At 46.7% G+C, this 144,179-nt stretch overlaps 2 protein-coding genes and 1 pseudogene across 2 annotated transcripts; 2 read left to right on the top strand and 1 right to left on the bottom strand.

Moving 5' to 3' along the window:
• Positions 1 to 2,374: 2,374 nt before the first annotated feature.
• LOC146183321 (uncharacterized) lies at positions 2,375 to 10,536 on the top strand. The gene is made up of 2 exons (XM_084608352.1): positions 2,375 to 4,117; positions 10,411 to 10,536. The coding sequence occupies exons 1-2, from the start codon at positions 2,375 to 2,377 to the stop codon at positions 10,534 to 10,536; spliced, it is 1,869 nt and encodes a 622-aa protein (XP_084464478.1).
• Positions 10,537 to 31,859: 21,323 nt separating this feature from the next.
• LOC146183320 (protein GPR107) lies at positions 31,860 to 138,967 on the top strand. Its single transcript, XM_084609111.1, has 16 exons — positions 31,860 to 32,318; positions 35,277 to 35,381; positions 41,352 to 41,402; positions 41,797 to 41,882; positions 44,469 to 44,620; positions 52,626 to 52,756; positions 57,378 to 57,485; positions 60,097 to 60,234; positions 65,388 to 65,459; positions 76,778 to 76,851; positions 78,837 to 78,954; positions 98,992 to 99,122; positions 122,021 to 122,114; positions 122,308 to 122,355; positions 122,647 to 122,801; positions 138,085 to 138,967. Exons 1-16 carry the CDS (start codon positions 32,148 to 32,150, stop codon positions 138,197 to 138,199), a joined length of 1,749 nt encoding a protein of 582 aa, XP_084465237.1. The 5' UTR covers positions 31,860 to 32,147; the 3' UTR covers positions 138,200 to 138,967.
• Positions 138,968 to 142,820: 3,853 nt separating this feature from the next.
• Positions 142,821 to 144,179, bottom strand: part of LOC146183319 (piwi-like protein Siwi pseudogene) — a 2,883-nt pseudogene continuing 1,524 nt past the window's right edge.

Here is a 144,179-nt window from a genome sequence, read left to right as displayed (position 1 = left end):
ACTCGCATTCGTGGGCTTGTGAGCGCCCTGTAGCACCAGTTACTGGTTGTTCAATGAGCCCGAACTTTGGAGCCACGGCGTCATGTAGCCAAACGCATACTCCTCCGCAAGTGTTTTACGTTTCATATTTAGTGCCGTAAGCTTCCTTTGCTTTATTCCTGCTTGTTTGTGTTGCTGGAATCTGTTCGTCATATTGGACAAAGCGGGGCAAACGATATCTCTGCTTTCTTCCCGCGAAGTCGCTGGCCGTGCGTGGCCGTGCGTGCGTGGCCGTGCTGGCCGTGCGCCGCGAGACGCAGCAAGTTAGATTTATTTCACTAACGTGAGAAATGGGGCTAGTTGGTAAGTATTCATGGTAAACGAGCCCAAAAAAAAGACGAAGACGTTTGTTGTTGTGCCCTCAGATAATGGCTTGTGCCATGTAGTCGTCGTCTTTGCCATCTTTTTCGCACTCGCTTACTCAGGGCACGACCGCAAAGAGCAGCGCCACTACGAGGGGCTTTTTTCTACGGGGCCGCCTAATTTCGATGCATATATTATGCTGGACGCGCGTCCCTTTATAGCCCTGCTGTCCGAATTTCCGTCTTCGGGAGCGCTCTTCTGAGTGCAGGGCATCTGGCCGCGATTGCAGCAACAGCACAGTGGCTCGTTGGGCGAGTTGGTTGGGCAGTATGGTAAAACAACGCTATAGAAACACGGACAGATAGAAAGACAAACACACTGCGCTGAACTGACAAATGAGATTTTATTCATGAAGCATGTCTTTATATACACAGAGAGTGATAGAAAGTGGACAACCAGTTCCGTGGTGTGATATAAAACGCCACCGTCTCCTTTCCAAAATAGCCCTTTCCTTCGCATGAAGTATTAGGGAAGTGATGCGTAAGCAGCACTACCCTAATACTTCATGCGAAGGAAAGGGCTTTTTTTTTTTTTTTATTGAAGGAAGAGGGTGATGTTTATATCACGAGACGGGACTTATCGTCCACTTTCTATCACTATCTGTGTATATAAAGACATGCTTAATGAATAAAACCTCAGTTGCCAGTTCAGCGCAATGTGTGTTTGTCTTTCTATCTGTCCGTGTTTCTAGCGCTGTTTTAGCATAACTACAAAGCAAGTCTTCCCGGTGATCGCCAAGGTGGGCTCTTCTTGCCGTAGCCAAATGTGAAAAATATTCAATACAGCTGACCCATCTGTGGTTGCAGACAAAGGAAATGCGCAAGTCGTTTCTGCACACCGTCAAACCTCTGTCATCTGAGCTGTCGATCATGGAACCAGATATTGTTATCCGCAACGTGAAGTTAACAAACTGCTCTTTAATATGTCAGACGAGTCACTCTACCCTGAAGCCTCCTGCGGTTCCGTCATCATCACTGTTCGAGTAGACAGCACGTGTCTCTCCATTCGGAAATTAAGGGATTTGAGCCGTAAGTGGTATAAAAGTTTTTATCTGTTCGACTTAGTCATTTATATAGAGCAAACGAGAGCATTTCCGTGTTGGAGATATTCATGGCTTACAAAGGTCGCGAAATTTCAGCATGCGTGCTGCTTCCCGGTAGGAATGCCAACCAAAAAAAAAAAAAGGAAAGTATCCCCTCAAACTTGCTGCCACTAGCGGCGTACACTAGCGACCGCTATCAAGCCACTGCGCGGGCGTGCCGACGTAGCACTTTTCTCTCTTCCACTATGAGGCGGTGCTTGGACTAGATGGAGAGCACCCTCAGTCTGGCCTGGAATTCATTCGATCCGCAAACCTGCTTTTAATCATTTTTCCAACTCCATAATTTCACTCATTTACCCATTTTCGTTTTTATCCAGAAGCAAAAAATGCTTCTTCTTCTTGACCTTTTTAAATACTTCTAAGAAGCACTTTTAAAAAAGCTCGTATGTCGCGCGCCATCACAACGTCTTCGTCTTCAAAGGACTCGATCGTTAAGCAGCTGTCAAATGAAATATGCAATAAAATAACTTTCTTGGTGGTTATCTTTTCTTTTTTTTCCAGGTTTAAAAATTATCCGCGCAAAGTAACCGTTCCGAAAAAAGAAATGAAATTCTGGCTAGCAGCTACTAGTCGAAGACGTCGTCTTGAGCTCGTGTCTCGTCCTCGTCTTCATCCGCGAGCCACCAATGGAGTAGCCGGCGTACGTCTGAGAGCTCGGGCCGGTTCGTACCTCGCAAGCGCTGACGGCCCCCGGCCCTCTCAATGCCCCCACCGTCGAACTGCCAACGCAGCACCGGCGAGCATTGTCGACCATGGTAGGCTACGACGGCATGGTGGGGAGCGGGTGCCGAAGGACCTGAGTCGTCCTCAGCCGCGCCTAAATTTTATGCCTGACCTGAGCCTCTCATCAGAAGGATCGGGGCCAACGGGATGAGTTCTCACCGGTCGACGCGGTCTCTGCGCATCGTCAGCAGTAGCTCGTCGTCCGAAGATGTTGCCCCACCGACGCGCGACAGAAGGTCCGCACGCCTGGTACGCGTCATTCCCATTGGGACGAAGTCCCGGCGCCTCGTACGCCTCGTCAATGGCCCACCGCCGGATAAGCGTGGTCAAAATATGCGGATCGTGCAGAAAAAAAGCTCGTCCTCCGAGCTTCAGCTCTACGACTCCAGCTCTGACAGCAACGCGGAGCAGTCAGAGCTGCCATCGTTGCGCGTGTACCGCCGAAAGTCCGAGCCTTCGGCCAAAATTCGTGTTTCTTCCGAAGGACCGGACTCCGAAGACGAGAAACGAGTGTACATCATAAAAGGGGACGAAACCAGCTCTCGTATGCAAGTAAGACTCGTCGGGGAAGAAGGGCGAACCAGCGGCCAATCATCCCCTGTCCGGGTAAAATTAGTGAAGGATGCCGCACCTAAGATTTTCCATGTGCACCAGAAGGACCCGCCACCCCCGCCGAGGCTGCGAATTGTAAAAGAGCCTCCAGATCCTCCCCAAACAATCCATGTGCACCAGAAGGAACCACCCGAGCCTACCAAACTGCACCTCATCAAGGAGCCGGCAGATGCTCCACAAACGTTCCATGTGCACCAAAAAGAACCTCCGCCCCCTGCGCAGCTACATATCATTAAGGAAGAGCCGGATCCACCTCAAACTTTCCACGTCCACCAGAAAGAACCATCTAGGCCACCGCAACTTCACCTCATTCGGGAACCTCCGGGACCTCCGCAGACATTTCACATACGCCAGAAAGAGCCCCCGCCACCGCCGGAGGTTCATGTCATCAAGCAGCAGTGCGCTCCGCCGATGCCCGTGCACATCATTCAGAAAGAGCCACCCTTACCACCTCAGATTCACATCATCAAGCAACCAGCCCCACCGCCTCAAACGTTCCACGTCATACAGAAGGAACCCGCCCCACCCCCGCAGCTGCACATCGTCAAGCAAGCCACGCCCGCCCCTCCTCCTGTACACGTTTTGCAGAAAGAGCCTGCTCCGCCCGCACAGCTGCATCTGGTTAAGGAGCCTCCGCCACCACCACAGACGTTTCACGTACGCCAGAAGGAACCGGCCCCACCCGCTCAGTTGCACCTAATCAAAGAGCCCGCGGGACCTCCCCAGACATTTCACGTTCACCAACAGGAACCGGCGCCCCCTCCTGAACTGCACGTCATCAAAGAGCCAGCGCCACCCGCCCAGACTTTCCATGTGCACCAACAGGAACCGACGCCACCTCCCGAAGTGCGTGTAATCAAAGAACCAGCTCCCCCACCTCAGACTGTCCATGTGCACCAGCAGGAACCCACGCCCCCTCCCAATATTCAAATAATCAAGGATCCCGCCCCGCCACCGAAAACCATCGTCTTGCGCGACCAGGATTCCTCCACAAAAGTGCGGGTCGTGAAGGATCCGGGCCCTCAGTTTGTTCACTTGCACGACGACGACTCGGCATCTAAGGTGCGCGTGGTCAAGGCGCGGAAGTCATCGGCCAGACAAATGTCCGTGCAGCAGGAGGAACAAGCGACTCAACTCCGCGTCCTCAAAAGTGGGGCGAAAGCCCAGCTGGTGTGTCTCCAGCAGTCCGAATCATCAACCCTCAGTGAGGCAGACCTTGCGCCTGCAGTCACCAAAGTGCTCAGTATTCCGAGGCAGAAAAGTGCACGCGCGACTGAGGTAAGAACATCACTCCGTGCACAATCGTTTTGCTTCCCTCTATGAGTCTATGGCATTTTTTTTTTTTTACCTGCCTGGTTATAACTTGCACTAGAAGAAATGCACAACGCATTCTATGGTGGCCCATAGATGATAATAGCCGCATTCTGGCGTCATCGGTTTGACAGCTGCGCCCAGATTACCTTCTCCCGCTTCCAGACTTCAACCTAAGCAGCACGCATGCTTCTCCATTGCTGCGTTTGCGGCTTCAAGAGCCGCCGTCACCAGGCGCTTCTCTTCGAATAGCCGGCGCAAATTTCGTCCCTTACCGCTCCTTATATTTACCTCCAGTCGATTTAGCCCTTTTATGCATTTCGTGACAGGCCCCGCGCTCAGCTCACAACGCCAAAGCCGACACCGGATTTTCGATGAACGGGGGCCGTTAGCGCTGTCTCGTTAAAATCGGACGTCAGCGTTGTCGACATCGCGAGCGAAAAGTCACGAACATTCTTCTGGAAGGTAGTGATTGGCAGCTGACATGGCCGAGCACTAATTGCTTGGGAGGTCGTTTGACGTAACGTGATCCAATCAAACTGCCGCTTTAGCAGGAGCTGAAAACTGAGGTCTACGTTGAGATTGGAAAAGGAAGTGAATCGAACCCTCCAGGAATCTCTGATCCCGAGACGGACACTGCCCCGAGGCCACGCAGACCTTTTCGAAGGGCTCGGTCAAAGCGGGAATCATGCATATTTCGAGGGGTCTTGAACGCAGTCGCGTCATATTGTCAAAGGCGGAACTTAGGTGTCCTCTGTCTCTCTCTCTCTCTTCCCGGTTTTTTATTTTTTTTTTTTATTTTTTCAGCTGAAGTTGTTACGCTGTGCGCTGTGACGCTAAAGTCTCCCAAGTGAGTTGTTGAAACCCAAGATGCGGTCAAAGCGGCCTCGTCTCACTGTTGATTAAGACATTCTCTTAGCATGGAGCCGACATCTTCGAACGTTGATCGGTCAGCCCTCTGGGCGTTTACTATCGATGTGGAAACTCATCACGGTAGGGGTTCAGCTGTTACCGTAGTAACCATCAGTGTCATAATCCCAAGCTAAAACTCTGCTTCGAACCCGACTCCTGAAAGCAGCTCTCGATCGCTGTAAACATAAGAAATGTGGACCCCCGGAAAGCCAGTTTTGCTCCGGTGGACAATGCATTAACAGTTATCAAGGTAAGGACAAGGAATAATAATTGGGGATGCATGAGTATTGGGCTAAATCACAGCTCCGAAAGAAAATGAAAAGGAGACACACGAGCGCTGGCCTTCAACTGAAATTTGTCCAAAAAAAAACAACTATGATTTAATGCTGATTTTTGCAAAACTTACGCGAGCAGAAAGGAAACACATTTATGCATCAAATAATCAATAGCAAAATGCTGTTGGTAATTATCAAGGGAACCAATTGTGACTTAAGAAATATTGGATTGCCGTATGTATTTCTGTTACCTCCACAGTCTCGCACATTCTCTTTTGAGGGTGCTCATCGCCAATGCTTCCTGGTTTACTTTGCTTCCAATGGTGCAATATTCCGCAACATATTTTTTTCATAATATGCTTATCATTGGGCAACATCTCTTCATCTCAACGCAAAATGTCACACCCATCGACCACTGACAATTTGTGTGCTGCACACGCTAACACTATAAATAACATAGACCATGCAATCACTCGATTAATTAAATTAAATTGTAAGAAACCAGCTGAATTATTATTTATTCATAATGGACCTACTGAGAAACAACCATAGATTGACCTTATACCTTTTTTTTCTTGCAGACGCCTTATTTTCCCCCGCATTGCTATTTCAGTTATATATCGCTCACCGCGCAGACTTCTTTCTTTCTTTCTTTCTTTTTTTTTTTGTCGACGTTTGCAAAAGCATTCCTTTTACCAGTTTAAAGTCAATTTGAGATGTGAATTTATCAGTACTTTCTGGGTGGAGAACAAAATGGTCGTGTCATTTTTTAATTATTCGCATGCTGCACTTGAAAATAAACGCTCTCCTTACTCACACTTCATATAAAATACATTTTCCGCGCATCAATACGCAAGCTCCTGTTATGCATGAAAACAACATTTTTCTCCAAATATGGGGCAGTGGTAAGGAAGCACCGCTTTTGATAACCATGTAGCGTTTTGTCCTTCAGCTTTTCCTCGAAATATTGAAAAGATATCCGCTGCATGCTGCTAAACTCCTCCCATCCTTTTCGCCGAATGGCGCATCTTGTAGATAATCGACAGATAGTTACAAAAGAGAATCGAATTTCACTTGAGAAAGGCATCGCTTTTCTATTCTCTTGCGCCATTTTCGGTCTCCTTGGCGTCACCGGTGATGGCGTGTCTACGTTTTTAGAATGGGAAATTGCTCGAAACATAGTGGCACTGTTATTGCATGTTGTCTCAAGCGGCATATCCCCGCAGGAAATGGCCCTTTTCCTCTTCTCGAGGAGCACACATTCATATGAGAGAGAAAATATCGGCCTGTATCTGCAGCTGCTATAGCTCCAAGTGTAATGATACCGAAGTAGGTCGTCATACTGAATGGCTTTCAACTCACCAAAAACTGCTCGGGATAAGAACACCACACTCTGATAATAATCAGGCTCTGCATGCCACTCATGACACCTCTAACTTGTTCTGGACGTGGAGGCATACACATGAACTAAGCCAACAATCATCGAACCCACGGGAACCCCAGAGGAATAATTTTTTTTATTCGGGGTGTCGACGCGAAATAAATTCAGTAATCATTGTATGCTGAAAGACTATTAATTACGAAGTAAAGAAGAAAGCAATCACGCGCCACTGTTAGGATCCAAAATGTTTGTTTACTCGGGTGTTAGCAGCTCAACACCGCAAACCCGAAGTCACTGCAGTTCACACAGGAGCAAGGCTATAGTGCGAAGACCAGACACGTTATCGCGTGCCGCCCAGACAGAAGCCAAGCGAAGCGACGCAAATGCAAAGATAAGGCTAGAGTGGCAACCAAGCATTTGTGAGGCGACATTTTACAATCCATTCCACTAATGTTGCTCTGTGTGCGGCCCATTGTGGTTTCATAGATCGCTACCTCGTGCATCTCAGACAGCAGCAGATGCTCGCATTGGAATGTACCGGTAGCATTACCGCAGATAACTCCCCCATTATAAACCAGGGCCAGCTTGCACGATAAAGTCCGAGCTAAGTCCAGACTTAAATGGTGTCTTTAGAAAGACCAAGCTTATTTAAGACGGCTCGTGTTCCGAACGTCGAACGCTTCGGGTTCATGTTCACCAAAGTGGCTTCCCAGAACGGCCTCAGCAACCACTTGGGGCATTTTTCCTCGTAACACAATCTTAAGCCGCAAAAAGCAATGGCACGGATTTTACACAACGCAAAATTGACGGAATGTGTACATCTTACAGCAGGGACAGTTCCAGCGCATCCCTGTATTTCCCTAATTCCTCTACTTAGACACCTGGCGTCCTTGTGTCTTAACCAAGACAGCACTAGAGTCGTAATCATACAAGCGACTTATACAAGTCAGGACTAAAGCCCAGTCTTGACTCCAGTCTTAAGCGTCCATGCTAGTGGCCTATTCTTTAGACTCCAGTTAAGTCTGGACTTAGCTAAGACAGTCTTAAGATTGTTTTGTGCAAGCGGGCCCAGGTTTTCTTGAAACTCTTCCCTTATCGCGTGTGAGCTGACCGTGCTGGCACTTTATTTTCCTCATTTGTAACCTGCCGGTAGGCCTCCCGTGAAAGCGTTCCCTGAGGCAGAGTGCGAAACCATTCGCTCGCAATCTTTCCATAGTTTGCGCTGCAACACCGCATAAAAAAAAAAAAGAAGGAAAAAGGGGAGGGGGGGGGGGGGGTCTTCATGGCACAGCAGGATAGAGTGAGAGAGCGCAGGCTTGTGCTTTTGAAAATAATATACAAGCTCGAGCAGGCGCCTCCCAGCATATTTTCGAGGTAAGGTATGCCGGTATCGACAGCCTTAGACAGACAGCGCTACATAGCAAGTTTGTTGAGTGCGATCGCACCATGCACTACGATGACGTCACAGAGCCTCGGTTGCTTAGAAGCGCCTGCGCTGAATCGATCGCCCCTGACTTAAGCGGGTGAAAAGTAAAGCTTATTGGAAAGAAATCAGCGAAAACAAGCGGCACGCATGGTACTGTGTGTGTGTGTGTGTGTGTGTGTGTGTGTGTGTGTGTGTGTGTGTGTGTGTGTGTGTGTGTGTGTGTGTGTGTGTGTGTGTGTGTGTGTGTGTGTGTGTGTGTGTGTGTGTGTGTGTGTGTGTGTGTGTGTGTGTGTGTGTGTGTGTGTGTGTGTGTGTGTGTGTGTGTGTGTGTGTGTGTGTGTGTGTGTGTGTGTGTGTGTGTGTGTGTGTGTGTGTGTGTGTGTGTGTGTGTGTGTGTGTGTGTGTGTGTGTGTGTGTGTGTGTGTGTGTGTGTGTGTGTGTGTGTGTTTCGTATTTTCAGTACAAAATCTCCCTCTGCCGCCTGATTAGCCCTAAGCGCCACACACTTATGTCAGCGTGCCTCATTTGAGGTGGTGCGTATTTCTCGTAACCAAGGAGGCAGGTACTGAAAACGGTTCAGCTTAAAGTGTCATCGTGAGAAACCACGTAAGCGAAAGAGGCCCCATTTGAGCTTCCATGTCAAGTCATACCTTCTTGTTCATTGCCTCTGTGGGATCCTGGTTGCCTTGTGAGGTTTACTGTGTTTAATATCGAACTTGTCCGTGTCTCTGCCACCCGTAATAGATTATTAGAAATAATAGAATAATAATAATAATTAATAGAATAATAGATTATTAACGACGCGCTGCTGGTTGGAGTTAGTGCACGCAAACACGCTCAGAGTGTGAGAGGATAGCTGTCTCAGAGGAGATGCCCTCGACATGCGTGACAAGCTCAGCCGGAACCCAGCTACATACACTGCAAAAGGAGATGGCCATTTTGTGCCTAGCTTTCTCCCGTTGCAAGCCAGAGAATGGTTTGGAGTTAACGAACAGAACAACCTTTATAACAATGAAGTACGATAGAGAGGAAATTTGTGTTAATAATTTGATTATATGCACAGAGTTATCAAGACCCAATGCAAGCATGTAAGCTAAAGAGGCTCTAATACAAGCAGAGAAGGTTAGCAACAATACACAGTATTCAAGAAAGGCAAAAATAGACACCAAATTGTTCACCGGGCGCCGTCCCAGACCGACGTCTGGACAGTGACGCTGTGGCCGTCCCGAAGACTGGCGCCGCTCCCTGGCAGATCATTCGTTTGTCTAACAGCGGGTTGACCCCGGAAGCCAAGCAGAAGCACTTGACGAGTCAACCGCAATTGTTTATTTATTTGTTTGTTTGTTCATTTATTTATTCATTTGTTTGTTCTTTGTTTGTTTGTTTATTTATTTGTTTGTTTGTTTTTTATTACATACTGCAGACCCTTGTCAGGGTCCAAGCAGGACAGGCATGTATCACGTAAAAAAAAGACAGAACAATCAAGAGCAATGTGCATACAGCGTGACAGGTGTTATGAAATAACATTATTCCAATCGGATATTGTCCGCGAAAAAAAATCGAATGTTTAAAACAGTTAGTTTTCACAAAATATGGTGTTAGTGAGTGCATGTGGTGTCGAGTATGTCGGGTGGTTACAGGTAATAAATAGATGGATAAATACAGGGGATAAATAGAGGGCATGCCACAGATGTTCGTTAGCACTGGCAACACAAACCTCCTCTTTGTTTCTAGCCGAGATGCTCGTCGCTATTGCATGTTAGGCGCAGTGACGTTCGACCTTATACCTTAAGGCTAATCTTTTCAGCAATTCTTTTTCGGCCCATTCAGGATTTGAATGGTTTACTTGCGAATTCGCTGTACCGAAGCTCTGTGTTTGGCTCTTTTCATAAAGCTTTTCGCCCACTGCAGTAATGGCCTGACACTGCGGGTTATTTTTGAAAGAGGAATAGTGACTACAGCTGAGTTTCTTCTGCAGCTTTGTGGCACATTTTAACGTCAATTTTACAGTTGTCATGTTTTCTGAATAAAAAAAAATATTTATTTTTTATTCATTACGTGAAAATGCGAGTACAGTGTGCTGATTCGGTTTTCATGTGATTCATTGCTTCATTATTGTTAGATATTTTGACTCACCTTGAGGCCTCTTCCCTCGGGCGCGCGGGCCCTGTCAGGCCCTCATCTCTTCCCCTGCAGAAAGGGAATCCGTGTAGTTGAAGAGGCTATCGCTTGGCGTTCGATCCACGGCGTTCCTCTCGCCACGCAGGTGCGACTGGTCAACGACGAGGACACCGTGTGCGTGCAGAGCAGCTCGGAGGAAGCTCCGGAGCCAACCCCGGTGCGGATCGCGGAAGCCAGCCCGATGCGAGTAGTGCGCGTCAAGAAGCGCTAGTCTACGTGCTCCGACTGCCGGCTTCGTGTGGACACCTTTTCAAATTATCACGCTCGCCAAGCGCACAGTGGTTGAGCCTTCGCACTTTTTCTACTGTCTTACACTTGGAGATAGCTAGTTAAGCGCGAAGAGCAATTAAAAATATTTTCCACCTTTTTCGGCACCCTTTAATGAACCCTTTAATGCAGTGAACGTGAGTATTACTATAATGCAATAGTAAAGACGTTCTTCAGTTATTCTCATTTTACTGTCTTGCCGTGGTGGTGGTGCAGTGGAATCAGGGCGCTCGATTTCTGCGCCCAAGGATACGGGATCGAATCCCTGCCGCGGCGGCCGTGTTTTGATGGAGGCGAAAAGCAAGGTACCCGTGCCCGTGTAGAGTGCGATGTCAGTGCACGTTAAAGAACCACAAGTGTTCGAAACTTCCGTAGTCCCCTTCACTGCGGCGTCTGTCATAGCCTGTGTCGCTTTGGGAGTTGAAAAACTGTTCTGTTCTCATACTCAGCTGTTCTTGTTTTTGTTTTTTGAGAAGGTTGATCGCGCATATCCCAATAAATATCGGCGACTACTAAATGGTTCTTGCTTTCTCTCATAGAAATAGCCGCGTATTGACTATGTTTCCCTGTGCACTGCAATCTTCACAGCTTTACCGCAGTAGACATGTTAAAATGTGTGTTGTAACAAAAAGTATAATTAAGCTTGTTTTAACTTCGATCCCGCATTTTAAAAACTTACAAAATTGCTTTTTACAACAGTGAAAACAATGAGGCCATCGACAAAATATTTTCTTTTTTCGCTGTTTAAACAGTCGTTTCAACAAAGGAGCATCGATGAAAACTGGCCAATACCTACCGTAATACTCGGAGCATGTGCCGCCATCGAGCAAACTGAAGTTACTGGCATAGTATAGTTAATTGGGGGGGAGAAGAAATCTGGGCGCTAACAGCACAGAAATTTAAAATGGCGACAAAGTCCCCCCTCCTCCAGATGAAAAATGCAGAGCGCAGTGCACGCGGATTTATAACTATAGCCACTGTATTAAAACTATTTCTGATCAGTCTGATCGAGCTTGAAGGTGTCCGCTGAGACATCGGCACGCCGCTACCAACAAAAACTGATCGGCGCGCCGCCGCTGTCGATATTTTATCTTGGCGAGCTGCTATCGTCGTATCGTCGTATACTTTATTTCGACGATAGCCCCTGCCTATATACATTTTCACGACGCTGAGAGAAACCGGTTTGCCTGGGCTGTGAAGCAGGCGTGGGGGGGAGAATCCACAGCTTTTGTGTGTGTGTGTGTGTGTGTGTGTGTGTGTGTGTGTGTGTGTGTGTGTGTGTGTGTGTGTGTGTGTGTGTGTGTGTGTGTGTGTGTGTGTGTGTGTGTGTGTGTGTGTGTGTGTGTGTGTGTGTGTGTGTGTGTGTGTGTGTGTGTGTGTGTGTGTGTGTGTGTGTGTGTGTGTGTGAACACAGCCCAGTCTCCAATATGGCAGCGCCCTTTGGCCAATTTTGAAAAGGTCTACGGTCATCTGCTCTTTGGGGCGCGCGCGTCGGATGTCTCGCTCACGGTGCTCGACCGACACCTGCCGTCAGCACAGGGGCCTGGTTAAAAGAGCGAAAGAATTTAGAGTAAAAGAAGTTGCCTACGTAGACGCTGCAAGCGGCCGATCGGGGGCCGCAGTCGCCGCGGTAGTCTATGGTATACGGCACACCAGTCGTCTCCGCCACCATCCGAAGCAGAAACATAGACACGGCTGAAGAAGTCGCAATAGCGATCGCTTGTGTCGGAACGAAGGCTAGATCTTGGAAGCGACAGTATAACTGCTATCTGGAATATAGGAAAAGGCAGAGTCTCGCAAGGAGCCACCCGAATTCTATCAGCTGCAGCTAAAATCGATCGCAAAATCACTCTAATTTGGGTCCCAGCACAGACGTCCTGCCCCGGCAATGAGGCGGCCCTTTATTTAGCCCTAGATCTCTACTTCAGGGCGAACGCGGAGCCGCCCGACTGCCAGGAGATGGACGAACGTTTGCGAACCTATAAACAGATCATAGAAAACTATAGATTAGGAAGACGTCTGATGCCGCCACCGGATCCTAGCTTAAATAATAAAGAGGCCATAGCCTGGCTGCGATTACAAGCCGGAAATTTCACAAACCCTGTCTGGTTGTTTCACACCCAGATAGATGAGAGAAAAAACGATAAATGTAAAGCTTGCGAAGCGAGGGGGACCCTCGACCATATACTTTGGGAATGCCCTAAGTCTCCGGGCGCTAGGAACAACATTAAAAGTAGAGAAGCCTGGGTGACCCTGCTGCGAAGCGACGTCCCCGCTGACCAGCAAAGAGCCGTCCGCCTGGCGGCTGAGGCCGCGAATACCATTGTATGTTCACCAGTACTTAGTCGCGGAGGTTCCCCGTTCCTCAGGCCTGCGTGCCAGGAGCGGGGAGTAGAGGGCCTCCTAAATCGGTGGAAAATAGTTTTAATCAATGAATTTGGGCATTGACGCATGTAGGGAAGTCGGCGCCGTCAGGGTGCCGTTTTTGTTGGCGAAATTGTGATGCTTTTGCACGTTCAGATTCGATTTTATTCTTGCATTGGGTAAGGCTGGTCTGTTGCATGGGCGTGGGAGAGACGAGGGGGGGGGGGGTGGAGGAGGAGTTTGCTGGGAATTTTAGATATGCATACAATTCACAATGGAATTAACAAGTCCGGGGAAAAAATAGTGATTTAAAGAAAGGAAAGGTGCGGAGGTCGGCCAGCGGTAGAGATCCTGGCATGCTACTACTGCAAGTCATACCATTCTCCCAGGCCCTTAAAGAGTTAAAAAATTTGAAAGAAACACCTGTTCCCTGGGATGCAAAAAGCTGGAAATGGCAGTCCACTGAAAGCAATTCCGTTAAGCCGGCAGGTTGATATTTAGCTAAACGCTGGTCTGAAGGAAACCGAAAAAGAATCTTGTAGGAAGAGAAATATGACTAAGCGCACATATTTCAGCCCTACACCTCCCTGACCAACCAAAAATCTTAACGTGCACTGACACTGAGTGAAACAGCATTAATCTGGACCTCAATATACTGGAGAAAATCGCCCGAATTATCCGAAGGACCATTCATCGAATGATCATAAAAAGTGAACGAAAAAAAAAAAAAGACGTTTCGCACTGCAGCAAGTTTATTTCATGATAAAGACAGGCTTTAGAGTGAAAACTTCCTGGCAAACACAATTCTCGAAATTCCGGCCTGCTGTAATGCATGCTTGCTGTCGGGAATACTAACGGATACTTATACCGCTGTCACATTTCGATCCTCATTGACCTCGACCTGCATTCAAGTGAATGCATATCGAGATTGTCGCACGCAGGGCTTAAAGTCATGGGGGTCTCGGGGGTCTGGGACCCCACAGCAGCATTTAAGAGGGGTCTGAGACCCCTCCGCGCTCAAATATTTTATGACTGCATGAATACGAAGCCGGCTACCATATTTTTCTCTTGTCAGTGTGTGTCAGAATATTCCTTCTCTGTTGTTCCGTCAGTATCTCAGTAAGATTTAATAAGAAGCCATTAGCATATTTTTTTCTAGGTCCGAGAAGGAGAAATATGATTTTTCCCCTTAAAATTGTATAAAACGATGTGCGAGGCAGGTCACCCAACCCCTTTCTCTCCCCCTCTTTATTTACCCCTCCACCATAGCTCGAACCACTAGAGATAGAGTCAGACCTCAAGCACTGGCCACACGGTAACTTTCAAGTGCAATCGGGTCCGAGCTTACTTGGCTCGAAGCCGCTTCCTCAAGCGCTGTTGAGGCTTGAGGCGCCTTCGAGCGCGGGCGTCGCCACCTTCGACGTCGCCTAACCCACACGAAGGAAACTTCTCAATGGTCATTAAAAACGGCCCAGTGACACCATATGCTTCAATCCTTCGTGAAAACTTCAATGCATCAAGTTTAATGCAAATCGGAAGTATTTATGTAGCAGCTAGGTATTACACAGCGCCGGCTGCGTACACGCATCAGCCCATATACCTAGCCCCACCCATGTCACTGCGCGTGCGCCGAAGACGTCTGGTAATTCGGTTTACATCTGCGCAACCATCTCTTGCTATTCTTAATATAGAGGCAAAAGCTTCCCTACGCTAGACAGGGGTGGTCTTCGCGTGGCACTAAATTCGACCTTCAAGTGACCTTGGCTTAGATACTGCGCCTTTCCTTCCTTATAAACCAATTTACAATTTAGAATATGAGCTGCCCCTTCCCTTTCTTATGAACCATTTTAGGTACAAGAAAAAATAGAAAAACATGACCTTGACCTGGTTAGGTGGAGGCGTACACCATTCCGTGATGTCCACCGAAAAGTATAAGGCGCTTTCCTTTAATTATGAAAGAAACCGCGGATTGGAAAGGCGGTGTTACAGAGGCTATCGCTGCAACACTCACAGCTCTCGCTCTATCGCTAGGCTCTAGCCATTATTAAACCCCAAAATTTTACTGTTATCGCACTGAAATGCCCCCAGCTTTTGTCTCAGCATCACATTGTTCATGCTGTGTTGTCTGCATACGAATCTGTTATCAAGCATGAAAAGCTTTTAGCTTCTGTTGACGCCGACCTTGAAGGAACGTCGAAATAAAACCGTGAGCCTACATCCGGGCACTAGTTTTCCTTCATTCGGGCACCAAACGAGATTTCACGAGAAGAACGAGTTCACTCTTTCAGGCGGCTGCACCCTCCCCAAGGATGGCGCCACGCTTTCATATACAATAATGAAAGGAATTATGCTTGTGGTGTTTTTGAGAGTTGAGATACAATTGGATTCTTATGCTAGATAGGGCTGGTTTGTTGCCTATGTGCGGGGCGTGATAAGAGAGGGAATAGAGAGTGGGGGAGGGTTGGAGGGAGGGGATTTTTTCGTAGACCGCCACCCGACGCGGGCGGTCGAGACGACAGCAGCTGAGAGGCATTTGGGCCTTTGAAATCAAGTCTGCCACTGTGTTCCGTCGTCAGGTCATGGCGTTTCTCTCTTCAGCAGACGATAGTAAAGGCGCTCGAGGAGCACTCTATTCTTCTCATACGTCCTTGTCAGGCTAGCGTCTCTTCGTGGGCGCGTACGCTTCTGCACCGTTATGCATTTCACTGCAAAATCGTCAGATTTGCGTGTGCCGAGCATGAAGCGTGATGAAAGGAGTGGTAGGAAGCGTCTTTGGCCTTTATCTCTTTAGCAGACAGTAGTAAAGGCGCTCAGGGTGCACTCTAACGATTCTTCTCCTATGCTCTTGTCAGGCGATCGTCTCTTCGTGGACACGTGCGCTTCTGCACCGCTCTGTATTTCACCGGCGTAATTGTCACAGTTGCTTGTACCGAACGTGAAGCTTAATGAAAGAAGAGTTAGAAAGCGTCTTTGGCATTTCTCTGTTGCGAACGGTAGTGAAGGCGCTCCGGGAGCACTCTAACGATTCTTCTTTTATGTTCTTGTCAGGCCAGCGTCTCTTCGTGGGCACGTGCCCTTCTGCACCGCTCTGCAGTTCACTGGCGCTATCATCAGAGTTGCTTGTACCAAGCATGAAGCGGGATGACAGAAGAGCGGAAAGCGATCGCTTTGCTACTTATACGCCACGGCAGGAGACTGCTTGCCCCTGCTGATAATGACATGATTATGCGGCCACTCACGAATGTGACAAGGCAGCCACGGACCGCGACTTCCGCAAGGCCGCACAATTGCAAGCAATCGCTTCACTCGACAAAAGAAAAAAATGAAATGAGACATTGATTTTTTTTTTTTTTTTTTTTTTTGCTGCCAGATGGTGTGGTACGGTCAATGGTCCCACTTTTTTTAGATTGACCATGCAGCCTTAGTGTAAATACAATTGAGGAAAACACACTGAGGCAATTCTGATTATCTACCGAGCACGGATTTTCAATATGCTTATAAACATGCAACAGATCCAGACTAGCAATGAAGATATTTAACAGAGAGTACTTGTATCACTGCATACCCTTCTTTCTGCGGCTGAATGATATTCTTCGACCAAGTTACATTAAACCGTTCTACCACTATTGACATGGAAATGAAAAAAAAGTTACAATCATACTAGGCTCTTTCGGCTGCGCACCACAAAACACACATGTTTGCGTTTCGTTGTTTGGATATTTTCACGTGCAATGTGTCAGGCCGGTCATCCCAATGCCGTCTAATTCCCGGCATCTCACTAAAAAAGCGCCAATTTACTACGAGTCAAACATTGACTAGTCACCCTGGCAAAAATAATACGCAACCCCATCATCCTCCAAGTCGCGAGGACTTCCCCCCCCCCCCCCTCTATCAACGGCAAATTAGGAGACTGAGATAATCCGGACCCTTACCTTGTACGCATCTGGATAAGGCGGAAACGACTCTAGCGCACCCTTCGCACTCAGTCCAACAATTCTCGCCTGTCTGAGCCTGTCACCGAATTGACGCGACAGGTTAAAGAACACTGCGTTACACTTGACACGAATCAATGGAACAAAATTTGTGACACCAACAACGGCACACTAAATCAAAAAAGAACCTGGCACTGACTCAGAGAACTCCTCGGGCCTCAAACGGCTCCTGTTCCCACTCACTATTCGCAACTAGGCGCGGATGCCTTAACAGCCCAACTCCGCGATCTCTACATTCCTCCTCCCCTACCTAGTATTTATCCTCCGTACACTGGTGCTTCCAATACAGAACTCGATGAGCGGTTTACCCTCTGGGATCTTGACTGGGCACTAGAACAGCTAAAGCGGAAGTCAGTCCCAGGTGAAGACCAGATTACGTACTCACTCATTCGAAATCTCTCTGACAAGGACAAAGAACATTTTCTGGGCATTATAAACTTACATTGGGAAGAAAGCACTCATCTCCAGCATCTTTGAAACAATCACTTATAGCCCTACTTCCAAAGCCAGGCAAAAAAACTGTGCTTCAAAACCTCTGCCCAGTTTCATTAACATCATGTCTGGGAAAGACCATAGAATGGATGGTGCTCAATCGGCTCGAGGCTCATCTTGAATCCACAGATTTCTTTCCCCTAAACAAATTGTCTTCCGAAAAGGTGTGCCTACTCAGGACCTCTTTTTTTCTCCTCATGCACGAATTTGACTGCCCAGTTTCATTAACATCATGTCTGGGAAAGACCATAGAATGGATGGTGCTCAATCGGCTCGAGGCTCATCTTGAATCCACAGATTTCTTTCCCCTAAACAAATTGTCTTCCGAAAAGGTGTGCCTACTCAGGACCTCTTTTTTTCTCCTCATGCACGAATTTGACCCTCCGCCCTCTTCCCCAGATCCAAGCCATGGTGGCTCTTGATGTGCGTAAGGCTTTTGATAACCTTGCCCACGATCCTATATTAAACATCCTTGCCTCTACTGGCTGTGGTAAAAAGATGTGCGGCTACCCCACGGCATTTTTCCGCGACCGCACGGCCAAGTTCCGTCTCCCCAATTCTATATCTGACCCTTTCCCCCTCACACGTGGTACACCTCAGGGCGCTATTCTGGCACCCACCCTTTTTAACCTTGGAATGGCTCCCCTATCTCGTATTCTAGCGTCTATCCCAAACCTAAAACATACATTCTATGCAGACGGCCTTACTCTTTGGTGCACTTCTGGGTCTCCTGGAGGAGGAGACCCTACAGCAAGGTATCGATGCAGTCGTTAGTTACCTTGATAAAGTAGGGCTATCTCCCGCACCTGAAAAATCCGAATTGCTGCTGATTGCAAAAACTCGCTATAAACGCCAACATAACCAGCTGATCAATCTCACAATGGCAGGTCACCCCATCCCTCGTGCATCATTCTGCCGGATCCTCGGACTTCATATCCATGAGTCAACTAATCAGGCCAATGTATCTACAACCGTTAAAGTTTGCAATCAGCTTACGCATCTAGTTCGCCGCATAGTCAATAAGCACGCCGGGCTACGTGAGGGTCAAGTCAGGCAGCCTGTCCACGCATTAGCACTTAACAAAATTTTATATACAACTTACCTTACTCTAACCTGTCGCCAACGACATAAGATTGAGGTTGCGCTTCATATATTGTACAAGGCTTCACTTAACGTCCCTGTACATACGTCCATGGAGCGCCTATACTTTACGGGGCTGTTCTTGCCCCTGGGAGACCTCATACAACAACATCGAGACCGGCAAATGGCACGCCTTTCTAGCACCGAACAAGGACGTTGGATACTACAGCAGGTTGCACTCAAACCTATCGGCCTCCCTATAATTACCCCTCCTTTTTCGCTCCCGGATAATCTCAAAATAACCCCCATTTCAAAAAACGTTGCACCCGATATTAACCCAGGCAGACGATCCGCTCGCGTTGCCAATCATGTTCACCCTACAGATTCTACGATCGTCTACACAGATGCATCCCGAACTAACGTCGGAACGGCTGCTTACTCAATTGAGAACTGTAGCTACGTAGTGATGCATACCCTCGGTCCTTACATAGATCCTCCTCCTACAGCGACTCTCGAGACCCTGCCAATAGTCGCTAGTATTCAAGACCTCGCACAAGCACCCCCTAACCCTTCAGGATATACCATATACACTGATTCAATACAGGTTATACGCGCTATTCATATGGGTCGCATTTCTGAAGAACTGCAAGATGATCAGCACAGAGCTCTCACCTAACTACGTCCCAACACTGTCACATTGAGGTGGATTCCTGGTCACGCTGGAATCCCAGGCAATGCGGTAGTGCATCGCCTCGCCCGCGAACTTCAACACCGGGCGCCTGGGATTCCCTGGCCTTATCCACCCACGTGGGACACTACTCTTTACTACAAAAAAAGAAATCAACATTCCCTATAACAACATTAGAGAAACTCTTCGTGCACTTTCTCTTCCTGATAAATCACTCACTACCACGCAAACACGCATTCTTAGATGCACACAACTAAATACACTGCTTACTCCTGCCAGTTCGTTTCTATACCAAATCAGACATTACCCCGCATGCCCAAATTGTTCCGAACACTATGCAAATTTAGAACATTGCTTGTTTTCATGTCCTGTCGCAATTCAATCACCCCACTTTCCACACCCTCCTCCCCCAACGAGGCGGGCTTGGTTAGCATCTGACAAGCTGAATAATCAGTTGGCCTTGGTGACCCTGGCCTTTGTGACCCTGGCCCAGGACATTCTTGACGCTTAGTAATGCGTTGAATGAAGTTGTTTCCTCCTCCTCCTCCTTCTCCCAATGCGCGTACTTCTTGATGTTCCTTATTTTAACACCCGCTAACGTTCACCAGATGTACAGTACGCGTTCATTTTGCTGCTCTAAGCAATGCTCAAACCCGTCATTGTTATTCGTTATGTGAATGCGTACCGGGTATTTTTCTCTTCACTCTTCTCTCGACCATGTTTCCTCGGCTCACAACGTTTTGGAGTACGTCTACTATCGCAAGACATTCGTTAGCTGCTCAGTTGAGCGAATCCGGCGCAGTTAGAGCGAGGCCTAAAACGACCGAAAAATGTGCAGAGGAATGAATGCAGAGCTGTTCCTACGGCAAGCCTTGTCAGACTTGTTCTGAAGCTGTCCTGACAAATTGTTCTCTTGGCGATTTCGGAAGGAAACACCAATCTGCCGTCGTCGGAAGCAGAAAACCTTCGAAGCAATAGAATCTGAATGGATATGCCGGCTGCAGCCTGTGTAAACTCATAACGTGCTGAATGAGCATTTATTTTGCGTTGTTCATCTTATAGTAGACGTGGTAAGAGGAAGAAGCGCACACTGAAGTTTCCTTGATGCTCGACGAGGGCTGCGCATCTTGTTCGGTCCGATGGGAAGCGTCGTGAGTGAAGGTTACGATAAAAAATAAATATCACACTCACACAAATGTCCTATATTACTATTAGGATATGTGCTTTTTTAGCCTACATAAACTATGTTATAGTTGTTTGAGCACATGTGCAGCTTTTTGAAACAGGTGTTCCTCATTTCCAGACTTTATACAGTCAACTGTGTGCAGCGCACGCGCTGGGTTCTGTGGCGCCAGATTTCGCTAAATACCAGCATATCGATAAGGACACAGCGAATACGGAATGATACGGATCAATACAGTGAAGTAATGGAAGAGCATTAACGTTTATGCAGGTCCATACTGGACGCTACTGTTCGCACCCGACGCTCTCCCAGATGTAAAAGCTGGCAACGTTTTTTTTTTTTTCGAATTACTCCCAGACAGGAGCTTCACTGAGCATTGGTACCGGGGGCTGGGCGATCCGCACCGCGCGTCCGTGTACTTTATTTTGTATTCTTGTTTTAAGTGTATCATCGGCTTGTATTACATGAAAGATGGCTCCGTAATATCACACGAAACATGATGAATATATTTACATGCTTATTTGATTCCCTGCAATAATCCGAAGGTCAGTTATTTACCGAGCGAGAACCCCATTCCGCATGGGGGCCTGGCCTATTCTGGGGGTCGATACTACTAGCGGCACTATTATTTATAGTTTTTCACGCTTTTATAAGGCTTTGCAGTCGCAATAATAAAACCTCTAAGAAACCACTGCTAAGTAATTGCGACACATATAATGCCGCTGGTTTCAGCCCGGTTTCACCGAATGCAAGACCCCCGTCCCCATCGCTCCGCATTGTTAGCAGGACACCGTGTCATAATACTCGAGTACAAAGCCCCGTATCAGAAGCTCCGTGCATCTCATGATATTCTCATTCTGAATATCTTCAACCGATAGCCCTGTAAACTCAGAGACCTCTATGTGTATAAATGCAATATATTTGTGGTTGCTGTCTTGTACTTATGCATACAAACTCACCCTATGAAAACAGAGCGCATACAATGGTAGGGTTTCACTCACACCTGTCTTCTGTCTTCTTTATTTTTTTTTTTAACAATAGTGGTTACGGCGCTCGACTACTGTTCCCAAGGACGCGGGATCGAATCCCGGCCTCGGCGGCCGCTTTTCGATGGAGGCGAAAAGCACGGTGCCCGTGTGCTGTGCGATGTCAGTGCACGTTAAAGAACACCAGGTGGTCGAAATTTTCGAAATTTCCGGAGTCCTCCACTACGGCGTCTCTCATAGCCTGAGTCGCTTTCGGACGTTAAAACCCCCCAAACCAAACCAAACCAATGTATGAAAAATGCCTATATTCATTTTTATCGTGCAGACATTTTATGCGTCTTTCCAAGAGTATAGTTACCGTTGAGGGTTTATTTCTGCACATCCAAGCCATTTTTACCTGTTATTATGGATGTTTTTAGTATACCGAAGGCGTACGAATGGAGACGCCGTCTGCCCACGCTCTTGGCCCTCACGTTACTGCACTTGAATAGGAGGCGTCACACCTCCGGTCTGCTAAAACGTTTTATACCTACTGTCGCAGCATACTATATCATTTATGCGTTTATATCATGTGACATCTGACGGTTCATTGGGCAGGCCCTGCTCCCCGAGGGGCATTCTGTGCTGTTTTAGGACTATACGTTGCTCTTTTTTCTCTTTTTTTTTGTGGCACTTTTTCGTGTGGGAGCGCCGGTGGCTCAGTTCAGGATGGCAAAGGCAATAAAGAGGGAAAGAGCTGAGCGGCTTCCGCTCAATGCCAGCCGTTAACACTTCGCGAGAGCGGCTCTGGGGCCGAAAGCTACCATAGCCGTACGCGACTGTTCTCGCGCAGCGACGGCCGGGGAGATTCCGCCGCGTCCGCACTGTCAGGGGGCGAACTGCTCCTGATGGACGCTAGTGACGAACTCACACTCGGAGTCTCGAACGGAAGCACTTGAGACTCCGTCGCCGAGAACCGTTGACGCTCAAAATGGTCCAATCCGACGGCAGCACTTTCGCAGGGCCAATGGGACAGCTTGCTGCGCTCTCGCTTCAAATATGCCGCGGGGCGAGAAGGGGTTCACCGTCAGGGCCACGGCGCGCCGTGCTGTCTGGACGTTCAGCTCATGTTGAAACACGTCGCTTTTCTCCCTTTGGTACGGCTCGCCTCCAGTGCACTGGTGCTTTGCAGAGAAGTATCCAGAGTTTGTGAAGGAGGCGTTCGCCGAAAAAGTTTGGCGTCCGGCTGAATTTCTGGGCGGCTTTGGCCAGGCACAACAGCGTATACAAGCGTAAACGTTGTACACCAGAAAACTACCGTTCGCCGGCTGCTCACGCAGTGCTCGCGCTTATCCCTACCACTGCGTCTATTATGTCGGGAGCATCCGGTGACACAGCTGACATCCACGCAAGTAAGTTGCTGCTATCCTAAATCTCTCTATTATGGCACTAAACTGTCCCAGCTGGTAACTCAGCGTAGCATTGCTCTGCGCTATCTTTTCACTGAAACGGCTAATGGCTCACGCGTGGAGACTCCCGCTTTTGCGGCCTATAAAAATAAATAAATAAATGCATGTCATCGGTGGAATGTCACGCGAAGTGATGTCACGATGTTACGAGATGTGAAGGCCGGAGAAAAACACTGACATTTTTGGGGGGAAAAACTGGGTTTTTTATCGTTTTTTTTTTCAGACAAGAAAAAAAGTGGAAAAAAAAACATCGAAAATTTCACAATTCAATTCCAAGGTTCTATGATTGCTTGCTTTCAGTTTAGGTTTTTTTTTTATTTTTGAAAACCACTACAGCGTGCATTGTAGAACGATTGTAGAGCAGTCGTCATCGCTAGTGCCAGGTAGTGTTTTTCAAACGTTCGTGCTTCGAGTGCGCGGGTTGAAGGCCAGGTCACATAGATGATCCAGGCGTGACTTACAAAACTCACCTTTAATACTTAAACTCACGACTGAAGTAGAACAAAATGGCTGAAAATATACAGCGCGACACACGTGGCACTAAATAACATAAATAACATAGCATAAGCGCAATAAATAACATAAAACAACGTAAGCGGCGCACGTAAGCGGTGAAGCACATGACCTTATCTACCTGGTGGCAAGGCCTTTGCACCAACCTGCCGCTATCTCCTCTGGTTTGCCGACTGCTGCAGATACCACCATCATCCGCCAGCTGCGAACGAAACTGGTCACGTTTCAGACTTCGCAACAGACGTTCAGGGGAACGCGTTCGAAAGCTTGTGCATATGCAGTCGAACCTAGCTGTGGACACAACTTCAATTCATGCTGCTGCGCGTAGTGCCACATCCAGCGACAGTTGACTCTAAGTCCGATATGGAGTGACCTATAGATCAGTTTTCATGTCCTCTTTCTCGGTGCAATAGGACATGAAGTTCGTTCCACAAATATGATATTTATATCTCCATATTCGCTTAAGTGCAAAGCATTATTTATCTTCTCATTGCAATAGAACAAGAAGTTCGTTTCACAATGTGACATTTATAATGGCCTATTCGACTAAACTTCGGAGCATTAACATTGATCGCTGTGCTGTTGTAAATAAATCTGTTTTTGCCACGTTTTGCAAAATTTTCAATTTTTTTATGAAAAAAAAACCCTGAAAAAAAAAACGTTTTTTTTTTTCAAGCCATTCAAAATTTCCTGAAATTTTACAGTTATGTGACTCACGAATGACACCAACACAATGCTCCCAGACTACCGCTGTGACCATGGCTGCGAAAGTATGCACCAAACCGCATCGGGCCTGTAGCGGTCGCACGCAATAGCTGCAAGAAAACGCCACTTAGCGCGGGTGAGGCCTGCAGCGCTGCTTAATTCGGTCACTTCATCGCGTGCATTGTGTTTACAGATGCCAAAACGAGACAGACACAACATGGATGAAGGACATATTACGATATTACCAAGCATCGGCTGCGCGCTCGTGTGTCGAGTATTGTCAACACTCGCACGGCACACGGTGCAAAAATGAACCAGCTTTTAGCCAAGTTTGTTACTTTAATGAAAGATCATTGCGACAGTGGACGGCGACCTTTATGTAAAAAAAAAAATAAAAAAAAATTCTTGATAGTGTGGTAACTAAGGCTTCCCAATTCCGGCTGTCCGATTTCACGCACGGAAGCTTAGCTGCACTGACAATTATTCGCGTTTCGAGTCAGGCCACTAAGTCGTTGGAGACCGCAGCTCGAGCAGCGTAGCTGCCCATTGTTCATTTGAGACGTAGTTTCTTGCTGCTGTCGCGCGCGGCGACGGCCGGCCGAATCTCCCCTGCTCGCGCAATCCAAGCGGCAACCTGACTCCGTTGCGCGAGGAAAGCATGTTGCGCAGAAGGCGTACGTTCGTCTGCTACTTGCACCACAAGAACGAACGAACGAACGAATGGACCAACGAACGAACGAACGAACGGACGGGCGGGCGGGATATGGGTAGGTAGATAGCTAGATGGGTGGATCATGGATGGGTGCATGGATGGAAACAGTGTGGTACGTGATATCTCTAAATACCCTTATTTCATTTCGATTTAGCTTCCTTGCGCCTTGCTATTTACCTCAAAAACATCTCTGACTAACCTCTACTACAGTGTACTAATACCTCTACCACAGATTCATTCACGCTTCCTTTAGTTCTTACCTAGCTGTAAACCCCAGCGCCTCGGCTAGAGTGACTATGTCCGCATCGACATCAGGATGGGTACTGCCACACTCCAGTATAACATGTTCAATTGTTTCTGAGCACCTACCGCACATATAACAAGTTTAATCCTCTTTATTAAACTTCCGTTTGTAGCTTCAGGTTCTAAGACATCCTGATCTAGCTTCAAAGGGAAGGCCGCTGCCTCATGAGTTGTCATGGAAAGTCTCCTTCTTAATCCGAGATTTCTATATATATCTAGGGTCGGCTAGTTTTCATTAAATTATCCCGGTTTTTAGCCTCTGTGTTCTTTACTTGTCGTTTAAAGTTCTGGCGGCCGGCAGCGCCGTGCTGCAGCGGACGCCGCGGCGCGGTAAGGCGCCAGGGCAAACCACCCCATGGGCGCTCGCATCAAGTGGAGGACGTACGTACTATGTCTCTGACCCCTCCCGGCGATAACAGAAATGGATGGTGGCCACCGCTGAGGCCATTCAGGCCATTGGAAGCGCTTAAAGGGCCTGCAGGCCGGGTACGTGTTCCATTGTCGCCAATGCCGCCCGAAGAGCAGCGTCACGATGTCATGGAGTAAGAGCGATGGGCCTTGGTAAGAGTAGAGTGAGCAAGATAGCCGCTGTCCACCGAAGGAGCCGGGCGCATGAATGCGCTCGGAGTGACCACAATGTAGCATAAATGCAGTTCAGAGGCCCGGATCTACGTAGCAGGATCTGTTCAAGCCGGGGCGCGTTGAGGACATTACAGACACAATAGTCCAAGAAAGTATATAGGCTTGAAACCTGGAACTAGCGCACTGCGGAGAAGCTATTTTGCTGCCCCCGAGTGCGCTGGAAAAGTTCCAGAGAAAAGGAAGACCGCCGCCACCCGCAGTGCAGCACTACATGGCGACGGCCCACTCAAGACGCCGTGAGCCGAAATGCGATGCCGTTCTCCTCGGATGTTCGATCGAATCTTAATAACAACACACACACAAACAAAAAAATTGGGATCAAATTTATATTTGCTTATATATATTTGTCTCGCCTCTATGGTTGTATGCACGGAAATGCTTTAAAAATGTACTGGAACATTTCACCCTTTTTGAACGTGTATGGGGAGATAGGTTGCTAATTGTGGGGAGCCCAACCCAACATTACCCATAAGTCCGTCGTGTGACAACAGCAGCAGACACTGACTCGCCCTACTTACTGTCCTAATCTACTCACCCAGGCAGAACAAAACGTCTGTCCAATATAGGAGTGTGATGGAAATGTACGATGTAGGACCATAGCATGCCAACACACTCCCAATATTGGGTTCGAAGTTGCGGGCCTGGGTTGGGTACGGGCTTGAAGTGGTGGGGCCAGGCTGGGCTGGGGCTAAACTACATGTGTACGGCTACTTTGGGAAATGAAGAAATCCAGGCGCTAAAATCATTGAATTGGTTTATGAATGAACCTCCAATAGTACATTTGTTAACGACGAATGAGAGAAAGCTCAGTTGTAGACCGAGTTTAATCAGCTGCACTCAGTTGTTTGTCAAAGTAGCTTTGGGTGCTCACGCCTCTCGGCATTCCACAGCACAAGAGAAAAAAGTTAAAAAGAAAATGCGCAAAACACTGCAGCGTGTTCTACTACAGTGCAGGACTTACGAAGCGCTGCATCGCATGACACCCGGCTCGTTTACAAGAGCGTGCGCTTACTAAAGTACACAACACCGCTAGTTTGGGATTTTTCAGCCATCAGTGAGCACACTCCGTCGGATCTAGCTGAAGGCACTCTTGTATCATTTCGATTTCGTGTTACCGCCAACGACTGCACATTTGACGCTTTACAAGAGCCACTAGAGATGGACCTTTGATCGGCTGCTCGGCAGCCAGCCGGCTTCACCCCAACTCCCCTTTCCCTGAAAAAAAAAAAAAAAAAAAAACTCTAAGCTACGAGAACGCCATTGAATAAGAGCGTATTGCATTAGAACTTTTCGGGTATTCAAACACATATTTATGCACAATAAAAAGGCGTTTTTTTTTTCCGTCTCCGTAAAGATGCGGAGAGCGGCCATGTGTTCTTCAACAGAATATTGTTACACAAGAATCTGAAGATTTTTTTCTTTTCCTGCCCTTGACCACACAAGTTCCTATGGCCTAATTGCCGTGGGCAGTCTCTTTGTGCATGATTAAGCAAATAACTTGCCTCAAGGGCGAATTGCTATAAGGAGTCATATTTAAAAACCCTGCAATAAACAGCTTTTAAACATGCATGAGCACGAAGCTTTAACTAAAATGACATTCCGGAAGTTCTTGATCAAGCATTTGCTTCTGCCGGTAGTTTAACAGTGCATCTCCTCTGCTCAGAAGAATATTTTGTCACACTTTTATCCCATCTTGATTTGTTATTATGTACCATTTAAGCTCTCAGTTCTATTCAGGGCTAAGATTTGAGTGCGTTGCTTAGATAAAAGTACCCCCCCACCCCCATCATAGTAGTAAACTAAAACATTATAACATGGCTCCGCTGGGGTGGCGCAATGGTTACGGCGCTCGACTACTGTGCGCAAGGACGCGGGATAGAATTTTCGATGGAGGTGAAAAGAACGCTTCCCGTGTGCTGTGCGATGTCAGTGTACGTTAAAGAACTTCAGGTGGTCGAAATTTCCGAAGCCCTCCACTACGGCATCTCACATAGCCTGAGTCGCTTTGGGACGTTAAACCCCACAAACCACAACCACAACTATTAAATATAAAATAAAGTCATGACAAAAGATGTGAACAGCATACCTACCATCCCTAATCCAGAAATTGAGACAACAGAGATTACTCACGGCTCTTAGAGCGTATACAATATTATTTGTAAGTTTATTATAGTCTCGCTTCAGACATAGTGGCTATAGCACACGTGGAAGACGCATACAGAAGGTAGGGGCACAATACCTCGTGCGATAGCCACTATACATCCAATTCTAGCAACCAGCAAGCCCAAATTAAGAGCCTTGGTAATGTTCTTTCGATAAAAATGGAATACTTCATGCAGTGTTTTGGTTGGTTGGTCGGTCGGTCGGTCGGTCGGTTGGTTGGTTGGTTGGTTGGTTGGTTGGTTTGTGGGGTTTAACGTCCCAAAGCAACTCAGGCTATGAGAGACGCCGTAGTGGAGGATAGGACTCCGGAAATTTCGACCACCTGGGGTTCTTTAACGTGCACTGACATCGCACAGCACACGGGCGCCTTGCTTTCCGCCTCCATCGAAAAACGGCAGTGTTTTGAAAATATTTTTTTCTTCTACGTGGTTCGAATTTTTGTTTCGCGTTATTCGGAATGTGGAATCAGTTATACACCGTTGCATGGCAATCAAGAATAGATCATTTATGATGGAATAAAAAGTTTAAACTTTTTTTTTTTCTCCTTGACTGTACATTTTAAGGAGTCCGCACAGACTGCACTGCCGGGTCTCGGCCGGGCCGAGTCTTTGTTGCACGGGCCCGCATCGGGCCTGCTTCATGTCAGCGCGGGCCCGGGCTGTGCCCGTGCTTGGAGCAAGGAGGTTATATCTATTGGAGCCATGGGCCATGGCTGGGCTCGGGCTTCAAACGATGGGCCCGGGCCAGACACGGAGGCCGCAAAATCAGGCCCGTGCAGTGCTCTATATATATAGTGCTGCACCTCCTTGTACCTATATGACCTGATCATCTACCAGGTTGTTTCTGATATTCCATCCATCCATCATCCTCATAGCGGGAGGAACGACTGACCGACCTCAGGTCATGGCCAGAATATATATATGGCTTGATTTCCAGTTAATAGGTATAAATGTTTTTACTGCTGAGTGCTCCGCATGCTATAGCTGCTGCAACGACGTCGGTGCTTGGAGATAACGGTAACGCAGGCGACGTCGTCGGGCTGGGGTGCCCTACTGAAAAAACTGTAAGGGGCAATAACCTCACATTTTCTCACACAATCTCACTCAATTCACATAAGAAATCACGTACAAGTCACATATAATTGCATATGTTCTCATAGTTTCTTGTACATTATCATAAATTATGTACGATGTTTTATGATAATGATGTGCACCGTATGAGATTCTATGCGATTAAATGAGATTTTATGAGGTTATTGCCCCGTAGAACTTTTGGGTTTTCAGTAGGGTGCTGCCGCAGTCCTTGTTGCAGGAGCGGAAACATTGACCACGGCGGCGGGTTCAAGCTTTTTGGCGCACTGTGTCTACAAACGGTTAAGATGGCCATAAAACGAGCGATGTAGACGAGGGAAGCTCGGCAAAAATAACGCGAGGAATTCTCTGCTCTTCGTCTATCTATAGCAAAGAAAAGCATATCCAAAGGAACACTAGGCTTGGACTAGGCGCGAACCGAAAGCTGAAGGTGACACGACGAACGCTAAGTTGTATCATGCAGCGTTTTTGAAATACAAATGTGACATATTTCTATATGATATATTTCTAGTTCATTGTAGCCTGAAAAACAACTGTATGGTTTTCCCTGCGGCCAATAGAGAGCTTTAGTTTAGAGGGGTTTACGTTGATTGCGGGATTAGCGGAATAGCGGAACGGAAATGCGCATGCGCTGAACGCTAGCATAGAAATAGCGCTAGCGCGTTCACGCAATTTTGAGAATTTAGCGATCGTCTTTTGCGCTTTTAGCGCGAAAACATGGCGGCGTCCATGGATCGGGCAGCCGTCCGCTTCAAACGAACAAATAGTCGTTGCAGTTCCGGTTGGCACGTTTACGGACAACTACTGGTACTGTCATCATTCGATTTGACTAGTCTTGGTTCGACGATGATGTGCGGGGTGTAAAGAAGCTTTGTTGTGGAGATTCGGTCTGGAATCTAATGCTCCTAGGCCTGACGGGGTCGCCTGCGACCATAGAGTTCCTTACACTAACTAGAGGGAAAGCTGAGGGCGCTGCACTTCAGCCACCATGGGCGCGCTAAGAATCATGGGCCGGTGTGCTACTTGTTGCGGGACAGTCGGTTTTTCTCAGGTACGTGGAGTGGCGTTACTTCGATGTTTCTTTTTCGTCATCATCATCTTTTGAAGGTGCGTACGTAGACCGCGAAAGCCATAGTAGCGAAGGCTCAAAAGCAGACGTCGCCAATAAATGGTTTTTGTTGCCCAAAATGCCACTAAAAACTTTCTTAAGTGATTGCACAACCATAAATATTTTCATAACGTTTTTTATTCCAAAGTTTGCCTATTAAGTGCGAAATATTGGTATTTGTGCTGCTCAAAACTAAGCCAATAGGAGAAAGAGCCATCGCTTATATTGGATAAATATCACACTGACATGCTGTTTCTCTCTCTCTTTACAATTTATAGTCACAATATTCAATCTTAGGACATTATTTACGGTAGAACAACGTTTATCTTTGCATTAGTTTTGGCCAAAAGTTGTAGTTCTGCACTCGGTAGCTCACCGGCCCATGATGCTTTGAGCGCCCATGGTGGCTGAACTGGCCGTTTGGAAACTCCATGTAAACGCCCATAGACGGCAGCACAGCTTTCCCTCTAGGTAAGAGTAAGAAACTCTATGCCTGCGACGATGCATCCAATCTGAACGCAGCGAATTGGTTTAAAGCCTCATTTCGGCGGTTACTATATTTTATTACTAATTTTAGCTATTATATAATTACATTTTATGCGAGAGTAATGAGCTCGTTGTGAAGTTTGCATTGCATCTCTTCTACGTTCAAAGTCTCACTTCAAGGGGGCATGCAGGCGAGGTTCTTGTAGCACACGTTCATCAATCTGCAGAGCAGACGAAAGCAGACGACAAGCGCCGTAATCAAAATGTCCAGTGCCAGAGTCGGAGCACGGTGCAACGTAAATATGCGTATACGGTTCACTGCTCATGACGACGTCGCAATGCTGCGAAAAGTACGGAACCTGAACCCGTTTAGGGACTCGTAGCTATGGCCAGAAATGGCGAGCAACGTACAACAAGCTACGGAGAAAGCGTTCACAGCTCGCGCTATCAAAGACCGCTGCGGCTTGTTGATGTCTCAGTTTGTAAACGAAGACCGGGCGAACATCCGCAGGTAAGTTATTTTTGTTACTTCTCAGCGCTACGCGATTCAAAGTATACTGGCCTTTTCTTATAGATCGGGGACCGAAGAGGAATACGATGAAAAAGCGCATTTGCTGCAAGAAATCATCGATGTTTCAAGAGAGTTTGGATACAGGGTAAAGAGCCGAAAGCAGCTATCGCGTGTTCAAGTTCAAGGAGGTGCATCTTCTGCAGTACGTTGCGTACCTCCTAACGCACCTGGTGCGGTTGAGTCTGCCTACATCGATATAGAGAGGGCGACCATTCCTACTGACTGTAAGCCATTCATTGTGAAGACTTAATAAATTCTCCCACCTCAACCGCTAGCATCGTTTGGTATGAAACGCGCAGAGCTCGCGCACTACAATACCTTTTGTCTCGTAGTAAGTCTGACAATCGCACTTACCTGGTTCGGCCGCGCTACTTGAAATCGTCTGTATTGAGCTCGAAAAAGCGAAAGCTGTCAACGCAGCGTTGCAGCCAATGGGTGGTGCTAGTTGGTAGACAGTTCAGAAGAGGCCAAACATCGCGCAGAAAGCGCTCGCAATTGTTCGTCTGCTTCCAAAAGTTTCGCTTTGCTCGCGAGTTCAAGATGAGCTTGTCTCGGCTCGCTGCGGCTCAACCTACGGCTCCGCCTTGTTTCATTTCAACACTTTGCTACCAGGTAGGGCTGGCAAGCACTTCGAATATATCCTCAGCTGTTGATACCTCCATACAAAATATATTGTGTGGCGTTTGCTAAACGCTATACTAAAACTCGGTCCGACAGGGAGTAGTTTGCGGCACGCTAACTTTATTTCCGTTAGCATCGCTATTTACGCTAACGCTAAACTAAAACTCTCTGTTTTCCTCACCCGCCCACGCTGGCCATCGATGCTGCCATCGTTTACGCCCACCAGTGCAAAAAACTTCCTAGCTCTTTATTTTGCATAAGATGTAAGAGCGCACAGTGATGACAGTGATGGTTTCATAGAGCAACATAAACACATAAACGTCGGCTAGGTTACTGTACGCTGGTTCTAAGCACTGGGCAGCTTCGCAGGCTGTCACCCATAAGCCGGTCACACCCCCATCGCCCCCATGCCCTATGCCCTATGCTCCAGACATAGACAGGATGTGGCATTCGCCTGGCAACTAGCGGGACCAGTTTCCAAGATGGCTGGCCGCATATGCTGGGGAGCTGCGCTTGCATTTTTACTAATCGCTTTACTCCCGATCAGCAATGCCAGGAACCATCGCTTGTCACTTAAGGTTAGTTTCACGTGGTTTCATCCGGGATCTTAGCGGTAGCGCTGGGAAGCTGAAAGTCTTTATTGCGGTGGTGCCGACCTCTTCGTCACAGTGCCTGTGAGGGCGATGTCGGCCCTTGTCAAAATGTTCTAGTTATTGTTCTGGAATTTATGCTTGGTAGCAGTCATCTTAGCAACCGGTACAGCCTTTAACACACAAATATCAGTTTATTTATTCTGTTTAATTATATATTGCCGGATGGTAGCACATCCGTAAAATGTGCGCCTTTGCAAGCATCCATATGAATTGCCGAATTTAGATTCCCTTGTCACTTGTCTGTTCGGACTAATATTTCATGCGATTTTATTCTCATGCGACCTTGAAAAATCGCACGCCTAAGTGTTTGTGTTGTCTGTAAGGCGACCTCGATGGTGACGTAAGTGCGATATGCAAGGCAGCGCGCAGCCTTATCGGTCGTGGCCGCCCGTCTTGAGGTCCGCGAATGTGTTTAGAGCGCCTGTCTTCGGTATCCGTCATGTCGTTCATGTGAATACCTTTTAACAACGATGTGCCCTCAGTTGTCCATGCAATTGTTTGTTGTCGAAGCCCCTTTTTAAATGTGAATGCTGGGCTGCGTTGTGTTCTAGGACTGTTGACCGCGGTCACGGAGTTCACTCAGCATTGAACCGTGTTTTAAGCTTGTTGCGCACTTTTCAAAGGCGCCGCTGTATGTTGTGTGTGGTGATAATTCAGACGCCAAGCTTGGCCTTACCTTAACCCCCTTAGTGTTTTGTTTAGAGGCAGGTTTTCTAGCTACAGAGGTGTGATGTATGGACGGTGACGGTACCGGTTAAGTAGCCACGAAGACTAAAACACATAAACGCTCACAGTCACGATTGTGCAGATGACTGTAACATAAAAGCATGCCCCAAGCACTGATAAATGCCTCCATGGCGTACTTTTTGTACTGGCGAGAGCCATAATCACTTGAGAACGGAACAGCCAGCTGTAAGCATACTTAAGCTGGTCTTATTTTGTTCAGTGTGCGGTTAGAATAATTTATTGCATAACTTTCTTACCACAGGCCATTATTGTGCTTTCGGTTCTGTGAAAACCACATTCATGTCGGGTTTATTTTTCTGTCAGGGCAGGTGTGTTGTATGAAGTGTTGGAGAAAGTTGTGTCGGTCTTCAATCAGGTTAGAGATCTCTGGAAGACCTTGTTTACTGTCCTACACACCTGTTTTAGATGTATAGCTGAAGTTCCGTAGAGTTGTCAATGCCTGCAAGGCTGTTGTTTTTGCTACTGAATGAAATGCCTTTTTCTAACCTGTGAAAGCTATATACTGACGCTCACTTTGTTTTGTACATTTCTCTGTAGTTCGATTCACATCACAAATTGGTTGTATCATCAAATACTGGTTCTGGAAAGCAGCCATATCATTGGAGTGTCACCTTTTTGTGATCCTGTTCGCTTTTTCTCTTAGTGACGCATGCGGTATATCACATACTACATGTGGTGCTTTGGACGAGGGTGTCATTGGCGAAATTCAAGGTTTGGCTATACACCACATAAATACTTGCAAAATTAGAAGATGTGCAACTCCACCATGGTGGCTCAGGGGTTATGGTGCCTGACCGCTGAACCTAAGGACAAGAATTCAATCTAGGCTGCGGCGGTTGCTTTTAGGAGGTGAAAACCAACCATGACGCCTGTGTACTTTGCATTGTCAGCACAGATTACTAACTGCAGCCGGTCCAGATTTCTGGAGTCCTCCACCGCGGTGGCCCTCATAGCCTAGTCGCTTTGGGACGAACTCACTAAATGAAACAGAACCAGAAGGCTGAACAGACATAGCTGTAGCCTGGAAGGGTACTGTAGGCAAAATTTGGAGGCAATGGGTTTAGTTCCTTAAAGTGGCATGTTTTTTTTTTTTTTTACCCATCAGTTATTTCAGCCATAAAATGCCTATGCTAACTAATTTCTTGCCAACACCACAAATGAAAAAAAAAAAAAATAGAAACATCCCCCAATGCTTTCCTTGTTTTCGCAGCCTTTTGGCTTCTTTCATATGTATGCAGCAACAAGCCCCTCATTTGCCTACACATGAATAATGGAGTGAGAGTTGGATGGGAAGGATAGAAATATATGCAAGTCTTTGGTATCACATGAGTGCCAGATGCCTTTTGGAGATGCTGGATGTGAGGATGAAACTTCAAATGATGTCGAAACCTGCACTCAAGAAGTCTGTAAGGGAAAAGCTGGTATATGCCATCCTCAAACTAGATGCCAATTTGTATTTGTGAGATTGGCATTTAGTTTGAGGATGGCATATACTGGCTTTTCGCTTGCTATTTTCAGCTCATTGAGCACCACGTTGTTAAGTTCCAGTATACTTGCAGAGGAGATGAAAGTTATAATGCTGTTTTTCATCTCGGATGTTATACAAAATTGCAGCTTTTAAATGTTGCAGTTGAGCTAAAAAAATTTGGTGTGATGCATTCCGGTGATCATAGTTTTCTTCTTTAATTAGGCTCGTCTGTGAAAGTTTATGGGAATAAGGCGGCCTCGCTGGCACAGGAATTGGTTAACTGTAAAGATATGGAAGAGGCCTTTGTCTTGTAATGGGTGTAATTGGGCTGATTACGATAATGCCTGTAAGTAAAAGAGTGAGTCTTCAGTTTTAATACCTCACTGAGTTTCACAGGTAGTGTAGTAAACTAAAGGCAGCCAAAAACTCGGATGGTTGCAATAAGCAGCCAGTTAGCCAGCTGTACAGGTCCGATAGGTTGGCACTGACAGTTGGAGTGGAAGGGCTTAACTGAATAGAAAATGGAGGCCAAAGCATAAAGAGAAAGATGTGGTTGCTTAGGCAGCAAGACAAGACAGTTTCTGTGCTCATTTTTTAAGTGTACTTAAACCCATTTGCTTGTTTGTGAGGCAGGATGCCTGAGTACTGTCTTTCTTTGGCTGACACAGGGTGAGCAGCGGCGGTACTTCAGTGTCACCACCTTTGGCTTCCTGGTGGGGGGCGAGCTGAATGTGGAGGTGGAGGCGCTCTCCTTTGCGCCTAGCACCAATCGGGTGAGTGGTTGGCTTCTCTCATGCTCAAAGCATGGTGCACTACTGACCTGTGTTGCTTTGGTACTTGGAAGCACATGGAAGAGTTCAGAGACCCCTGCTGAATGAGCCATTTTCTGGTCTCTTTGGCTGGTAGCAGGCGGCAGCTATTTAAATTAGCTGCAAAACATAGCCTTAGTATTAATGGTTGATTGAGACGAGCGCATGTGCGTCAATTGTTCCTGTGCATTTGGAGACTTTGGGCCACCTGGGACGATGAGCGTGTCCAACTACTGCATTGTCTGGCCTTGCCCTGTTGTATGTGTGGATATGCAGCGTCGTGTATGTCCACACATACCAGGGTATTCTTCCAGCAGTTAACTTGGGCTCTGAGCAGGTGCACTTTTTGTTCGTGTGGCTGCTGGACCGAGGGAGGTTGTGTGGCCTCATCACAGCCTTCAAAGGTCCCTTTTGTTCAGTTGAACCAAGACCAGTGTGTAATGAGTGTGGGTCAATATATGGTCTACAACACTTTAGAGAGCTATATCCTAGCGCAATCCACCACTGCACATGCACCGAACATCTTGACGGCTTCAGGTAGTGCCACCTTCTGGCCGGTGGCCCGCATGTCTGCCGTTTCGGGACCAGTCAGTGCGTGCGCACTGGTGGCATGTGGTAGTGGTTCGTGGTAGCACTATTTAAACTCTCTTTTGTAAACAGTAGAAGGCCAGCATTGCTGATGTAGGAGAGATTCTTCTCGACATCAGCGTAATTATTCTTGCATTTACGTGCTTTCAGTTGATGCCTCCCCACATGATCTGTGGCGATGTGCGGGGACATCAGGTGCAAACACAAATGCGCCTGTGCAACAACACAGAGCAAGTTTGTTTTTTACACCCTAGACTGCAGGCGTCTGTCTGAGTTTCTTGAGAATTTAAGCCTTCATGGGAATGCTTTAAATCAAGCTTCTCATATTCTACATACAGTACATCTAAGGTACCGAAATAGTAGTCCCATAGCCATGAAGCCTGGGAAATTCTCTCAGTACATCCCTGGTTGTCTTAATTCTGTAGTTTTCAAATATCACAAAGTCTACATGAAGAGTTTTTGTTTATTGTTGTTATTTTCAAAAGGCATGATGGGGGGGTGCAAAAAAAAGGCCACTGTTTTTGCCGGCTGTTACCTCCCTGTTGTTGAAAAGCCATCTGTCGAGGTTGCTTGTTGGAAAGGTTAATATGGGAAACATGCTGAGTGATGGCCACAAGACTATTGTTTTACAAAATTGAGGCATAAATAAAAACCACAAAATCTGAGTATTCTCAGAAGAGAATGCAAACAGAAATCTGGAGGTAGGCCCATGAAAGACTGCTACTTAAAGTGTCAGCCGAAAAGAAGTAATTTTTCCAGCTGTTAGTTTTCATTAGGCATGTGTAAAGTACTTTCTGATAACTGAACTTAATGTGAATAATTTGGTTTGCTACCACATTGAATACAAGCAGTATTGCTAAAGACCACTTATGAATCAAATGGTGAAACAACTAAATTAAATATTCATACACAAATTGGCTACTTGTGTAAAGCAGATGAAAATAGCAGAGCACCAGCAGCTGCTCCATTGTACTGTGTGGCAGCCTATAGCTAAAATATGCAGCACTGACCTTCGCTAAGGTGACACAGTGCCTTCATGTTATAAACATTGAAAAATTAGGTTGCTGCTGCTGAATAAACTAGTACCACATCTCAGTAGGCGAAAGAGGTTAGAGCTGTTAGCCATGGCCTCTGTGATCATGTATCGTGGCAGAGTTTGCTAAATCTGCCTGGACAGTGATGCATTGCCCACTCATGAAGGCCATTTATGAGTTAGCGCAGTCACATAAATGGAGTGGCATCGTGATACCGTAGCCTCTCTCCCACGTAGACCGGTCACAACAGCATGCTGTGCAGTGGCTTTATCTTTAGATAGAATAGTCTAAGAGTGCTGTAGTGTTTCTTCATGGCAATTATTCGAATGCATAGAGCAGTAACGATGACAACAATTCACCCATGAGAAACACTGTGAAGCTCTCTGGGCTGCCTCCGCTACCAGCCTGCGTGCGTGCTTGAGCTCGAGCTTATTACAGCAGGACTGTATTTTAAAGGTTCCAGGTGATTTTAAACCTGCATTATTTGATTCATTAATGAGTTGGTGTGGAGGAAATTTGATTCAGTATATGAGTACATTGAATCCTTCACTCGTCCCTAACTTTCACTGGTAGCCCATGCTGTAACCACGGGGGCTACTTTCATTTCACATGATGCTAGTTTGATTGGGAAACATGACATTGTAACTGTGTGACTGAGCATAGTCATATTTTGCATTATGAAACAGATAGCTGTCATAAAATTTGATTACAACTCTGCCGCCTTCAAAGGCCTCCGAATTGGCTTTTCTGCATTTCATGTGGATCAAATGGCAGAAAATGCTGACAACCAGCAGTCAGACAAAGGAAATGCGATGAATGTGCTGACAAGCACTTGGCAGCAGCACAAGTTGTGATCAGGGCATCAGTTTCAACATATCTACATCTTTCTGTATCTATTTCTGAAATATAGAGAAACTAAGTTCAAACTGGACGCCGAACCACTCAGTTTGCCGCCTCATTTCCACTGCCATATATTGCTACTATATTTTAACTACATCACCTTGAAACAAATATTTTTGGAGCAGATTCTTAATATTAAATACTACATTCTTGGTTACCCATCATGGTGGCTGTGTGGTTAGTTGTTTAGCTAGTGAACCAGAGTACTCGGGTTCAAACTCATCCATAGCAGCCATGTTTCGAAGGAGATGGAACACAAAAGCCTCCCATGTACCGTACGATATGGTGCATGTTAAAAATACCTCAGGTGGTCAAAATTAATCCGGAGCTCTCCATTAAAACATTCCTTGTACAAGTAGAAAGAGACAAGCCACTTGGTTTATGACCTGAGCCACTTTGGAACAAACTTCAGAACAATAAGTCCCACATACCCCGCCAATACTTTGGTTGCTCAAAAAGAGTATAGACGCCTAATTCTGGTTCTATGTTTTCTTCTTTGCAGTGATGTAAAGAACTACTCATGAATCACTGTATGGTATTTGCCTACGACTTGCAAATAGCATGTAATGAGTTTTTCTCTCGTGCTATTTCAATTTTGTTTTCAACAGCTCTGTGATGTCCAAAGTTTGCGTAGGCCGTGTGAGGCATAAAAAAACTGCAGTATAATCGGTTTCTTCATTCGTTGCCATTTTGGTTCTAAAGGCAGGCTGCCTTTAGTGTTTAAAGGATGTAAAACAACAAAGAAGTGATTCTATTCCAATTTTTTTATGCCTCATGTGTTGTGCATTCATCTTTGACTTCAACCATGATTGGGCTTTTGGTACTGGAACCAAAACAGCATGAAGAGAGAAATTTGATTATAAATTATTTTGCTGTCATGAACAGGTACACATCGTTATCCATGCATACTAGTGCCTTGTGCATCATTACAAGACAAAAACGCGCACCTAAAAATTAGCTGTTCATACCCTTTTCAGGCATAGCTGTGTCTCGTATTACAACACGTATTACAGACAAAGAATTCAAACTACATACCTGATTTTCCATTAGTGTTGGCTCTAGTTTTAACTTTGCCACCAGTGTTTTTGACTGCATCTTTTTTTGTAAATTGGTTTCTGATGGTGTTACCATTTTGGGGAATGCATGGGAATCAAACTCCTGTTGTTGGGAGATCTCATACAATAAAACCTCGTACGAGAGACACTCAAGGGACTTGAAAAAGATGTCTCTTGTAACCAAAAATTCTTACCAACTTCTACTTGTAGCAGTTTAGATTTCCTTATCTAAATTCTGTTCCATATCAGTGTCTCGTTTTGTTGCAATACGTCAAGAACCAAGAAGTGCCTCTTCTTGATTGAGGAGTCAAAATGTCTCCATTGTTTCAGCCACTGTCATCACATTCCTGTGTGACTGAAACAACGGGACATTTTGACTTTCCAGTCAAGAAAAGGTATTCCTTTTCGGTTCCTGACATATTGCAGCAAAAAAAGACACACTGATACAAAACAGAATTTAGCGAAGGGAATCTAAACTGCCGCACATACGAGTTGGTACGAGTTAGCTGCGTTGCATGAGCGTACCTGGGTTAATTGTGTCTCTTCTAAATAGTGAAGAAGTTACTTTAGGGACCTGCAAAAGTTGCCTTTAGTAACAGAGTGTCTGTTGTAACCATGTCTCTTGTATGCAATTTTGTTAAACATGGCAAACATAGGAAAACCGACCAAACCATTTTCAAGTGTGTCTTATAACTGAGTGTCTCTTATAACCATGTCTCTTGTAACGAGATTTTACGCTTGAATTGAAGCATGACATATGAGTCAATAGCGGTTAGCCCTGTGCTAGGATTATAGGGACCGTTTTGGGTGTGCACACTTATGAAGGTCATTTTGCAACTGCTTAGCTTACCATTCTTGTGTGCTGTTGTAGTGCCTGTTACTTTTATCCAGCTCGAAGCTTAATCTTAGAGCACAAGTAGTGCACTTTTCTGTGCACGGTAACTTCACATCAGTTTTGAAAAACTACCGCTTGAAATGCCACGGTCAGCATTGAAGTCAGTTTGCTTAGGTGTAAGTAGTTACGCTTGTGTTGCAATAATTGCCTTCGTTGGACACCATAAGTATAGCTTCCTGCCTGTTGTAGCCAACATGCCCACAACAGAAATGCAGTTGCATGATAACTTCTATAGGGTCGTAGCAGTTTTCTTTGGTTGTACTACTTAGTTTTACTTTGTTGTTGGACAAACTCTTCCCAGTAACCTCTGCAGTGTTGTTTTACGCACCATTAACAGTTGTTGTCGACATGCTGCAGAGATTGCATCTCTTTTGGGACTGAAGCTATACTGCCATACATCCATTCTGTACGGCCAAGTTGGCCGCTTCCCTGCAGGAACAGTAGAGTGCACAGGCCTGCTCTGTTCCATTTGTGCCTACTTGTTGTCATCATTTACCATAGTTATTTCCTTTGGTGTATGCCTTGAGCCCAGTTGTTTCGGAGAAAAGACTTGTGCTCAGATGTTTCAGAGCAGGGCTCTTCACTTGTGTTTTGTGGTGTGTTAACGTGATAGTGTTAAAGGCCCTGTGCTGCAGAAAGTCCGCCATTGCCCGTGTTTTGCATGAAAAATTACAGGCTTGTATCTGGTAGGCGGTAGTTGGCAGATGACATGGCTATTCGGTGGATTGTGTCATGTGACAAGACTATGTATGGCAGGAGCTGCCAGCTCAGGCTTTTCTTTTGAAATGAGAATTGAACCTACACCCTTGGATCCTCTGCAAGACACGCTTATTCTAAGGCATGTAGGCACGTTCATATGGCGTTGTTAATAAACGCTTCATATCTGTGTCTAGGGATTTTTCATATAATGGGCAGCTTACTACTATATGCTAATGAGCATGTGTTAGATAACAGAGGCACAAATTAAGAGGTAAGTGATTAAGCAAGTGACTAAGTGCATATTCGCAAGCAGAGATCCGCATGAGGGGCCATTAATACTGTCGTGCCATACGCTTAAAGACGAAACTTGAGTGTGTGTCCCCAATTTGAAAAGGGGGGGGGGGGGGGGGGTTCTCACGATCACCTAAATCATGCATGCTTCAACCCCCACCCTTTCCTTGTACGTATTCGGTTTATTCTTGGGCTAATGATAATGTAGTATAGTATTCTAGTATTCTTGTGGGACGGTGCATTTGCTTGACCTGTTTAGTGTGTATGTTAGGCAGGGAGAGACCAAAATCAGAGCAAGTGAAGTTCCTGAGCATCTTTTGAAAGGTGTTGGAGTTCTCTCAGGCTGAAAAGATTGTGAGAACCTATTTTGGAGAGCTAGAGTCTTGAATTTTCAATGGGTCCTGGAGGGCTGGTTTCAGCGTCGCTGGCCATGCAGCGGCATGTAATAATGAGAGCTTTCTTGGCTTTTCAGGTGGGCTTCAGCTTGACCAGGACGCCTACTGACAGCGTCAATCCGTACCCAGTGAGTTTTTAGCATGAGTGTGCTCTTATGCATAGACCAACGTCAATTTGCTAAGTAAGCAAGTGGTATTGCTGTTGCTGGCTGCTATCGCTAGAGCAGGCAGAGAAGCCACTTATGAGCTGTTGGCCATGCATGTTTTGAGCAGCCGTGATTTTGTTGACTAGGCAGTGTTGGGACAGCTAGTTGGTGGCGTAGGTACCATGCCTGACTGATCCTTAATGCACAAGACGCTCTTGAGTAACCCCTGTATTCTAAATGTGAATCAAGAGCAGCATCTCCACTATGATTTTGTTGCTAAAGTGATGGGGACAGTCCTTCAGGCGTTGAACTGAGAATTGCCACAATGCCTTGAACATCGACTGGAGTGGTACTTAACGGTGGCCTGCCTTTTCAGGATGGCCGGATAGAAGGCTGTCCTCTGGATGAGGTCAAGGAGGACATGTACGTGCTCACGCTTGCCTTGGACACGTCTGAGAACAGGTAAGGCCGAGTGGGAGGCATTGAAGGTTCAAAATGTCACCATTAGAGTGATGCTGGCACGGTATTCACAGGCCACGAGGTAGTACCTAGTCCAACAAAAATGGTAGTCACTGAGCTGCTTTTCAGACTTTAGGAATGTAAGTGGCAGGGAGCACGTGTAACCTTCCTCTCGCTTCCCAACCGTATGGGAATAAAAGGAAGTGAGCAAGCTGATGATGCGGCTTTTGACACAATGGAGCATATCTCAAGGGATGTTCAAATTCCTTTCCAAGATAAAAATATGGGAGCAATCAAAGAGCAGTTTGACTTATACTATTACACTGATGTGTGTAATAGTATAAAAAAAACAAAGCGAAAAAGAACAAAAGATAACAAAGCAACACTGCCTTATCGATGTTTCCTTCCTTACGTTTCTAAAAATGAGCCCTCTAAAGTATCAATCCTGCAGCTATCCAGCTATAGCGAAAGTTTGTTTAAGCATACTGATCCACCCTTTTCGGTGTGGTGTGCTTTGACCACTTCTTTTGCTGTTTGATCCTTGAGTTTAAAAAGGACGGACATCTGATAGAGCAGTGGGGCCAATCATGTTTACGTTTTCAGTAGTGCAGAGTTACTCCTTACTGGTTGTGGCCCTTTCTTTAATTGTACGGCTGAGCAAATCTTGGAAGGAAAAACAATGCCGGCGTATTATTTGTGGCCCACTGTCTTCAGGTGCTGCAATACTGAGGTAGATGTAAGCAAAAAGACCTGTATTCTGACAGCAATGGCAGCAATCTTTGCTTAGTATTACATCATTTTAGAAAAAGGTGGCCTGCAAATAAGCTGACACGTTTTCCTGGCGTGAAAAATTTATCTCTGTGGGTATTGATTTCAGTGTCTGGTGGTCTCTCTTTTTTTCTTTTTTCTTTGCGTGTCTAGCAAATACCTCATACACTTGCTAAATGTGTGCCATTGGTATACCAATCATAGTATACCACTGGACATTCACAGGAATTCCTATAGCGATGCGCCAATGACGACAACTGCACTCCAGCACTCTTTTTCTACATTGCTGCATACAAGCAGCTAGTGTTCATTTGCATGACATAATGTAGGCTACACTTTACGCACTAAGTAGTACCTCTTGTTTTGTACCAGTTATACCCTCACTTGTTTACACAGTGCGGTAACTCTGTAGCAAACGCCAATGCAATAGCTGACCTTTGAAGCACTTGCCCGCCAAGTTGCTGACATTGCATAGAACCGAAGCTTCTCGCTGGTTGTTCCCTCTTTCTCTGACTTGACCTACATATGTATGTTTGAAGTACGGACGAAGCACAACAGCACGAGTGCTGACTTTCAACTGAAAATTTATTATCAGAGACGACATTTATACATTTTCCCGTAAGAAAAAAATTTATAGTTGCGTTTGTTCCATCCTCAGCTTTTAGCAAAGAGAGAGGCATGTACAGTCTTTCTCAAAAATATACAGCCCGAGGGTCTTGCTTCTAAGCCCTGTAATGGGGCTCGTTGTGCATATCCAGCAGTCAAAATCATGTATATGACAAATCTTGTCCTTGCTCTTCCTTAGCTTACCTGTATATTCCAGTATTGGTTCCAGGAGCCTTGTTACCCTTGTAGATCAGCACCACTGCTATCTGCCTGTGATCAAGCGAATACAGATTGCTAAAAAATAGGCAGTGGTAGTCTGCCCTCCTTAACCATGTCTGCAATGTACATGTGCTCACTACCTTTTTGCTAAATAAATTCAATGTGTGCCCTTCAGTAAGCATAGTTGGTAAGCATAGTAGGTGGTGTGCCTGTCCTGTCCGTCTTTCTGTGTGCATGTCTAAAAAGATAACGTTTGTTTCACTTCCAAGAAAAAATACAGTTAGCGTGACCGTCCAGTTGTCAACGTGAAAAACACGTCACACTACAATGATATGCGGCTGTTAGTTGTGCTGGTATTGGATGACTAGTGCGACCATGAAGGTCGCTGTCGTTGTGTCCTTAGACACACTGAAAGCAAGTGAACATGCAAAAGTGAAACTCGATGGCAGCAATCCTAGCGCAGTACTTTGAATTACTATACTTAGGCTTTCCAATGCATTTGGAAATTGTGTAGCGTCGTGGGAGTTTGTTGAGTCCGAATGCCATTCCACTTGGATGTCATTTGAATGTACCACATTGTATGGGTGTCATTTTCATGTTTGGCTACGAGTTCAGATGAATGGGAATTTCGTAATTTTGTGAGCACTTAAGAGATTCATATGGTAAAAGGGCAGTGCAGAATGAATCGAATAGCAAATACTGCTGATGTAGCACTGTTATTGGAATGAAAACTTATTTCTAATAGCAGTTTATATGTCCTCAGTTTAGTTGGTCATGACACTTGTCCGAATTTTGTTTTAGCGTGAAATGTACTTTTGCGGGATGTGTAATGGGAACAATTATTGTGCATCGTTGGGCTAACAGGACTCACTTGTCCAGTCATGTTTGTTCTTAGCACCTCCATCCTAGTCTTCTCTAGTGCTGAGCCCCACACATGTGGATGTCCAACTTGCTCAGAGCATTGCAGTCACTAACCTCCTCCCCATCTGGTTGCAGGGGCCTGGTGCTGCGCTGCAATCGCAACTTCAGCGACCTCCCAGTGAGCCACCAGGAAAACTGGCGCCCCCAGCCCCGCACGGTGCGGCAGACGAGCGCCGTACAGCAGCTTTTTCGAGCGCGCCGCGATTCCAACACACAACCCACGACGAGTGAGTATTCACTTTCATCCTTTGGGAAGTGTCTGGCCTGTTATGCTCGCTGCCTGCTGTTGCCAAGTGTCCAAGTGTGAGTCTTGCTTAGGGTAGCAGCATTTCAACGCAGACAAGAATATAATATTATGCGGGCATTTTTAACAGCAGCTGCAACTACTGCCACTGACATATCAAAGACAGCTCATTTCAGTTGTAGTTTGGGGTCTCAGTTGAATGGGCCACCTGATAAGGTGGGAGTCGAGCCACTGGCCGCATCGGTCGAGTTGGCTGAGTTGCCCCATGTGCACATTTTCATGTCACGGGAAAGTTTCTTAGTGTAAGTCCAGATGTGTATTTTGATTAATCACATGAGTAACAGACACAAACATCTGAAGTGGCCGGGGTTCTCCCCAAAAAGTTTTGAGAGGTGGACATTTGATGACAAAAAAAAAGGGGGGGGGGGGGGGGCAGTTGCTGTATAAATGATATACAGTCAAACCCGGTTATATCGAACCCGGATATATCGAATTTTGGTTATATCGAACTCACGAAATATCCCCTTGAAAACCCCATGTAAAAGTATAGGAAAGCCGCGTCATATATCGAACTCAATTTCACCGGTCGTTCGATATATCGAACTCCGCACCTCGCACTGGAAAGTGTGCCTTCCCCAAAGACGATCGCATCACCCTTGGCCGTTTGCCGCGTGACGTTTTCAAGCCACGCGCGGAAGGAATGAGAGGGGACAGTTCGGCGACAGCTGGTCTGGGCAGCGCCGCACCCATTCCCCAAAGGCGCGCGCATCTGCAGTTGTCGTTTCCCGCGCGCCAACACATGACGTTTGCAAGCCATGTGCGTGGGTGTGCCCATTCTTTTGCTGAGCTATCTCTCTCCTTCAGCACGCGCAACGCATGCGCCAAGCCAGTTCAGCCCGTTTTCAGACAGACGTTGGACGCTTTCTCCAGCTTGTGTTGCGAACCCTCTATGTGCACCCTCTATGTGCGGCAGCGCGGCGGCGGACGTGGCTATGGCGCCTGGGGATGTTAAGAAGCGCCAGCTCTCTCTGTTTTTGTTTTTTTGTTTTTTTTACACGCGGCGTAGCATAAGATATGGCGGCTGCGGACGTTAAAAAGCGGCAGGGATTTTTTTTTTTTTTTTTTTTGCGGGGTTTATTTATTTATTTATTTTTTATCGTTTATCCTTGCATGTATGAATCAACGAAAGCACGCGGTCAGCTGCTGCGATCATGACGCCCGCCCCAAGCTCGGCGTGATAAATCGAACCAGGCTTGTGCAATCAAGCCATCACGGGCACTCTGCCAAGTTCGCTCCCCGCCACCGCAGCAGCTATAAAAAGATAAACGCACTCTGACTATCGCTGCGCAGCATCTTGGCACGCTGCCAATGAGCTGTGGATGAGATGACCGAAACGGACTGATGCGCGCCATCGACATGCAAGCGAAAATGCTCGCGATTTCCTGCCGCTGCGGCGACACAGAAACCTTGTTTTGAGCTGCTGCGGTGGCTCGAGCGGCGAGAGGGACGCAGTTCCAGCAAGTTTGAAAATTTTCGCTCTGTCGCTGCCGCTCGTCGCTTGCATGTGAGCGAACTAGCCTTAACACTTTTTTTTTTTTTTTTTTCAAATTCTCGGGTGCAAAAGTGGAGGGTGGGTTCATTAAGTGAGTGGGTTGATTGCGCGACAAATACGGTATCGTTTTTTCGCATCGTAAGTGCCGTCACAAGCCAATTTCTGTATATCGAATTATCGATATATCGAATTATTTCGCGATCCCCTTCGAGTTCGATATATTTGGGTTCGACTGTAATGACAACACAGCAGCCTTTTGAGAGAAAAAAAAAAAAGCAACAGCACAGATGACTGCTCAGCTTTTTTTTTTTTTTTTCAAACCGATCTCCAACACATTATGACATGATTGAACATAACATGATTCCAAACATTTCCTGTCTTTATCTGCGCATCAACATCTCGCTAGCAGTAGAGTGCACAAGGTTTACACTGGCTTTGATATAACGTGGGGCGTTCAATGGAATCACAGCATGATGAAAATGGAACAGTTTGATAGCATCAATGGGCGAGACAGGTGGGCACTGTACTAGCGGTAGAATTCTAGAATTGCAAGCCCCACCACGGGTGGCCCTTTGCACAGTGCGATGCAGTAGCAGTGATGATCATTACAAACAGCCCCGTTTTTTAGAAAATGCCTCATCGCACGGAAACCACGACGGTTCAGCCTACTCGAGCGGAAGAAGCACGGGGATGCATGCAAGAAAAATATTAGTACCGTATTTACTTGCATAATGCTCGCACTTGCGTAATGCTCGCACCCCCAACATTGGGCATCGAAAATTGGAATTTTTTTTCCTCTCATAATCGTCGCACCACTGATATTACCACCGCGAGAGTCGTCTGCTAGTAGTAACAAGCGCCATCTTTGGAGCGCTACTCAACCTAGCTGGCCTCGTTGTGTGCATGCGCTACCAGGCGACGATAGCGTGCTCGGGTAGATCATCATCATCAGTTATGCTCGTCTTTTTTTTTTACCTCCATGATGCTTGTAGTCATCGCCATTTTGCAAGGTGTCTCAGCGTCTCGTCATTGTTCCTTCGTTCCGTTCGTGTTACTTTCTTTGTTCCATTGTCTACCGTGTTCTTAGTGCCGCATCGCGGTGGGGCGGTAAGCAAGTTATACAGCTGCTTTTAAGCTGAAAGCTTTCGAGTACGGGCTACAGCATAGCAACCACGCTGCCAGCAGGCACTTCGGCATCAACGAGTTCTGCATAATGCGCTACTAGAGACAGTGATTGCAGTATCGATACGGACTCGGATCAAGTCTCTGATCAAGAGTAGAATTGTATGGTCTGCTGTGAGCATTATACCACGGAACGCGGGGAGTGATGATGAGGCTGCGTGCGTTAAATAAAGTGCTTTTGGCGACCCTGTACTTTTATAACTAGGGTAAGTTCTGCTTGAAAGTAATGTTTTGGTTATATTTATAATAGCTGACCTAAGAATCCTGATTTGCACTTATTTAAATTTGCTTTTAGCGTTCCAAAACATTTGCTCGAAAATTTTCCCCGCATTATTATCGCACCCCCCAACCTAGCATCATTTTCCGCGAAAAAAAGTGTGAGTATTAGCGAGTAAATATGGTAGTCATTAGAACGACGTCATGTGATTCTGAAATATAAAACTAAAAGGCCAATGACGCGGTCAGCAGTGTCTGAAACAGTGCGACTGGCCGCATAATTTACAGAAAGTTGCCCTCGGGCATAGCGAGCACATCGTAACTAGAACCCTGGAACCAGCATCAGAAAAATGGCAGCTGAGAGATGAAGCCAAGCATGCCTGTCTTGGATTGCCGTGGCTTTAGTGTGATACAGTCGAACCTCGGTATAACGCACCTCAATGTAACAAAATTTGGGATGTAACATATTTTTGTTTTATTTCCCAATCTCTGCTTTTAAAAACCATGTATTTATTTTTCTCACGATTTAACAAAGGAATTTTGTGCCGGTTTTTCGATTTAACGAAGTGCTCGCGCATCGCGTGCATGTATCAGCAGCCACCTTGACAATCTGATGAGAACTAAAACTTCAGCCGAGACAAACCTCATTGTATAATTTGCCCTTTTACATGCCAATTTTAGCGGCAGTCCAGAATATGCGAGCAAAACAAAATGATGACAGGGGCGTATCGCCACACCATCTGACGTATGCATACAAAACCCGCGGTGCGGAAGTTTTAGGATGCATCATGCTATGACGTCACTGGCCAGTTGGAACGACAAAGCACTAACTGGAAATATCGTATTTACTCGCGTAATGAACCCACTTTTTTTTTTTTTCAAGCAAGTTTGACATGAGTTTGAGGGGAGGGTTCAATACGAGTGAACAGTTGATTCTTTTTCTTCTTTTTTTTGGAGAGTGCCACGATCATGACGGCGGCTTTTAGTATTGTTCGCTTCAAAAGGCGTTTGCTGCCAAGTCCGCCCCCCCCCCCCTTCCCTTTCACCCTACCACTAGAGCTAACACCAAGAGACACTGCGATGTTCTCGGTGCGCAGCATCTTGACGCTCTGCTAAGAAGTACACTGTGGACTGCGAAGGCGCAAAATGAAGGGAATCGCTAAGGTGTAGCGTTTTCTTTTTTCAAGTTCTCAGTTCTCAGCGTCAAAAATGGAAGGTGGGCTTTTATGCAAGTGAATATGGTACGCGTACGTGAGGCCTGAACAAAAGATTGCCCTGCCGAACGTATCCGCGCAGGCCTGGGCGATGCAAACATGGACTAATGTAGTTCACTATAATACGACAGCTTTCCCGTTAAAATCCCTAGGTCAGCTGATATAGGCACTGTTTCTTCGTTTTCAAGGGTAAATGATGATATCAGTGGCGACATCTGGTGACAGCTTTGAGTACTAAGTGCTGCTCTTTGCGTACGTAGAGAAAAATGATGCATTCGCGTCCGTTTGCTATCACTCATTGTGATCCTGATATACAAAATAACATCCGGTGCCCTTGTGAGCGCTATTATTGCTAGAATTTCTTGCTTATTTCCTGCATTCATAATTTAAATGTTCCCAGCAGTGTTTCTTGAAACTGTTACTTCATTTGGGCGGCTAAGACATAGCAACCTCGACGTAACGAAATTCGCAATGTAAGGAAATTTTTGGCTGCAAGTAGGACTTTGTTATATCAAGGTTTGACTGTATTCAGCTTTGTCGTGTGTGAAGCACAAAATGTACCTTATTTACTCGCGTAATGAACCCGCTTGCATAATGAACCCACTCCCCACTTTTGGCACTGAGAATTTGGAAAAAAAAAGTGTTAGTCGTTAGTGTGTCCCTTCCTTTCGCGACATCGCAGTCTACAGGGTATTCGCAGTGCGCCAAGATGCTGTGTAGCGATAACATCACGTTGTGTTTATCTTTTGAGGTTAACTCAAGGTATCAGGGGTGGGAGAGGGGGACTTGGTAGAGTGCCAACGGCCTTGACAGGAGTGCTGGCGGTGGCTTTCTTGGCCTGTACGGCTGCGCTAGCCTGGTGTTCAGTACCTTCGCTTTATTAGTTTATCGCGTTCCATTTGCGGGGGGGGGGGGGGGGGTAGTTGTCCACTGCCACAAAACCATTGGAATGCGTGATAGCAACAAACACTTTTTTAAACGAATATGCTGAAAAACCAGCATCATGTTTATCTCAAAGAAAAGGGGATTCATGATGCAAGTGAATGCAATATGTGTCGAAATTTCGGTTCAGTGATATAACAACACTAGAAATGCCAAAATGCAAGAATATTTTCATAAATTTTCTGCATGTGGCATGTTGATATGTTCCAGTGATGAATCTAGTTTGCGAGACTTGCCGTATTATCGTGATCATCAGCCTGACTACATCCACTGCAGGATAAAGGCCCCTACAGTTAATCTTCTCTTCTGCCAGCTGCATCCACTTGATCGCCGCAAACTTCCTTATCTCATCCACCTACTTGTCCTGTGTACTCCTTCTTCTTGTGTTCCGGTTTGTTCGCTGGTTGCATTATGCTTGATTCAAACCAACTAGCCTGCATGGCACCCTATTGCACCCACTTAACTTTTTGCTGTCCCCTGCTATGGTTGTCTTATCTTGGAATCCAGCCAGTTACCCTTAGGGACCAGACCATTGGTTATCTTGCTAGCGCATGCTCATTTCTTCTTGTGGATTTCAACTAGAATGCCATTACCTTGCAGCTTCTTCCTGACCCATTCTGTTCACTTCCTTTTAACGTTTCCACATACCAGTTTTCGTTCCACAGCTTTCTGCGCTTTTTTTTCAATTTAAGTTGAACTTTTTTCATTAGCCTCTGCATTTCTTCCTCATAGGTGAGTATCTGTAAGGTGCAGTGGTTATATACTTTCCAATTGAGGGATACTGGTGAGCTGCCGTTCATGATCTGAGAGCACATGGCAAATGGGCTCCATCTCAGTCACATTCTTCGTAGTCATTTCACTCTTGTCTGTACATATGTATGACTGCTGCCTGCCCTAGGTAGGTGTATCCTCTTACCACTCTCAGTCCCTCTTTACCTATCATAAACAGCTGTTTCCTTTTGAGGCTGTTGAACATTGCTTTAGTTTTTTGCATATCAAATTTTAGACCCATCATTCTACGTTTCTTAGCTCGGTCATTGATCATTCTTTATACTTAGCATGCCAACATTATCAGCGATTCACAGACAACTAAGCTATTCTTCATTAACCCTTTGACTGTTTTTGCTGTACGGGTACTGCGCTAAACGCATAGTGTTTAAAAAATTTGACACTGGGGGTGAATTTTTTTCGTAATATTCGACAGTTAAAGGTTTGAATTAAAATTTGAATTAAAATTACTGTTCACTTTCTATTCCCAACCAGGTCTCTGAACACCTCCTTATAAACACCTGGTGCATAGTACTGGAGAGATCATCTTCTCCTATTTGGCGCCATTACTTTTTGTAATTTTACGACTTCTTTTTGGAAGACTGTGGTGGATGTGCAGCTGCTTCCAGTATTTTCCAGTATCTTCACCCTTCTGCAATTCCTGCATGACTGCTCACATTTTGACTGACTCAAATGCTTTGTCATAATCTATGAAGGCTATAATAGGGGCTGGTTATAGTATGTGCATTTATCTACCACCTGATTGATAATGTGAATTAAGGTGCACTAAAGGGAACTTTGATGTCTTTAAATTGCGGGAACTCGATCTACTGGCTCTAAGCATTCGTATAAGCTTCGAGCTAGTGCCCTGAATGGCCAATTTTTCTAATGAAATCGTATAAAATGTCCCAGCTCCCGTCTTTTTTTGAACTCACCACAGAGAGTGGGAGGAGTCACCTAGCACGCACACAGCATTTTGAGCAACCGCATGGTGGTTGCCATAGTCCACTTGCTTCAGGCTTGTTGTTTAGGGGATGCATTCTCTAAACCATAAATAACAAGTACTTCCGTCAAAATATTGTAGTCTTGTCCAAACACATTAATAAAGATTACCATGGGTGTCTTCATGGATTAGAGGATTTTCGTTGGCCACTGCGGAGTGGTGAGGTTGAGTTTCACGAAAGTGAAGTATGCGCATGTATTTTTATTTTTGTGGGCCTAATTTGTCACTAGTTGTCAGTGACTAACAGTGTTTATTCACAAAAACTCAAAAAACGAAATAAAAGCTGAATGTAATTTTTCACGACTCCCTTTAGTGCACCTCTATTGTCAAGCTACCTTTTATGAAAGCCTGTGTGGTCTTTAGGTTGATTGAAGTCTAAGGTTATCCCGATTCTATTCACGATTATCTTTGTAAAGACACCGCTGCAGGCAACAGACAGTAATCTAATCTAATTGGCTGGTAATTTTTCTAGTCTTTGGCATCCTCTTTCGTATGAATTAAGATAATGCGCTAGGTAATCCTTTTCAGTGTGTGAAGTGTTTGAAATGTTTGCTAGGAGTTATATTTGAATTAAAATTACTGTTCACTTTCTATTCGCTTTGAACCACAAAACCACTACTATATGCGTAGGTGTACGTTTAATTAGAACCCAGCAGAGTGTAAAGCAAAAGTGCAAGAGAAGGTTAAGGGGACAAAATGTGCTAGTGTAGGCATGTGGATGTATGGGATGCGAAGCTTAAGCTTTTGATAAACATATTGGGAGTGGCAAATTCACCTGAACCAAAGAATTTGTTGTTGGGCATAGTACAGTCTTGGAGTGGGTACACTGCGACTTCCCTTTGTGCAATTTGCATAGCTTTTGAAAGGTTAAGGGGGATGTTGGTCCTGTTGGCTGCAGCTGGTGCAGAGCAGAGTTATATGGGAGTCGTTTGTCATGCAGTGGGCATGGTTAGGCTGAGGATGATAGTGTGTTGTGTAGGGAAGGTGATGGGAGCCCTGCAGCCTCGTCAGATGACTGCTTCGTGAGCGCATCTGTTTTCATCGTGGCTTCTGAGGTGGTGCTGAAAATGAAATGTTAGTGGTGATGTGTTGCCATACCTCTTCTGCCCAGCTGCTGTGCCCACAACCCCAAAGCCAGTGGCCACAGCTGCACCCTCTGCGACAAGTGTGGGCCGCTGTGCCACCACCAGCCTGCCTGTGCACAAGGACACGGTGGATGGGGTCACAGTCTACAGCTTCCAGGTAGGCTGGGTGCTTCCTTGCACCCGTGGCACTGTGCGGTTAAGAAACTGACAGTGGCTGACATTGCGTTATTGGGAATCGGTAACATTCTGGGCCTAAAATTAAGCTAATATATGGTAGTGAAAAGTTCAGTAGTGTTGCAGATTGCAGTGTCACTTACCTGATTTGCTTAGGTTTCCATTGTTACATGATGTCCTTTTGAGTTTCTTATTAGTAAACTCTCGAAGGCTAATCTTGAGAGGTATTCCTGTAAAATTTTGCACGTTTTGAAATCTGGATTTCAAAATAACTGAAAAAAAGAAAAAAAAAAAGCTATCAGCCAACTGCGCAGCACTGAGTAAGTCTGCACTGGTGGAAGGTTCACAGGCAGCTTTTGGGCATGGACTTGGGGTGAGGCAGTCCTAGTCAGACAGTGCGTTTTTTTTTTAATATATATAGAAAAGGCTTGGTTTTTTTATGGTTTTCAATAGAAAATTTGTCCATGAGGGCTGGAAGCTTTGAATTTGACGCTGGTCTACGCCAGCAGGTCGCATTCTCTTTGCCGCTTCTCTGTACTGGTGCGTGTGTCATGTGACTCTAATGCCAGTGGCCTTTGGTTCCTGTCTTCATTCCTGGTTTTTGAGTTTGGAGAATTGAGGCAAGGGCAGAGTCCATTTCCCTGAGCAAATGCCACCAGGCATAGTGAGAGAGGGGACATGCAGAAATAAGTAGGCACCTTTAAAAAGGCGGCTTACTTTCCGATACCAGCTTAAAAATATTCGTAAATCTTTTAATTCCTTTGGTGACTATAATGAGGGTGGAAGTCATGATTTTGACTTAATACTAGCGAAGTCTATCCAGAGCTAGTGGGGACACCGCATTGTGTTCAAACTAGACTACGCTGGACATCCAGGCTGGGGCTTGACAACTCTCCCACTGCTCTTCAGTTAGGTCTTAATGATCACAGTTTCATGCGGTTGCTTGCATCCCTGCGCCTTATGTGGTAGGGTGTTAATTTACAGCTTGCGCATTCATATCTGTAAGGGGTGGGCAAGATTCTGCGTAGTAAGGTGCCATGGATGTGACTTTTGGCTTGAATTTTTCTGAGGGTGACTGCTTCAAGCATAGTTGAGCTAGTGTGCTTGCGAGTATATATGCAAAGTATGTTGTCTTCAAGTAAACATAGTGACCTCTTCTGAAAAGTTGTCAGATTTTTTATTATGCAGCAAAAAAGACTTAGAATTGAAGACCTGCCAGTTGTGACTGTGTACAGTCAGGAACATAAGTTTGCGGGACGCGAGTTTTAGGAAAAATATTTCTGTGTGCCTGGACAAACATAGTGAATGAAATTTGCTGAATTACGAGGGGACATGGACACCCCATTGAGAGAAAAATTATCACGGGGCATACTACCAAGGCAATGAAGAATACCGTATTTACTCTCATAATGCTGGCACTTTTTTTCGCGGAAAATTGATGCGAAGTGGGGGGTGTAATAATTATGCGGGGAAACTATTCAAGCAAAAGTTTTGGAGCGCTAAAAGAAAATTTAAATAGGTGTGAATCGGGATTCTTAGGCCAGCTATTTTAAATATAACCAAAGCATTACTTTCAAGTAGAACTTACCTTTGTTATAAAAGTACAGGGTCGCCAAAAGCACGAATTGCTAAAGCACTTTATTAGCGGCACGCAGCTTCATCATCACTCCCCGCATTTCATGGTACAGTCGAACCCGGTTATATCAAACACGGATATATCGAATTTTGGTTATATCGAACTCACGGAATATCCCCTTGAAAATCCCATGTAAAAGTATAGGAAAGCCGCGTCATATATCGAACTCAGTTTCACCGGTCGTTCGATATATCGAACTCCGCACCACTCACTGGAAAGTGTGCCTTCCCCAAAGACGATCGCATCACCCTTAGCCGTTTGCCGCGTGACGTTTTCAAGCCACGCGCGGAAGGAATGAGAGGGGACAGTTCTGGACAGCGCCGCGCCCATTCCCCAAAGGCGCTCGCATCTGCAGTTATCGTTTCCCACGCGCCAACACATGACGTTTGCAAGCCATGTGCGTGGGTCTGTCCATTCTTTTGCCGAGCTATATCTCTCCTTCAGCACGCGCTACGCATGCGCCAAGCCAGCTCAGCCCATTTTCAGACAGACGTCGGACGCTTTCTCCAGCGTATGTTGCGAACCCTCTGCCCATGGCGGCTGACGTGGCTATGGCGCCTGCGAACGTTAAGAAGCGGTAGCTCTCTCTGTTTTTGTTTTTTTTTCCTTTCTTATCGTTGCGCTGTACGCGCGACGTAGCGTAAGATATGGCGGCTGCGGACGTTAAGAAGCGGCAGGCTTTTTTTTTTTGCCGGGAGCTGTTTATCTTTGCATGTATGAATCAACGGAAGCACGTGGTCTGCTGCTGCGATCATGACGCCCGCTCCAAGCGCGGCGTGATAAATCGAACCAGGCTTGTGCAATCAAGCCATCACGGGCACTCTGCCAAGTTCGCTCCCTGTCACCGGAGGAGCTATAAAAAGATAAACGCTCCCTGACGTTATCGCTGTGCAGCATCTTGGCACGCTGCCAAGAAATGAGCTGTGGATGCGACGACCGAAACGGAGTGACGCGCCCCATCCAGATGCAAGCGAAAACGCTCGCGATTTCTGCCGCAGCGACACAGAAGCCTTGTATTGAGCTGTCGTGGTGGCTCGAGCGGCAAGAGGGACGCAGTTCCAACAAGTTTGAAATTTTTCGCTCTGTCGCTGCCGCTCGTCGCTGAGATCGCTCAATCGCTTGCATGTGGCGAGCTGGTCATAACGCTTTTTTTTTTTCAAATTCTCGGGTGCAAAAGTGGAGGGTGGGTTCATTATGCGAGTGGGTTGATTACGCGACACATGCGGTATCGTTTTTTGGCATCGTAAGTGCCGTCACAAGCCGACTTTTGTATATCGAATTATCGATATATCGAACTATTTCGCGATCCCCTTTGAGTTCGATATATCCGGTTTTGACTGTATAATGTTCACAGCATACCATACAGTTCTACTCTTGATCAGAGACTTGACCCGAGTTATGTCTACACTGCAATCGGTCTCCAGTAGCGTACTGCGCAGAACTTGTTGACGCCGAAGTGCCTGCTGGCAGCTTGGTTGCTATGCTGTAGGCCGTACTCAAAAGCTTTCAGCTTAAACGCCCCACTGCAATGCGGCACCAAAAACTCAGTAGACGGTGGAACAAAGCAAGTAACACGGACGGAACGAAGGAACGACGACGAGATGCGGGCACCTCGCGAAATTGTGACGATTACACACATCTTGGGGGTAAAAAAAAACAAGACGAGCATAACCGATGATGATGATCTACCCGAGCACGCTATCGCCGCCTGGTAGCGCATGCACACGAGGCTAGCTAGGCTTTGTAGCGCTCCAAAGATGGCGCTTGTTACTACTAGCAGACGACTCTCGCGGTGGTAATATTGGTGGTGCGATGATTATGCAAGGAGAAAAAAATTCAAATTTTTGATGCCCAGTGTGGTGGGTGCGAGCATTACGCGAGTGCAAGCATTATGCGAGTAAATACGGTAAATATTTTTTCACAAATTGGCATCCTGTACACTTTTGTCCCTGACTGGATGATTAATGATAATTTTAGGGGTTTAGCACACCTTTGCATCATACTGAGTCTTTTCTAGCATTGCTTGCCTGCCCAAGAGATTTGGAAACTAAAACCTGCAAGCTCTAGAGTGCTCGTATATCAATGTTTTATTGCTCCAAACTATTCCTGATTGGACATTATAGTGCTCCAAAGTTAACGTTCCTTTGCTCTGAAATCAACATTTTAGTCTTCCAAAAGTTGCTCTAAATTGAATTTATAAAGTAGCATCACTGGTAACATGGTGTGTACAATTGCCACAATCTGAGCGACCTGCCACATTATGCTTGCAGAGAGCTTAAAAAGACTCAGTTTGGTTGAGTGTAAAAGTGCTAATCTTTTATGGGAGCATTGCGCACTCTGGAATCAGAGGCTCAATAGCATGGTAGGTAGGTCTTGATGGTTGATCATCAGGAAATGCAGTGCATGACAAAATCAGGCACAAAGGAAAAAGACACTAGTGCAATTATTAATTGAAGTGAATCAAGACTATGCTACCACTGACCATGCATTCTGTTTTAAATTATGTGTGTGATGCTAGAAAGTATAAAGAAAAAACATAATGAAGGAGCGTCTCCAAATTTGAAGCTTAAGTTGAGATTGTTTCAATGGCGTTCCTTCAGTCTTCACTTCAATGTTATCTTTGGGGACCTGCATGTTTTTTTTTTGTTTTTTTTTTCATGCTTTAAATGTTGAATTTGTACTTAAAGATACAACATGCCTGTTCATTGGTAGTGGAGTTTTCACACTCGTCGTGTTGTCTTTCTGCTTTCTCTCTCTTCTTGTCGTGCACAGTGTTGCATGACCATAAGTTTCTTGCGAGAATGCCATTAGAAGTAAGACATTGTGCTCGCATATAGTAGCTTGTTTGCTTCTATTAAAAAAATTGCAGTGGTAATAGGGACATCTGAAACTGTTCTGTGCCAAATTTTTTCACGCATGAGTTGATTGATGGGAGTTGGCTTGTATGAGCATGGCGCATCTTTTTCAGTTTGGCGTCAGCATTGATAAAGAGGCGCATGAGGGCCTCTACAGCCTTTACTTCCACAACTGCCTGGTCAGCTCCCTGGGATTCCTCAACAACTCAGCAAACCTCTCGGTAAGCTAAGGTGGCGTCCACGAAGAGCCTGTCTAGAGAGACTTGAACGAGGGAAGTGTTGAAAAAACACATAGAATAACAGAACTGCTCATATCTGAATTGGTTCTTGCACCATCTAGCTGTCTGGAAGTTGACAAATACAACTAAGTCTCATAAGAGACATGGATGTAACAGACAATCGGGTATAAGAGACACCATTCACCCAAATGGTTGGCCGTCCTACGGCATTCATTAATTGCACCTCTTATTTAACAGACGTTGGATGTAGAAGACAGTTGGCTATAGAGGACAAATAAGCCTTAAAGTCGGATACATGGAGCGTTTTACGCCTGGCGGCATGCACTCGACGCCCGGCGTCGGAAAAAATGTGCGCCGCCGCCGATCTGGCCCTGCCAGATATTTGACACGCGAGCGGCGCAGCGTCCTCTCGAACCGGAAGCTACTGCTGACGCGAGCCAATAGGAGCTCGGAAAGCTGGCATTTCCTTTTGAGCGGCCGCTGTCAACATGGCCGCCATGGCTGACGAGGTTTGCGGCAGTTTGGCCGCAGAAATGTGATTATTGTAAAAATAAACGCTTAATCAAGCACAGAATGTTGCTTTTTTGTGCGTATACGACCTACTCTCGGATCTTAATGTATTTGTTTTCTCTCTGAAGCGAAATATGTAACAAAAAAAAAAAGAACCGTGCCGCTGGTATCCGAGCGGGCATTCCGAGGTATCTTCGTTCATTCGAGCGAGCCAGATCCTTGTGCGACCTGTGTACGCTTTCTACTTTTAGCACAGTAGCGTTGGGACGTGCCCTTCCGCGATTTTAACACAAGGGACAGCGTCGCTTCTCTCACGTACCTCGCTCAGCGGTTATTTCCGCTCGCTGATGTATTTGCTTTCGCATAGAGTCATCCGCGGCAGCGCTCTTGCCGCTTCGTCGTTCTACGTATCTCGAGCTGGGCGTCGCATCGGCGTGGCAGTTTTCGACGCTCGAAAATCATGGGAAAAAACGCTGCATGTATTCCGGCCTTTAAAGTTTCATACTCAGTCCTGCTTGTAACAGGCATTTCAACAATAGATGCGGCACCATCCATCGCCAGGTTCAGTAGCAGCTACAGTGAAAACAAGAGAGGCACGCCTGTGCTATTGTTATTAATTATAACTTCAGCAAACAGAGAGCAGGTCAATCAGCTATGAAATGACTAAAAGAAGCCCCTGCAAAGGGAGGGAATGAAACATAGAGAAGCTCTTCAGGTTTTCTACGAAGAGCACAAGTGTGACTGCAAATGTGAGCATCTGAGCGAGCATATTGGGAGCGCACGTTAGTGGAGCTTCCTATCACGAATTGCCGTAGGTGTTGTGTCCAGTAGTGTGAAGAATAAAGGGGAAATTGTGTATTATGTTGCATTTCAATATGAGCGACAAATCTATTTGTAGAATGCGAAGAAAGGGCTCAGCTGGTGCCGCTGACATAAACAAGTCATTGTGCTTAGAGAGCGAGACATAGCCAAGCCAACACCAAAACAAATTACATAAAAACAGAAGTGGTTCTGCTCTGACGAGGATGAATAAACTACTCCGTTTGCTAATTAGCCAGTTTCAACTCCACTCAGAGAAGCCTCGTTTGCTTTTCATTTATTTTTCGTCTGAGTAGCGACATTCACAGACTTGTTACTCACAGCCGGTGTTACCCTTTGTCAAAATTTCTGAGGGATATTTCTACTGGTGATGTTTATAGTTTTGGCCGCTTCTAGCACCTCGATGGTAAGCTGGGTAATTTTACGATTTCGTGGCGCTTTTTTACTTGAATTCTTGTAATGTTACCAGACACGTAGGTTAGTTGCGAATAGCAGTTACAATGCCGCGTGACATCGCGATCGCACTTTGCAATCACTGCAAACATAGTTTGCCAACATACTATACAGCTTTGGCACATTGGCCATGAGGCTCTTGGCCTGATTTTCAAGCTGGGAGAGGCTGTGTTGAACAGCATGAATGCAGCCATGAAGCAGACCAAGATTTACAACTATTTCAGCTGTAAATAAGTGCAAGAAAGTTGCGAGGTGTGGTCAATGTGGTGGTCCACCAAACAAATTCAATATGTAAATGAAAGCTACAGTAACGCTTTTGCGACATGATATATCCTTCTTTTTTGCATATTTTAGCTGTAGGAGGCCTGCGCCAAAATAGGGTCTGATTAGAAAATATAAATATGGTAATCTACTTTTAAGGGACTTCTCATATAAGAGACAAAAACTGCTCTTCGGTACATGTTCCTTATAAAGGGGTTCAACTGTATACGGTTTGCGGCACAAGTACCTAACCAGTGCGTAATGCAAGGAAGTATCAAAAAAATAAATCATTGAAACTTTTTAGATGGCCAGCAGTTGCATCACTCATGTAAGTTTAGTTGTGTCTGCTGGTTGGAAGGAATGGCTCATCTGCTAGCATTCCACTAACCCTTTGATGCAGTACACGAATACTTTGTCAGTGAATTTGTTTTTATGAGAAAGTGCATTCATTTCCTTGAATGATTGTTCCATCTTGTGCTGCTTCTAGTTGCATCTCGCACAGGGTGAAGGGAAATTCCTGTGTCAGAGCCCTGCTACCCTGTGTGTGCAGGTGTCCATTTCGGAGCGGAACGAGGGAAGTTTCCTGTCAGCCGGCGAGATCCCGCTGCCACAGGTCTACTTCCTCATGGCTGTCGTGTTCTTCGCCGTTGGCTGCTACTGGATCTACCTGCTTCGCCAGAGGAGGCACGTGATGTCTTGTCTCAAGGAGGGATCACACAATTGCCCAGACAAGGGCAGGGGTTTTCAAACTATTGCCCCAAACTTGTCGAAGCGTGTCATTCTAATTCCATATCCTACGAGCGCAGCGAGCTTCATCCTTGTCACGTTGCACAGGACAGTGTCAGAAATGCAGCCTAAAGCATTTGCCCTCAGGACTTGTAATCTCAGTAATTATTTTAATTGTAAGCTAGTTCTCTCGCAGCAAAGCAGATCACTGGTGGGTATCAAGCACGACCTTCGGTTACCATTTTCTGCTTGAGGTCTCTGTGAGCTCTGGTTACACAAACGCAGTGAAAATGCAAAATTTAAGTAACTTATTTGTCAGATGGATTGAAGATGTATATCCTGGTGAATACAGGAAGCACTGCTAACGTAATGGTCTTATTGTTGAGTCCTTTCCGAAGTGGGCGGGTTTGTTTTCAATTTCTGTTCTAAAGACTAAAGGAAAATTGCATGCGTTGAAAGTGTCAGTAAGTTTCAATAAAAGGGTGCTCACATTAAATTAATATGAGCGCCCTTTTCCTTCTATATCGGTTCGCGACATGCCTTTCACTTTTTCATGGATGTATGTTTAACATTTATGCAAAGCACTTAGAATTAATTTAGGATACTGGGGTCTTTGCGTGCTAAAAGTAGAGAGTAGATAACAACACAGCAGGCTTTGCCTTCAGTCGTGAATATGAATAGCAGTAGGTTTTCTTGCAAGACGCACGAGAAGGTCATGACAAGCCTCTGATCCATATGTTTGATGATTAGTCGACAGCCATGGGCCTTTTGACTTTGCAATGTCTTTAGTTTTCTGAAAAGCCTTAGACCTTGAAAAGAAACAGCCAACACAGTCACTGAAAATACAGCTTGGTGTATTTTCTTACTAGTGCCAATGCTTTGCTGCCTGTTTTAAACTACTGTTCCCTTGTGATACTGTTAAACATTAATTTTGTGCATATCCATTTTTAAGCCCATCTGGCCAGGCTTTGTGAGGCGTGTCACCACAAAATTGGCTTTGGTGGAATAGGTGTCTCCTAGCATATGACATTAAAGCACATGTTTTTGGACTAACAGGCAAAACATGCAGCATATTGAGGGGGCTCTAAACGAGGAAAAGCTAGGCTGCTACACATAGCAAGGCGCATCTAATCGGGAGAAGAAAGGTAGCAAGGGAGTGCTCATTACTAACATGTGATACAATGCTAAATGCAAACCGTAAAATGCTTCTGTCAGTTAAACTGTTGCGTATTCACACTGAAATTTGGCATGCAGATAGCACACAACCTTCTATCATATCCAATACCAGGTTGGATGATGTACTTTCCTGATTCGATCAGAATTAGCTCAAAATCTGTGTCTGCTATAGCATCGGAAGAAGCTGCTTTCGCGTATAGAATTTTTGGAAAACTTTGAAAGAGCGCAAACACACACGACCACTAAAGACAAGAGACGAGACACAAGCGGCGTTCGGCGCTTGTGTCTCGTCTCTTGTCTTTAGTGGTCGTGTGTGTTTGCGCTCTTTCAAAGTTTTCCAAAAATGTACCAACTCGCCCAAAAAGAAGTGTTAATCGCGTATAGAAGGTGGTGCCATCTGATGAATATGTGGAAAAGATGAGGGGAGGGGGGGGGGGGGAGGTGAGCTACTTATTTGAAAATGTTTTTTCTACTTTAACAGCAATGAGTGCAGAAAATGTTATTTGCACAAAATTCATCGAAGTTCAATTTGATTCTTGCCTGCCTCAATACCCCCCCCCCCCCCACACACACACACACACACTCTTTCATGCTTGTGAATATTCCGGCAGGCAAAAATCAAGTGAATTTCGTGCAGACATTATCTGCACTCATTATTGTTAAAGTTATCTTCAAATGAGCCACTCATGCCCTCCCCCTTTCCACAACCGGCCGATGTTCATCAAATGACGCCACTAGTATCACCTACGCGAAAACGGCTTTCTTTGGGTCACCGATGCTATAGCCATCGCAGATTTCAAACTAATTCTGATTGAATCGGGCAGGTACGTATTTCATATTGATATTGAATGCGATAGACTATGCTATGATAGTCTATAGAATATGCTATCTGTGTGCCAAATTTCAACGTGAATAAGCGAGCAGTTTAACCGATACAACCATTTTGTGATTCCCATTTAGTGTTGCAGCTGTCTGTAGAAAAACTGGTTAAGAAGTAAAAGTGGATGATTGGCCTTGTGATTATGCCCCTTTGACATCATATTGTTGAGGCCAAAGATTGGTGGTTGTGTTAAAGGCCGAGTCACACCCGGTTAGAAAACTGCTGCTTAAGTAATGGCACATTCAGGAGATGCGGAGAAATGTTAATCGCTTCCTCTTCCTATACCTATGGTTTTAATTCAGTAAAAACCAAGCTGCAAGTCACCCACAGTCGCACTTTGATGACGAGACTCAGTATGTTTCAAAACATGATGTTTTCATCCATTTCTCGCGTGGTAAAATGAGCCTCGCTCAGTGCTCACCAGATCTTACTGTGCCTGTGGTGAGGTGAGTGGCTCATGCCAAAGCCTCTAATAAAGCCTCTTCAAGGGCTTTGCAAGCATGTTAGGCACGTGCCATGCGGGAAAGCACTTTGAAAAGCTGGCTTGATCTCTGATGCAACAGTGGGCCCTCCTCAAGCACCCCTCCTCGTGTAAACAATCCTCAGCGCATTCTAGTGATGAGTTACGCGATATTTTATCGCAGAGACTTGTAGTGGTGTCCCCTTGCGGAAGGGGCATGCAAATGCGGCCACATAATAAAGCTGTGGGGTTGCTGTCTGCGTGAACTGATCATGGTCATGACTTCACAAAAAGCTCTGCACACATTTCTGTGAGGTGTGAACTGTTGCAAAGTGATAAAATTGGAATAATAGGTACTACAAGCCCTTACTTACATTTCCTCCTTTTTTGAGTGAGAGAGTAAACATTATAAAAATGGGCCCCAAGTCAGTGGTTACGGTCATGTGCCGTCCTTTTGATAAAGCACTTGTTAGCAATTGTGGCACGCTCTTTTGGGCGAGAAAAATAAAAAAAACTTTTGTGGCTCAGCCATGCCCTTTTGGCAGAAGCTCCTAGAGATCACCTCGTTGCTGTCACGAAAGTGCTTTGAGCAGAGTACATTTTGGTGAACTGGTCCTATTTCACAGCAGACGGCCACGGCACTGTGAGCTTTTGATCTTGCTGGAAGCAGTGGAAGATGTCATGGCTGGGCACCCTTGTGTAGAGCAGTACTTTGTTAGATCAGTTTCAAAACTGTGCTGACACACTTTGTGTGTTCACAACACACGTAACACAAAAAACAATGCTCAAGTGGTTTGGAGTGCCTCTAGCTCTCCTTAACATGATGTCACATGCTTTCATTTAAAGATTGGGCCAATGTTTTAGCCATAACCTGAAATATAGTGTCAGACCAACAATGAGTCTGCTTCAGAATCCTGCCTTAGTAGATACGTTAGTAGATTTGAAAACTGAATCGGTGTCCCTTGGGTATCATCTCTTCATAGCCTTGTGTGCCGGTTTTGTTGTTTATGCTTTAATGTCTAGTGGAATACAAACAGATCTGCTCACTGTTTTGCTTTACTGCTGTATGTGCTTGCACAAACTCACACCTTTTTGAGAACGCCTAAAGAGAAGAGAAACAAGACAGCTGTGACCTTACTCTCTATACAGTCGAACCCGGTTATATCGAACCCGGATATATCGAATTTTGGTTATATCGAACTCACGAAATATCCCCTTGAAAATCCCATGTAAAAGTATAGGAAAGCCGTGTCATATATCGAACTCAGTTTCACCGGTCGTTCGATATATTGAACTCCGCACCACTCACTGGAAAGTGTGCCTTCCCCAAAGACGATCGCATCACCCTTGGCCGTTTGCCGCGTGACGTTTTCAAGCCACGCGTGGAAGGAATGAGAGGGGACAGTTCGGCGGCAGCAGGTCTGGGCAGCGCCGCGCCCATTCCCCAAAGGCGCGCGCATCTGCAGTTGTCGTTTCCCGCACGCCAACACATGACGCTTGCAAGCCATGTGTGTGGGTGCGCCCATTCTTTTGCTGAGCTATCTCTCTCCTTCAGCACGCGCAACGCATGCGCCAAGCCAGCTCAGCCCGTTTTCAGACAGACGTCGGACGCTTTCTCCTGCGTGTGTTGCAAACCCTCTACGTGCGGCAGCTCGGCGGCGGACGTGGCTATGGCGCCTGCGGATGTTAAGAAGCGCCAGCTCTGTTTTTTTTTGGGGGGGGGGGGGGGGGGGGAGAGTCATTCTTTCCTATCGTTGGGCTGTACGCGCGGCGTAGCGCAAGATATGGCGGCTGCTGACGTTAAAAAGCGGCAGGGATTTTTTCTTTTTGTTTTTTTGCGGGGATGTTTATTTTATATTCTTTTATCGTTTATCCTTGCATGATGAATCAGCGAAAGCACGCGGTCAGCTGCTGCGATCATGACGCCCACCCCAAGCGCGGCATGATAAATCGAGCCAGGCTTGTGCAATCAAGCCATCACGAGCACTCTGCCAAGTTCGTTCCCCGCCACCGCAGGAGCTATAAAAAGATAAACGCGCCCTGACGTTATCGCTGCGCAGCATCTTGGCACGCTGCCAATGAGCTGTGGATGAGACGACCGAAACGGACTGATGCGCGCCATCGACATGCAAGCGAAAATGCTCGCGATTTCCTGCCGCCGCGGCGACACAGAAACCTTGTTTTGAGCTGCTGCGGTGGCTCGAGCGGTGAGAGGGACGCAGTTCCAACAAGTTTGAAAATTTTCGCTCTGTCGCTGCCGCTCGTCGCTTGCATGTGAGCGAGCTAGCCTTAACGCATTTTTTTCTTTTTTTAAATTCTCGGGTGCAAAAGTGGAGGGTGGGTTCATTATGCGAGTGGGTTGATTACGCGACAAATACGGTATCATTTTTTCGCATCGTAAGTGCCGTCGCAAGCTGATTTCTGTATATCGAATTATCGATATATCGAACTATTTCGCGATCCCATTCGAGTTCGATATATCCGGGTTCTACTGTATAGCAGCATAAGTTCTAAAACTTGACCCTGGAATTGTGTTGTATCAAAGAGAGAGCTACATTAGACCCCATTCTTTTATTTTTCCTTCTGCCCCTACAGGCAGGAAGCGTACAAGATCCACTTTCTAATGGGTCTCCTTGTCTTTGTCAAGTCCTGCTCCTTGCTCCTGCACGGGGTGAGTGGTTTGTTGTGAGCTGGCTATATACGTGCACGGAAGGAACTAATTGGTACTCACAATTGGCTTAACCGGTCTTGCTTTACCCCTGAGGTGCCATCAGGCTCTGGAAGCCTACTGCTAGTGGCTCCAAGACAGCGAGAGTGAAGTGTTGATTGTTACCACTATGTTTGGAGTGGTGGTGCCTGTGTGTGGATGCAAATGTGCGTGCGGTCTTTTTCTCTCTTGTGTTCACTACCTTCTTGAAATGTTTGGCGGACATTTTGAGCGTCTTTGCATCGTAGTGCCAGGGTGGTATCATAAAGGGGTCACAGTGCGTCTGAAAGCTCAAGCAACAAGACTGCAGGGGATCAGAAGTTGAAAGATATGGTCCGGAGGTACTTGCATAGACGGCAGTGGATGAAGAAATCAGCTTTTAATTGGGGAAGGATGCTCTACTGCTGTGACTGTATCAGCCAGCTATGATTCACAAGGATTGGTTTTATGCTGTTAGGTCAGCTCTTTTATTTTAGTGTGATGGGATAGTGATCTGCATAGAGTTTGGCTTCTGTGCACGAGCATTTTGAAGGCTATTCCAGCATGGGTTGTGAAAAGTTTGGGCGCGGCGCTTAGACAGATTTTCTTTTTTTAATATTTGCTTTGAAAAATAACGGGTTCGGCTCATACGTGGGTGCGGCCCTTAGACGCGTTGATACAGTAGCTTGCATGAGTAGTCGACGCATGAGAAGTGTTTCTTGATTTTCTGGTCAGCAAGGTTTTACATAAAACTTTCATAAGTTAGATAAACTGCAATTCGCAACACAAACAACGGAAAATAAACAAACAGCAGGGAATTTGTGCTGATAAGAGCTCCAATAAAATAAACCTCAGTTCAATATCCATGCAATCTTTGTCATTTGTTTGCAGAAACAAGCAGAATTTTCATATTTCTTTTACCATTTTTTGCTTTGTAGTGAATTAGGGAAATCATCATATTGTGCATTAGTGTGTGCAGCACGTAATTACAACGCATTGTTTTTTCGGTAATTTTTATAGCATTAAGTTTTCCTTTTTCTATCTTCTTAAGATAGTTTTCTTAGATAGGTTTTAATATTGTTGAGGAAGTAATAGCGTATGAGCATTGAGCACAATTTCACGAAAGAGTTTTCATTTCCATTATCCAAAGAGTGTGTTTGCATTTCACGTTAACCTGTTGAAGTCCTGTACCGGAGTAAGGTTCTTTAATACTCTTTATTTGATTTTAGCATCCGTTCTGTAGTCAAAATAAGTTTCATGCATCGTAATGCCCGACGATCGTAAGGCCGTATGTTATGACAGACTCACGCATGAGAGGGGTATAACAATGCTGAACCGGGTTCTATGAATCTTTGCTGAATGCGCTTTCAGGTTGGCTTCACCTATGAGGTGCCAGCACAAGGGTGCTTGCAGTTCTTAGATACATATGTTGCTGTTCGCAAAATCAAAGCTTGCTGGTGGTATTAGTCGCGCTGAAAAAGAAGGAAAAAGAAGAACCACCAGTCAGCTCATTCCACGGTTCTTAAGAAGGGTATTCCTAAAAGCTACCTGCATGCCGCTTTTGACAAATCCTGCCTACATGAAGTGGCACATAGCATGGATGTCTGGCTGCAAACACTGATCAGTGCAGCATTTCCCTGTGAGGTGGTCATCCTGTTTTAGAGTACCTTGCTAATGATTCTAGGGATATAGAGGAACACCGCTGCGCTGAAGAAGCGCAAGGTACAAAACCCGTCGTCATTCCATATTACTATCAAATCTCCCACAGCTTAAACGTGGCTCAGAAAGGTGACGTCCTGCTAGTCATGACTGCACCCAAAAAACTGGCTGCCGTGTGCAATATGGTGCAAAGAAAGCACAAGCAGGGATGCAGCATCAAGCACGTAGAGTAACTCGCGATGCGATGCGAGCGCCCCTCGCGGTGGGAAGGAGATTTTTGTAGTGGCCCATACGCCCGGCCGTGCCGTGGAGACGCAGCCGATCTGCTGTGCGTGGGGCGCCTTCTCCGTTCATTCTTTTTATTCGCATCATTCTATGGTCACAAATGAATTGCTAGGTTGCAGTCGCTGGGTTGCACAAACTTTCACTGTCCTGATAAAATAATTTCACGTTCCCAAATAAGCTTTACGAAGCGAAGCAACGCTAAGTTTGGATCGCTGCCATTTAATGAACAGTGATCTGGCAATCATGCCCGGATTTGCCGCTTCCAGACTTTCCGCGAAGCGTTTTTCCCGAAAGAGCACACTCTACCTTCACCTGCGTTAGCAACCTTTCTCAACTCTTAAAAAAAAAATAATAATAAAAGAAATTGGGCAACTCATAGGCATCAGCACTATCTGCACAGTGCCAGTTGGCATGCCCAACAACTAGAATGCGCGTTAACTGGGACCGCCGTGCGAGCCCAGTGGGCCGCGCTCGTGGATGCAGTTGATCATTGCATAATTTTTTTTTAAGCTGTCCTGTGATCTATATTTCCCTGTGTACGATAGCTTGCGTGAGCACCAGTACAATGCAGAGAGTAATCAACGGGAATGGAGCGTTTTGATTGTGCATTTACTATGTCTTGCGCTTAGTTTTGCGAATTTGTCTTAGGAATTTTTTATTTTTTACTTTCTTTTATTATTTTTTTTCTCTGTCTCAGCTTGTTCTTTTTTTCCTTCCACACACTTTTCTTCCAGGCTTATGCCGCTACTTTCCTTCTCCTAGGCGGTTTCCTTTGTCCGTCCCCCAGCCTGACACTTTTGTTTTCTCGTCATCCTTCGCTTCCCTACCCCCCCTCCTCCCTTACTAAAGTGCGCACTTTTAACTGTAAATTTCTCCTTGCCTGCCCTATCAGTTTTCTTAGCCCAGATAGTTTTCCGCTGTGAGTCTCTAGCTATCCATATTTCTTTGCGGTCCCGACATGGTAAGTGAAATCTCATTACAAGAGACATGGTTGCAAGAGACACTCGGTTATAAGAGACACTTGAAAATAGTTTGGTTGGTTTTCCCATGTTTGCCATGTTAACAACATTGCATACAAGAGACATGGTTACAAGAGACACTCTGTTACTAAGGAAATTTTTGTAGGTCCCTAGAGTAATTTCTTCACTATTTTGCATACCAGTGTCTTGTTTTGTTGCAGTATATCAGGAACCAAAAAGGAGTGCCTCCTCTTTACTGAGAAGTCAAAATGTCCCTGTTGTTTTAGTCACACCGGAATGGGCTGACAGCGCCTGAAACAATAAGGACATTTTGACTTCCTATTCAAAAGGAGGCACTTCTTTTTGGTTTCTGACATATTGCAACAAAACAAGACACTGATACGGAACAGAATTTATATAAGGGAATCTAAACTTCAACACATACGAACTGATACAATAAAAGCTCGTTAATTCGAACTTCACGGGACCCGGAAAAAAGTTCGAATTATCCGATGTTCGAATTATCGAATGGCCTCGAAAAAACTGACAAGAACCATTTGTATTACTGTAAATGTACGGTATATAGTCGCGTAACCAACCGCTCGCATAATGAACCCACCTAGCCCCGATTTGTGCCAACGAATAAAAAAAAAAAAAAAAAAAAAGGCGTCAGTCGTTAGGGCGTCCTTCGGTTTCGCGCCGTCGCCGTCCACAACACATTTCTTGGCAGTGGGCCAAGATGCTGCGCAGCGATAACGGCGTGTTTATCTTTTGACTTTAGCTCCAGCAGGGTGGGGGAAACGAACTTGGCAAAGTGCCAGCGCTTGGCCGGTTGTGTAAGCCTCCTTTTCAGTATGTTCGCTTTATCATGCTATGAGCGACTGAGGCGGACGCGTCTACTGCCACTCCAATAATCGGAACCCGCGATAGCAGCAAGCGGCTTTTGAAGCAGCGTTATGATCACAGCTGACTTGAATGCCTCGGTTGACGACTGATGGTTGGAAGGACAGATGGCTATAGCAAAAAAAAAAAAAAAAGTTTAACCCGTAGTGCTCGTCCGAGATCATAGCCTTTCATGGGCGTTGGCTGGGACCGCGCCGAGAGTACTGATCCCTATTTCCAAATTAACAGGGTTGGAATTAACGAGTATTTAGTTCCGAGCTACGTTGCGCAGAAGAGAGCAGGCAGCCGCCGCCGTCGCGGCCATGCACTGGCCTTGCCGCGGCCGCCGTCCCCTCCCTCCAACGCCGCTGCCCGCCGCGCTGGTCATGACGCCATTTAAGTTTTACTCCTTTTCCTTGGTTTTACCTGGTTCCATCCTCTGTCCCCGTTTTGGACGTGCGCAGCCTTTAACTATGCTTTCCGATCGCGGAAGTGTTTCTTTATTTTTTTTTTTATTTTTATTTTATTATTTTTTTTTTTTTTGCCGCGTGATGTGCGCCAAGCCACCCAGACGCGGTGGTGCGTAGTTCGAATTATCCGTAGCGGAACCGACTCGCGTTCGAATTAATGGGCTTTTTTATACACAGATCTCTATGGAGCTTGGCCGGACCAAGTAGTCTAGTTCGAATTATCCGAAAATTCGAATTATTGAGGTTCGAATCAACGAGCTTTCACTGTAGAAATTTTTGGTTACAAGAGACCTTGGTTACAAGAGACACCTTTTTGGGCTCTCTTGAGTGTCTTGTAACGAGGTTTTACTGCTGTCCTTGTGTCGTTGTCAGACCACATGCATCAGGAGCTCGCGGCGCAGGGCGGAAAAAGAATCTGAGCATAATAAACTGATAGGAAAAGAAGTTAAATAAGCTGAAATTAAACTTAATTTCATGAAGCCATTTTAGGCAACATAGGAAACACGGGAAGCTGCCGAAAGCCTTGACAACCTACATTGGACGATTGGCCGATGTCTGACCCACCTTAATCATTTCCCCAAGTATTTGCTAAAACTTTCAGGTACTACGTAGATAAACACATTGTTTTCTTGGATGTAATGCAAAGCAAAGGAAATTGTGTAAAAAAGAACTTCCCTATCTGATGTTGAAGTACCAATTGTCCGCTTCGCCCTTCTTTGCAGATCTGCCATTCCACACACTTTATTCATTTAGTTGTGGTAATGACATTTCAATGTCTACTGAGTTGTTAAACATCGAATGATGAACTGTTTCTCATGCCATACTGCTCAGTCGAGACTATATAGTAACATTGGTGAACGTTGCTTTTTTTTTTTTTTTTTTTATACTTATTGGTGGACGCTCTGAACAGAACTTGCATTCATTACACATCATCCTGCTCCAAACAGGTGGTCGAGCGGCTGACTGCCACCTGTTATCTTCCCCCATCCTAACTTAATTTCGAGGCAGAGGACTTGAAAGTATGGTTAAAGAGGTAATAAGTATAGTTACAAAAAAAAAAAAAAAAAAAAAGAACTAGCATTCAAGTCTGGATTTGAGGCAGGATGTTCTTTGAACGAAAGAGAAAAGTAGGCATGCTGCAATCACTACATGCCTGACAGAGGGGAAAACATGCATGTGTATTAGAAACCATAGATCGCTTGTTGTGCGTGCTGGAATGGGGTTTTCCATTCTCATAGCCGTGTTGCTGTATCAGCGACCGCGTGCACGAGCACTGCGTGGACACAGTGATCAGTGTGATCCTTTCCTTTATTGTCGAAAAAAGTGGCAACCGCCTCACCAGAAAAACAGCTTAACTCTTTCGGGACCGCGCCATAGGCCATCGTGTAAAAATGCACGATCAAATCGCGCACTCAAATATCCGCTCATTGGAACACGTGTCGCCATCTAGTGAGTAGTCTAGTATCTAAACTTTCGGTTTTGGTGTAGTTTGCCTTTTTCACGGCAGGCGGCGATGCGGGAGAGATTTTAATCTTTGGCGCGGCGGCGGCGCAGATTGAGAACCATGGCGTCAACCTCGCGTCAGGCCGCAAGAAAGCACGCACAAAAAAAATGTTGTACATAAGCCTCCCACTTTTTTTTGTCTTGAAGTTAGAAAAGAGGCATTGTATCACATTTTGTATATTCTGAAATATTTTTATTACTCTTTTTTATTTCCGTATTCAAGAATTTCCTTCTTTTTTATGTTTTTTTAAGAAGAAAAGTTATATTTTGAGATTTTTTTGTGATATCATGTATATTTTTAAGGCATCTCAATTTTTTTCTCGTGAAAGTGTGTTCATTTAGCTGCATAACAATATATGTTACAACAAGCTAGCAGAAAATGTCATTGAATAAAAAAATATTTTCCAAGTTGTATCACAATTGCCTTCTTTTCGGGCGGTCCCGAAAGAGTTAAGCTTTTCAAAAGTCTTCTGCTTGATATAAGGGCCTGCGGCATTGTCAAGCCCTGGTAATCGTTCTCGAGTTTTCAGGCTTGTCGCATTTTTCTTTTCTTCTTTTTTTTTTTTTTTTTCAGGTTTTCTTCTCCTCTTCTGCTCCAGCTTCATTCATTCCTATTTCTCTCCCATATTCGTTCCAACCTTCTCGGCCGCTCAATACCCCACAGCTTTCTTTTCTGTCACAGAACCGAGGTGTGCCCCTCGATTCCGTGAAATGACAATCTTGAAAAAGTTTGCGTCTAAACTGAGCAGAAAAGTATACGAAGCATACTGCAATAAGATGGATATCACCACTTGTATTAGCTATTGAAGCCTCGGTCGCCTTATCGGATAACTTAAGAAGTTTAAATATCCCTCGCATGCCAGCGTGCCAGTGTTCTTACTTTGCCATTACTTTGCCAAGATCAGATTCACTGTAGGACTGGACCACGTTCATGTTGGCTTGCAACGGCTTTTTATCCAAAGCATGGTTTCCTGTGCTTGGTACGTCAGGATATAAAACGAAAAAGTGATTCTGGTTCAGTGCTGCAGAAATAATGCAACCGCTGAACTGGAAATTTTAACTTGCACAAAGCAGGGTTTATATCGAAGAAAGCTACAAAGTGTCTCTTCATACTCGGTGATATAGGTCCGCACGGGCCGGGCCCGACCCGCCGTGGAGTGTTTTTTACTTATTGAGATGAGGGGGTGTCATCGAAATCCAGCTCTCCAGGATGCTTGGACCTTGAGTAAGACCCACTGTCCCAAAGCCACGCAGACACATTTGTTGGATTTGGTTAAAACGGGCTATAATTTTAGCTTACGACTTTAAGATCGATTTAATAAATGTCCCTACATTTTCTTGACATAAGATGACCAGCTGAGAATGAAGTACCTTTATGCATGCCACCAAGGCTAGAGTCGCACCAGAGAACACCTGTCTCGCATACTGTTAAAACGTCTGCCAGGTGTGAACAAAAGGAAGACTTTGGGGAAGAAAGCTTCAAGGGCTTGCGTGATACCTACTCTCGAACGTTGCCTTTCAGTGCCTAGCTCATACTCACTCTAAGGCTGACTCAAGAAAAGGAGACAGCTGAGGTTAAATTAAATCCAATTTTGTGTAGTCATGGTATATGTCCTAGGATCTCTAGCTGGCAGGTTGAAATTATGACAGCACTGCTTTTTCTACACCTGATTCTGTTTAGCCATTTCTGTGGAGGGAAAGAGGCCTACTCTCTTCCGCTGATTCCCCGTGTTGTTGTGCAAGCGGTTGATCACTTCTCGTTTGAGGCAGTGGAATGAGCAGCGAGAGGCCTGCTCCCTCTTCTGCCTTGTGCCAAACACGCACATACACCATGTGTGTGTTGCTAAACAAGCTAAAAACGAAGCAACGAAAGCCTCTACTCGTACTAGGCCGGGAAGATGTTCCATTCAGCAGGCTACAGTGTTCTAGAAGGCTGTAGCTGGAACGTTGTTAGCTGGGGCGCACCTCAGCCTGCACACAGGAGAGTTTTGGGTGGTGGCGCTTTGTTTCAAGATGGACTCGGCACTGCATGGGAGGTGACAGATAAGCCACAAAACAAGCGTGCGCTGGGCTTTGCCCCCTTTGGCAATGCACAAACAACAGGCTAGACTTCCCCCCACAGCGAGGGCAGCTGTCAGTGAGAACGATATCTGAAAAAAAAAAAAAAAAAAAAAAAAACACTTTTCTGCCTGGCGGTTCGACCACGCATGCTGGTCCGCAGCCGGGCCCAAGCAGCGGCTGTGGCTGATCTTATCAGATCTCCCTAAGACGGCGGGTGGAGACATGGGTGCACGTGGCCGCATCACTCTCAGAAAGGTACACATGCGTCTAGCACAGTTTGTTCCTTTCCCGCTCTCTGTCCAAATCGTCTTCCTTCAGCCCAGTCTCAAAAAAATATAAAATAAAACAGCGAACGGCAGGAACGGCTGGGAAAGCATTTCAGTTTGTGTTGCTGCGTGCTTTCGATCGGACCACTCAAGTTGATGATGCTTATTTTGAAAACAACACTTTGGTGCGCTGTTGCGAATTCTATATGCTCAAGGAAGTCTGTGCACAATGTTTGCGAATAAGTTTCCGTTGCGGTAGTGTCCTCGGATATTTTTGGCAATGTGCGGTCCAAGTGAAAAGTGTGTTTATGCAGGTTCGAGGTGAGTTTCATTCTTTTGCGGCTCTTGCCGTCACAGCGCAGGCAGTGTGGTTTTCGGCTTTTGCATATGCGGGTACGTATTATCCGGAATTAAGAAGATCAGCTAGGAGATGTGGACTTATGTGAACTGATGCAGAGTGCACATACAGGCTAGTTGGCGCATGTGTTGCTTTTCTGTCTCCGTTCTAAGTGCTGCTTTTTTTTTCATAAGCGAACCTAGATTTAAGCACACTATCCAGAAAGCATAATCAAACCTTATGCTCGAAATGCCGGCCTGTTCACTTTGCACGTCACACTGCACTGGTTAGGCGCTGTCTCATTCTGTTCTCGTATAACTTCAATAGAAATTGAAAAAAAAACAACACGATTTTAGGCACCACTGCAGCAGCGTTCACGAAAACCAGAAGTGCAACAGAGTTACGTGTTTCACTTTGCAATTTCTCTTTGTTTCTGGAGAAAGTCTGGATGCAATCGGGGCACATCATTGATGACACCTGCGGCGCCGTGTCCAAACAACCCCATTTTTACGCGGCGTCTCCCAAATGACACTACATGTACATGTCTGAAACTACCGCGCACGGCCCCAGGCTTGCATGCTATGTCCCCCATCCCACCCCCCTCAGCAAAGCGAACGAGGGTCAAGACCCCCAACTGCTTCGAAATTTACGCTTCTGTGTGATAGCGTTTTGCTGTTACTTGAATTACATTGTTCTGTTGTCAATATGCCATATGCGCCTCATGCTTTCCGTCTGCGACTGGCTAGAAGTTCGAATCTCCTCTTTCCTCATGCGGTGCAGAGTATTTCGTTACTTTATCTCCTTCAAAAATATGGAGTGTAAACCGGTGGTAAACTATGGCAGTGGTTATTTTCCTTCCTCCTCGAACTTTCACCTTTGATTGGCATGCCTAGGGCACAGTCAGAATTGTTCTTTGCACTTTTCACAGCCCTGGTTTCCCCGTGCAGTGCATATTTCATTCTCAGCAGCTATTGGAACAAGTACCAGATGGCTCTTGTCAGTGATTCGATAATTGATGAACGCAGCCCTCTCATTTATTTAAGTCCATCGTTAGCTTCGAGAAATTCGGATTGATAAATGATCAACGTGGCTTGACACCGTTGAAAGCAGATGCAGAGAAGAATAGTTTGCGCCTACTTCGACTCAGTATAATGTCGCCATAGATCGAAAATAAGGAAAACTAACAGGAATATTAAAACTGCTGAACATGAGGTTGAGGGTGAGGGAGGGCAGGCGAAATGAGGGTGAGGGAGGACCGCCAATTGGAAAATGAGCGCGAGGGAGGAAAGCCAAAATGAGGGCATTTGCCTACCTCTGTTCATGGCTGCGTTACAATGAAACATGCCTTCTCCTCTGCCGGCGTAGGCTTCGGTGGTCGGCACCCCGTGTCCACAGAATGGTTTCTAGGGCTGGGCTGCTATGGCAATTAAACTCTTGTTGCTGGGATAAACTGGTAGTGTTGGTCAAGGTTCCGTGTGCTCGACCAGCCTACTTCCAACGTGCGAGCAGAGCTCAGAGAGCAGGCCTTAGTCTGAAAAAGGGAGACACCCATTGTTGCCTGAGATGCAACACTTTGATTATTGAGGTATCACTAAAGGAACAGTGAGTTAAAGGCACTCAAGCTTGGTGGTGCTTCGTATTACAAGGGGGAGGAGAAGAGGCTACGGGGAAAAACATGCGTTCCTGCAGCACGCTTATAGAGCAGGCTCATATTGTGTGAATGCATGGGGCTTGAGTCCTTCTTTACGAAATATGATAATAGGATTGAACACTTTTTACATGATTTTTTTTTTTCTTACCCCTTCTAGCAGTGGCAGCCTTAAGGGCATGAGAACAGCAGCCTGGGCTAGTTGATTTTTTATTCTGGTAGATAAACAGTACACGGATGTAGACAGTGTAGCACTGCATCATCCTCCCTCCATGTTATTTTGTCGGGGCTGTTTATTCAGTTTCGGTATAGTAAACCTTGATCTGTTGACTGGCTGTGCAGTAAATCAATTCTTGTTTGTGGCTGTAATTTGGGAAAATATTATTTCTAGTTTAAACAATCAGTTCAGTTGCAAATGTGCAGAAATGGTTTGTGCTGTGTGATGTAAGTGCACATTAAAGAACCCCATGTGGTTGAAATTTCCGGAGTCCTCCACTGCGGCGTCTCTCACAGCCTGAGTCGCTTTGGAACGTTAAACCTCACAAACCTGAGCCTGCGCAAATGGTTGGCCCATTTACCATCAAATCTCTGCCATTATTTTCTTTTCTGCCAAAAAAGAAATTGTTTGCTCACTTCTTTTTTCAAAACCTAAAGAACCATTTCAAAATGGTTGCCCTCTCTCTGAAGGGTGCCAATTTTTGGCATGTGCAGGAGGAATAATGACAAAATTTCTTGCAGGCCACTCGTGGAAAAAATTTGGTTCAAGGAAGTGCACCATTGTGAGCAGTTTTTGTTTAGTGTTTTTTTTTTTTTTTTTTTTTTTTTTTTCAGTTCGTTTGCGTTTTAGGAAAGGAAAGGCACAGTATCTGTCACACTTCTCAGTGGACACCTGAACCGTGCCTTGGGAGAAGGGAGGAAAGTGGAAGTGAAAGAGAGAAGGGGGTGTTATTATGGAGGGCTCCAGAATAATCTCAACCACTTGAGGACCTTTAACGCGCGCTGACATAGCACAGCACACAGACGCCTTTTCCGTTTCACCTCCAAAGGCATCTGTGTGCTGTGTGGTTTCACCTCCAAAGGCATGTGTGCTGTGTGATGTCAGTGCACATTTTTCAGAATACATTGTGGCTGTTTTTGTGGCTAAAAATTTTGGTTGTGCACCATTTGCTGGTTAGTGGTTAGTCATTTCTAGTTACGCAATGTGTGTGTGCTCTCTTCTTTCCTGTGGCCCAGATCAACTACCACTTCATCTCCAAAGATGGTTCCCCCATTGAAGCATGGGCCGTGCTCTTCTACATCACCCACCTGTGAGTGTCACCACTCTTCTTCCTTGACTTTGTTTGCAGGGGCCAAGTTGGCTACAAGAGCGCAGCTGCATTTGAAATTGGCGTTTGTTTTCTTTTCTGCTGGAAGGAACACTGGGGTTAAATGAAAGAGAGGCGTTCTGGATTACCATATTATGATGGCAGAGAGACTACTTTCTCTGACTGCAAGCAGGACTTTAACGAACTGCAGAAGAGCAAGAATTAAAGTGTTGATATTATAACCTTGTAAACAAAGAACGCTAATTGATTGGCGAGTCAATTTAATATACCAAGGCAGAAGAGCGCACCAACACATGGATGAGAGGTTAGGAGAGGCACAACACTGTGGGTCATCTGTTTTCCTGTCATCTTTGTGTTGGTGCTCTGTTTCGCCTTGGTAGGTTGTAAGCGTGCTGCACTAACAGCGGCCAGTGTTTTTGCGTAGGTTTTGTGTGTCTGGGCTATGTTTCAAACAGTGAAGCCAGAGACCCTTTTGGTCTTAACATCATTCTAGGGCTGGTCTTTCTACAGTTGTTGGGTGTGACCACGTTGCACATAGTTGTTGGCTCAGCTAGAGCTCTTATTAGCAGATCCCTTCATTAGCCTTAAGGTGTCAGAAGCACTATAGTACAGTGCTGTCTGTTAGCAGAAGGGAGTGGCAAATTCTTTTTTTTCTTATAGGTGTTGTAGTAAACTGCTCCTTCCTGGTTCTGATGGATGAACAGAGTCATTATGGCAAACAAGAAACCTTGGCTTTATGTAACTTGTCCAACCGATACAGACTCAACATGCTTACTGTGGGAGCCAACTAGGCATAGGTACAGTAGCTAAGAGAGAAGGAAGAATAATCATACTCCGACCAAACATGGAGTGCCTTGCCGCAGTGACTGAATCAGTAGGTGCAATGATGACAGCATCGCAGCCTACTGCTCATCCCCAATAGTGTCTTCTTCCCAGAACCTCAGAAAATCACACTTTTTCACCAATGCTTCCTTTTACATTCTGTGTCGTTGGCGAAAGTCTACTCTGTCACCTGCACTGTCTGAACATGCTCAACACACTGGGGGGCTGGCATCACCTCGCAGCCCAGAAGGCCTTCATAATGCCTCCATCATGAACAAAATGCATGCAGAAGCAGAAGAAACCTGAGATGTTACACAAACACTTCCTCTCAAGGCTATGCTTCTGTTGCACCCAAGTACATTCTGTTGCAGCATCCTCAACTGATGCCTTCCCCACTCCTTTGTGTGAAGGAAGACGTCAGTTGCTTCTGCCGCACTGCAACTGACGGGAGAAGAATGCGGGATTGAATCTTGGCCGCGGTGCCCACTTTTCGATGGAGGCGAAAAGCAAGGCTTCCATGTTCTGTGCGATGTCGATGCACGCAAAACAACCCAAAGTGATTGAAATTCCCGGAGCCCTCCACTACAGCGTCTCTCAGAGCCCAATTCACTTTGGGATCTTAAACCCTATAAACCATAAAACGCTTAGTTTTCCAACCCACGTACGCATCACGTCAGGTCTTGATGGCTGTCACTGCATTAATTTCATATGAAGCCAAGCGTTACAAGCTAGTTTTGTCCTATGCTGACAGCTGATTTTCTGTGGAAGGGACAGATTAATGCTTGGGACAAGTACAAGCTACTGCTATTTGAAAATGTTGTGATTATTTGCCGTGAGCTTAGATATAATATCTCTATGCCTAGAGAAAAATCAGTGCACCTGTTTTGTATTTTTTTTTCCAGCACACCAGAGCTACACATTGCCCATTGGTGTGGAATGGGGTGTGGTTGGTCATACATAACCAGTGTTTCTCAAAAGTGTCATGTTTTCGGGTTAAAAAAAATTGTTCTCACTAAGCAAGACTTTGAATCTTGTTCAGGGAAAGCAAAAATTTTCGAATCATGAAGAACAACAAAATTTACTTCTTTAATTCAGCCTGCACCCTGTTCCTTTAATTGAGACGACTTGTTTATCCCTGTGACCAGGTTGAAGGGTGCCCTGCTCTTCATCACCATTGTGCTGATAGGCACAGGCTGGGCCTTCATCAAGCACATCCTGAGCGACAAGGACAAGAAGATCTTCATGATTGTCATCCCTCTCCAGGTGGGAAATGCTGATGCACATAAGCGGGAAGCGCTGCCTAGCTGTGTGGTTATAGTCTTGCCGCCTTGGACATTGCATTGTCACAGAAGCATTTATGATGCTGAGCCAGCCTCACTTTCCGCCACAGAAAGTGGGGCAAAAGCCTGGCAGCCAAGCAGTTTGCCACCTTCGCATTGTTGATTGCCTTTGTGAATGTTTAGAGTCTTAAATTTGCAGGGTTGCACGAATAGTATGCTTTCAAAATGGGGTTGGATACTGATAGTCTTGCTTTGCTGCTGAATCGAATATGAAATGTGTAGCTAAACAAACGCAGAGTGGACACATTCCTTTGGTGCTGCGGTGTCTTTTCCAGGGAGGAGGAGGTGGTGGAATAAAATGCAGACGGTTTAGCTTGGGTCATGGAATGTCGTGCAGCAGCAGTACGTTTTCACGTAGGAATGCTTGTTGGGCCTTAATGATTAAACATTGTTTCGCTGAGTTAATCTGGCAGCTATGTTTCTTTACTATACACTGCTTGTGCTTCTCTAGGATGGTCTTTTTAGACTAAATGTTTTTGACAAACACAACTTTGTGGTCAGTGAAGTAGTTTGACATGGCCTTCGTGTCCTCCACAAGGACATTTTGAAATACAAGGCAGAAAGGTCAAAGGTAAAATCGACTTCAGTGGCATTGGATGTTTGCGAGAATGGGGATAGTAGTGATTACAGTAGCCGAGCGATTTTTCGAACTCGACTAATTCGGACTTGCTCAATATTTCTGACTTTATTCAGGGGCCATCAAGCGCCCCAAAGGAATGTGTACATTTTCACGGCCGATATTTCGCGTCAAATTTGGTGCCGGCAAAATTGTGGAGATCGTTTTTTAACCAGTAGCTGGTTTTTTCAACATGACGTAGATGCGGGCATCGTGGTTAGCGAAGCAGTTATTCTGGCGGACTATCTTGGCTCTCTGTTCATTGTTGCCCTTTAAGGCAGTTGCAGTAAGGGAATGCTCATCTTTGTCATCGCAGTAGCTTACAAAGAGCGCACAATTTGACTGAAAATGAAACATGACTACCGTCCGCCGCGGCTCGCTCCAACCCTGCCGCTGAGCCCGTGGGAAAAGTTTTGAGGGTGGGGTCACGAAGGCTCTCGTTACACTCGCTTTTTCTCAAGTTTGATCTCGCGGTCCTTGCTACCATTGCCAACCATGAAAACAATGTTATTGCTTCGCAAGCCGTGTGCATCCACACTGCGGCACGACTGCAGCATGAGCATGACCTGTAGCTGTGTCACAGTATGTCGTGAAGTGGCGTGGACATGACGAATTATAGCATGACATAGCACGATCCACTTCTGTGGGGCACCAATGCTCATGTGGTGACCGTCTTGAGCGAGTTGTATGCTTCCTGGCGGGGGGCATGGCTGCCGCGTCTTCACGCGCACACCGGCAGCCGCGCATTGGATCACGCTGACATGTGCGCTTGGGTGACGTGCGGAAGCTGATCACAGTAGCAGATCGCACTGGGCTTTAATACCCTTTTATCGACATATAAACGAAACATAGGGAACGACGAGGTTCGTGATTTGTAAAGCTGATTTTTCGTAGAAAAGTGATTTTTTTCAAGTTGACGGATATGTTGGACAGCTTGATTGTTTGAACTAGTTCCCGCTGAGTCCAAAAAACAGCCGGCGACATTATAGTGCAAATTGAATTCGGATTGGAATGAATCGAATATGAATGAATACCTTCACTAATACAGTCTAACGAAGCTGGCAGGAATTGGAAATCGCTATATCCGCTATTTCACTGTATCTAGACTATGAAAAAAAAGACAGATTTGAGTCAATTGTTTTATCGTCGCTGGACGAAGTGGTCCGAAGTTTTCTGAACAAATTTTGCAAGTGCGGTCTTCAGGACCGCGGCCTCCATACCGTCCAACTGCAAACCGAAGTTCTGCTCTGAACTCCTGAAGTACATCCATAATGTGTCAACAGCTGTGATGGCTGCTGCGGAGGTCACCGGCTTAGGGGTGCAACCAGCGTTGTCACAGTTAATCTGTGAGGCATCTCCGTCTCTTCCATGACTTTCCTGGCAACTTTGTCAGTTGTGAAGTCCTCCGGGGCAACAAGTTAGTCGGCGGCCGAAATGAAGTCCATCTGGGACAGACCTATAGGTACAAGGTCCAACTCGTTAGCGGACTCCCTTAGCTGCTCTAAGTAGGCTGTCATGGCGGCACCATCAGCTGTTGCAGCGATGTCAACCGCGGCAGCTTTGTCCTCGGCATGCGCCATGTCCGCGCTGCTGCTTCGGGAGAAGCCAGCATTCCTTAAAGCAATGAGTGATAGTCAAGTGCTTCACGTCACTCCAGGCTCCTCTTGCAAAATAGATGACCTTCACCGAAGGGACCATCTCCGCCACATTGTCGGCAGAGCAGCATCGATCGGAAGGCGCTCGATCACCCGGCGCCGGCAGTGGACCTTGAAGTTAGCGATAAACCCCCCTGGTCCATAGGTTGCAGCTTGGCAGTAATTGTTGGGGGCAGGAACAAAATCTCGACAGTGCTCAAGTGTGCATTGGCGTGATGCACAGTGCAGTTATCAAGCAACATCAGCACTTTGCGCTTCCTCTGGACCATCTCTTTGTCGAAGTCAGTGAGCCACTTTCCAAAAATGTCTCTCGTCATCCATGCTTTCTTGTTGCTTACATAAGTCACTGGCACAGAGAGCACTTTGGCGAAGCCGTGCAGTTTCTTAGTTTTGCCAATGACCAACAAGTCTCGCTTGTCTGAACCATTCATATTGGAGCAGATCAGCACGGTGAACCGGTTTTTGCTGGCTTTTCCTCCCACTCATTTGTCCGTCTTAGCCGCGAGAGACTTTGATGGCAGCAGTCGGAAGAGCGAACCCGTTTCGTCTTCATTGTATATCTCCTGGTCGGAATACGCAAGAATCCAATCGCGATGCTTGGCCATCCACTGCTGGAGCGGTCCCTCGTCACCGGATGCGGCCTCCCTAACGGTGTTTTTACATGTAATGTTGTGCCTCTCCTTGAACCTCTGGAGCCACCCATTTCCCGGCTGGAAGTCATCGTGACCAAGCGCGAAGCCCAGGTCCTTAGCCTTCATTAGCATGATGGGTCCACTGAGCGGGATGTTCTGTTCTTTGATCAGGCATCCAAGAACCGCCTGTAAAGTGCGGCTTCTACGTCGACATACGTGGCGCACTGGGTCCTCTTTCGGTCTCCGCTGCCGACGTCGTCATCGAGAACGGCGTCGATCTTGCTGCCGTTCTTGATTATTGTTGAGAGTGTGGACTGTGCGATTTCATACTTCCGTGCGATATCACTCTTCTTCACATGTCCACGTACTTCGTCCAGAATGGTGCTCTTCATCTTCAATGACAACACTTTTCTCATTTTCATTGAGGTGCTGGGGCTCGCGAGACTCGACATTGCCAAGAAATTGAAGGGTCGGGTCCGAGAAATGGGATAACTGAGTACGTCCGCTGTCTAGAAATTGTCCAGGCGAAGTCAGGGCCCACGAAATATCAAATGTAAGAAGCGGAACAAGGCAGGAAGGCGTAATGGCGTCAGCGAAAGAAGCGCATACAAAGATCTACGAAAGCGGAGGAAACACTCTCGCTTCTCCCTGCCTCTCTCACTCCCGCGACGATTTCTCCCTTACTCTCTCTCTCTCCTGGGCCCAGAACCGAGAGGAAATTCAAGAACTGCGATTTGCCAACTCGACCGCTGCTTCGTGACTTCACCGAAAATTACCTTTTATTTTTTTACTTTTTTTCTTCCTGCACAACCGGCTCAACAGCACGACAAGACGCTGCACCATGAAGACAAGCCATGCGATGCAGTGAAGCAACCTTTCGCTTTGCAGGAGAGCAGACAACGCTGCGAATGCAGCCGTCAGCCAAATTTTGTGCTTATGTTCGCACAAAATTTGCCTGAAGGCCTAAATATTTCTTGATTGATACTTTATTTTTCATTTAATACAGAATCACTTCGTTATATCTGCTGACGTTCGCTTATTTACTTCGTTAAAACTGGACCCAAATTATATTGAAAATGCAAAAATGGGAATGGGATATTGAACTTTCTTCATTATAACCGCTATTTCGCTACAAGTGGCTTCGCTGTAACCGGGCTAGACTCGTAAAAAACGATTTTTTTCAAGTTCACGGATATTTTGGACAGCTTGATTATTTGGACCATTTCCCAGTTCCTGCTGAGTCCAAAAAGCGGCTGGCGACTGTATTGTGCAAATTGAATGCCGAGTGGACTGAATCGAATAATAATGAATACCTTCAATAATATTTGCTTCCTGTGCAAATACAATAAAACTATATTTTTCTTCCTTCATGATTAAAGCCTTGTTGGTGCATTTCCGGCGGATGCTCATATGCTCAAAATCGTGGGCGTTAAAAATGCTTAGTAGAGTTACACTAGTATACTAGCATTCAAAAACTATTTGAAATATTTTGTTAAAAATTTTGAATATTTGCACACCCCTAGAAGAAAAACACTTCCCATGACTTTACGAATCGAAACTTTGTGTTGTTTCATGTTTAAAAGATGTAGACCTTCTAAACCAGCAAGGCTGTTTCTTGGAGTTTGCTCATTTTGGCGAAGCTGTCTGATGGACGCTTCAGGCTTCGCAGAAATAAGCATTAAACCGATAATTTGTTTTAAATCTTGCATTTGACTCACGACGGCTTCAGCTACTGATATGCCTAAAACCCGGCACAACACTGCAGTTTGTTGCTTCAGGCATTCCACCTCAGCTATTGTCACTTATAGCTGTCTTTGGGGCTCAGCTTCATTTGCGGATGGAAACGTGTGGTGCTTGTTTGTGAGAAGCGCAGTTCGCAGAATGCCCCAAGCGGCAAGGCTCCTGTGCCACATGCAGGCAGTTCTTGCTGCATGTTGCACAGGAACCTTCTTCCTCCTGATGCAAGCTGAGGTTGACCTAGAGGAGCATTTCTTGCGACCCCGTGCGGTGGCTTTGCCACGTGATGCACCTATGATTTCCACCGCTTCTTGGCTCCCGCCACAGATGTCACATCAGGGCTGTATCAGCATCCGCTTCCGCTGTTAATGATTAAAATTGTGTCAAATGAGCAGGAACGAGGGATTGCGAACTGAGCCGGACTCTCTAATGTATTGCTTCTTGTGACGTAGCAGTGGTGCCAAGGACATCATTGGCAAAACCCTTGTGTACGCATTGAAAAGCTAGCTCAGAATGTGTAGCGAGCACACACATTTGTGTAGTACTATAGTGAAATCTCGATATAACGAATCCCGCGGGACCGCAGACAATTCTTCGTTATTTCTTGACTATGGCGTGACTGTGGCGGCAGCCTCCACCTCTGCTGCGGCTCGTATGAGGTGTCTATGAAAAGGGCATGAGGAGGGAGGCATCACTCGTGCTCATCACTGTTACTGTTACCAGCGTACAGTAATCCCTCGTTATAACGAAATCAGCGGGACAGCGACAAAATTCGTTATAAGCGGTATTTCGATATACGCGACCACTTGACAAAGTCTTGACCAGTTGGGCTTTAAGGGGGGACGCGGGTCTTAAACTGGTCAAAAAGGGCCGAAAAATTGATTTTGAGAAAAATGCATTTTCGGAATGTCTGTACCTTTGAGCACTAGCCTTCAAAATATCAACACTGAATTCGATCGGGAAATACGGTAAAATCGACTTTTAAAACGCCACGGGAGCCTCGAAATGGCCAAAAAAGGGGTGAAAATTGTTCGAACTTCCCGCGCGCGCCGCGGGTGAAGCAGCCGTCTGGCCGCCGCCCTCTTGGACTTGTTTTGAAGCTTGTTTCTTTGTGCGCATTTTGCGACATCTCCAAATGACGTCGTTCAAACAGAACGACCACCGTCACGGGTTTTCCGAAAGCCGTTTCCGGTCCGCTGATTGGCTGGAGCGCGCGCTCGCGAAGCGAGCCCCTCGTCTCGCGCTTCCCATTGGCCAGCGCGACTGACGCCATTTTTTATTTTTTTTTTGTAACGTTCTTTGTCGCGGCTGCTGCTTCGCTCGTTTATGATGCGCTTTCGCGATCGTTATCAGTCGTTCCAGCAGCCGGTGCTGGTCTTTAAACGTAGCTCGGTAGACTTAGCCGTATCAGGAGTGTATTGAAAACGGAAGCGCCTAGCGAGTGCGCGTCGAAGAACGACTGCGGCGGCGCGCTGCCAGGGTCGCGCGGCGTGTTCTCGACCTAGCTGCAGCACGTCCGACGGCGTATAATCGTTTGCGAGCGGTTCAGAGGCATCGATAGATTGAACTGTTCAGCTGATACTCATGGTCCTCACCGACGCTACCACTTCGTTGCTTTTTTATCGCATCGCTTCAGACGACAGGCGAGCCTGACATCGCGCCGTTGCCCGCGTTCATTTTCCGCGGACGGTTTCTTTTTTTTTTTTTTTCTTTTTTTTTTTCCAGATTGTCTAAGTAATTGCGTCGCTGCGCTCAAGGGGTGTGAAAGTTCGAGCTTTAGCTCCAGCAAGGGACTCCGCGTGCGGCCCTGCATGCGCTGTACAGCAAAGTAGCAAAGTTTCATTCTGCAACATTAGCCAATTTATTAGGTCATTCCAGTATGCCGCTGGTGCTTTAGCCTTAAACTTTGTGCAGGTTTATTAATATTGCAAGACCGTTTTATCGTAATTTTGAGTATCTGTTTGCCTTGAAGGGCACTGCCACAGGCATATGAAGTTGTAAATAATGCTTCTCCCGCTGGTTCTAGTGGCGGTATATTTAGACTTTGTGGCAAGCTTTTACCAGTATTTGGGGAGGGTACTGTTATATGTTTAGTGTATAGCCTTCCTCATAAAGAACAAAGCCTCACAACGATTCCATTTATATTACCATAGCTGCAGTGTAGCAAAAGTTAAAGGTTGTCTCAAAATGCAAATACGTTTTTCTCAGTGCTGTTTCTGGACACTGCACTCAGCCTTACTGTGCTTTTTCTGTACATTGTCGCTGAGTGACAATGACAAATTTAGCACCACTGCAGTCATATTGAAAAGATCAGGGAGTGATCCAACACTTACATCACTCTATCGATATTTTTTCAAATTGCCATTAAAATATTATTGCATGTCAAAAAATTTTGCTGATTTCCTAATGGCATACACTACCTTGGCCATGGGTAATGGTGATAGTTTTAGTTTTATTTGACATAATCAAAATCCAAAGACAGTTTTGGAAATGGGAAGAGCATGACATTTTTGGTGAGAAATATCACAGTGAGGCTACTGATTGTTCAAGTTATAATATGTGGTCAAACTTCAAATGCCGTTTTCTCAGTTTCATATTTTTGGTCGATCTCTACAGTCTTACGCAGGGTTTTGATAACTTCTTTTTAGTTCACACAAATAACTTTGGTACCGTTTTCTTCAGAGAGAAATGAAGTACCCGATGACATTTTTAGTTTTTTAGTTTAGGCAATGGATAAATGTCAATTTGAGATTAGCTTAATGAGTTCGTTTCAAATAATGCAGCCTTTTACTCTCACCATAGTATGTGAGAATGACATGCCTTTTTGAGGAAAACGAAGGATGTCATCGGGTATGGGAAGACTTTGGCTATCAATCTATGTAATTAAAATCAACGAAATGCAATGAGAAAGTTCATTAAAGCTGCGTAAGAAATTAACTAATTATGCTCTGGACTTTGTTAGATAACTTTTGATCTAATACCACCAGCTCAATTATAATTACATTTTTGAAATCAGGAGAGAAAACCACATCTGTGTGCAAAGTTTCGTGAGATTCTAGCCATAACTAAAAAAGTTAGTTTTAAGACCCTCGTCCCCCCTTAATTGCACCAAAACTGCAAGCAAGTCAAAATAAATATTTTCAGTGAATCAAAACTTTATTCATGTGTAAAAAAAGCAGTGCTTTGGTTGCTTGAAGTTCATACCGGGCGCAAGCAACCCCTGCTCTAATTTGAACAAGCTCTGCAAGAGGCCGTGGTCGCCGCCCATACATTCAACCTTATTTCGTAGCAGGCGTAGGTACTCCCTTGTCTGCACCATAGTTGGCACTTCACGTGGCTCTTCGTCTGCTGGCTCTTCGTCCTCATCGGGGCCACCAACAGCGTCAATTATTTCCGCGTCCGTCGCTGGAGCGACCACGGGAGCAGCCGCATCAGCCAACGCGAATGTGTCGAAGTCACCATCTACCTCTTTGCCAGCAATTTTATGTACAGCCTCGTACAAATCGCTGCAAGTTTGGTCATCGTCAGGGTCGGTGACGGCGGCACAGGAAAAGCCGGCGTGCGCAAAGCAGTTGGCGATCTTCGAAGGTGCAAGTTCTTTCCATGAAAAGTTAAGCAAATGGATCGCACCAAGCAAATCAATGCTGTAACTCTTGCTGGCATCGTATGCTGTGAGCATGCGCTGCAAAAGAGCCTTGCGGTACAGCTTCCGGGTAGTCTCAATGATGCCCTGATCCATCGGTTGCAATACCGCGGTAGTGTTGGCAGGCAAAAATTCCAAAGTGATCGCCTTGAGGTGGTCGATCTTCCCATGGCTCGGACAATTGTCAATGATGAAGAGCACTTGCCGATTCTTTGCGCCGAACCCTCTATCCATTAGGCGCACATAGTCTTCAAAAATTGCAGCAGTCATCCTAGCTCGCTTATTGCTTCTGTAGACGTATTCATTTGGAACAGTTGCATTTCGAAAGCACCGCGGCTTCTCCGCCTTTCCTAGTATCAACAAGGGAAGCTTGTCCTCGCCTGTTGCATTAGCACCAAAAAGCGCTGTGACACGCTCCTTGCTCTGTTTTCCTCCGGATGAGGATGCGCCAGGGGTCGTGAACGTGTGATTCGGTAGCATTTTGTAGAAAAATGCTGCCTCATCAAGGTTGTAGATGTCTTTGTATTCATATTTTTCAAGTAGAGCTTGGAGCCGATGTTGGCGCCATACGTCTACAGTGTCACGGCTCACGGCTGCGCTTTCGCCAACGATCGTCTTCGAGGTCACGCCGTGTCATTTTTTGAAGCGCTCAAGCCAGCCATTGCTGCATTTGAAATCCTTATGCTCCATTTGGAGGGCGAGAGCTTCGGCTTTTGCAGTAAGTGCAGGTCCATTTACAGGGAGATTTGCGCTCCTGGCGTTCTTCAGCCACTGTAGAAGTGCACCCTCCACTTCCGGATATTTTTAATCACGATTCCTCTTTCTCTTTGACGAGAAGTACTTTCAAAGCCATCCAGCACAGCGTCCTTATTTTTCAACACAGTTGATAAAGTTGACTGCGGTATGCCAAATTCCTTCGCGATGTCAGTTTTTCTGCCGGCGGCCTTTTTCCACTTCTTTTATCAGCAGAACTTTCTGCTCCAAAGAAGGACATTTTCGCCTGGAAACTGACGGAGCCATTTCTCACTGTAGACCACAAGAGCACACGCGAGGCAAGGCTAACGTAGCATTCCGAATAACACGCAACCACGTGGCCTGCAGCACGGATTCAAATGCATGCGCCGTCGGCGCGAAAGCGAAAGCGGCGGGCGAAGCAGACGGCAGAAGCTTCAAAATGTGGTCATGCCTTCAGGTCATCTCGCTGTCCTCGTCGGAGCACGCTGGGGATGACGGTTGCAATGGCGGGCTTCACGTGTGCAGACGGAAGAAAGGCGACCGGAGTTCCGAGAAGTATGAAGCACGGAAGGCCTCGCGAGGTCAGGAGGAGGCAGGAACAGCGACGGCACTCAAAACTGGCAGCAGGCAGTTCAAACGGATCGCATAGTCGATGCGCATGCGCACTTCGTAGATGCCTATCTCTGGGAGGGAAGGCGAAGCCACTTCGGGAGGTGGAGGGGAGGTGCGCGGGAAAGGGTGCCTTGATGCGCGCGGTCTCCCGCCGCCCCCATACGCGTGCGCATGGCGCGCATCGAGGCACCCTAGCGCGGGACGCTGGGTAGCGCGGTAGCGCCGCTAATTCCGCTGACGCTGCCTCGCCGCCGATGTTTTCGGAAAGCTGTCCGTCAATTAAGGCGAATCCACTTCGGGAGCTGGGGGGAGGTGCGCGGGACGCTGGGCAGCGCGGTAGCACCGCAAATGCCGCTGCCTCGCTGGTCTCGCCGCCTGCGACGCTCGAATTCGTGTGTTTTTGGAAAGCTGTCCGTCGGTTTCCACCGTCAAAAGAGCAACAAAGCTAACGACGGACTTTGTTTTTCTTTTGTGCTCGCGCCAGAAGAGCTCTTTACAGCGGTAAAAATTTGCTCACCGAACGCACCCCATGCCAATGCGGTCTTTTGGCCACTTCAGCATCCAAGAGACCGCGCTTTTCTGGCATCGCAAATCATGAGAAAAACAAATTTTGTGCAGATTTTATCCCGGGGGACACCAACGATACGATTCCGACCGGAGTTGACAGGCCGCGCGACGGCTGAGGACTGCCAAAGCATTGCTGCTCGTTGCTGTCGCTCCATTTTTGGGTTTTTAGATACAGCGGTATGCGCTAGCGGCAACAACAGGCGTTGGCATCGCGTGACACATCGCCAGTGGCCGTTACCGCTGTATGCGCAAAAGCGACGCTGCCGCTTGGCGACGCCTCCGCTCGCCACTTCGCTGTAAGCGGGCCAAGCTCTTCGTGCACTTCGAGCAATGCGGCTTAAAATGCATGCATTTGGGTCGGGACCGGAAGATATTTTGAATAAAACGATATTTCGTATAAAGCGATTTCGTTATAACGAGGGATTACTGTATGTGGGAATCTTGCGAACTACCGCGTAGTGGTGATGGGCACGTAGCTTTCTCAGTGTGGTTTTCTTTGCTCTGTTATTTTTTGCTACTTTTGAGCATCAACTATTGTAGTATTGCTGGAGTATTGTAGTGCCACGTTCCTAAAGCGAAACCAGTGGAGACTGCTGCATTTGCCACATTGAAGTGCCGTCAGCGCTGAAACAAGGCGTGTTGTATCAACTGCGGTCCATTGTTAATTTAAACAGCGCGAACAAGAAGACACAGGACAAGATAAAAGGAAGCCACAGTACAAGCGCCGACTCATAACTCTGCCTAAGCCTTTACTCCAAGGCCCAGATAAAAACAAATATGACGAAAACGAAACAATCACGTGAAACAACCCCTGGGTTCACCTGCTGCGCAAAAAGTCACTCAAAAAAGACATCTCTTTGCTTTAAAGAGCAAGAGAAGTCTTGCTGGCACACTTATTGTCCCGTGAAATAAATTATGATTCAACTATCTCTCTCGTCATCTTTTCTTTGTGGCGATACAAAATCCTAACCTGGTCAAACATGGGAGCACACTTCTTCTTGTCCTTCTTCATTGTTTCACAGGAATGGCAATGTGAGACCAGAAATGTTTCGTCCTTGCCACTTTCCAAGTTGTTCCGGTGTTCCAGTAGTCTCTTGTTAATACAGCGTCCTGTTTGGCCTATACAGTCGAACCCGGATATATCGAACTCGAAGGGGATCGCGAAATAGTTCGATATATCGATAATTCGATATACAAAAATCAGCTTGTGACGGCACTTACGATGCCAAAAAAACGATACCGCATGTGTCGCGTAATCAACCCACTCGCATAATGAACCCACCCTCCACTTTTGCACCTGAGAATTTGAAAATAAAAAAAAAAATGCATTAAGACCAGCTCGCTCACATCTAAGCGATTGAGCGATCTCAGCGACGAGCGGCAGTGACAGAGCGAAAAATTTTAAACTTGTTGGAGCTGCATCCCTCTTGCCGCTCGAGCCACCGCGACAGCTCAATACAAGGTTTCTGTGTCGCTGCGGCAGAAATCACGAGCGTTTTCGCTTGCGTGTGGATGGCGCGCGTCACTCCGTTTCGGTCGTCGCATCCACAGCTCATTTCTTGGCAGCGTGCCAAGATGCTGCGCAGCGATAACGTCAGGGCGCGTTTATTTTTTTATAGCTCCTCCGGTGGCCGGGAGCGAACTTGGTAGAGTGCCCGTGATGGCTTGATTGCACAAGCCTGGTTCGATTTATCACGCCGCGCTTAGGGCGGACGTCATAATCGCAGCAGCAGACCGCGTGTTTCCGTTGATTCATACATGCAAAGATAAACGGCTCCCACCAAAAAAAAAAAAAAGCCTGCCGCTTCTTAACGTCCGCAGCCGCCATATCTTACGCTACGTCGCGCGTACAGCACTACGATAAGAAAGGATGACTCTCGCAAAAAAAAAAAAAAAGAAAAACAGAGAGAGCTGCCGCTTCTTAACGTCCTCAAGCGCCATAGCCACGTCAGCCGCCGCGCGCAAAGGGTTCGCAACACGCTGGAGAAAGCGTCTGACGTCTGTCTGAAAATGGGCTGAGCTGGCCTGGCGCATGCGTAGCGCGTGCTGAAGGAGAGAGATAGCTCGGCAAAAGAATGGGCACACCCACGCAATGGCTTGCAAACGTCATGTGTTGGCGCGCGGGAAACTATAACTGCAGATGCGCGCGCCTTTGGGGAATGGGCGCGACGCTGTCCAGAACTGTCCTCTCTCATTCCTTCCGCGCGTGTGGCTTGAAAACGTCACGCGGCAAACAGCCAAGGGTGATGCGATCGTCTTTGGGGAAGGCACACTTTCCAGTACATGGTGCGGAGTTCGATATATCGAACGACCGGTGAAATTGAGTTCGATATATGACGCGGCTTTCCTATACTTTTACATGGGATTTTCAAGGGAATATTCCGTGAGTTCGATATAACCAAAATTCGATATATCCGGGTTCGACATAACCGGGTTCGACTGTATAACAGGCTCCACAAGGGAGTGGATGTCTGTACACAACACCAATCTTGCATCTAACAAATGGGTCTCTATGGTTTACCCCACAATCTTGCTTCTTCGATTCTCTTTTCCTTTGAATAGCCGGGCTAATCCTCATCTTGAGCGGTGCGGTCAATGGGACATCAACACCATACCTCCTATCTACATTTTTTAGGCCATGTGAAATTCTGTGCGCATACGGTACCACCGCAACCTTCCTCTTCTTCTCACTCATGCTGGGCAGGGATTTCTGTCTGAGCATTCTTTTAAGGCTCTTCAGTAACCGGCAACTGGCCTCATTAATAACCGACTCCCGATAACCGGCTTTTGCAATTCTTGTCAATTGTCTTTCAAAACTGTTGCCCTTGCCGTGGTAGCAACCGACACTACATGTTTGTTGCATGGATTTTTCAAATATATGCACTTCAATATGGACGCCTTTGGGGAATTGAAAAGCTTTGTAATATCAAGTTATTCGCTACATGGAGGTTTGTTACGTAGAGGCTTAACTGTGCAAGCATAATGCTGTACAGCTACGCAGTCATGCTGATCATGGGAATGCTGCATGAGTTGCAGAAGATGGCATTGCGGCATTAAACCTGCCCTACATGTTGCTATTAATGGACACTTTTTTCAGTGCAGTCACTTTGTGATGGTGCCACTGTCACGTTGAAGGTGGTTATATGCCTGGTGCAAATGGTACTTGTTGCTTTCATGAGCAAAAGGGGCTTTTACCAGACACCATTGAGTCTGTTGCTGATTTTGTGACACACGTTGGCATTTATCACCAAGCAGGAGCATCACTGGTCGAAACAAACTGACATGCCTGGTGATAAAGGTAGTAGCTTTCTTTATCTACTTCAACAACAGTCAACGCCGGGAAATGGTGCTGCAGTGAAGTTTAACCAAAGGCTGGGTGGTATGAACCACTTTTCTCGCAACATGTCAGATTGACTCGCATGCTAAACCAACGGAATTCAGTCTGATTGTTTTCTGTCTGTGATTTTCCACCTGCACTTAAAGTACTGCTGCAAACCCTCCAGATTTTACAATAACATTAAGTGTTCCATTACTCCCCGCAGGGGCACCTTGTGTAAACTAGGTGTTGGTGCTTGGTGCCACCACAGACCCTGAGCCCCCATACCGAAGCTGTAATCCGTACCGTGGCGATAGGTTGAGAGGTGGAGGGAAGAAACCTTGAACGGTGGTGGTCGAGGCCATGGTCAAGTCTCTGCCGATAGGCTCCTCGCCTGTCCACCAGGCGAGGGGCTCCGGGACCTTCCTCTGCATATAAGGGTGAACCAGAGGCGACATATATTAGGACCCCTTAAACTATCCATACTGCATGGAAAAACTACCTTTAAAAAAACTTGATCGACCCCCGAAAAGGAGTCGCACCGAAGTGACGCAAAAAATCACGACACCAACTGAGAACTTTCCAAAATTTCTTGTCTTGCGCTCTATAACCGAATCTAAACCAGTAAATGAACTGTCGGTCTTTCTGATTGCCAACTCTCTGAAGGCCATCATTGGGGCAAACTATAAAGCGAAAAAACTAGGATCTGGTGACCTGCTAATAGAGGTATCAGACAAAAGTCAGTCTGACAACCTCCTCACAACAAAAACATTTGCTCACCTTGACGTTCAAGTATCACCCCACCGCAGTCTTAACAGCTGCCAGGGAGTGGTTTCTGAGCGAGACCTCCTAAACGAAACAGAATGAGATCTCCTTGAGGGCCTACAGAACCAAGGTGTAACAGCAGTACGAAAAATAACAATCAGGCGAAAGAATGAAGATATAAAAACGAAACATATTGTTCTCATCTTCAACCGGAGCACACTTCCTGAATTTATCAATGTGGAATTCATCTGATGCAAAGTTAGCCCGTACATACCAAGCCCGCGCAGGTGCTTCAAGTGTCAGCGGTACGGGCATGGTAGCCAGACGTGTCGAGGACGCCTTACATGTGCAAAATGCAGTGCACATGACCATGCAACCGATAATTGCAGTGCAACTGACTACAAATGTGTGAACTGTGAGGGCACCCACCCTTCATACTCACGGTCCTGTGCAGCTTTTCAGGCCGAAAAGGAAGTAATCAATATAAAGGTAACTGAGAAGATAACATACGGAGAGGCGCGAAAAAAGCACAGGATGCTTTCCTCCGCTCCCTATGCTGACGCAGCCCACAGAGGGGCCAGGCCGCATCTAGTAATGGTGGGTATGCAGTGCAATGCTGCTGACGTGCTCCCACCACGGTTCCTCACTAAGCAGCCACCGGCTGCACCAATCTTTGCAATCCGGAGGTCACTTTCCCCCAGACGTCCGGGACACCAAAGACATCTGAGAGGGACTTGGTTCCTCTTGAAAAACCTCCTGCCTCCATGCCTTCACCAGAGGCGATGGAAGTGAGCATGGACTCCGCAGCGTCAGCGGCGCCTAGGGAGTCCGCCAATGAGAGGCGGGGCCTGCTAGACCGCCTCAAATAAAAAAAACATACACCAGTTAAGCCCCCTGATAAGGGCGGCGAGTCTTAACCCTACTCTATGTTCTTTCCATACCTACCAAAATGGCTACCGAGAGCATCAATTATTGGAACTGTCGAGGACTTCTAAAAATCTGGACGACGTATATGAAATCCTCGCCGAACACCAACCAAACATAGTTTGTCTGCAAGAAACGCATCTGAAACCAACAGACACAAGTTTTCTCAAGCAGTATCGTGTATTCAGGAAAGATAGGCAAGGCAGTACTCACCCCTCCGGTGGCGTTGCCATTGTAACACAAAAGTCAATCGCTTGTCGAAACATCTCTCTTAACACAGACTTAGAGGCAGTGGCAATACAAGCCTTAATATTCGGTAAAATAACAGCGGTATGTTCGCTGTATATTCCGCCAGATCATAGACTATGCAACAAAAATTTTGAAAAGCTGATTGACCAATTCCCAGAACCATGGCTGCTGGTCGGAGACTTTAATGCCCACCACCCATTATGGGGATGTACAAGAACGGACTTCCGAGGTGCACTAATTGAAAAGTTTTTGTTGTCCTCAGGATCATGTTTACTCAACTCAAAACAGCCAACATACCACAGCTCAGCTCATAATATGTACACAGCCATTGATTTAGCCATTGGCTCTCCGATGCTCTTGGCAGCTACAGAGTGGGTTGTTCAGTACACAGGCAATAAAAATGTAAATGCATCTAGTCCCAGGAAATTTAAAGAATATGCGGCCAACTGGGAGATGTTCAGGGAACACTCAGCTCTGCCCTGTTCATCAGTTACTGCCTTAGGCGTTGACGAATCTCAACTCTTGATCACACTGCACATTATAGATGCTGCAGAAAAATACATCCCACAAACATCAAGTAAGCCACGAAACAAACGAAGGCCGTGGTGGAATGCAGAATTTAAGACTGCCCGTGAAACACAAAACAAGGCATGGTCGAAGTTACGCCGATGCCCCACTGCTGAAAACCTAATAGGATTTAAGCGTGCATAGGCAAATGGCAAACGTATTCGACGCATCTCCAAGCGAGAAAGCTGGTCATCATTTCTTTCTTCTGTGAACTCTTATTCTGATGCTCACAAAGTATACAACAGAATAAGAGCACACAAAGGATATAGCACAATCCCAACGCCCCTTGTCAGCACCAGTGGTGACTCTTTTGAACACCAAGCAGACACACTAGGGCAACACTTCGAATATGTATTCAGCTCAGCGCACTATACAGATTCCTTTTTGCGGGACAAGGTAACTGAGGAGAGGAAGTCTATATGTGATAAAAGACCGTGCACAGGAGGGTACAATAGCCCTTTCACCATGCAGGAGCTGGAGATTGCACTTGGCACATGTGGGAACACAGCACCAGGTCCTGACAGGATCACATATGGAATGCTCAAACACCTGCATACGGACACGCTTGACACCCTACTCTGCCTGTATAATAAAATATGGGCCACAGGACGCTTTCCTGAAACATGGAAGGAAGCGATCATTATCCCGATATTAAAACCCGGAAAAGAACCCACTCTTGCTGCCAGTTATCGGCCTATTGCTCTAACTAGCTGCTTATGCAAACTTTTTGAAAAAATGGTAAATCGCCGCCTTCTACATTTCCTTAAATAAAATGGTCTTCTTCATCAAAACCAAGCTGGTTTTAGAGCTGGGCGGTCAACAGCTGATCAGCTCATTGCATTTGAGTCATATGCAAGGGATGCTTTGCACACAAACAACATTGTTTATCTGTCTTTTTCGATCTTGAAAAAGCATATGATACCACTTGGCGCTATGGTATCATCCGCGATCTCCTCTCTTGGTATCACAGGGAACATGTTGAATACAATACGAAGTTACTTGTCTGAACGATCCTTCAAGTTCGTGTTGGCAATGCATACTCAAAGCAGTACATACAGGAAAATGGTGTCCCTCAAGGTGGTGTTCTCAGTTGCACACTTTTCATAGTCAGAATGAACTCTTTAAAAAGTGTGTTGCCAAAAACCATTTCTTGCTCTGTATATGTTGATGACATCCAGATAAGCTTCAAATCTTGCAACTTGGCCATCTGTGAAAGACAGATTCAGCTAGGTGTTAACAAATTGTCCAGGTGGGCCGATGACAATGGGTTTAAATTTAACTCTGAAAAAAGTGTTTGTGTGGCGTGGCGTCAGACCCGACCCCAACATTACATTGAATGGTCAGAGCCTAGCCCTTAAAAAGGAACAAATTTCTTGGCCTAGTTGTTGATGAAAAACTTTACTTCATTGCCCACATAAAACAGTTGCGACTGAAGTGTCTCAAAGCAATGAATCTGCTAAAAATCCTCTCTCACCTTTCATGGGGCACAGATCGCGACTGCCTTCTGAGCCTTCTGAATAGTGTAGTTCTATCACGCATTGACTATGGCTCGATGGTCTATGGGTCCGCATCATCCTCTGCTCTAAAATTGCTTGATCCCGTGCACCACCTCGGCCTTCGCCTCACCACGGGTGCTTTTCGAACTAGCCCAATTGCTAGCCTTTATGTCGAGGCGAACCGATGGTCACTGCAACGAAGAAGAGAATTTACTTATGTAACTTATGCTATGAAGGTTCTATGCCAACTAGATCATCCATGTCGCCGGCTCCTGCTTGACAAAACTAGCACTGCACTTTTCTCAAGAAAACCATCTCTGACACCACCATATCCAATCAGAGTTGCCACTCATATTGAACATCTGGACGTTCCAGTTACCAGTCTTCATACAACTACTATAAAAAACTTAATTCCTCCGTGGGAAATGCACACTATTAATTGTGACCTGTCGTTTCTTGAAGTGGGGAAACATGCATCCCCTATTGCCATACAGCAGCACTTCATGTCACTTCAGGAGAATTACACTTGTGATGAATATTACAATGATGCTTCGAAGTCTGCTCAAGTCTCCTGTGCAGCACATGGACCACAGTTTTCACAGTCAAAAACCCTGAACAGACATACTAGTATATTTACCGCTGAATGCCATGGTATCCTTTTAGCTGTGAGACACATTATAGAAAATAAAATACAGACGTCGATCATCTACACAGACTCCCTCAGTGTTTTAACGTCCTGAACTCTCTTTATAACACCCTTATGTTCGCCCATAAACTAGAAATTAAAATTACACTGTGTTGGGTGCCAGGCCACTGCTGTATACCGGGTAACGACGCAGCTGATAGACTTGCTGCGTCAGCTGCCCTTCGAAATGACACAGACATTGATAAGATAACTTATCATAACCTCAAACCAAACATAAAAAGCATGATTCGGCAACAATGGCAAGAGGAATGGGACACAGCAACAGAATATAAACTGCACACAATAAAGCCAAACATAGGCAGGTACACCACAAAAAAACAAGACAGATTGAAATAAGTAGCTCTGTGCAGACTCAGAATTGGTCACACATACACAACACATACATATATTTTAACTAACTCTCCTGGACCGCACTGTTTGAGATGTGGTGATCGGCTCACTGTCATTCATGTTTTAATTATATGTGCACAACTGGAACCAGAAAGGAGACGTCATTTTCCCTCCTTGTACACTCTTCAAATACCTGCACACCCATCCATTTTTATTGGTGACAATCCAATATTTCCTTTAAATCAGGTGCTCAAATTTTTATCACAAGTAGGTTTTTTACATGGAATTTTTTATCAACATAGGTCTCAGCCCGTTCCTCCTTGAGAGGATGGATGAGATCTTTTAAAGCATCTACATATACTTTCTTAAATTTTTTCCCAGCTCATTATTCATCGCAAATGAATTTTAGGCCCTATACACCACTGTTTTTAGTGATATTACAGTGCAAATGCATTTTTAGGCCCTATACACCACTGTTTTTAGTGATATTACAGTGCAAATGCATTTTTAGGCCCTATACACCACTGTTTTTAGTGATATTACAGTGCAAATGCATTTTTAGGCCCTATACACCACTGTTTTTTATCCCTTCATGAAACATTACAACTATCACATTACGCAAACTTGAGTACACCATTAACCTTGAGTTTGGCGCTCTTTGGCCTGAGTCGCCCTTGCGCCATTAAAATCCAACATCATCATCATCAAGTGTTCCATTACTAAATGCAGCGTTAAAATGCTTCTCCTGGCTATGCAGCTTACTTGTTCATGGAGCAGTTCAACGCATGACGTGCCAGTTATTAGTTCTGTTTTCTCTAATGCCTTGTTAGGATGGAGTACTTGCATGATCCAGACTAATAATGAAATAAATATCAGCATCCTCTGTAGTTAAAAAGAACCAAATCAAAGAGCATACACAGCAGTGGTTCTGGGTATAGGACCACCCTGAAGTTGAAGCGGCAAACTTCTTTCAGGGTAACTCCTTTTAGGTAGGCGTGCCACAAGAATCAATATTGTATGTGCTGTTTGTTTGGCTTTGTGTCGCAGCAGACGATGCAGATTTTCTAATGCATATTTCTTCCGAATCTGACACGTAACATGTTAAAAAAAAAAAAAATAGAAAAGGGGGAGCCATTAAACACCATGTCACGAGTTAAAGTACGGCACGAATAGCAAGCAGGCTGCATAGTCACGAGAAGCATTTTGCTCTTTGCATTTAGCAGTACAGCTCTCATCATTGTTAAAAATTTGGGAGGATTTCTGTCTTCAGTTCACCGGTGCAGATACTGGAGACAACATAATGCAAAAACTAATGGGAACACAAAAGTGCAGAATAAGTTGGTATCAGCTGCAGGTGTGCTGCCCTGTCTCCTGTGCAGTGATGACTTGTGTCTATCTCTGTGCATGCAGCTACTGGCCAATGTGGCCCAGATCATCATGGAGGAGAGTGAGGAGGGCGAATCCCAGCACACCACCTGGCGGGAGGTGTTCATCCTGGTGGACTTGCTCTGCTGCGGAGCCATCCTCTTCCCAGTCGTCTGGTGAGGCATCCTTCTCCTTTCCAACTCTCCCCGCCAGTGCGCGGTGCCCGGAAGTTCGCACTTCTGCCGTTGATTAACCGTGTGATGCCTAGGCATTGAAAATATCACATAGAAGTTTTCCCAAGATTTCGTCGCTAATGGTTCCTTCATTGTAGAAATATAGCTCTGTCCTTGTGGCGAGTGACATGATACTCTGGGTGCATGTTTCTGGGGCAAGAGGCCGTGATGAGATCACCGTGGATATCAGACAGAAGCTGGGTTTTGTTGGCAACGGTCTCTTCGAAGGTTATTACAAAACAGAGGCTGTGAGTTTATTCAGAGTATCGGTGTTTTTTGAGTTGCTCTGGATGAGAAGAAGAAGATGGGAGGATGATCGCAGAATCCGGGTTGACCTCGGATGAGAAGTAGCCTGGACTCAGCAAAAGAGTAAAAAATTTACCGCAAAAATAGAACACAAAGAACAAAGAAGAACACATAAGATGTTTGACAGGCGCTTGTCAAATGTCTTATGTGTTTTTCTTTGTGCTTTGTGTTCTACTTTTGCGGTAAACTTTTTACTTAATGGATCACCAACTAGCCCGGCAACATGCTCTCCTCATCAGCAAAAGAAATCTGCTCCAGCTATGTCCCTTTGAGTGGCATCCACCAATTTTTAAAGTGCAGTTTCAACTTTGGCATTGTTGCCTGTTGAAACCAAGAGGATGATGCCATCCATGTATAAAGTATGGGATAGCCGAGGGATTATATCTTATTTAGGGGGTAGCGTGAACAAGGCGAGATAGAAAAGGAAGAGGAAGAGAATGGATCCTTAAGAGTGCCATCACTACCAAGGTTATTGTGTCTGAGAGTAGAGAAGCAAAGCTAAGTTCACCTGTACGACCAGAGAGGAAAGTGCATTTATACTTGTAGGTACTGTGACCAGGGCTTAGTAGGGAGAGGTTAGAGAGAATAGCTACGTGGGTTACGCTGTCAAAGGCTTTTGTTAGGTTAAGCCCTAGGATAGCCTTTGTGCCCACTCTGGTAGAGAGGCACAGTATCTCTGTTGAGAGCTGGAGCATAATGTCTTGCGTGGAAAGATTTGAGCAGAAGCCAGTCATGGCATGTTGTAGGAGGTAATGGTGAGGATAGTTGAGAATTGTGTGCTCCATCAGTTTCGCAGCACAGGAAATGAGGGAGATAAGGCGGAAATGCTCGAGGGTTAGTCATTTGCCTGGCTTTGGTATGCAAGCCGCGCGTGCATGTTTGTATGCGGCGAGGATTTCACCGTCTGTCAAGACGGTGAGGGCCTCGATGAATGGGTCATCTAACTTACAGCGAGTTTTGTTTGAAATGCTGTCCGGTCCCAGAGCAGAATTAGGGTGGAGCCGAGTGAGAGCGAACCTTACCTCAGCCTCTGCATTTCTGCATCGAGGAGGGGGTGGTCATCACCTATATGGGATGTGAAGGGCAGCGGTACTGAGACACTGGACACGGAATTTCATCAAGGAGATCCTGGTCAGAGCTAGGATGTTGATGAATTATGCGAGAAATGCTGTCGCATTGGTATGTTTTGCTACAGTCCGGGTCAGGCAGGTGGCATAGCAGGTGTTGGGGGGGGGGGGGGGGGGGGTGTAGCCTGAGCTAGCCACACATATCGTCACAAACTTGGCCCCATTGCTGACTAGCAAAGGCGAGAGGATGAGCCTCGATCTGGTTGCTTATTCGAACTATTCGACACCTAGGCATCCTATTGTGGCGTTGTGTTTTCCAGCAGTTTTGCATGCTTTCGCAGGCCTGCCATAGATGGAGGATCTGTCGTGGTAGAGGATTCCTTAGTAGTAGCAGAGACGTCTGCCTGGAGGGCGGAGAGTTACTTGTCCAGGTTATTAATCTGGGTAGGGGCGTTCTGAGCATGAGATGAACGAAACTTGTACAAATCCGTGATTAGGGCAACCATTTCAGCAGTATGGGGGCGTGGTCGCAAGAAGGTACTGGTCGCTGCTGTGGGTATCCCTGGTTTTGAGCCGCCGCGATTGATCCGCAAGTTTTTGTGTAAGGTTAGATCAGGTGAAGTGTCAACAGACAAGCTGTTTCCTACGCAGGTGGGTGTGTGAGGGCGAGTAACAAGGTTAAGGCCCAGTTCCTGTGCTCGTAGCCACAGATAGTTTGGGCTGGCGGTGTGGTTAGCCCCAGCGGGATGGTGGGCATTGAAATCTACACTGAGGAGACCCGAATGGTGCGCTAGCTTTTCACTGGAAAGAACAGGGGTGAAGTTGCACCTTCTATCTTTTGGGGTGCTATAAAGATGAAGGGAGGACACTGGTCTTTCGGACCCAAAAAATCGCGAAAGAATCACTTTTTAGAAAATGGGATTTGCGAAATCAGTAGCTCTTTATCTACCTATCTGATAAGTTTTTCATCTCTAAGATCGGTATTTTATTCACAATGCCAATTTATATAATCGATGTCGCCCGAATTTGGGCCGAAAATGGCCCCCGAAACAACCATTTTCCGCAAGGCGTAGCTCCCATTTTGTGCGCGGCGCCGTAGCCATCTTGGTCTCATTCGAAAGAGCCGCCTTTCGTGTTCAAATTGCTGCCTCTGCTGCTTACATTCGCCCATTGGTCGCATAAAAAGCAAAAAAGAAAACGTGGCATTTGTAATATCGTTGGCTTGGCTTTCGGGGTGGACGTGACGATAAGGCGTCACCGCATTGGTGGAGCTGGCTGGCAGCGTCTGCTCGGCGCGCCTGAGCCGTGGGGAGATGGCGGAGATGTGACGCCGGCCGCGCTTGGTTCTGAACCGCGAAGTGCATTCACAGCAAGAATTTGAAAAAAAGTGAAAAAAATAACTGGTTAATCATCTCAAGTGATGCCCTTCCCCGGCTGTGCGCGCTCAGGCCGACGAAAGTTGTGCGCCGAACGACCGTGTGTACGAGCCTGAAGTACTCCGAGCGTGTCCCCCCGCAAGGAAGACTGCTACTGCCAGCGGTCACACCCGCCGCGACAGTGATATTGCAGGCCGCAGATGAGCAGAAAGATAAGCCGAAAACAGAAAAAGCTTGAACTCGTGCCAACTCCAGCAATGAAGCGGTAGTCTGATTGTTTTCGTGACGATGACGGCAGTGCGACGGACTGTCCGCTTGGCGAGGCGGAGTTCAGGATCGTCAGATCTAAACAGTTTGCCAAGATTGGCAAAGTGTAAAACGTAGGGCGGCGATATTCGCATTTAAAATAGTGAACGTGGATAAGAAATCACCGTCAAACTTATTCTCCAATGAGTAAACTGCGGAACACGTTGTCTTCGTAGAACTCTCCGCGCGCTTGCGCCGATCGGACCTCGTTCATAGTCCTTCCCGTGCAATGCAGAGCCCTGGGAAGCAGCAAACAACTCTAAATTACATTTCTTTTCCGCAATAAACGTTCCTCACCACAGTCTTGATGCGAGAACGCGGCAAAACGACGTACGTAAAAAAAAAGAAGAAAAATCGCTGCCTCCATGCGACTCGTGCAGCCAAAAAAGTGACAACTGAATGTGCTGCAACTGCAAATCAGAATGAAAGAGGCGACACTTGGACATTGGAAAGCAAAGAGACTACATTTTTGGAGGTTTCTAGCCATTTTAAATAGTAAATGTGTGCATTGCACCAGTGAATGTCCTTGAAATAATCCCCGGTTTCTTTTTTGCTCTTTTCTCAAAACATGCATTGCCGATCAATTGCAGTTTTGTGGCCTTAATATTGTAACAGTACAGAAGAAGATGAAGTTTAGAAGACAAGTGAAGGAGAAAGACGTTGAAAAAAGGACTCTCGTGCCGGACGCGCTGCCGTTGACCAGCTGAGCTCCCTACCCTGTCGTCTTGTTGTTCAGCGCTCCGACGTCTTACCCCCTTCGTAACAAATTGGTGGTCAGGTGCTGGGTACGACTACCCCCAAGACGCATCCTCAATCGCTGGAGCTTCGTCGGAGCCGTCGCCTCGCTGGTCTCCCACCCTTTTCAACAAGAATGCAGCAGACTACCGAGCAGCCCCGAACATCAACACGGGACCCTCTACCCCCGTCTCGCGATGCGCCACCGACCACCACGAATGCGACGCTACCGTTTCGCGAGCCTCGTTCCTTTGCCGGCCAAGCAGGGGAAGATGTTGATGACTGGCTCACTCATTATGAACGTGTGAGCCGCTATAACCGCTGGGATTCAGTGGCTAAACTAGCCAATGTAGTCCTTTTTTTTTTACGCAAAAAGCCTTGATGTGGTATGAGAACCACGAGGACTCCCTGACAACTTGGGAAAGTTTTGTCAAAGCTATCAAGGAATGTTTCAGTGACCTAGCTGCAAAGAAGAAACAGGCAGAGCAGACACTTGCTCAGAGGGCCCAGGCAGCTGGAGAAACTTGCACCACCTACATAGAGGCCATACTCAAGTTGTGCAAGACCGTCGACAGCAGGATGACTGAAGATGATAAGGTAGGCCATCTGCTCAAGGGCATTGCAGAAGATGTCTACCACTTCCTCATTGCCAAGGAAAACTTGAGTTCGGTCTCTGACGTTATCCGGCACTGCCGAACATTCGAGGCCCTAAAGACTCGCCGCATTACACCGAAATTTGGACGGCTCGCAAATGTGACTACAGTGGCTAGCATTGAAGAATCGCCATCTCAAAGCCTCCTGTGCGCCATTCGTGAAATTGTTCGAGACAAGATGTCACGACGTGAGCAGCTTGTCCGGCCCAATGGCTTCGGAGGGGACGTATATGCTCGTCCAACTTATGGGGGTGCGTGCCCGCCGATGTCCGCGAATGTCACCGACTTTGTCTGCCGCGAAGACCTATACACTCCGCGACCAAGGCCTGAAGAGAATTTCCAACAATTCTCTTGCCATCAGCGTAGAGATCCTCGCTCTTACTCCAGTCGTACATCGCGCCGACCGCCGGACAACTACATCGTCCCGGAACCACCATCCGGATATTCGTCGCGGCCTACCATGCAGGAACCAGCTGACACGCCACTTTTTGAGCGACCTCTTCCGTTGTGCTACCGGTGTGGTGCCGCGGGTCACATTTCCCGCTACTGCAATCGGCGCACATCGTTCCGGAATCCCCCGACGGCACCGAACCGACGCATCGTCCAGCCCTACATCGACAACTATCGGCCAGAACATCCTTCCCGGAGCGGCCGTTTTCAAAACGAAGGGCACCGCAGCCATTCGCCAGCATCTGACCGTAGTGTGACACCACCTCCGTCATTTCGTGTGCGCCGCTCCCCGTCTCCACGGCGCCGATCTCCACCACCAACGCAGGAAAACTAGCCAGCGCGGCCAATGGAGGTGAGGTCGCTGGACAATGTGCGCTGCTACCTATTATTCCTCCGTCTGTGTTCATGTTAAAGAACAAGGTCAATGTGATTGTTGATGGTTTGCCAACGATGGCGTTGGTAGACACTGGTGGTACAGTTTCAGTAGTGAGTTTAAATTTTAAGAACCTTTTGAAGAACAAAGTTATGTTTGTTTGGGACAAAATTGCAAATTTTTATGGAGTAAGTGGAGAGTTATTGTATCCGGTTGGGGTATGTGGCGTTAAAGTTTCCTTGGGGGGCACAGTATTTCCGGCAGAGTTTGCAGTACTGCCCCGATCTACACACAACGTAATCTTGGGAATTGACTTCCTGCGTATGTGCGGCGCTACAGTTGACTGTCGAACGGGAGAGCTAAGTGTTAGTGATTCTCTTCCTCGTGAACTTTTGGAAGAGACATCAAATTATGAAGACGTTTTGTGTGTGTGTGTGATGAAGTCATCGTACCGCCACATTTAGCAGTGTGTGTCCAGGTGTCCTGCTCCCGTGCTATTAACGACTCTTTTGAGGCTACTGTGGCGCCTCTTAATTTACAGTGCGTAAAGACAAATGCTTTAGTGCCTCATTGTTTGGTTCGTGTGAAAGAGGGCCGTACCGGACTGTGGACTATAAATTGCTCATCGGAACCAGTTGTTTTTCCAGCGGGTTCCAAACTAGCTTCATGTAGCGCAACTCTCCCGAATTGTGTAGCTGTCGTTACTCCTTCTCTAGACAACCCCACTACTAACTCACCTGCTTACGAAAAGCTTCTTCCGATGATCAGCGCATCGTTGAACACCTCACAACGACAGATATTGAAGAACCTCTTGTCCCAGCACCTATCCGTCTTTGATTTCACGCAGTCCGACGGCTCTCAACGTTTTCCGCTGTCGCGCGCACGCCACAGGATTGACACAGGAACTGCCCATCCGATCCGTCAAAAGCCATACCGTGTGTCACCATCAGAGCGTAAGATCATCACCGAGCAAGTCCAAGACATGTTGAACAGGGGCGTAATACAGGAATCCTCCAGTCCTTGGGCTGCTCCCGTGATATTGGTGAAGAAAAAAGACTGAACATGGAGGTTCTGCATTGACTATCGTCGCCTCAATTCCATCACTAAAAAGGATGTGCATCTTCCCACGCATCGACGATGCCATAGATTGCCTTCTCTCCGCGTCTTATTTCTCTTCAGTTGATTTGTGATCGGGTTATTGGCAGATTCCGATGGACCCTGCTGACAAGGAAAGAACTGCATTTGTTACGCCGGACGGCCTATTTGAATTTAACGTGATACCCTTCGGCCTATGTAATGCGCCGGACACATTTGAAAGATTTATGGACACAATACTTAGTGGCCTCAAGTGGGAAATCTGCATGTGCTATTTAGACGATGTTGTTATTTTTGGCCGGACTTTTACTGAACATAACACGCGACTCGCTGTTGTGTTAGATTGCCTACAGAAGGCTGGCCTTGTCCTGAATTCCAAAAAGTGCCATTTTGGTGAACGTCAAGCGCTGGTACTTGGGCATTTCGTCGACCGCGATGGAGTTCAGCCAGATCCACAGAAGACTGCAGCAGTTGCAGCATTCCAACGACCACAGACTCAAAAGGAGCTACGCAGTTTTCTGGGCCTGTGTTCCTACTTTCGACGATTCATCCCAAGGTTTGTCGACGTCGCCTACCCTCTGACATCCCTTCTACAAAAGGATGTCCCTTTCGACTGGACCTCAGATTGTGACGCGTCTTTCCGCCAACTAAAGTTTCTCCTTACGTCACATCCCATACTACGACACTTCAACCCCTCCGCTCCAACTGAACTCCACACTGATGCAAGTGGGATTGGTGCTGGCGCTGTGCTTGTGCAACGTTCGACAACAGGCGAGCATGTAATTGCGTATGCAAGCCGTTCCCTCAGCAAACCTGAGCGTAACTACACTGTTACGGAGCAGGAGTGTCTCGCTGTAGTTTTCGCTGTTCAGCGGTTTCGGTGCTACCTATATGGACGCCATTTCACGGTTGTGACGGACCATCATGCCCTGTGTTGGCTTGTCAACCTTCGTGATCCATCTGGTCGTCTGGCACGCTGGGCCCTTCGTATGCAAGAGTACAACTTCACTGTTTCGTACATGAGTGGCCGCAAACACGTCTATGCAGACTGTCTTTCACGTCTTCCTCTTCCTACGACTGAGTGTGACTCTGGTGATTTCGATCATTACATCGCCTCCGTCGTGCCCGAGTTTCCCGACGCCTCGGCTTTGCGGACTGTGCAAGAGACCGATATAACCCTCGAGCCCCTGCTTGCGGAGGTGCGGGATTCCACTACTTCCAGCCCATTTTGTCTCCTTGATGGCCTTTTGTACAAAAAGGCTTACTCAAGCACCGGTACGAATTTTCTGCTTGTGGTTCCCGAGAGCTACCGCTCGTGCATCTTACGCGCCATGCACGACGACCCCACTTCCGGTCACCTGGGCTCTGCAAGAACGCTCCATCGTGCCCGCGACCGGTTTTATTGGCCAAAGATGCGCCAGACGACTGAGCGATATGTGGCGAGCTGCACTGAGTGCCAACGACACAAACGCCCTACGTCCACGCCACAGGGCCTGCTGCATCCTGTGACTCCACCATGTGGCGCATGTGAGAAAATCGAAATCGACCTTATGGGTCCCTTCCCGAAGTCATCCGACGGAAATCGTTGGATCGTGGTTTGTGCCGACTACCTCACCCGCTACTGCGAAACGGCAGCTCTTCCTTCAACCACCGCTCACCACGTGTCCCTCTTGCTCCGTTCTGTGATCCTCCGCCATGGACCTCCGCGAGTGATCATCAGTGACCGAGGTCGCCAGTTTATGGCAGATGTTGTGGAAGAGCTTCTTCGTTTGTGTGCGTCTCATTTTAGGCATTCCACACCATATCACCCTCAAACCAACGGCTTGACGGAGTGCACAAACCGCACACTCACAAACATGCTATCTATGTACATCGCATCTGACCACAAGAATTGGGATACTATACTGCCATTTATAACGTTTGTATTCAACACTGCAACCCATGAGACTACTGGCTACAGCCCGTTCTTCCTGCTATATGCCCGTCCTCCTCGGTATTGTCTAGATACCATTCTTCCTTACTCCGTCCATGATGAACCCTGCATCGCGGAAACTCTTTTTGTCGAGCCGAAGAAGCTCGCCGTCTCGCCCGTTTGCGAATTCTCGCTTCGCAAGAGCGTTCAAAAGCTCGGTACGACAGCCAGCATAACCATGTGTCTTACGCCCCTGGAGATTTAGTGTGGCTTTGGCGACCTCTCCGAAAGCGTGGTTTAGTGCAGAAAATGTTGGCGCATTACGCTGGCCCTTACGTTGTGCTTGAATGCGTCAGTGAAGTGAACTACCAAATAGCACGTATGACAGCAAGTGGTCGTCGTTCACTCAGAACTGAAATTGCCCATGTCGCCCGGATGAAGCCGTGTCACTCTCGTGGAAACGAATAACTACCTCGCCCGGGGGGCTTCGTCTGCCCAGGGGGAAAATGTTACAGTACAGAAGATGAAGTTTAGAAGACAAGTGAAGGAGAAAGACGTTGAAAAAAAGACTCGTGCCGGACGCGCTGCCGTTGACCAGCTGAGCTCCCTACCCTATCGTCTTGTTGTTCAGCGCTCCGACGTCTTACCCCCTTCGTAATAATATATTTGCACCTATTGCAGATAGAGTAATAATTTCTCTTTCAGCATGAAGCCAAATACGTGAAGCACACAATGTTGCAAGTAGATTTTTTAATTTCTTGTTCAAAATTTTTAAAGTGGCTTTATTTTGTGACCGTTATAGTGCTATATTTTGACCTTTGAACTTTGTTATGCAATAAAACAAAAAATAACTACTAAATAAAAAAACTGCTTGCAACATTGTGTTCCTTATTCTTTCTAGTGTCTAGCAATGTGTTCATCTGAAGTTTTTCTTCTGTGGTCATTTTGTAATTGTTCTTGTAAGAATTAGACTGATTGGTGTAATTATCTCATGAAATAACTGGATCACAAAAGAAATAATTTCAGTTTTGGAATTTGCACAACAAACTGCACAAACCCACCAAGTTGCACCAATTTTGATTGGTAAATAAGGAAAATAGTTTTAAAACCAGTGTCCCCCCTCCCCTCTTAAAACTTTTTTCCTTATTTATGGGTGGATCTGATTGAAACTTGTATGCTGATTTCAAATATCTGATTAGTTTTCTTGTAGACGAAATAGTTTTCAAAATATTACCTAATTCATGTTCTTCATTTTGAGGTGAGTTAATTACTAAACACTTTATGGCATGATGAGAATAGATCTGCCAAAGTGATCTAGAAGGATCATAGAGTGCCGCTAGCCATGAATTAACGTGCTAGAAGAATTTGAACCAAAGTTACGCAAAGTCAAACTTTTATAACTAAAAGCCCAAGTTGGCACCTAAAATTTATAATTAATTCTGTAAATGTGGTCGCATAATAACTGTACATATTTTAGTCCTATTGCACTGTACAAGAGTTTTTCTTTCTAACAAGACAAGAATGAGAGCTGCATCACAAATAGTTTATGAGGTATTTCTCCTTCAAAATTGCAGCACCCTCAAAACTGCAGTTTTGAGAAAATGAGGAAACACATTCACAGTATGTAGGTGTAAATTATGTCAATGATTGATATGACAGCAAGATCGGACACAAGTGGGAAGTGATCTAAAGCCAAAATTAATGGCCTATGCCATTTGAGCCAAGGTTGTGCAATGGGAAACATTTGAAAGGAAAGGTCCATTTGGGTGCCCAAGACAAGATACCTACTCAGTAAATTTTCCTTTGTGGTCACTGCATTTACCTTTGTTTTATGAGAGTGGCAGGATTCCCTTCCCTAAAAAAAAAAATTATAGCAATAGCAAGAACAGGACCGGAGATATTGATCTCCTCCAAAATTGCAGCACCATCAAAAATGCTGTTTTTGAGAAAACAAGGAAAAACATCTCAGAATATGTAGATTTAAATTATGGCAAGGTCTGACATATCAGTGTATGATCAGAAATGGTTGGAAAGTAAATTAAAACAAAAAATAATGTTCTATCAGAATAAGAGTCAAAGTTCACCATAAAAAAAAAACTCAAAATAAAGGCAGTCCATTTTGGTGCTAAGACATTCTTTTCAGTAAATTTTTTCCTACGGTTATTACATTTACCTTGGTGTCAAAAGACATATGAGGTTAGCTTTCTAGCAAAAGAAAATAACTGTAGCAAGAGCAGGACCAGAAATATTGATCTGCTGACTGTGTCCAAAATTTAATTTTGAGAAATCGACGAAAAACGTTTTGGGCATATTTTTGAATTACTAAGGCTAACAGCAACTCGATAAAATGAGTTATGACTAGTTTTTGGTGTGAATGCACCATTTTCCATCGAGATAATTGCCCCTGCAACTCAGACGTAAATTTATTTCGACAAAGTTTGCTATTCCACATGCCGTGCATGATGCCGTTTCACGATTGCCGCTGCCGCCACGCCACTAACTTTTCCGAGCGTTCGATCTTTCGCACCCATAAAAACTGCTTAGGTATCACTTTTTCATCTGCTTCGTTGTGATTACGATGTTCGCACGCGGCAGGAATCTCCCCGAGGAAATTGTTCGCTCTCCTATCTGTTGTGCCGAGTACCATCGGTTTCGCCCTTATCGGCCCATCGCGGAGCGTCGGTGCTTCATCGCTGAGGATGCCGCGTCACCGGCGCGCCTCTTTTCTCTACCTTTCTTCGGTTCTTAGGCTAGTATGACGCTCGAACCTAAATTTTCCCCGTTTTACACCGTGGTCGTGACAACGAAACGTCGCTAAACCAGCTAGGCCTAACTATGCTACCTTTTCAAAATGGCGCCAAGCAGCCGACGCCGGCAGCCAACTAAAAGTGGTCGTTTGGGTCACATGCTTTCGGAGCCCAATAGCAGCGCGCATTTCGTGCAAATTTGTCGCTTTGTTTTCCGTTTCGGGTGTTCGCTCGCGGACGCCGATCGTGGCTTGGGAATAGCCTGAATCGCGATCTTTCTAACGAGACCAAAACGATGCCAGTGGAGCGCGCATTTCTCGATCTGCGTCCAGTCAAAACTCGGCGCGATTTGACCTCAATTTAAAGGGGCAAACGTTCAGATTCGCAACTTTAGAGCGCTGTAATGTGCGAAATAGGCTGTATTTTTCAACCTAAATTTGCAGATAGTTGCGGAAACGTCTCGGGACTGTGAAAATGAAGAAATAAAAAAATCGATTTTTAGACCGATTTTTGGCCGCAAAGAGCCATGTCCCCCCTTAAGAATGAAGAGGCTTTGGTCATTCCTTTCATCAAGGACGGACTCGAGCAAGACTCAGTTTAATACCCCTTTCACACGGGCAGTTTCAATGCCCATTGAGTCGATCTCCATCGACTCAATGGGGATCGGCCACTGCCACACGGCGGATTTGAATGACAATTGAACTCGATTGGCATTGGCTCAATAAGATTTGCAAATGACCATTGGAATGCCAAAGAACATTGAGAGCAGCCCCGCACTCACCCTAAGGTGAAAAACAAGACATAAACTTAGGCGCAACAAAACATCTTCTGGATTACAGTATTTACTTGCATATAGTTCGACCCCTATACACCAGGCTCGCCGACAAATTAAAGAAAAATTATTCGAATGTAAGTCGACTCATATTTTTTGAAAAACCGAGAAACATGTGAGAAACCTTTATTCATAATGAACTTGGCCACTAAATTTCGCTAGTCGCTGTCAGAAGAAGCCACATCATCGTAGGAACTGTTTTCCTCTTGGGATTCTTTGCAGGCGACCTCGGCATCCCAAATGACGTCGTCCTTGCTGCCGTCGAGTGCATTAGAAATGCAGCATTTTTTAATGCTGCCGTGATTATCTCTGCTGGAAGGTCTTCCCACGCGTTCTTGACCCATGTCGCCACTTCGTTGAGCGAGGCCTTCTTGCGACGTCCCGTTGGCGTCATGGTTGCACTGTCGTTCGCTAGCCACTCCTTCTAGTATTTGGAGACGTGGTCCTTAAAAGGTTTATTGACGGCGACATCTAACGGTTGAAACTGAGATGTCATACCTGGTGGCATGGCGACCAGGTCCGTGCCTGCCTGTAGGGCTTCCTTGACACCCAGGCAAATGTAGCCCCTTAATGAGTCCAAGACCAGCATCTTTGGAAGGCCCAAGTCACCTGGTCGCTTCATCCAAACAGTCTTGAACCATTTTTTGACCATTTCCTCCTTCATAAATCCCTTTTCATTAGCGCGGATGATCGCTTTTTTCGGGAATGGTTCATTTTTTGGAAGCATATTTCGGCGAAGCACAATATATGGCGGCAACTTCCAGCCATCTGCAGTGCAACACAGCATGACAGTAAAGTGTGTATGCTCGTGGCCAGTCGTCAACAAGCGTGCGTCTTTTGCCCCCTTCATTGTTATGGTGGTATGACTGGGCATGTCGAAGTATACAGTAAAACCTCGTTAAGCCGTAGTTGGCCAGAACTCGGAAAAAGTATGTACAGTCGAACTCGGATATATAGAACTCGAAGGGGATCGTGAAATAGTTCGATATACAGAAATCGGCTTGTGACGGCATTTACGATGCGATAAAACGATACCGCATTTGTCGCCTAATCAACCCACTCGCATAATATATCCACCCTCCACTTTTGCACTCGAGAACTTGAAAAAAAAAAAGCGTTAAGGCCAGCTCGTTCACATGCGAACGATTGAGCGATCTCAGCGACGATGCAGCAGCGACAGAGCGAATTTTTTCCAACTTGGAACTGTGTCCCTCTCGCTGCTCGAGCCACCGCGGCAGCTCAAAACAAGGGTTCTGTGTCGCCGCGGCAGAAATCAGAAATCGCGAGCGTTTTCGCTTGCATGTCGATGGCACGCGTCGCTCCGTTTCGGTCCTCTCATCCACAGCTCATTTCTTGGCAGCGTGCCAAGATGCTGCGCAGCGATAACGTCAGGGCGCGTTTATCTTTTGATAGCTGCTGTGGTGACGGGGAGTGAACATGGCAGAGTGCCCATGACGGCTTGATTGCACAAGCCTGGTTCGATTTGTCACGCTGCACTTGGAGCGGGCATCATAATCGCAGCAGCTGACCGTGTGCTTTCGTTGATTCATACATGCGAGGATAAACAACTCCCGCCAAAAAAAAAAAAGCGCTGCCGCTTCCTAACGTCTGCAGCCGCCATATCTTACGCTACGCCGCGCGTACAGCGCACCGATAAAAATAACGACTCTCGCAAAAAAAAAAAGAGAGAGAGAGAGAGCCACGTCTGCCGCCGCACGCAGGGGGTTCGCAACACACGCTAAAGCGTCCGAAGTCTGTCTGAAAACGGGCTGAGCTGCCTTGGCGCATGCGTAGCGCGTGCTGAAGGAAAGAGATAGCTCGGCAAAACAATGGACACACCCACGCACATGGCTTGAAAACATGTGCTGGCGCGCGGGAAACGATAACTGCAGATGCGCGCGCCTTTGGGGAATGGGCGCGGCGCAGCCCAGAGCCGCCATCGCCGAACTGTCCCCTCATTCCTTCCGCACGTGGCTGGAAAACGTCACGCGGCAAACGGCCAAGGGTGATGCGATCGTCTTTGGGGAAGGCCCACTTTCCAGTGCGTGGTGCGAAGTTCGATATATCGAACGACCGGTGAAATTGAGTTCGATATATGACGCGGCTTTCCTATACTTTTACATGGGATTTTCAAGGGGATATTCCTCGAGTTCGATATAACCAAAATTCGATATATCCGGGTTCAATATAACCGGGTTCGACTGTATTAAACGGTACTACAGCTTAACAGGAGTAGCGTAAAATTACTCACTTACCTGCCAAAAATTAAGCGGAAACTGTTAGTAGGTTTAAAAAAAAACATACAGCCTTTATTTTGCACTGCAAAAGTCAGTAATTTCAGTCTGACGCCGCGGTGCTCTAGCAGCGACAAAAGCAGCTTCAAACTCATTCAGGCCGCGAGCCAGCTTTTCGGCCAGTCCCCTTTTTTCGGCAAACAGCCACATGGCACTCACGGCGCGCGCAGTTTCTGCCACTGTTGGGCCCGGGTCTTCCACACTTTCTGTGTCGCCGTTGTCACTGTCAGCTGGAGCCACTTCTGCCACCACTGAGGCAACGATGTCTTCATCCGACATGTCTGGCGAAGTTTCCATTTCATTGTCGACGTCCCTGAATTCAGAGAAGGTAATGCCTTCTGAAGAACCTTCCCTCTCAAGTACTTCGGTCAGCAGGTTCTCACATGTTTGGTCCGGTACGCCGGTGATATCGCTTGCGTCATCTGCGTCACCCGCGCACACTTCGCGAAAACCTGCGTGCTTAAAACAGTTCTGCGCGGTAGCAGACTCAACCTGCCGTCATGAGTTTTCCAGCAGGTGAATCGCACCCAGCAGGTCAATGGCGTACACCTTGCTGCATTTCAGTGCAAGCAGCATCCTGCGCAGTAGGTTTTTCCTGTAGAGCTGCTTGACAGCTCTAATGATGCCCTGGTCCAAGGGCTGGGCAATCGCTGTGGTGTTTGGTGGCGAAAACACCAGCTTCAGTGCCTTGAGGCCATCCACCGCAATGTGCGCTGATATGTTGTCAAGGATAACAACAGCATTTCTTCCTTTTCGCCTCCAAACGGCGGTCAATGAAGCGCACGTACTCTTCAAAAAGCTTCCCAGTCATCCATGCCTTGGTGTTATTCCTCTAAAGTGGGGCACCTTTAAAGCACCTTGGCTTGGCTGACTTGCCAATGACGAGAAGTGGCAACTTCTCGCTTCCAGACATATTGCATGCAAATGCAACTGAAATGCGGTCCTTGGCATACTTGCCGTCAGTGCACGGTTCTCCCTTGAACGCAAGCGTTTTATTCAGCAGCAGCTTGAAGAAAAGCGCGGACTCATCGAGGTTAAATATGTCGTCAGGCGCATACCGTATTTACTCGCGTAATGATCGCACTTTTTTTTTTAAATACTGACGCAAATTTCGGGGTGCGATCATTACGCGGGGTAAATTTTCTACAAAAAATTTTTGAGCTCCGAAAACGCAAACAAGTTGCAGGTCAGACGTCTTAGAACATATATCTCGATTACAACCAAAAATAAAAGCTGAGTAAGGCTTACCTTCGCAATAAACGCGCACATTAAGCATCACATGGAGTGCACAATGCCCATTTATTTTTTTTTCGTCAGTACTCTAATCAAAGTCTGAATCCTCGCCATCCTCGCTTTCACCGCTGCACGACTCATCGGAAACGGCAGTGTCGTCGCTGGGAGCATCTTCACAATCCCACAGGAAGTCATCTTCTGTTCCATCCAAAGCATTAGATATGCCTGTCTTCTTAAAACTCTTAGCCACTACCTCGTCGGGGATACTGCTCCACGCTTCTGTGATCCATGAGCACAGCATCTCCACGGATGGCCTTCTAATCTTTCCGCTCAGCGTCAAATCATGCTGGCCCATCGCCATCCACTCAGCATAAAGTCGTCGAATGTTGTCCTTGAACGGTTTGTTCAAAGACACGTCGAGAGGCTGCAGCAGCGAAGTCAGGCCACCAGGAATGACTGCAATGTCCGTGCGCAGCTCTTTCAGCTTGGCACGCACGCTGTCCACAAGGTGACCCCTAAAACTGTCCAAAACCAGAAGCGAGGGAAGCAGAAATGCTCCTGGTCTTCTTCCCCAAACAGTCTTGATCCAGTCGACCATCAGGTCTGCAGTCATCCACCCTTTCATCTGTGCACGTATATGGATGCCACGGGGAAAGTTTCCCTTCGGAATAGTCTTCCGTTTGAAGATCACGTATGGTGGCAGCTTCCGCCCGTCGGCCGTCACAGCAAGCATGACTGTGCATCGCTGTTTTTCTGCGCCAGACGTCTTCACGAGGACGCTCCGAGCACCCTTCTCGTTCACAGTTGTATTCCGGGGCATGTCGAACGTCAGTGGAGTTTGATCGGCGTTTCCAATTTGCGACATGAGGTAACCGCATTTTTCGCGAAGCCTAGTGACGAAGTGATGGAAGTCCATCACTTTGCTTTCATACGCGGCTGCGAGCCGCTGGCACAACGACGTCCGCCGCCTCAGGGAAAGTCCATTCCGTCGCATAAAGCGAGTCGTCCAACCGGAGCTAGCGCGGAAATCCTTTGCGGCGATTCCCAGCTTCCTGGCAGTTGTGCGCGCCTGCGTCTGTATCATTTCTAATGACACTGCACAACCATCCTTGCGCAGGTCCCTCACGTATTCTAGGACCGCCTCCTCAACACGAGGGAACTTGCCCGTTTTGGGTCCACGGAAAGCCCGCCGTGTCTTGTTCGTAGCCATCAGCTTCTCGCGCTGCTTCTTCCAATAGCGTATCCTCATTTCGTCCACGCCGAAATGCCTACCAGCAGCGCGGTTGCCATGCTCCAGTGCATAGTCGACAGCCTTGAGCTTGAATGCGGCGGTGTAACTGGCATACCGCCCCATGGTGAAATGGCGTAAACTCGCACAAAAACACGAAGCACGCTACGACGCTGCCGAATTGCAAAATGGCGAACGCCGCAAAGCATGGAATTATGGGAACTCCAACGTTACTAGACTAGGTTGGGAACTCGTCGGAATGCATTCGCTGCGGGATGACTGCAGATCAACCACCAGGCGGCTCCATGTTCGGGGTGCGATCATTACGCGGGGAATTTAAAAAATGGAATTTTGACCTCAAAATTCAGCGGTGCGATCATTACGCGAGTGCGATCATTATGCGAGTAAATACGGTAGTCTTCCAAAATTCGTCCAAGCTAGCCATTCCTCCAATCTTCTGTGCCTTCAGTGTCAGCCGCGGCGCCTTCTCTAGCTACAGTCTTCGTGCTTATTCCGTGCCTTGCTTTGAATCTGGCTAGCCAGCGATTGCTGCGCACGAAGTTGTCATAGTTGAGCTGCGAGGCGAAAACCAGGGCTTTCTCAATGAGGAGAGGCCCACTAACTGGTAGGTTTTTCGACCGAGCTGTTTTCAGCCATCGCACCAGCGCCTCCTCCACATCCGGAAATGTTGATCCTCGTACTCGACATCTCTTCGCAGTCACGGCAGCACTGCCGAGTAGCTTTTCTCTGGCATTCAAATGTCACACACAATAGTTAGCGCCAAGTCTCTCTCACGTGCCAGCACAGATTTTTTTGCCGCTCTCTCGATGGCACGGACAATCTCCACCTTGTCATTTATACTAAGCACCCGACGTTTCTGTCCAAGCTTTGGCGTGATGCAGACAGATGGAGAACTCGTAACGCACACCGCTCAAAGTCACCTCATCACACGTGCGAAAGAAAGTGAACCAAGGCCTAGGCATGCAAGGGGCACGGAGCAAGAAGGGGTGGTCGCTCGGACTTGTCCAAAATAGGGCCCGCTAGGGGGAGGACGGAGTATGTGGATGACTCCGTGATCGGCTCCGGCGGCACGGCACTCGGAGGCCACAGTTAGTTTACAGCTTGGATTGAAGCGCTCGCCGCAAGATGGTGCTAGTTGTATTATTATCATCCCAGCTACATTTGGTAAACTTGGCTCTGATTTGTCATTGGCTATGTAGTGTGCTATCGCATCGGTCGCGTTTATGGAGGTTTGTCACAACGCTAGTCAGTCTTTTGTGAGGTGATACTACCGCCGTGAATTGTACGACAAAAAGTGAAAATGGTACGCACTAACCGATAGGTCTGCAATAAGCTGATACAGTTTATGCGGATGCGAAATGCATTATATTGAATAGATGCCGAGTCAGGGACTTGACTTTACTACTTTTAAAACGAAACTGCTGTTAAAGTGGGTACGCTTTAACGTACCCGGTTTAATAGTAAACGAGGTTTTACTGTATCGGCGTTTGGTCGGTGTTCCCTATCTGGCCAAGACCGTGATCCTTTTCATGCCGGAGCTTCAGAACGTAGTGCTGGAATTCTATCAGCCGTTCCTCGTACTGTGCTGACAAACGCTGGCAGATGGTCGTTCTGCGACGAAGGGAGAGTTCGTTGCGCCGCATAAACATTTGAACCCAACCCCGACTCGCTTTAAATGTCGACCGACCTAACCTTTCCCGCTGTGCCAATTGCCAAGCCTTCGTTTGTATGTCCTCGCATGACACCTGGAGACCCTCAATTCCTTTTCGAGAGCTTCATACCTTCCAGTTGAGGGCCCGCGAAAAGCACGACGCTGCCCGTTGCAAGCAAACAGTCGATCGCGCTGTTTCCGCCAACCCCTAATCAACTTTTCATTTATATCGAACTCACGCTGAGCGGCACAGTTGTTCGAATTCTCCGCAAAAGAATCGCTTGTTGCTTGAAGTCTACGGTGAAGCTCTGTCGACGTGGCATCTTCACTCAAGCAGCAAAACCAGGCAAAACTGCGAATGCAGTCTCAGAATGGCGACGCAGAGGTAGCAGAGGGAAACAACAAAGACAGGCATTCCGAGGTATGCGAGCCCTTACGAAGCCTGCAAAGTAGACAACCTGAAAGCGGATGTCAGCGCCACCTTTGTGAATTGGTTGTAGCAGTGATTGACTTATTAATTTCACTAGCAATTTTGCAGGACTTGTCGCAAATGTTTCATTTTTAGTATTTGTATTATGCGCAACTGCGGCTTTGACATGCATGTCGGAGTGTTTTGTTTTGGTCACGACTTCCTCTAAACTGGCTTTGGTACCTATTTAAATACCAAAATAGACTGCTTCATAAGCTGTCTACCACACGGTAAGACCACAGAAATGAATGAAAGAGCGATGCGGGCGCACACATTTGCAATTCGCTGTTATTTTCGACCGAGAGGTCACCCAACACTGCTCTATCGTCGGCTCTCCAGCATGGCCGTCTCGAATGTGGTCGGCAGCATTCAAAGTAGTTCTAAACAATTTTATTAGACATGCCAATGCTATTTTTTGTGTGTGTGTGTATTTACTGCAAACATACATAAGTACAGTACCAGCGTAGCCGGCGCTGCTTGTACGGCGAGCGCAACCATTGAACTCCATTGTCTCGCTATTGTTGCTCGCTTTGGTCACGAATATAGGTCGATAGCTAATTATGGATAACATTTCTGAAAAAAAGGTCGACCTATATGCGAATAAATACAGTAAATTATTTAGACTACATTATACAGTTTGTCAACTAGTTTTTCGCAACTCAAAATAATCGTTCTATTAAATGTGCGGTGTTCAGATGTTAAGGGGAGACAACGGGTATTGAGGGCCAGAAAATCGCGAAAAAAATTGATTTTTTGAAAGTGGAATTTTCGAAATCTAAAGCCCATCTTCTACATATCTGCGAGGTTATTCATTCCCTGGGTCAGTATTCTTGCTGTAATTGCACTTTATAAAGTGTAAACGCGCTGAATTCGTGCATCAAACCGCGCAAAAACGGCGTTTCTCAAATAAGTGCAGTGTCCATTTCGCGGCCATGAGCGAGGCTATCTTGGTCGCATTTGAAAGAGTGATTTCTGGTTTTCAATTTCCCGCCGTGTTCCCTGCTTTTCGCGCATTGGCTGACAAGAAATTCGGCGCCAAAAAAGGGCCACAGCGCGCATTCAATTCGTTGCTGAACCCACGTGACTAAAATCAGCTCCTCTGATTGGAGGATCTCGGCCCGTGTGTCTGCTCGGCGCACCGCACCACACACGAGGCAGCATTTTGTCATATCAGCGTCGGCACCGAAGTTTCTGAACGATGTCGCAACCACGGGCCTAATTTTGTATGCGCCATAAGTTCGGCAGGAAAAAAAAAAATCGCTCGCGGGCAACTTTAAGAAGTGTTCTGCGGCGCCAGAAAGCAGCAACGACGTGCCTGCTCCTACGACTTGTGACGGGGCCGTCGAGAACGAGATAAGCCTACCCGTCTCAGATGCACCGCCCGATGCTCCGAACAGCGGCCACGTTCGTCGCGACACAACTATGCTGACGCCCTCGGATCTCGAAGAGGTTAAGACCAAAGCCGATGCTAGACTACGCGAGATCGCATCTGCTTGTGCTACGTCCGGAAATCGAGTTTTCTCAAACATGTGAGTGACGCCGTAGCTGCCCCATCCGACGATACGAGGTTCGTGATTGTAAACTTGGAATCGGTGAACGCGCTTCTGCACCATGTGAAGTGCAAATCATGCAGCAGTGATGGAGAGTGCAAAAGTGCGCGCGTGAATATGGACTCGCTGTAAATCTTGTTCTTGTGTGCAAGACGTGCGGTGACATTGCGCCGGCGTGGAGCTCGCCGCGCGTGAACGGCGACCAGAACATGAATCCATTCACAGTGAACATTCTTGCTGCGCGTGCTATGCAGAGTACCGGCAATCGCCGGACAGCTCTTAATATATTTTCAGTCATGAATATATCGCATCGCGGCCTTCACACAAAGACATGGCAGCAGTACGTGAAAACGAAGCTGACTCCATTGGCGGTGTATGCAGCAAAAGTGACTGCCGAATGTGTGAGCTCCGTTCGGAACTTGTTCGCAGACTTAAACAGGAAATCCGGACAGCATCGCGGTCTCATACGACGGAACATGGATGACGCGCGGTCATTCTTCTCATATCGGTGTGGGCACCATGATTGAACTTTTTTCGGGTCTTGTATTAGACTTTGTGGTACTTTCAAATTTTTGTGCTGCATGTGAGCGAGGGCCAAAAGAAAGTGACCCCGCCTACTCGACATGGAAAGAAAATCACGCCTATCAAAAAAAATACTGAAAAGAAAGCTGGAGAGATGAAGGTAGAAGCCGCCCTTATATTGTTCCAAAGGTCACTCGAGCAAACAACCTGCGCTATACCACTGTTCTTTCAGATGGAGACAGCCGTACATTCTTAGCTCTCCAAGAAGCTAAGGTGCGTGGCTTCATTCTTATCACTAAGGAAGAATGCATTAATCACGTGCAAAAGCGCATGGGCACAGCTTTACGCAACTTGGCTGCTAAGCACAGAGACAGTGCTGACAGGATCAGTGGTAAGGGCAGGCTAACTGCTGATCTCATAAAAAAATTGACCTCACATTATAGCTGAGCAATGAGGACATAGAGGCTGTGCAGAAGGCTGTGATAGCGACATACCATCATGTCACATCGACCGACTCAGCATCAAACGAGCCTTTGTCCAACGAGCCCAGATTCCTGGTGTCGACATAATGCAGCAGAGGCCAGAAGCCTGCCCTCCCCGAAACACCATTACAATCTTCCTCCCCACGTCAGCAAGGCTCTCCTTCCCATTTACCAGCGCTTGTCTGACAGGAAGCTCCTTCAGAGGGGCCAGAGGAGAAAGATTCAGAACAACAACGAAAGCCTGCATGCAATGATATGGGCACCCAAGGAGCGCCACGATTCTTTGTTCAGTATTGAGGCAGCTGTGGCTGAAGCTGTAATCAAGTTCAATGCAGGAAATGAGAGGGCCAGCATTTTGAAAGAGCTTCTAACGCATGCAATACAAAGCACACGGAGGAAAAAGACCGGCGCCGAAGAACTGCATCTGTAAACAAGCGCGCATGTGCAGAAAATGTTCAGCAGGCATGCAAAAAGCGGCACTTGGGGGCTAACAGCCAGACAGATTATATGCCTGGAGCATATGAGTCAATTTTCCTTGTGAATATGTAAATATTTTTCAGTGTTTTTCAATAAATTTCATCTCAGCTTGTTTTCCCTTGTTTTCTCAAAACACAATTTTTTTTACTGTTTGCAAATTTACAAGAAGGATATCTTGGCATCTAGAGCAGATACAGCTGTAAGTTTTATTGCAGCATGCTGCTAAATGATTAAAGCATACAATGTTGGGAACAGATTTCTCAATTTGGGCTTGCTAATTTTATTGCATGCACTAATTTAAACTGCTCGTCAACCAGGCTTCCCTACATTGAATTTCAGCAAGCTGTAAAATAACTAATATTGGCTTAATCAAAAAAGTACTTCCTATATTGTATAACTTGTACTGTATACTATCTAGCCACACATTAAAAACTGTTTTCTGATCAGTGGTTTTTTTCCTATTGCTTTTGCAAACATAGGAGTGAAAATGTCTAATACCTTAAAAACTAGTCAACATATTAGAAAAATGATTACATATTTAAAATCAGCATAAGAAACTGATTAACACTGTAAATTTTTATTCCATTCACCCAAAAGTAAACAAAAAAGTTCCAAGACCTCTGTCCCCTCTTAACAAACTGACGCTGTTCTAGCGTGTCTAGTTGCTGTTCTGTGGCAGTACGGCATGCTGCGGTGTTTCGCTTATGTTCGCCCTTTACCACGCTTTGTGACAACCGAGACCAAGAAGAGCCCTACATGTGCTTCTCGCTTGCCTCGCTGCAGCAGAATCCCTTGCAGTTTCATTGTCGTACATTAAGTAGGTGGAGTGGGAGGAAGATTTTTAGGACATAAATGAATTTAGGAGCTTTGGTCACTCTTAAATGTCTCATGATGGTAAAACTCTGCAGATGTGCTGGCATATAGTAACTCATTCCATGCCCTGTCCAGTGGCAAACAAGAATGGCCCTTTGAAAGTCGCTCTGCACTTTCAAATTGGTGCAGTGTTACGCAAGCAGAGGAATGAATGTGCTCCTCCTGAGTTGGCGACCCAATATTTTGCAGGTCCATCAGGCATCTACAGGAAGCTTCGCAGACTGATGGCAAGGCTGCCATCAACCTCGAGAAACTCAAGCTGTTTCGGCACTTCTATGTCATGGTGAGTTTGAGAGCGGAAGAAAGAAGTGCGAAGTTTTTTCTGTTGGGGGGATTCAGATTTCTGTTCATGGGCAAATAAACTTTTTGTGAAATTGTGGCATACTGTGGGAAGGGCAGTCTTAGTATAGTGAAGCACAGCAGCAAACAAGATGTTTTATAATCACTGAAATGTTTTTTTTTTTTTCTTCTTGCAGATTGTGTGCTACATCTACTTCACCAGGATCATCGTGTTTCTGCTGAAGGTAAGAACAACTCTATGTTTGGTCATGAGATTTTGACCAGGCAATGACCCGCTTATATGTCTCAAAAGCCCTGTTACTACAAAGTAAAAGATGCAGAAAAAGAAGCCGGAGACAGGGACGTCGTCTTGTTTTCATCTTTTCTTCATGCACTGAGATGTTTGCTAGCTATCGGTGCCAATTAGCCCAGCAAAAGCTTGGTCCCACTGCTGTAACTGTACAGCAGTGTTGATTTTTGCTCCCAGCGGAGAACTCGGTGTGGTCTCTTTGATGAAGTGCCTCTCGTGTGTGCAGATCACGGTGCCGTTCCGGTATGAGTGGCTGGACGAGCTGTTCCGCGAGGGGGCCACGCTCATCTTCTTTGTGCTGACGGGCTACAAGTTTCGGCCCACTCAGTCCAACCCCTACTTCCGCCTCTCCCAGGACGACCAGGAAGAGATGGAGGAAGTGTGAGTGCACTCCCTTGCGTCATTCCGGAAACCCTAATGATTGTGGGTTTCACTAATGGCACAGGCGAAGCCTGCATGTGCGACATGTCAAGGAATATATGCAACCTGCTATTCCATGGATGCAGTGAGTAGTGCTTGAGGCTTTTGAAGTGAGAAAAGAATCTGCACTGTTTAACCTACAGTCCTGCAGTTGAACCTAGTGTGATGAGTGGCAGCTCTATTACGTTAATCCACCCTTCGTCTGTCTCAACCAAATTGCTCACAATGGCTTCAGAAACGCTACCGTGCTATGACGTGGATATGACGCGGCATAATGACTCCTGTCTGCGGTTCTCCTTTCGATTCCTTGTTCGCATACATGTAGTTTCAGCTCGCTTAGATACCGGTTCCCTAACTTCTGCCTCTAATATCTGACACATTCTTATCAGCATACCGCTTGATATCACATTAATCATCTGTCGCTCATAATTGGCCATAAACATAAATATAAACCCCCCTTTGACCAAGCTGTAGAAACGTGGCTTCATGGCTAGGAGTAGTGTGCCTTACTTGGCATCCAAGAGGACTGGAAGGTTGATTCCTTTTTCATCCTTCCATCTCAAATGAACAATCTGAGTTGGCAGCTCTTCTCTTACATCCCATTGACAAGTGAGGGCTCGGCCATGTCACCTGGCAATTACCACCTTCCAGAGCCGTGCTCATGAGTATTACGCTGTGCTTTTCAAGATTGAATCAAGGTCAAATCGGACACATTGTGGCCAGCAACTTTTGCGTTGAGTAGACCTACTGCACAAATATGTACCACCAGAGGGGAATGAAAAGACAGCGCTACAAAGAACTACAGTACAACCCCAGTATTGCAAGCATGTAAAAAAAATGGTAAAATGGTTTGATATAGCCAAAATTCATATTAATAAAGTTTAGTTAAAAGTGCTTGCAAGAGCAGAACTGTTCAGTCATTGAACACATGGTATCTTGGGCAAAGCTGACTGAAAAAACTGTGCCTTAGCTTGGATCCTAAATACAGTCGAGCCCACTTATAACGGCCCCACTTAAGACGAACTTTCGCTTATAACGAACGAGACCGGAGCGACCGCCAAAATATACATTACTTCAATGGCACAAGATCGCACGTATAACGAGCGTCCATGAGCGCTGCCGATCGGTTACAGTGAACGGACGGCATAAACCCGGCGCCCCGATACGAGATAACGATGGGCTCCCATCCCTTTTGGTCTGTTTTCGCAATCCTCCTCGCAAGCGAGCTACCCTTTGCTCACCGACGCGCTCTGCCTACGAGTGTCGGCGCGTGGTGTGGCCTGCCACGCTGCCGCCCCTCCAAACCACGCTGCTGCCCCTCCTCGCAACTCCGCTCCCCTCTCCTCTCGCCGCCCCTCCTCGCAACTCCGCTCCCCTCTCCTCTCGCCATTCCCTTGTCTTCACCTGTCTCCACGGCGCCGGCCGCCGGCATAGTCTTCGAAGTTTCGTCGTTTCGTTTCCTGGCTGTTCCATTGAGTGGCCATGCCAGGGGCGCGGAGCGCCAGGAGGCAGGCCTCTCCATACGCTAGCGGTTGTACTGTTTGCACGGGCAGACTGAATGCGCAGCGGCGCAGTACGGCGGTGACGGTTCGTGGCCTCCGAGATTTGCGGAGGTAATCTCGGAGGCCATGGGCGGTTGAAAGTAACTACGGTAGGAGCCAACAGGTGGCAACACTGACGCTCAGGGATGCCTCTCATTGGTCTCCCCGCTGCATACCATGCCCCGCTGTGTGTCCGTTCCGTTCCATTCCTTAGGCACTTCCTCGCTTGCCTCGCGTGATTGTCGCACGTGCGCACGTGCTCCGTCAGTTGCGGCGCTTTGTTGTCATTTTCGTGTGTGTGGTGTGAGCGCTTCGTCTGTCGGGCCTGAGTCGTATAATGCGGGATGGCAGACGGGAATTGCCTGCCTCCAGCGGTCAAGAAACGAAAAGCGCTGGACATGGCAACGAAGCGAGCAATTGTGACGGAACTGTCTCAAGGTGCTAAAAATTGCGAGCTGGTGAAGAAGTACAACGTGTCGAAATCAACCATCTCGACAATTCTGAAGAATAAGGAAAAGATCGCCAGCTCCGACGCCAACACAGCGGACAGAAAGCACCTGCGGAAGGCCACCTATGCGGACGTAGAGGATACGCTGCTGAAGTGGTTCGTTGACGCACGGGCTCGCAACATTCCGATAAGTGGACCAATGATGCTGGGCAAAGCCAAAGACTTCGCATTCCTACTAGATTTTCCCGACTTCTGCCCAGGCAATGGCTGGCTACATCGGTTCAAAGTGCGGCATGGGATAGTTTTTAAATCGATTGTCGGTGAGGCGCGTTCGGTAAGTGACCAGGACGTTGCCAATTGGCTTGCAACAAACCGAGCCATTATTGCAAGCTACGCGGAGCAGGATGTGTATAACGCAGATGAAACTGCATTATTTTATCAGATGCTTCCAGACAAGACGCACTCCATGAAAGGGGAGTCATGCGCTGGCGGTAAACACAGTAAAGTGCGCGTTACAGTTCTTCTGTGCACTAATATGAATGGCAGCGACCGGCGCATGCCGTTTGTAATCGGAAAATCCAAGAAGCCACGTTGCTTTCGGAACCATGTACCCGTGCGCTACAGGCACAATACTAAGTCCTGGATGACACGGGATTTATTCGCAGAGTGGCTGGGCAAGTTTGACCGCGACATGCAGAGGCAAAGCAGGCGCGTGCTGCTGTTGCTCGACAATTGCTCAGAGCACCACGTGCAAACGTCTCTGACGGCAGTGACTGTACTTTTCCTGCCACCCAATACCAGTTCTAAAGTGCAGCCTCTTGATTTGGGCATAATACGCTCCTTTAAGGCATTGTATAGGCGCCGCATTGTGCAGCGCTTGCTCATCACCGTTGACCGTCCGGCCGCTAACTTGCCACTCCGAGTTTCATTGTATTCAGCCCTTGAGATGGTGAAGGCGGCCTGGGCGGAGGTGACGACCGCTTGCGTGCAAAACTGTTTCCGCAAGGCCGGCTTCGTCGACACAGTACCGGACGTCGGGCCTGATGCCTCCAATAATGATGATTCCGGCGGCAATTTGTGGCAGCGCGTCGTCGACTCCGACATGGGAGGCCCTGGCATTGGTTGGCAGGATTTTATTTCTGCGGATGAAGACGCGGCTATTGCGGAACCGTGCACGGACGAAGACATCGTTTCTGAAGTGCGGGCCAAGAGCGACGCGGAAGAATCAGATGAAGATGAAACGTCTGAGCCAGCACCCGTAAGCACATCTGTAGCAATGGGCTACATAGAGGGCCTCAGACAACTTGTCTATGCCAAGGGACTCGGCGAAGAGCACGCTAGTGCTTTAAATAAACTGGAGACCGCCCTCATCGCATCTGCACTGCAGAAACAGACGAGCATCACAGACTTTTTTGCTAAGAAATAAATTTCGTGTTTTGACCGCCAACGTTTTTTTTTTCTCTCTTTTTTAGTTCGTGGTCCAGTTACTATAAACTTCGGGATATAACGAACGGACGCCGCGTGACGCTCAGGTTCGTTATAAGCGGGCTCGACTGTATAACCATTCTTTAGGTGTAACCTTTATAGATTATGAGAAAGCATTTGACTTGGTCAAAACCGTAACAGTCGAGGAGGCATCGTGGAGCCAAGGTGTAGAAGCACCATACATATAAATCTGTTTATAAATCGTATATTAAAATTTCACAGCCACTATAGTGCTACATAAAGAATGTGATGAAATCGTAATGGGGAAGGGTTTAACGGGAAAGGAGATAGCCTTTTTGGTGCTTCTTGTGTACAAAAGTATTCAGAGGCCTGGACTGGGAAGAGTCGGGATAAGAGCTAATGGAGAATACCTTAGTAATCTGCCATTTGCAGATGACCTTGCTTTGCTAAGTAATTTGGGGGGCGAAATACAAAGCATCACTAGTGGCCTGAGCAGACAGCAGAAAGCTTAATGTGCAGAAAATGTAATACAGTCAAACCTCGCTATAACGAATACTGATATAGCGAATTATCGGATACAACAAACTAAAATCAAAGTTTGGTTGGTCTATGATTTATTGTTATGGGAGTTCTTTCTGTATAACGAAAGAAAAATTTGATGCTAGATTGGTTATAACGAAGCAAGTTTTTGCATTAAAACGGCAAAAAATGCGCAAAGGAGCCGGAAAAAACATCCAAGAAACAATTTTTCAATCAATCGAGACGCCCGCCGCAGAAGTGTTTTAAATCTTTCGTGTGCTGCGTCACTTAGCGGCGGCAACAAAAACTACCACCACTACCACCAACGGCTTATGGCCTCCAAGATCACACCCCCGTGTGCAGTGATCTCGGAGGTTATGAATGGCCATGGCCGAACTCGGGCGCTGCCGCCGAAGTGTGTTCAAATCGCCCGCGTGTTCGCGTGCCACGGCATCTAGCGGTGGCAACAAAAACTAGTACCAATGGGCTATGGCCTCCAAGATCACACCTCCGCGCACGGTGATCTCGGAAGTCATGAACGGCCATTGCCAGGCTCGAGCGTCACCGCCGCCCCTGCCATGCCTCTGCCACTGTGACCTACCCGTGCAAGCGCGCCACACTTCCAGAGTCCATTGGCTCCATTGCGCAAATTGTGTGCAGGGTTAACGTCCATTCTTAGTATTCATTTTTGCTCTCCAACGGAGAATGAAAGGTGAGATTTCATGCTTATAACCAAGCTTTTATTTTTTTTTAATTGTGCGTTTTCGCACCTTTGTGTTGTCCATATTAGTGCGCATTTTGTTGTGTTTTATTAGCAGATTTACAGGAATTTGGGTGCGCACTTTTATAACGAAGATTGAATATAACAAACTAATTTTCGCGCCCCATATTGTAACCCGCGCTAACCGTGTCAGTTCTGGAGGGAGAAGAAGACGAAGTTCTGCGGAGTGCGCGTGGTTCTGGGACGCCGCTGCTTTTGCCTGGTGAAGCGCCTGCTCTCTGCCTCCTGTGCCTCAACCCCGTCCTTTGACCCTGTCCTTCTGGACTGCCGTCCGGGTAGCGATAGAACCCGTGACATTCTGGTGGAGGTGCGGGGTAAATGCAGCACAGCCCCTCAAAACCCGCTACTCTGAGTTCGCCCCCAAGTCTCAGCCGCCGCCCCTTCGACGAGGAGGCCGAGATACGTGCCAGCCGGCGACTTCAAGGACTTGCTCCTGAATTTGGTCTGTTGCCGAACTCCGGCTCTCCACAACTTACAATGGCCCGGAGTACCACGACCCAATGTCAACAGACGGACTCGTTTCTCGCACCGTCCGTGGTGTACCTACCGATGGCACCTCGAGCGGCTGCCACATTCCATGGCGATGCCTCCGAAGATGTGGAGGATTGGCTGGAGCAGTACGAACGTGTGGCCCGCCACAATGGCTGGAATGCCGACAACTGTCTTCAGAATTTGTATTTCTGCCTGGACAGTACGGCTCGGCACTGGTTCGAAAACCACGAGGCCTCCCTTACATCCTGGGACACCTGTAAGGAAGAGCTGCGACGGACGTTCGCCAATCAGTATCGGCGACAGCGAGCAGAAGACCTTCTGCAAACACGAGTACAACGACCCGACGAAACTGTAACGAGTTTTGTTCAAGACGTCCTACGACTTAGCTCCCGTGCCGACGCCCGTGCCACCGAGGAAAAAAAGGTGCGTGCACTCATGCGGGGCGTCAAGAGTGACATTTTCGGCGGGCTTATTCGTGATCCGCCGACTACAGTGGCACAATTTGTAAATGAGGCGACGAACATTGAGCGAGCCTTGGTTACGCGAGCGGACCATTATCGTCGCCTTGCTGGAGGTCCCAGCGTTTCGAACCTTTCAGCTGCTCGTTTCCCTGTTGGTTCCCTTGACACCGCAAGCCTACGCAAGATCATCCGCGAAGTTGTACGCGAGGAAATACGGCAGCTGCTTCCACCTGCTGATGGTACGGCATCCTGCGCCCTCACGGATGCTGTCCGCGAAGAAGTACAGCGTGCCCTTTATCCACAGTGCTCCGTTGCTTCTTCACCTACTCAGCCCCCTACTCAGCCCATTGAGACTTACGCGTCCGTTGCTAGTCGCCCGCCGCCGCAGCAGCCACCACCGCCGCCTGCTCGTCGACAGTACTTGCCTGCACAACCCCGTACCCCTGTGTACGATCTTCGTCCGCAGCAGCAATGGATGAGCAAGGCTGACGTGTGGAGGACAACCGACCAACGCCCACTATGCTTCCACTGCGGAGAAGCAGGCCACGTCTACCGTCGCTGCCCTTACCGCGAGCTTGGTCTTCGCGGTTTCCAGCGGAATGCTCCCCGCCCGGAGTTCGGCGAGCAACCCCGCGACATCGCGGATTATCTGCGCCGTTCACCACCACCCGACCGGTCTTCACGTCGCGACCTTCGCTCGACACCGTCCCGCCGATACGATTCTCCCCTTCGCAGCAATCAACGGCAAAGCCTGTCCCCTCATCGGGAAAACTAAGCCCGGCGACGTCTGGAGGTGACGTTGCCGAACCCGTTCCTGTTAAAGAGCCTCCACGTTTTTCGCCCCGCTCCACCACGCGACCCGACGATCAACCCGACGACCTTCCCGACGAATTTTGCGCCAAACTTCTCGCCGAACTTCCCGCCGAGCTTCCCGCCGAGCTTTCCGACGAGCTTTCTGACGAACTTCAAGACGAACTCCCCGACGGAGCTTCCGACGACCGTCGCGCCACAGTGTAAATAACCTCGATGTTGTGATCGACGGATACGACGTGACGGCACTCGTTGACACTGGTGCAGACTATTCTGTTATGAGTGGGGAGCTATGCCGCCGACTTCACAAGGTAACGACGCAGTGGGATGGCCCCGATATCAGAACCGCTGGAGGCCACCTCGTGAGACCAATCGGCAGATGCACTGCTCGTATTGAGATTAACGGTCTCAGGTGCCCGGTTACCTTTGTTGTACTATCGAAATGTTCCAGAGACATTATTCTCGGAATGGATTTTTTGAGTGATTGCAGCGCTGTAATCGACTTTACCGACCGCCGCCTCACGCTTCGTCAACCTCGATATACCTCGGCGCAAACAAAGCCCCAAGTTTGCACGGCACGCGTCTTGGCGGAGCACGTAACCGTACCGCCCCAGTCTAGCGTATTTCTCCCTGTCATGTCCGACCACGTTGCTTCTGGCGAAGTTCTGCTGGAAGGAAGTGCTCAGCTGCTTCTTGAACGGGGTCTTGGTGTTGCTCGAGGTATCGCGCAGCTGGATACTGGCTGCGTACACGTCCTAGTCACCAACTTTTGTGGCACTCCACAGCGCCTTACGAAAGGCACGGCTCTCGGTACCATGGAGAACATTACCGCTCCTATTCAAGTTGTTGCCCTGTCCGAAGGTGCTTTCTCCTCCTCTTCGCAGCAGAACGATGCACCTTTGGGTGTAAGCATTGCACCTAATCTCTCTGTGAGCGGGAGGGCCAAATTGATAGCGCTGCTTGCAGAATTCCAAGACTGCTTCTCTACGTCATCCGGAGTTCGCCAGACGACCATTGCCAAACACAGAATAATTACCGATGACGCTGCTCACCCTGTTCGTCAGTCGCCTTACCGAGTTTCTTTCAAAGAACGTGAAGTTATTCAGAACCAAGTGCAAGAAATGCTGGCCGACGATATAATCCAACCCTCGCACAGCCCATGGGCAGCTCCAGTGGTACTAGTAAAGAAAAAGGATGGCACTCTTCGATTCTGTGTTGACTATCGCCGTCTCAACAACGTCACCAAGAAGGATGTTTATCCCCTTCCTCGTATTGATGACGCACTTGATCATCTACGACATGCCCGTTACTTTTCATCCATAGATCTGAAAAGTGGCTACTGGCAAATCGAAGTGGATGAGCGTGACCGAGAGAAGACTGCTTTTATCACCCCGGATGGTCTATATGAGTTTAAAGTGATGCCGTTCGGCCTCTGTACCGCCCCAGCAACCTTTCAGCGCGTTATGGACACCGTCTTGGCCGGACTGAAGTGGCAAACTTGTCTGGTCTACCTTGACGATGTTGTAATCTTCTCAAGCACGTTCTCCGATCATCTTCTTCGCCTGAGAGCAGTACTACAAGCTATGAGAAGCGCAGGCCTCACTCTGAAGCCAACAAAGTGCAAGTTTGCCTACGATGAATTAAAATTTCTTGGCCACGTCGTCAGTAGCGCGGGTGTTCGTCCAGATCTCGATAAAACAGCCGCCGTCGCCTCCTTTCCTACACCATCGGACAAGAACGCCGTACGGAGGTTTCTGAGCCTCTGTGCTTACTATAGGCGCTTTGTTCCCAATTTTTCTCATGTCGCTGCACCGCTTACTCATCTCACGAAAGAGAACGTCGCCTTCCAGTGGTCGGATGAACAGCAGCGTGCATTCGACCGCCTTAAACAAAGCTTACAGACCTCCCCTGTACTCGGGCATTTTGACCAGGACGCCGAGACTGAAGTTCATACAGACGCCAGCAACAAGGGCCTCGGAGCCGTGCTCATTCAAAAACAGAACGGGACCGAGCGTGTAATCGCTTACGCAAGTCGAACATTATCGAAGGCGGAGACTAACTACTCGACCACTGAAAAAGAATGCCTCGCGGTAGTTTGGGCGATTAATAAGTTCAGACCCTACTTGTACGGACGCCCATTTCAGGTGGTTACCGACCATCACTCTGTGTTGGCTCAGCACTCTGAGAGACCCTTCAGGACGACTTGCACGGTGGGCCCTTCGGTTGCAAGAATTCGATGCTACAATAGTTTATAAGTCCGGTCGCAGGCACACGGATGCTGACTGCCTCTCCAGAGCCCCTATAGAATCAGTATCTGACGGTCAAGACGACGAGTATGAAGATGCTTTTATAGGTACCATAAGCACGGTCGATATGGCAGCGCGGCAGCGACACGACACTGAACTCCGTGAAGTAATCGCCCATCTGGAAGGTCAAGAAGGCACCATTCCACGCGTCTTGCGCGTTCTGCCCGCATTACGTCTTTGCAACAATGTGCTATACAAAAAGAGCTTCGCAGCGAGTGCGAGGTCTTGGCTACTGGTTATTCCGGCTGACCTGCGTAATGAAATTATGGACGCCTGTCATGACGACCCAACTTCCGGGCATTTGGGATACAGCCGAACACTCGCACGAATTCGTTCCAAGTATTACTGGCCTCAACTTGCTAAGACTGTTCGTCACTATACCAGGACCTGCCGCGAATGTCAAAGACGTAAGACTCCGCCCGTACAACCCGCAGGACATCTTCACCCCATTCCGCCGCCTATGACTCCGTTCCAGCAGGTAGGCATGGACCTGCTCGGACCTTTTCCTACGTCCAACTCGGGACACCGCTGGATTGCTGTTGCTACGGATTACCTCACACGGTATGCCGAATCGCGAGCTTTACCTTCTGCAACAGCGGCTGATGTAGCGAAGTTTTTCGTCGAGTCCATCGTCCTCCATCACGGTGCTCCCGAAGTCTTGATCACAGATCGCGGTGCCGCGTTCGTGTCCCAGCTAATGGCAGAGATCTTGCGTTTAAGCAACACGCACCACCGCAAAACTACCGCATACCACCCCCAAACGAATGGGCTCACAGAGCGCCTTAATAAGACTATGGCCGACATGATATCTATGTATGTGGACGTCGAGCACCGTACATGGGACGATATTCTTCCCTACGTAACTTTCGCTTATAACACCGCAACTCAGGAAACAACCGGGTTTTCGCCGTTCCGCCTGGTGCATGGCCGAGAGGTGATTACCATGCTTGACGCCATGCTTCCCCATGAGCCGGAGGCCTACTCTTACGACGATGTCCAACTGGTAACCCAGCACGCAGAAGAAGCCTGACAGTTGGCACGACTACGCATCCAAGACCGCCAGCACGTCGATGCACGCAGGTACAACCTCCGGCATCGTGAAGTTAATTTTGCACCTGGTGATAAAGTGTGGGTGTGGACTCCCGTTCGCCGTCGCGGTCTCAGCGAGAAGCTGCTAAAACGTTACTTTGGTCCATACGAGGTCGTTCGCCGTATAAGCGACGGGAATTACGAGGTGATTCCGATTGTTCCGAGCACATCTCGTCGGCCCCCTCATCCTGAAGTGGTGCATGTTGTTCGCCTCAAAACTTACTGTGAACGCTAGAACCACGTATTCTGACTCTGAGCTGTGCTCGATTTAACGTTTCAGTAACGCTGGAGCGCGCATCGGGACGATGCGCCTTTCAGGGGGAGGAGTAGTGTAACCCGCGCTAACCGTGTCAGTTCTGGAGGGAGAAGAAGACGAAGTTCTGCGGAGTGCGCGTGGTTCTGGGACGCCGCTGCTTTTGCCTGGTGAAGCGCCTGCTCTCTGCCTCCTGTGCCTCAACCCCGTCCTTTGACCCTGTCCTTCTGGACTGCCGTCCGGGTAGCGATAGAACCCGTGACAATATTACTTCGTTATAACGAGGTTTGACTGTACAGTAGAACCTCAGTAATATGAATCTCACGGGGTCGCGAAAAAATTCGTATTATCAAAACGAAAAAAAATAAGTATGCAGAAGCATAGAAAGGCAGTCGCACATATCTGTTTACGTTCGAGAAGGTTTATTACGGCCGCGTGCTCACTGCTTGCCACTCGCGGCGCATGCAGCACGACAGTTAATCGCGACGTCAGCAACGCGCGGGCCGCGTGCCTCTACAGGCTTCTCGCGGCACGACAAGAAATGCCGACATGACAGCCGCACGGCGCCGCAGACTGCTCACAATGCGTACAGTGCGATTAGCGGTCGCAATGTTATGTGCAGCCCATGCGCGCCCGCCGCATGCGCCGCCGACTATTACTCACGGCCGCGAGCCGCTGCAAACATTTCGTGGTGGGGAAAGCAATCGCGATGCAAGCGATGTACGGTCCGCCCACCTCTGCGTACTTCTCGCGACACATACAGCACGACTGGAGGTGACGACATGCAGGCCGCGCCGTGCCGCAAACTGCTCACGGATCGCCATCGCGGAGCCAGCGATGTCCGGTCTGTGCGTACCCTCCGCGTAGGCCGCCATCAGCGGCGGCGGTTGTGACGTCTGCTGTTTGTGGGCCACGCGCCGCTGAAAGCTTTCCACGGCGTAAGCCCAACAGAAAATCGTGATGTCGGCGAGGTGCGGACCACACGTCACCGCAAACTGCTCATGATGCGTACATACAGCGCGGCTGGCGATCGCGGAGTCAATGATGTTGCGGGCAGTGCGTAGTGCTCAAGGTTGCAGTTGCAGTTCACGTGTTCATATCATCCGTAGTGGCGCGGGAGAGTGTTCGGACCATCTGAAATTTTGCTCATTATACACAGTACACTCAGGCCGAGGAATTTCGCGAATTCGTATCACCGAGATTTTACTGTATTCAGTAGTCTTAGAAGGGATCAGCAGTTTGGAAGACTCTTTTGTATTACTGATTTATAAGATTTCCCGGGTCATACGCTGAAAGTTGCGGGCATTAATTTATTCGTTACCGCGAAAAAATGGCCGATTTTTGTATGTCTCAGAATATATTTTTTTGCCAATGCAAATAATACTGCAGCACACGTTGCAGCATACAAAATTGCACATAATACAACGCTCTTTCCAAAAACATAAGCTTTATTAGAGAACACGCAAAAAGATGGGAAAATTGCCATTTTTGTGGCGAGTTGATAAAAATAAAATAGAAAAGGCACGATATCTATAGATGCATTATTAACAAAGGAAGTTTAGAATATGCATATTGAAGATAATGACCCAGGAACACTGTGTAAAAAAACAAGTTACCTGTACAGCGCCATTCTTTAGCTACATAAAAAATACAGGTGAAAACAGCCTCATTTTTCATGCCATGCGGTGAAGTAGTTCATGGTTTTCGTGAGGCACCAAACACTAAAACTGCTGCAAATTGGCTGTAGAGGCCGGGTGGACATGCGGCGGACACTCAGGAGGGTGTTTTCGTGGAATAAAACCACCTGGACTCAGAATCAAAGCTCACTAGTGAATAAGTGGCACTATTTTTGGGTAATTATCACCACTCAGAACCGTCAGATAACGAAGCCGACAATATGGTTTGATATTTTACTTGCTGAAAGTCTTTTAATCACAAAAATTTGGTGTTAATGCTGCATTGCCATGAGTGGCAGGCTTTTTTTTTTCTTCCAAGTACGGCCGCCACGTCCTCTTCCACAGCAACACATGCACATTAGTTCTCAAAGAGGTCCATCAAAAATCAGAATGTCACCAGAGCAGGAAATTTAAACTGGTTCTACAAAAGCAGCACCCAGACTAACCACTGGGCGGGCTGTGTCCGAGAAACAATTCCAACATTTTGAAATCGGCAATTTAAAGCATCGATCAGCGGTAATCAATTTGAATAGGTATGATACGGAAATAATTAAAACTTTACCATAGAATTAGACTGCCTTTTTTCCGATTGATGCATTCCCGGATAACACAATGTTCTGGCTACTACGTTCAAAATTTTGACAAATTGTGGTCGTATAGTATGCTTAGTTATTGACCGCACAGGTGCTAACATACAAGCAGGTCAAACCGGGGGGAACGCGGCATGAAGAGCTGAATTGAAAACCAGCGACAGTCACCCATCTTTGGGGCTTCTCTGCGGTGCCTGGGTGCAACGGGGCAAAGCATCTTAGATTGACATCGTGTGAACGTATGAGGGGGTCGTTCCCATGGAGACGCAGCACGAATTTGAGAAACACAGCATAGTCCTCTCAGCGCTTAATCTGAAAACTGCAATCACGTAAATCAGCACAAAAAGCGTGAATGTGGTGACAGGTTGCCTTTGCAATGGCTTTCCCATAGTGCAATACTGTAAGGTAAGGGAGTGAAGCATGCGGAAACAGTGACAAAGTGATTGCTGCTCGTCATTGTCTGTGGACCAGATGTGTTACTAAATCTCTTCCACACCAAAGACTGTAACTGCAGACTAATTCTCTGAGTACTAGCAGTTCATAATTTATGTTAATAAATGACTTTGTACCGCATTGAGCAGTTATATATATATATTTTTTTTTTCAAAATTAGGTGGTCTTGATTATGTGCTTTCAGAGATAAAATTTTAATTTTTCGCAGTTAAAAGAAAAGCGCCAGCAAGGTTTTAGTGACAGTAGGCAATGATCACAAATCCTGGCCGTGAGAGTGAATTAAGTTAGAAGAATAAGAAAGTGGTAGTTTATTTGTCAGGTACTTTCAGATCATAAAGGCAGTTTACTAATGTTCTGCAAGAGAAAAGTATATAACAGCTGTATCTTCCTGTACTCTCCTATGGGGCGGAAACACACAAACTAGAGAAAGAAGTTCATTCTAAATTTATGACAGTTTAATGAGCTATTGAGAAGAAAGTGCTATGTGCAACGTTGAAAGGCAGGAAGAGAACAGAGTGGTCCAACGAAGACATGTGAATTAATGATAGTGTAGCCAAGATAAACAAGGATAAATGGCCATGGGCAGGGCACATAAGGAAAAGGGAAGGTGACCGATGTTTGTCAAGGGCGCGTGATGAGTGGCTTCAAAGAAAGAGAACTTAGTGTTCAAATGCTGTCCACTACCGCAAAATTGTTTTAACGTAGGACAGCGGCAAACACTTTTTAAAGCAAACGATGCTAAAAGCTGGCGTCATGATCTCGGCTGACTGCATGCTTTTATTCATGATTGACAGACGTATGTATGGGCTTAAATGAAATTTTGACTGTCACACAAAAATTCAAACTTTTTCCACCGCAAGGAACCCTCCCCCAAACTGATGTCATTTTTCAAAGAAAAATAAAAAAATAATGGGTTCATGACGCGAGAATGTATGATAGTCGCTGTTAATAGCGTGACCGTGTGTCATCTGTCATCTTCCTTTTGTTTTGTTTTGGCTTATAAGGGCATGGACAAATGATTGATATCTTCTGACTCTATTGTAGATAGTCTTCTCACTCTGCCAGATTTTTTTGTCTGATGAAGGTTCCACCTCTGTTGACAACTCTACAACAGGATATGCTACGAATGACAAAACTGGCCCAGACAATAATTAACTTTGTAAAAGCCATGTTGTGCTCGCAGTCACGCAAAATTACCAGGCAGGATTTTTATTGGGGATGTGGTACACACCCTAGTACCCTGCTATTGCAACCCATGGGGCTGCATCGCTAGCTTGTGCCAAGTGTTTTTAACAGTCAGCACATGTTATTAAAGAACCCCAGGTGGTCGAAATTTCCGGAGCCCTGCACTACGGCCTCTCTCATAGCCTTAATCGATTTGGGACGTTAAATCCCATATACCAAACCTGCCGCCCATACACAATTGTTTTACAGTGGACACTTCCCGAATGGGGGACCCCGACTTAAAGACCTAAAACTAGTTAAAACTTGTCATGAGATTATGCTAAAAATAAGAATGTCTTGCCTAATAGTGTATAGACTGAATACTCCAATAGCCAAAAAACAAGCATTTGTCATTTTAATTTGTCATTGAATATTTCATCACATAAAACAAATTCAAGTGTTGTTTAGTAGCGAAACACTGCCATTTTCGGCAAGGTCCACTATGTGACAACGTTCTTCTACTGAACATGAAGTGTCAGCATGCATCGCACTGCATGGATTAGTTTGCTTTTCATGTGGGGTGCGGAGTATGTGTAGTACTAGTTTCTTTGTTGAAGTGGAAATAATCGAGTCTCTTCATTGTTAATTGTAACGCACAAGCCATAGTCACACGAGCCATTGTTAGCTTCTATGGTGGCAGCCACTGCACCATTTCCGCACCCACCATTGAGGAGCTGCGCAGTTTTTCTGAACTTTTCTTGTACTGGATCTGCAGGAGATCTGCACTTTTTGAAACAAACGGCATCGTTCAGCGGATGCCATGTTGCACTGCTGGAATGAATGGCAAAGTGGAGCGCAATGAGAACTAGTTCATGTAGTGCAGATGAATTGAATAGACCTGTCTGTACTTTGTTTTTTGTATGATATTTTTACCTACGCTCAATCACCATCATGCACAGCAATTATAGTTTCTAGCATCAGGTTGCTTAAAATTGGCACATGGACTCATATTAAAATTCTCAGTAAAATTTTCCTACGGTATCTCTAACAAAACTGTTGTGGAACCAACCACTTCCCATTGCGCCGAAATGAATGGCCGCTTAAAATCTAGCATTTGGTCCGTTCAATTGTTTCTATTTCTTTTCACGGGGGGTCCTATATAGCTTATGTAGCATTGCAGCACACTCAAGAATGGTCTCTGGTGGTTGATTGCAGGCTGACACAGACGGGGCTGACGGAGAATGTATCCAAGACGCTGCGGAACCGAGACATCCACGATGAGAAGGGCCTGACGGCCACCAAGCGAGAGAGCAGTCACGAGTATGACTGAAAAAGCACCAGATGCCATGTGAACCTTCCTACTGACTGTGTCTGATGCCCATTCTCGTTGCTTTCTTTCTTGGTGTCCACTTGCTCTTTCCTCTTTGTGCTTCGTGTTTTTTGTCTGAAAGATTGTGCCTAGGTGTACTGATTTTTTTGTTGCATTATTATTGTATTTTTTTCTCACTCACAATCATTGTCTGCCATATCGCAAGAGCTGGAGAGAGAGAAGACAATGAGGATGTACATGCGAGCTGCATAGGCGAAACATGGGGCACTCGTATAATTTTTTGGGTACTTGTTTTTCATCCCTGAATGTTGTATGCTAGGAACGCACATTGTTTGGTGTTCACGGATGCACTCACGTTATATCTTCTGGTAGGCTGTTGTCTAGCTGTTTGCTGCTTCTCAATCTTGTTGGTTATGTATATTGCTGTATTATATAGCTTATGTTGTCGCAGTGGAGCTTGACAGTGGGTATTGCTCACTGTTTGTTTATAATTTAAAGCACACCTTCATGACCTGCACTGTTCGAGGATACAGTACAGTGTAGCAAGGCACCGGGTCTTTATGGCACCCCTTGGTGGGTGCCCCCATCTGCCTAGACGGCCAATATTATGAGTAATATAAGTATGCGCTCGATTCTCGTAGTACATGGCTAGACGTAGCGTGCCACGTCTGCTTAGGGCACCGACACTGGACGAAGGATCTCACGCTCCCTCTCATCTGTGTTGAATTTATGTCCAAATAAAGAACACCATTCGAAACTATTTTCTTACTTTAGTGGCTGCTGCAGTATGTGTTTTGGGTTGTGGTCATCAAGGTATGAATTGAAAAAAAACAAGATACAGGAATATTCGAGTTGAATACATTGAGTCATGGTATGTCGCCAGTGGATGATGCTTATCATTAGTGCAGCCCTCCTCTGAGCGTGCGTTTTGAGTATCTGGAAAGTCAGCTATGTGGGCTCGAACATAGCTGTAAGCCACAGCCATGTTGACACAATGTAATGTGGCAGTTCATACCTTTTTCTCAGCAGGACCAGTGGGAGAACAGATGTGTTAACTAGGACTGAACGAAGGAGAATTGCCAAACTCTGGTGGGTTTTTAGTTGGACTCTATGCCAAGATCTGCAATCATGTGGCCCCTGGCCTCTGCTTGCTAAAGCATTCTGTGATTTGGCCGGGCATGCACTGTTGTGGCCATATGAAAGTCAAGCGAAAGCAAAGACGGCAGCTGTACTACTGTTTCAGCAACACTGGTACTGCTTTTGCATTTTTTAGTTTATTCTGGTATGGGTCAAGTGTGGTTGGTAGGCACTATAGTCTGGCAGGATTTTTTTTTTTTTCCTCTTGAAAAAAAGGACTTGCATATTAAGGCAGTGTCTGTGTGGCATCCTTTTTTGTACGAGGGGATCCTCATCCACGGCTGGCAGTCTGGATGGATGGCGTTTTCAAGTTATGAAAACACTTTGAAAACTTTATCAGAGAGTGGCAAAAATTTGCTTAGAGTGCCAGAAAGGTGGAACTAAGTTGCTCAAGTGGAGTGCCAGCACGTATCGCTTACATTTTTTGTTGCACTTTACCACTTTACTGGAAAGCTCGGGATAGTCTGGAAAAATGCATAGTCGAATGCCATGCAAAACAACGGGATGTAGCAAAGAGGACAAAGCACAGGAACAGACGGTCACCTGAAGGTCTGTAATTGCAACAAGGAGCCAAAAGAGTGGTTACGTGTGTCAATGTACTTTCCACATGTCAATCGTCGTGCTTATTTGTTGATATGCCATAATGTAGGCCATTTGCACTTCGAAGAGGCTTCTTTTTAATGTGCAAAAAGCAAGGCCCCATGCATTGTGCAATGTCTGTGCACGTTCAAAAATGCAAGTGGTCAAAATTTCCAGCGCTCTTCACTACGGCGTCCTCGTAGCCTGAGTCGCTTTGGCTTAAACCCTATAAGCCATAAATCTACCATACTGATGCAAGGGGAACCGATTCATGCTAAGATTATCAGTAATGATTAAATGAGAATGGCCACATTCATTGACCTGATACTGTGCTGCTTGAGTCTGAACAAGACCCGATAAGTTTCTAACAGCAGGCAGTGCAGTTTCACAGTTTTCAGTGCAAATGAATTAAACTGCCATGCTCTCAGAACAGTGTTCATAGTACACAGTTACTCTGTTAGAAAATGCTGAGGTGGTGTTCTGCCACAAGCAGCCGCATGTCGGATATATCCTTGAAGCCTTTCTCATTGCCATACAGCCTTGGCACATGCATCAGCTGCCCTTGCATCAACCTCTTCACATCAGAGCACACAAATCTCTAAAATAGTACACTGATGTTTTACTGTTGATTCTTTCATGAGCAGTGCAGTTGCAGACAATTTAATCACAGCTGTCTGCCTTGGTGAATATATTCATCATTTGTCTTCTCCGATAGGTTGTGCATGACGTTAAAGTATGGAATTTTAGAGCCGAGAAAGCCAACGCATGCATTCGCAGTGGTTAGGGCGCTTGACTACCGTGTCCAAGGACGCGGGATCGAATCCCTGCCTCGGCAGCCGCTTTTTGATGGAGGCGTAAAGCTAGGCGCCCGTGTGCTGTGCGATGTCGGCACACATTAAAGAACCCCAGGTGGTCGAAATTTCCGAAGTCCTCCACTACGGTGTATCTCGTAGCATTAGTCGCTTCGGGACGTTAAACCCCAAAACCAAGCCAAACCATTTTTTTTTTTTGCATATGCTACAGCGTTTAAGGGTTCGCCATTTTGTATACCGCTACAGACATGTACTCACCTATGGGGCTGAAACGTGGAGGCTAACCAAGAGAGTTCTACTTAAGTTGAGGACAACCCAGAGGGCTATGGAACGAAAAATGGTAGGGGTAACATTAAGAGATAGGAAGCGTGCAGATTGGGTCAGAGAAATAACTCAAGTTACCGACATTCTAGTGGAAATTAAGAAGAAGAAATGGACATGGGCAGGACATGTAGTGCGAAGAGAGGATAACCGATGGTCTCTGAGGGTAACAAACTGGATTCCAAGGAAAGGAAAGCGTAGCAGGGGGCGGCAGAAAGTTAGGTGGGCGGATGAGATTAAGAAGTTCGCAGGGGTCAAGTGGATGCAGCTAGCACAGAACCGGGTTAAGTGGAGAAATATGGGAGAGGCCTTCGCCCTGCAGTGGGTATAATCAGGCTGATGATGATGATGACAGACATGTTTTACCTCTCTTTTCGTCTTGTGTAATAGTGTTCAACGAATAAATCGTAATAATTAGTGCCTGTGGTCTTTTCTAAATTATGCAACATGGTTAGATATAAAGCAAATGTACTCGGACCCCTTATGGTGAGTCATGCATAATGCGTGCTTACCATTCGGCACGTCACGATGTTGCGCCAATACTACAGAACTGGGGAACATCTGCTTGACAGTTGTCGCAGTCAAAATTACGAGCACAAGCTTTACCGTAAGAGTAGACGTGATAGCGACTCGCTTTTTCATTCCGCACGTTTACATTGACACTCACCACAGAGCTTTAAATCTCATTTGGTTGGTTTAGGTTAAGGGGAAAAGAAGAATGGCATACAGACGGAGGTACAGAAGTTGTCTGCTCAAATTCCTGCCTGCAAACTAGCCACCAATTTGGCTAGCAAATGGATGCTAAATCTGAAGCGAAATGGTTAGAAACCATCCTGAACGCTGCACAACGGACGGTAGCATCAGTGCATCATTTTTGATACGAAATCATGTGCATATTTTTACTAACGCGTTTCTCATTTCTGGGCACGCTGCGAGACAGCGGCCCGTGCCGGTCTCAGATGGAGTCCCCTGATTCGTCTGAGCGCTACGAGATGGCAGTTTGCCCAGCGGAAGTGGAGCAATGCTTTTCAATTTGGAAAAGGCGCTTTTTAAAGGCCTTTTTTTTTTTTCGGAAGATAAATTGTGCCGCATTATTGTCCATTATTAACCGCAATTGTGTAAAGCAGTGGCTTCGTACACGCGTAAGCAGCGATAAAGTTTTGGTGCCCTTTTTTTTTTTTTTTAATTTTTATTCAATGTGATGACATTTTAACAGTGAAACATATTCTGAAACATTGCAAGGCACTAGACCCTTGCCAAAAAACATCAACTCAAAGTGGGTTACAGAAATGCAAACTTTGTACGATAACGAAATAAATTGCATTCCAGCAATAATTTGAATAACTGCCTTTTTTTTTTATTATTGTTGCTTCTCCAAAGGAGAAGCAACAATATGTAAAAAATAAAAAAAAGATTACAAACAAATCTTTTGGCCTGCAGCATGATAATGGAAAACATTAAAGAGCAGCACACCCCAACAATGTTACAGGTGGCTCAGTCACCAGCATGTGAGGTACCCTTTGCAGCTGGATAGAACACAGCCACCAAACCAAGCATCTCGTTACGCCTGGCATTGATGGGAGGATACTGCTTCAGTGTTCCTACGCCACTTGTACAAGGCGTGAAATGTAGGCAACGAAAGGAAGAAGGGGGCATGGAAATCAAAATACAAAACAGAGAAGGAACTCGAAAGTACAAAGCAGAAAGGACGTCAAGGATTGAGAGGCGCAGCTGCTACAAGAACGCAAATGAAACTGGCAGTGCTTGTGGGTCTCGATGGGCGCTTATTACAAATAGAAGAGAGTGGTGGACAATCTCTTGTGTGGCTCAGCGTGAAAACTCTGGCCTGCCAGAAATGCCAGCTTGTGGGCATACTGGCATGGAGCAGGAACACGGATGGTACCTGGCCAATTGAAATACAAGTGAGTGAGCTTGTAGGAGAGTCTGCATGTGCTCTGGCTTGAGCGTGGTGGTATCGTGGATGACATTGAAGTGAGTAGGAGCCACTGTGCCCTGACGCACACTCTGCGAGACAAGGTAGAAGTCGTACCGTTCTGGCCGGGTAACCATGTTGTCAATCACTGTTCCTGGAGGCGGGTTCTGGTAGCCACCCCTGTTGTCAATGCTGAAGAAACGGGCTGCTATCCTCTTGGTCACCACAACAAATGCGAGCTGAGGTTCTCTCCCTGGAAACATTTCGGTCAGCAAGCTTTGGATTTGGCCAACCTCCCACTCCTGCACCTGAAGCAGCTGGCCATACGACACACCATCACGGAAGAAGAGGATGCGCTCTGGAACTGCATTGTTCTCTTCCTGGTACTGTTTCATCGACAATGCCAGGTGGGTCTTCAGTGCACTGCCGAGCTCCTGGTGAGTCTGGTGGAAGCTCACACGTGAGTACCATCGAGTCAGGGTCTTGTTCAAACTGGCCACAAAGCCACCAGCTGACAGTCCCTTCTGGCGGCAATCGTGGTAGGTGTCGTAGCCGATACACATGACGTTTTGAAGCGGGATCTCAACAGCCCAAGCTTCTCCACCCAACTTGCAGTTCATCTGGATGGCCACCTTTGTTGCCACAGACTTCAGGTTCTTCTTGTTGCTGATGGTCCTGCCCAGCATCACCTGGGTGTGCAGTCCCATGTCAACGCAGGCAACCTTCTTGAGTCCATCGTAACGGTCCTTGCGGTTGTTGGGGAACACCGCCATGAGCATCTCAGTCTCCCGAGGGACATTCTTGAGGCCGTTTATGTAGCTGCCCACACGGTCATCATCCAGAGCAATCACCTGTGGCTGCTGCAGGGTCACTCCCATTGGTGGGCCCACACACATGAGCTCACGCACAAAGTCTTGCGCATTCTTCATGTCACGGCGGGTGCACACAACCACCCATGATCGGATCTGGATAGCCTTGAACATAGTTTTGTCTCGCATCTCGCGCGAGAAGTCTGCCGTCGACGAGTTCACGGGTGACCTGATGTTGTTTCCATGAATCACTCTCTCTGGCTGCACTTGACGACCAGAGATCTCAACCAGCTTTTCAGAAAACTTCAACCCCCATTGGTCCATCTCCTTTGTGACCTGTGGATTTCTGGTCATGTTCTTCATAAACTCCTGCAAGTTGACAACACGCT

The sequence above is a fragment of the Amblyomma maculatum genome, chromosome 7, assembly GCF_055883805.1.
Source record: "Amblyomma maculatum isolate TAMU_Amacu chromosome 7, ASM5588380v1, whole genome shotgun sequence".
Classification (NCBI taxonomy): Eukaryota; Metazoa; Arthropoda; class Arachnida; order Ixodida; family Ixodidae; genus Amblyomma; species Amblyomma maculatum.
Note: the sequence above shows the minus strand (reverse complement) of the source record. Positions and strands in the feature narration are given on the sequence as shown.

Coding starts and splice junctions, on each gene's coding strand:
- LOC146183320 (XM_084609111.1), top strand. CDS start 32,148: ATGCCCTATGCCCTATGCTCCAGACATAGACAGGATGTGGCATTCGCC. Junction 122,115..122,307: donor TTCGGCACTTCTATGTCATG/GTGAGTTTGAGA, acceptor TTCTTCTTGCAG/ATTGTGTGCTACATCTACTT. Junction 122,802..138,084: donor CAGGAAGAGATGGAGGAAGT/GTGAGTGCACTC, acceptor GGTTGATTGCAG/GCTGACACAGACGGGGCTGA.
- LOC146183321 (XM_084608352.1), top strand. CDS start 2,375: ATGAGTTCTCACCGGTCGACGCGGTCTCTGCGCATCGTCAGCAGTAGC. Junction 4,118..10,410: donor AAAGTGCACGCGCGACTGAG/GTAAGAACATCA, acceptor CTCGCCACGCAG/GTGCGACTGGTCAACGACGA.